The sequence below is a fragment of the Brachycentrus maculatus genome, unplaced genomic scaffold (assembly GCF_059751285.1).
Source record: "Brachycentrus maculatus isolate JH-2025_06_01 unplaced genomic scaffold, ASM5975128v1 h1tg000018l, whole genome shotgun sequence".
Classification (NCBI taxonomy): domain Eukaryota; kingdom Metazoa; phylum Arthropoda; class Insecta; order Trichoptera; family Brachycentridae; genus Brachycentrus; species Brachycentrus maculatus.
This window is the reverse complement of record NW_028280772.1, coordinates 816,850-938,745: the sequence shown is the minus strand read 5'-3', so window position 1 is coordinate 938,745 and position 121,896 is coordinate 816,850. Positions and strand designations below refer to the sequence as shown.

The 121,896-nt window shown below is 33.7% G+C and overlaps 2 protein-coding genes across 3 annotated transcripts in view; one reads left to right on the top strand and one right to left on the bottom strand.

Moving 5' to 3' along the window:
- Positions 1-306: 306 nt before the first annotated feature.
- Positions 307-75,024, bottom strand: Fkbp14 (peptidyl-prolyl cis-trans isomerase Fkb14). The gene is made up of 4 exons (XM_088267348.1): positions 74,737-75,024; positions 2,358-2,446; positions 1,477-1,664; positions 307-1,022 (listed from the first exon to the last, which is right to left on the bottom strand). The coding sequence occupies exons 1-4, from the start codon at positions 74,949-74,951 to the stop codon at positions 837-839; spliced, it is 678 nt and encodes a 225-aa protein (XP_088123474.1). The 5' UTR covers positions 74,952-75,024; the 3' UTR covers positions 307-836.
- A 29,524-nt stretch (positions 75,025-104,548) lies between these two features.
- MESK2 (misexpression suppressor of KSR 2) overlaps positions 104,549-121,896 on the top strand; it is a 177,740-nt gene continuing 160,392 nt past the window's right edge. Inside the window, exons 1-3 of one of the 2 annotated variants that reach the window (XM_088267329.1) lie at positions 104,549-104,664; positions 114,118-114,330; positions 119,338-119,418. In XM_088267329.1, the coding sequence (XP_088123455.1) occupies positions 114,119-114,330; positions 119,338-119,418 (293 nt within the window). In that variant the 5' untranslated portion in view covers positions 104,549-104,664; position 114,118. The remainder of the gene's footprint in view (positions 104,665-114,117; positions 114,331-119,337; positions 119,419-121,896) is intronic. The other variant, XM_088267337.1, reaches the window with a different exon arrangement.

The following is a 121,896-nucleotide window of genomic DNA, read 5'->3' as shown; positions in this document are numbered from 1 at the left end:
TAGCAGTTTAAAGACAGTTTGAGTATGAGTATGCAACCCTAACACTGCTATTCTCCTTCTCTGCTCCTATAAAACCAATTATCCTCCTCCATTTTCATAAACTGGTAATATCCAACACCTTGAGCTTCTTCATTTATCCCAACTCATCTCATCAAACATATTCTGCTCCTATATCTGCAAAACTGAAGTGCCAAACGGATCACCCTGGATTCATATGTGTAATCAGGATCGAGTAAACTACTCGTCGATTTAATGGGTGCTCTATACACCGCTTGCGTAGGATAAAAGAGGAATAGTCAATAATAATTTGAACAATTTACCAAAAATATTTATTCAAAAAAATATTAAAAAAACATACACATACTAATCAAATAAAGAAATAAGACATAAAACTATTGTAATGTGGTAGCAGCAACGTAAAACAAGGTAAATAATTCTCCTTTTCCACTTAGCTGTACAGTCAGACTAATTATTATTATGTAAGAGACTTTTGTCAACAAAGTTAACATTATGTTATTATGGTCTATTTGATAATTTATTAATGGTAATTTGATGAGGTAATCCACATATAATATTAATTCTAAGCTTGCAATGGTATAATATTAATATTCATTGCAACATTCATCTCAAGCATTTGTTTTGTAAATGTTGAAGTGATAATTTTATTTGGAATTAAAAAAAAGGAAAATAAATGAAGTATCTATAAATTAAACATTGATTTAAGTACATACTTTATTTATTCATCGGGTAAGTCAAACTGGGTTACTCCCACCGTGAATTAATATCTGAATATAATATATAGGTGATGGTAGCTATGGACCGGGAGCTCGGGGACTCTACAGCTCGTCGTGCTTGGGCCCGGAGAACTCGGAGTGGCTGATGAAGCCATTCTTGTCCTTGTCTTCGTGCTGGAAGATCTCCTCCACCAGCTTGTCATGGTCCTCCAGCATGCTCTTGATGTCGTCGCTCTGAGGCTCTCCGCCATCGGCTGCAACCATCTGCTTTTTGAGGTATTCGCTCACCTGAAACACATTGACCGATCCATAAGCAATACCTGGAATCTCTCTCCTTCATGCAGTTTACTATCATGAAAACACTGCATCCCACTACTTATGCACTACCCTATGCAAATTAGGTGCGGATATAGTAAGAAGTAGCCACTACCTCACGTAAGAATCACTGCTCAGAAGACGAATGCAAAATAAATAGTCTTGATCAAATATTTCAAATGCTCCGAAGTAGTCAGGTCAAGTCAAAATAACAGTAGGTATGTATGAGGGTGCATGAATGTGAAAGAGTGGTGTGGCGTTCCATTACATTAGGCAGAGGCCTACGCCTGCGGAGAAGCGGCGTGATGTTTACGTAGTTAGTTTAGTAATATAAATACATACATCCCTTGAAACTTTGCTACATGGAATAAATGATGAAGCTAACAAGAGCCCCTGTGAAGAAAAGTCTGTTCTAGTTAATAGTTACCTCTTCCCGGGACAGCATGTTGTCTCGGTCAGCGTCGATCTCCTTGAACACGTTAGTAGTAGGTGGCGAGTCTCCCATGTTGATCAGTTCCACTTCGAAGTGGAGAGTGGCTCCGCCGGGTATGACATTGCCAGCTCCTCGATCGCCGTAGCCCAGAGCTGGCGGGATCACGAGCTTCCTTCTTTCACCTTAAAAGTTCAAATCATATAATCAATATTTAAAGGCCGTGCTTTGTAATTTCTGTCCGTTTTGTATTCCACGCTGGTCGACAATTATAAAAATTTGCTAGCTATCCGTTACAGTCTCAATGTGAGAAAATGTACCACAAATGCTTTACATTATTTGAACATTTACATTTCAGGCGTTTTACCAAATTATTACCTTTCCACAAGTAAAGCAGCGATCAAATTAAAAAATCTAATTGAATAATGACTTCTTCTCAAGAAATCGTTCATTATTCGGTTATGGGATTAATCACTCAACACTTATTACCGTAAACGGTTCATATATTTGGTCACATATTGTCTTGTAAATGTCTAGGCCAGGGATGGGGAACCTGGCTCTTGGCTCTTGAACCCTCTTGGCTACTCTGATAAACCCTATTGGCCGATGACAATTTATATACAGAAAAATATTTTGAATCTTTTTATATATTTAAAGATTCAGCTTCTGTGTGTTCATCTCAGCAAAACTCGAAAAGTAGTCGATAAATTGATTGAAATATTTACAAACGCGGCCTTACGTTGAATCAGATAAATGAAAGCGGCCTATAGAAATGAAAAGTTCACACCCTCCAGATCTAGACTTAGATATTTTCATTTAACAAAATAATCTCTGTCTATATCGAAATATAAATGAACTATAATTTGTAAGCATCTTACCAACACACATGTCCAGCAGGCCAAGATCCCATCCTTTGATGACTTGTCCAACTCCAAGTTGGAATGTGAAGGGTTGATCTCGATCATAGCTGCAAATAAAACATAGTCACAATTAGGCATAATTAATGCGTAACAAATTAATCAACAATCAATGAATAATAAATATAAATCCATTTTTTAATTAAGAATCGAAAGAAAGCGAAGATGAGACCAAAACAAACTTTTACCTGATGATATAAGTGACTTGGTAAGTAAAAAGTTTCATTAATTGATTCGGCAGTCACTTTGTGGTAAAATCTATCCATTTTTAATTAATGTCTTATGTAGTAAATACCACTATTTCTTAAAATCTACTGTGACACGTGTTTCGATGCATACGTTGTTTGAATATGATGCGGAATGCATAGAGACACGTGTCACAATAGATTTTAAGAAATAGTGGTATTTACTAAGTAAAACATTAATTATAAAAGTAAAAAGTTTATTTTAGTGTTAAATGCAGCTCACCATGAAATGTCAATAAAAACATACAACAAAGTACTTTGTCACTCAGTAATTACCAAAATCAGCATTTAATGACTTAGTACTGGTTGTTAAAACATCTTCTTCATCTTGTTGTAGGCCTTGTGGCCTATTTTAAGATGGATTAGCCTCCTGCGATGTCGATTCCCAGCTATCGACCCATTTCTTTGGTGGTCTGCCCGGGAGTCAGTGCGATGTGGGGGATTCTGGATGATTCCATTCTCCTTACATACCATTGTCTCCTTCATTGCCTTCACAGACTAACTAATTTATATGGTTGCCTTCCCCACCTAACAACACCTTCGATCTCGCATATTTCCCTGATCCTGGCGTTTCTTATTCTATCTCGAAGACTCTTGCCTGATATGCTTCTTAGAGTCTTCATTTCTGACCTTAATGATATTGTGAGGGATTAAATCTATGAATAAAAATCAAAGTTTTGAGGTTATAATTTCAAATAAAATGTAAACGAATAGAAACAATCCTAATATGCTATTGGTCCTTCATAAACATACGTCATCCAATAGTATACAGCATAACATAAACAATCGATATCAATTATCAATATATCTAGAAACCTACCTGGGGAGCAAAACGGGGTACGATGTGTCAACTTCATTAAAGATATCGTCGGTAACCACACCGAATAAAAAAATCTCTTAACACAGGTAACATTTTACGTAATTATTTTTTTCTTAAAACACCGTTTTTGTATTAAAAAATAAGTTTTTCTATGAAATAATTATATTGTTTTAAAAAAGAAACAGTTATCGAATGTTAAGGAAGTATTTTTTTTTAAATTCGGAACTGTGAGTAATAACGATACATACCGGAAAATGATTATTCAAGGATAGAATTATGATTATGGTATTCAAAGAAGACTACTAATCTCTTACCCTGCATACACCGGGGCACTTCTAGAAATTTTGGTGTTGGTTTTACAAACTTGTATTTATTAAGATTGACAGTGACAGGGATATCCACCTCCGTAGTTTAATAATGGTCAGCACGCTCGGCTACCGTTCTGGAGGTCCCAGGTTCGATTCCCAGGGGGGTCAAATAAAGATGAGTGATTTTTTCACTCTAATATTTATTCAATATTACCCTGGACTGGTACCTGAAGCGGAGGGCTGATCACTTTTCCTTCATGTGTTTAAGATCAAGATAACACTGCGTTTATATTATGCAGTGCCCTATGCATCATTGGGGTGCGGGTAAGGGCTAGAGAGAGAGAGAGAGAGAGAGAGAGAAATGTAAGGTCACAGTAAAATCGCGATACAATTTTGTTTTAATTTTCTATAAATTTCACAACTTAGTTAATAAAAAAAAAAACAAATTGCTTTGCAAGAGAAGGTCTGTCACAGGAAGCCTAGATGCTTCTGTATCAGATCCGGGAATGCGGTGGGACAGCGTTCAATATTCAAGGATAGATAGAGGTTTCACTGTATATGTAAGATTTTTGGTAAACATAATATCATATGAATGCTAGAAACCATTTCGTGAAATCCCAATACATGTTTATACAGGATGGAAAATTAATAATGTTCATGTTTGGGGTATGTGTGTAAATGAAATTTATGAATGAGCTGAAACCCCGAGCCGGGCAAACTTTGGGAAACCGTTTTGGCTTCGGGTTGTTTATTTTACGACATCCCACACTTTCTCCCGGGAGATTCAATATTTATAGCGGGAATCAAATCCCGCGGGCTTCGGGTATAAAATTGACTTTAAACGATTTCTGGAGCGATATCGGGATACTTTTAGTTCGAGGTCGGCTGGATTCGATGCTTTTATACCATGTTATTTTGTTCTTATGTTATGACATCTACACATATACGTATGGCCGTACTACGTACGTAGGCGTGTTGTCCGCCCCCGTAGTGTAGTGGTCAGCGCGTTTGACTACCGAGCTGGAGATCCCGGGCGAAGTCAAAATAAATCAAATATTTAATTAGGTACTTGGGACTTTCCCATGAAGAAAGTACAGAAAGGGGTTGTAAACCAACGGTTGCATATTAACCCATATATTATTTAAAATTACATACAAAAATCCTTTTTATTATAAATTTATATAAAATATATTTGTGATTTTTATTATAATACCTTACTATTTAAATTCACTCAATTTAAATTCATTTTGTAAGAAAAAAGTGTATAAAATCATGATTTTCAACCCCTGCCTTGTTGTGTATACAACATAGAATTTTATCTATCCTGTCTATCGAAACCCGGGTCAAATAAAATGTGGAAAAAAAATATTTTAAATTAAAGTGTTTTTACCCTGGACTGGTTCCTGAAGCGCAGGACTCAGCACCTTCCTTCGTGTATGTATCGTTCAAGATAACACTGCTTGTATGCGACGCAGTCCCTTATACACAGTTTTGTAAGGATAAGGGTTGAATGAAGAAGAAATATGCATAGACATGGGCGATCGAATTAAATAATGACTTCTTTCAAATAAGTTGTTACTTAGTTCGGTTTTTGGATTCGATCATTTGAAGCTGATCACTTTAATCAGTATTCAGACCCGGCGTGTAAAAAGCGTGGAGCGACTAGTTAAAGGTTAATATGACTTCGGGGCTCACTGGCGATATATCGAGGCTTTCACATAAAAATATCGTAAACGCCAGTCAGTAATTCACGAAACCTGTTAAATTTTTTACCATATAACGAAAATATATCATGCCGTTCTCAATCCGTGAATCATACCCTCATGCAGTTAAAACTTTGATATTTTGACAAAAAAAAACCTAACTGGAACGCAACGCCAAACGTTATGTTTAAATAATAATAAAAAATGAAGACAATAAATAAAACAATTCAAAGTATCTACCTCTAAAATAATCCTTTCAGACATTATTTACGAATCTGTCATAATAAAGGATTTATTACATATATATGTACCTATCGTAAAAATTGTCAGACCCACACTCTCTATGGTTCTGATTGCTGGACGATGTATGACACCTAATCTAGGCAACACGAAGCCTGGTTGTAACAGGCATAGTAAGGTAGAGGCAAGGCAATTGAGATGGCATGGGCACATAGGACGCAGAGAACCTGAACCTATTGTGAACCAGGCAATCGCTATGAACCTTTCTCGAAAGACATCTAGAGGGAGAGCAAAGAATTCATGGATACTACAGAATGATTACATGACTCGAAGGCATGGTCTAGGTGTCGTTGTCCATGAAAGAAGGGCCTTTAACCTGCGGACGAGGAGTGCTGATCCCAGCCGTCTACAAAGACGATAAGTTGGGATGGAGCCAGGAAGAAGATGTATCATAAAACCTCAGTTATTGTTTTATCATCAATTTATCATTTTGTATTTATCCACCTTTTATCTATTCCTAACTAATAATATCTGAAAAAAATAACGTAACTATGATACATTTCAAATTAAGCTGTAAAAACAACTAGCTGTCTTATATTCTTTATTCTTATTCTTCATTTTTTGTTTTTCTGGGAAAGGGTCGATGTGTATGCAGTTAACGAAGTGACATATTGCTACTTGATAATATGGTGAATAAATTGCACAAGCACTAATACGATGTTAGCTGACGATTGAAATACATTGTCCATCATTATTCAGTATGCTCCTATCCACATCGAAGTATCGACAAATGGCCAATTGTTCCCCTTGATAACATTTTGTTCATTGCTTATCCGATAACTATAAATTGAATCTAAAAAAAGGTGGTTTGAATACGTGTTTTTTTTTCAAGTATACAAATAAACTATTATAAATTATTTGTTTTCCTGAATTTTCATTATATATATTTTTATGAAGTGACAAGTGAATAAATACTGAAATTGTAATATTTTCATGGAATTCTAATATAAATAAATAAATTATGGGTCAGGAATACCCAACTAAAGAGTGAAATCATTTTTTATAGTATTTTTTTTAATTAAAGTTCTATCTTAAAAATATTCATATATAACGTTCACAAATAAAATAAATTTATTTTGCAATTGTGCCTATTAAATAAAACGGATTAAATATATTCACCGCTATTAAGGAAAACTAATTGGTGAGTATTTTAAAATAATATTTTTTGATACCTTGGCACTTTAAAAAATACATAAATACGACGGGTGTTCAATTAAAATATAAATTGAAGTCATAAAACAAAATGTAGTTTATAATATAATTTATATTTGATGCACTAACTTTGTGATTTTCCATTTTATAATTAAAATATAACATTGTTTTGAAATCACTATAAATATTTTACTATAACTTAATTATAATATTTACCGGTTTCGAAGCTAACCGCTTCTTTATCAAGATATTATTTATAAAGTATTAATCAGTCTTGGTAAAGAAGCGGTTAGCTTCGAAACCAGTTGACATTATAATTAAGTTATAATAAAATATGTATAGAGATTTTTTAAAAAAGTTATATTTTAATTATAAAATTTAGTTTATTTAAAAGTCACATGTAATACATAAGTATTCACCTCCCCGACGCACACATCTCATCCCAACGGTGTTTCCACTTTTGGAAACAGTCATTTTGTGATGTCCTTCAGCTCCTTTGTCGCATTTGCCTCAATCTCGGGAATCGTCTCAAATCTTCGTCCTTTCAAAGATCTTATGAGTTTGGGGAACGAAAATAAGTCAGAAGGAATGAGATTAGCGGAGTAGGGTCCGAGGGTGGGTGATCGAGTGTTTGACAAAAATTTGAAGCCTCAATATAATATATAACATAATATAATCGATCGTTAAAAATTCAGTTTATAAACCATGAATTTTTATACCCTAGCTGTACCCAGCCACGCGTTGCGATGGCTCTGTTCATTCAATAAAATAGAAATAAAATAGAAATCACACATGTGTAATGCAGTTCATTTCACATACTGAGAACCGCCTGAAAACATTTGATTATGTAGCTTATAATTTGACCTTATAATTTAAACTATTCCTCGTCTATGTTGAGATGTCAAAAGTGTAAATATAACTCCTTAAAGGAGGTCATCTAGATTTGTAAACAAGTATTCTTCAAACCCTTATCCGCACCCCGACGGTGCATAGGACACTGCATCATATAAACGCAGTGATATCTTGATCGTTAACACATGAAGGAAAAGTGATCAGACTTCCGCTTCAGGTACCAGTCCAGGGTAATATTTAATATATATTAAGGTGAAAAAATCACTTTTATTTATTTGACCTCCTCCCCCTTGGGAATCGAACCCGGGACCTCCAGTTTAATGACCATTACAGTACCTACCTAGACGCGAGTGTTTTTGCCTAGAATTTTCACTCATGAACTACATGAAATTATAGTATAAACATGAGTAAATCCACTCACGAGTAGGCATAGGCTATGAAACTTATAAAGTTGAAGCCTGAGTAGAGACATGATAAACGGTGTTGCATAAGCCGTAGCTAGATTTCAGAGTCAATTGGACGTTAGGTAATCAAAAAAACACTGCCTAGGCGGACATTGTTGTCCATAGTCTGTCGGGTTTTGTGTATGAGCGGTCACTCCTGTAGATAATAGTCCAAGGCCGGCCCAGCAGTCGCAGGGCCGCATTGTTCAGGGCCGGCGCACCCGTTGTTTATGGCGGCGATCCTATTCAGGCCCGCATAAAGGGCTCGCATGTGCCGAAATGAATCAATCGCGGTATAATGCTATCGGATATGGCCGATGTCACCGAGAGATACGCGGTTGATTGCATTACACACTTGGGACTGAGCGTGTGCGTTCCAGCACATACGCGTACTCGCATGCTATATAGGACAGTGGCAAAAACTAGCTATTAAAGGCAATCCAATTTAAAACTTGTGAAAGAAGTAAAGTCGATAAAAGAAGTAAAAACAGATGGCTCTAGTGAACTCACTCGCACATCGACATGGTATATCGCTCACTCCTTTCAAGAACGTCGTAAATAAAAAAATCGTAAATTTTCAGTTGTACATGTTTTCGGAATGCCCAGAAAATGTACTATATCCCAGCCAAAGAGGCATATTTTTAACTTAATATTTACCCGCTACAGGGCAAAAAAATGTTGTTTTTGCATTTCGAAGAAAAAGTTTTTTGTTTAATTATTTTTTTAAACATACTAAATATTTTTCAAATGGAGAAAAAACCTTCAGGTTTTAACTAACAAGATCTGTTGCACAGTAAAAGTTCAATAAGTGGCTTGATATTTATTTTTAATACATTGTGTTATATTTTTTAACTTTAAAACGTTCTGATGAAAAATCAAGTTTTTTTATTTATGACGTTCTTGAAAGGAGTGAGCGATATGTAGGGGCTCCAAAATAAAAGTATTGTTGTTGTCAATCATGGGTAGAATAGGGAATGTTACATGCGTGTAAAGTGATCAATCGACCAGCCTATGACAGGTTGTAAGCCCTGTAAATACCCAGAATTAAATATTTTTCTTCATCTATGTTGGGATGTCATAAAAGTTATTTATCCTTTTTGCGCACAGGACGGAGTGCACGGAACTCCATTTTTACGCGTTTTTATACACGACTTCGAAATAACACGGTTAAAATATAAGTCACACAAGAAACTTACAAAAAATGGTCACAACGGTCTATAACTAAATTTATTATTAGCTCCAGTAAACTCGAAATTTTGGAAAGAATTATAACACAGGTTGTGGACATCTTATGTGATAAAAGCAATATCGCACCAAATGTGCGTAAAGGGGTTCGTCTTTTTTCTTTTAGTGATAGTGATTAAGTTTTTATTAGCACATCATTTTAGGTGTGTCCAAATCCTTGTTCACAAATCCGGGTTACTCCACTAAGGAGTTATTTTTACATTTTGTCATCACAACATAGATGAAAGGCAACAGGACATGAATAGATGTGAAGGACGCGAGGAGTATCAGGACAGAAAAGTGTGGTATTCCATCTTCTCTGCCTACCCCTGCGGAGAAAAGGCGAGATGGTAGTAGTAGAAGTAGTAACATAGATGAGGAAGAATATAAAAGTCTGGGTATTTACACAGCTTACATCTAAATAAAGGGGTCTCTGATAAATAAAACCTTTCACAAACTAATCAAGCCGTGAACTCAATCATGAAGCGACATGAGATTTATGATACACGAGTATGTACGACTTCCAAAAATTTGATAAGTGTGGTTGTTAATCGTGTAAACTTTAATTACGTAATTTTATAAAATTTTGCCAATGATTATGAGTGGTGATTTCAATATCAACTTTAACTCAGAAGAAGCTCAGCTTTTGATAACATTTTTGCACAAAAACTTGAAGTTATAATTGATCACTTATAAAGGTCAGTCTACGACTAGATCATGCGCTACCATCGACGCAGTATTCTCTCGTTAATAAGAAGATTAGCTGTCTAAATTATTTGTATCATACTTCAGCTTTCATGAACCAATAATTTCCTTTTCAGAGTATGAATTGATGGGAATTGAAGGATAAACTAATTAATTTATTTCATTAACAGAAATTTTGTTCAATTACATATATAACCGTTTTCTAATGCTGAAATAATAAAACGACCAAAAAATCAAACAAGGCTATGCATAAAATCAACTGTTAGTAGAACCTAAAAAGTTTCATTTCTAACGCGCGAGAGTGTGACACATATATTTTTAAATAGTATTTTTTTTACACGACATCGAGTAAACGTATCTACCTCGTAAATTTGGAGTTCGGTGCATAGGAATCTAGCAACTCCGACTGCGAACCATCCACCTCTTTCGAATGACGGACGAAGTAGCGCGCAAACCGAATTCGCCGAATCATATATTATTCACAATCCATTCGCTTTTGCCATCTAGCGAGTAAATTTGCAACCACGTTTTTGTGAAACTGCGAATTTCACAGTCGGCTTTACGACCGCTGCTAGGCGATTTTAACTGTTGGCGACTCCGCCGTAAGAGACATTTTCCCGCGCATTAAAGTATTCGTAACCGCGAGCCTGCGGCGGCACACGTGATTTTGATTCTTCCTCGATCCGCCAGATGGTACCCGAATGCAAATACCCGATTTAATATTTATTGGGTATGTATTTATTTCCCGCCGTACTTTTTCTGAGTCAAATAATATACAGAGAGGGAACGAGGGAGCACGAGAGGAAGCGAACACGAGCGCGTATGATACGCGGAATTTGGAAGTAGGCAGCTATTTTATGTAGCCGAGAAACTGAAGGACTGCTGCGAGCGGCGGGTGTCCAATAGTGCCCTAGTTGACATTTTTAGATTCGCATCATTGGGCCAAAATTTAGTAACTCCTGTTGTTTGAAATCGCGTATTACATATTTGTCTTTAATTGCACATAAATACTGACTATTTTTTAAACCTATTTTTTTTGGGTCATCTTGCTTGATAGCACATTAAATAAAGGTGATCAGCTCTCCGCTTCAGGTACCAATCCAGAGTAATATTGAATACATAGAGTGAACAAAAATCACTAATATTTATTTGACTCCCCCCCTGGGAATCGAACCCGGGACCTCCACAGTACGGTAGCCGAGCGTGCTGACCATTACACTTCGAAGGCGGAAAAAAATATACAGTTATTTCATTACATAAAATACAATTCCTCCAAGAAATATCAGTACATAAAAAAAAACGAATAGATAAAGCACAGCTTTCATCTTACCCCCACTACACTAGATCAATGATAAGGGGTGCACTCATTCTCTTCAGACCTTTCTGTCTTTGAGGGAGATAACTATTATTACTGAAGTGCCAATTACCAGTGGCGTGATAGGCTTATCACACCACTGAAAATATCGCTCACTCCTTTCAACAACGTCATATATAAAAATCGACAATTTTCAGTTGTGCATGTTTTCGGAATGCCCAGAAAATGTACTATATCCCAGCAAAAGAGGCACATTTTTAACTTAATATTTACCCGCTACAGGTCAGAAAATGTTGTTTTCGCATTTTGAAGAAAAGGTATTGTTTAATTATTTTTTTAAACATACTAAATATTTTTCAAATGGAGAAAAAACCTTCAGGTTTTACCTAAAAAGATCTGTCGCACAGTAAAAAGTTCAATAAGTGGCTTGATATTTATTTTCAATACATTTTATTATATTCTTAAACTTTAAAAACGATCTCCTGAAAAATCAAGTTTTTTTTGTTATATATGACGTTGTTGAAAGGAGTGAGCGATATATTCAGTGGCTGTTTGAGGTATGGGTATCAAAAATAGGAGAAATCAGCAAATTATATATGCACCATTGACGTGCAGATAAGGGTTTGAAGTGAAAGAATTTTTTTTCACAACATTTTGAGTGTGTCCAAATATTTGTCAACAAACCTGGGTTTTCTCCACTTAGTCTGTATATTTTGAATTTAAATTTAAAGCGACCAGAAACGAGTAGTTAATTTTGGGGAAATTCCCTGTTAGGTTGCATGACTGGACGAATTAGCGCAGCCGGGAATGAATCTCCGGTTGCTGATAACTAGAGTCCAGGAATAGTGCTGTGGATGAGGAAGAATCAATCCTGAGATAAATAAAAGGGTGGATTTCAATCCAGCTGTAGAAGTAAACATACCCTATCAAAATAAGTTGCCTTGTGCGAATTTGATGGTGAATTATTAAGTAGCCCAGCTTCCGTGGCCTTTCTAGCTTCCTATTAAATATTGACAACGTGTTGAAAAAGGGCGTATTTATTTATGTTCAATTTATTTCATCGATATTCTTTTTATACAGGGAGATAATTACAAAAAGGGAATTGACTCTACAACGCGATAGAATAACAATAATTATACTCGTACCTTGTCTATTCTCTGGAAAAAATATGCGTGAAAGTGCGTTAGAAGTGAAAACTTTTTAGGTTCAAACAATTGATTTTATGCATTGTTCTCATTGCATTTCTTGACCATTTTATTATTTCAGGATTAGAAATGATTGATTGAAAAAAATCTCTCATAATTTGATGATATATTTATTTTACTCATTAATTTCCATTAATTATTACTTAAGACAGAAATTATGGGTGTATGATAGCTGGAATAATGGGAGAATACTGCTATTATTTTATTCTTTCATATATATTTATATTTTAGGATTAGAAAACGGCTATGTGCTATGTGATAGAAAATCTCTCTTAATTTGTTTTTTTTTTCATAAATTTTCATTTATTCAAACTTTAAGATATAAATTATGGGTTTATGATAGTTGTAAGTATGATATAAATAATCTAGACTTAATTTTTTTTTAATAACGAGAGAATACAGCTATAATATTATTATTTAATGTATTTATATTTCAGGATAAGCTATGTGGAATATAACTGAAGAAAATCTATCTTACTTAAATAAAATAATTGTTTTATTCATCAATTTTCATTAATTCATACTCTAAGATGGGTTTACGGTAACTGAAGTATGTTATGATACAAATAATACCGCAAGTGTTCTAAATAAAGAGAGAATACCTTTGTCAGTTTTCAATTTTAACTTGAAATTTTCATCCAAAAATCTTATCAAAAAAGGGTGAACTTCCTCCGAGTTGAAGTTGATATTCAAATCACCACTCGTAATCATTGACATTTTTCCAGTTCTTTTTCCACGAATGTTACACCTTCAATAGTAAAATTGTTAACTAATGAATATTAAAACGTGTTAAGATAATGTACAGTATAATATGCAAGCGTCTAGTGGTTCGCTACAAATCAACATAGTTGATCCACACGGCGCATACGCGTATAGTGGCCTGTGACGCGACGGAGAGAGTAGAAACGATCTCTCTACTCTTATCTATCAACTAAAGAAAAAGCGTTTCATTTTTAGGTCTGATCTAGGCCGATTTGCCATTTATCTGTCCACATTACTGAGGGTTGAGACCCTTGTCGAAGACTCTTCTCCAGTTATCCCTTGACTGCGCTGCACGTAGCGCTCCAACCACTGAGGTCCCTTCCGCTGTCTTAACTTGATCGGTCCATCGTATGGGGATCTTCCTCTGCCTCTCTGCCTCTCTTCCCCTACAGACTTTCCTCATTGCCACGCACGACGTGTTCAAAGAACTGAAGAATCCGCAGTGTACAGACATTGGCCAGAGTCAAGCCATCCAAGTATAACTCTTGACTAATTGTTGGGGCGTTTAGCTATCCGAGGAGTTCTATGCACTTGCTTCCAACACCACATTTCGAAAGCGTCAAATTGTCTTCTTTCTCTTGAATTTGTGGTCCATATTTCCGCAGCATGGTGAGAAATGAAGTGGACCAAACTCCTGACAAGCTTTATCACGGTGTTGTTACTCACACCACGGTCTTTCCAAATTTTTTCTAGCTTAAACATGGCATTTTTAACAATGGCGATACGACATCTGACGATTTGCCATACCGCGCCTATTAAAGTAACTTTAAAAAGTAAATAAAATGTTAAAACCATCGATAGCAATCAAAATTACACGAGTTTCATAATTCGCAATCTTGGCCAGACACCCCTCGTCTTCCGGAACGTCTTTAAGAATAAAAAGTTTAAATTAACTCCACCAAAGTGAAGTTAAAAATTTAAAGATCGATGTTCCCGCTTCTTGTTAATTTTATTCCGGGAGACGAAAGGCTGCGTGCCGAGGGCAGTTGGAGCGGACGGAGGGAGTCCCACAAATATTTAATAACCACGAGGACGAAAGAAGACATTTTCGAGAAAATTTTCGACATTTTCGTCCAATTCGCATGTAGCGTCCGTGCGTATCGGCGTCGATTCGAAGCACAAGGTACTATGTCAAATTTATTACTATCTTTATACAGTATTACTAATGCGCAAATGTAAATTTATACCGATTCAAAGATCACATTTATACCTACTGTGTTTCATAAGGACAATTATTTGAATATATGTATATCCATACTCGCGCGAAAATATCATACAAAAGGCGATGGTAGATTCAAGCTGTGTTGTTTTTACTGTGATTTGTTATGTTAAAATATATATTACATGGAGAAAAAACCTAAATACCAGCGGTCGGGGAACCGAGGTAAATGACCCCAAATGGGGTAAAAAAGATTTTTTAGGGGTTATTTAAATTTTAAATTAACCCAAGAATTTAACATGGAAAATTTTCTAGTTTGCTATTTCATAAACGTATTAGTATTTTTACAAATTTAAACAATTCAGAAATCGATTGAACGCTGAAATCGACTATTCAAATTGCTATTAAATAAAAAATCACAATTTTTAAAGTAATTGTATCAAACATGAAGCAACATCATTTCTCCAAAAACTGAAAAGGAAACCTCAAAACCTGAATTTTCGTTTGATCCAATTTGAGAATTTTATTTCGTTTGTTATATACTTAATATTTTCATGTAACCGTTTTTTCTTTTTCGTGTTAATCAATTCAATAAATAAGTTTGATTTTAAATTGATTGAAAAGTTATTAAATTTATGTAATTGTTTACTTTCAATATAATATATTTTTAAAATTCTTTATATAACATTTATAACATTATAACATGTAAGTAGTTTAAAACAACTTCATGAACAGATGTGTCGCAATTGATGTGATCTTTTATTCTTATTATGTAAATGATACAATAGTACCGTATATATAAAAAATAAAAAATAAAAAAATAAAAAATAAAAATAAAAAAATGGGGGAGGGGGTAGTATCGACTAAAGCTGAAATATTTTGGGGTAATGAATAAAAAAGTTCCACGACCGCTGCTATATATATCTACGTGATGTAATTTATTCAAAACATTTTGAGTACATTTTGAATGTATCCAAATAAATGATAATATATCTCTTTATCACATCCTTGTCTCATGTCTCTTATATATAAACTTTTCTTATGCATAGGTGTGAAGAACTGTAATTGGTACTCACGATTTTTTTTTGTATTCTGATTTATCATATATTGTAACTGTTGTTTTTCCTTCCAATAAAATAAAAAAAAAATTAAAATATAAAATATTTGTTCACAATTCTAGGTTTGTCCATTTAGGAGTTATTTTTAAATTCTGACACCTCAACATACATATATGTATTAAGAAGAATACGGATTTGGATACCCAGGTTTGTGAACAGGTATTTGAACACAATCAAAATGTTTTGAATATATTTGATAACGTAGGTATAAAGGTCTATTTTCCAAAAGTTATTATAATTATTTGATTATTTTTAAATAATAACAAAACACAGTAAAAACATTGAATCTGTCATCATAATTTAAAATTTCAGCTTAAATATGATATTTACATATCGCCCACTCCTTTCAAGAACGTCATAAATCAGAAAACTTGATTTTTCAGGAGACCGTTTTTAGAGTTTAAAAATGTAATACAATGTTTTAAAAATAAATATCAAGCCACTTATTCAACCTTTTACTGTGCAACAGATCTTTTTGGGTAAAACCTGAAGGTTTTTTCTCCATTTGAAAAATATATAGTTTTTTTTAAAAAATAATTAAACAATACCTTTTCTTCAAAATGCAAAAACAACACTTTCTGCCCTGTAGCGGGTAAATATTAAGTTAAAAATATGCCTCTTTTTCTGGGATACAGTACATTTTCTAGACATTCCGAAAATATGCTCATCTGAAAATTGACGATTTTTGATTTATGACGTTCTTGAAAGGAGTGAGCGATATGAGTAAAATGATATGTTACTATTGAATATTATAATATTAATAAATAGCGCAATTTTGGTTAAACACTATCCATCTACTATCTTACACTCCGTGGTGCATAAGGCACTCCACTGACGCTGTGTTGGCCCTTCTAGGCTTCAACTTTTAGTTTTATAGCCTATTCCTGCTTGGGTTTTGTTTCTTGGTCTATAATTTCATGCAAAGCATTATATAACGTGTGTTGCATGAAATTACAGCAAAGTACAACCATTTTCCAATGGCCTATAAACACGCCGCAGCCTCTTTCGTCCGCGTATTGCGAACGTAAGTGCTGCCATCTAGCCAGCAGCGGTCAAATTTCCACCCTTAAAATGTATGCCGATAACTGTTTTTTTTTGTTTTTCAACGCATCATTTACCATATTCAATGTTAAAATCAAACACAAGATTCTTTTAAATTGTGTTTTCTTGTTAAAAACACATAAAAATATATTTTGCGACAATTTTTTCGCCTTGTTTGGCATTTTCAAACTAATGTAATCATAACAAGGCGAGACAATTGTCACAACTTTTATTTTATGTGTTTTTATGAATAAAATACAATTTGTTAGACTCTAAAAATCAGTGTCTGATTTTAACATTTAATATATAAAATAAAACACAGTTCTATAAATGAAATGCCAAATCTATAAATATATTTATAAACGAACATAATTGATTTTTTTAATGTTTTTCGCAGATACTTTGTGGCACATTTTATAAACTTTAACTATGAGTATTTTAATGTTTAAGAATTTAATAAACCCTGATGATGACAAGGTTCTTGTCGAAACCGGTAGGTTAAAGTGTACTTGTAATAAAAAAAGTGGTTAAAACAAAGTTGTTTAATTTTATAAAGTAAAACTCATTTTATTTCGTCAGATTTTGTGTCTATCACAAACTAACCATCACACCGCTTCCCGCAGGGGTAGACAGAGGGAATAGAAAATTCTTTGCCGCTTCCACATTCATGAATCTCCTCATACATACCCATTCGCAGAGTGAATGCCGGGAATTGAGTAAATGGTGTCCTGAAATCTGTTAGAGCAAAGAAAAACATACCAGCGAAAACTAAACCGACAATACACAACTGAATCCTGGTTCCAACCGTAATGTATGGAAGAAAAGCATGGAGTTGGCAAAAGAAGGACGAAAGTAGACAGAATGTAGTGAAATGCGATCCCTCAAACTAATGTGCGGCAGAACGACGTACAATAGATGTACGAATGGTGAAACAGGGGAACAGTGCAAAGCTGAGATGAGCATTATCGATACAATTATGAAATGTGTGTTGAGATGGTTTGGACATGTGGAACGTATGAGTGAGGAAAGAACGGTAAAACAATTTTATTGTAATTTACGAAGCGAAAAATGATAATAATCTTGAATGATTTATATAGCGCCATTTTCGTAAACTTGACTACCTCAAGTTGAATTTAAAAAAAGAATCCCTCTTACTCACAAAGTATAATCGTGGTGCATAAGGCACTATATCTCTCTAAAAAACGGAGGTGATTTCTCCTGAATATTAACTGGCCATATTTCTTTATTTATTTCACATAGTAACAAAAAATATTACAATATTCTCCTTTTTTCAAACCCTAATCCTGACCCGATGGTGCATAGGGCACTGCATCATATAAACGCAGTGTTATCTTGATCGTTAACTTATGAAGAAAAGGTGATCAGCCCTCCGCTTCAGGTACCAGTCCAGGGTAATATTGAATACATACTAGAGTGAAAAATTACTTATATTGATTTGACCCCCCTGGTAATCGAAGCCGGGACATCCAGAACGGTAGTCGAGCGTGCTGACCATTACACTACGGAGACGGACAAAAATATAAAATATAAAAAAGGGTTGCCATAAAAATACAGCTTTTATAAAATGTCAAAAGCAAAATTTCTTCGATAAATTCCAATTAAGATCGACATTATTATCACTAGGTCGGAACTGCATCGACTCTACTGCTGATGGGAAGTGCATTGACAATGTTTGCAAGGCGGAATCGGATCGCTTCAGTCGGGATAAGGGCCAATTATACTTCGTGCAATACTTGCGACAACTCTAGAGACATCTATTGAATTCTAATCAATTGCATTTGCCAACAGAGAATAAATAATATTTCTTCTAAGAAATAATGTAATTGGTAATTATTTATAACAGTGATTCTTGTTATTATACTCGCTTATTGAACCAGGCAATGCCAGTCTATTTCTAGATTTTAATATATATATATATATATATATATATATATATATATATATATATATATATATATATATATATATACATATATATATATATATATATATATGTATATATATAGTGGTAATATTTTCCTTCGTAAATTGGGTGTAAATAATATGTAAAGTGGGTGTATAATAATAAAATAAACAATGTGTTGCTTTGTAATTAAAGAAACGACATTGAAAGTTTATTCTTAATTAATCTTTACAATAATTTTCTATCTATCTGATTCTGACAGTTAACAATATTATATTTTTTCTATCTGATGTCTTTTGTTTTATTCAGAGCGACGCATGCGACATCTGGTGGTAGAGCTGTTTTATATAGGTACTATTTGTAAGTGCTTAATAAAATGTATAGGTAGGTACCTAGGTATTTTATTACATATATATATGTATATATATATAATAAACATTGCCTGTAAGTTCCTCTCCAAGCACAATAGCTAAGTCTCTTTTTTGGAGATGCACAGCACAACTAGTATAATATTTTTATAAGTAGATTTGTGTTAACAGATGACAAAAAAACATGGATTGGCAGTAGGGCCAACACGGCGTCAGTGGAGTGCCTTATGCACCAAAGAGTGTGAACAGTAGATAGATCGTCTAATAGCAAAATAAGATAAAATTCAAGGCTGATAAAATCGTTATCGTTAAAAATTGAGAAAGGTGTGTTGACATGGTTTTAACGTATGGAACGAATGAGTGAGGAAAGAACGATAAAACAAATATGTGAGGCGGAACGTAGTTGGAAATAGGAAAAGGAAAACCGAAGAAAACCGAGTAAAACTTGTATTTTGAATACTTGGACGTGATCAGGTCAGGAGTCGGAATAATCGGCGGGTATGTAAGGAAGTTTGCAAAGATTGAGTAGTGTGGCGTTCTATTCTCCGCGGCCCTTCGTGAGTCTACTATCTCTAGACAATCCACACTTAGGTTAGACATCAGGACATATGGCTATAAATTATCTAGCCTTACTAGATCCCGTCAAAAATAATTCGTAAATTCGAGCTGTGCCCGAGCTACACGCTTGAGCCGCTATCCGAACTGCTTGTTATCGTGACGTTGTTTTCCAAGTATTTATATCACTCTCCTGACCGTACATACGCTCACTGCGAACGTAAGTGTTGCCATCTAGCCAGCGATGAAATTTCCACGTTTTTCCGCGTTTTTCCCTCGCGTTTGTAAGATTTATAAGAAAAATTATTGCTAATGAATTACCTGCAAGACGGTATTTAATTACTATTACTATGACATTTGGTTTCAGAGATGTGGAGGTCCTCACAAAAAAGCACATTTCCAACATTGCACAAAAATCCTTTGTATTCTATCGAAATCTTAATTGAAGTTGCGACAAAACGTGACCAAATCTGTGTTCAACTAATATGAAATCTTTATAAAATTAGACAACTTTGTTTTAACCACTTATTTAATTTAATTATTAGTAAGCGCGCGGCTTCATACTGTTTTGGGCGATTCCATTCGTAGTTGTTATTTAGAGTAGATTTTGCTACGCAATGCACAATAAAAAATAACATTTGGGAGTTTTTAAATCATATTTTCATATGGTGTACGGAGTGTGTGGGAGTTTTTGGTAAGGGAATGTAATTAACTATGAGTATTTTAATGTTTTTTAGTATTTGAATATTTTAGAATTTAATAAACCCTGATGATGACGAGGTGCTTGTCGAAACCGGTTGGTTCAAGTGTACTAATAATAAATAAAAAAGTGGTTAAAACAAAGTTTGTAAAATGTGCCACAAAGTATCTGCGAAAAACATTCAAGAAACAATATGAAATCATTGAATCGTTCCAAAACGTAACAATTTTACAAACTAGAATTCCTAATTACTTAAATTGTAATGGAAACGTTTTAGTGACCTCCACAAATACCTTTTGCACTCTGAAATTCACTGAAAACTATAGAAGCTGTGATAAAATGATTTGGAAACAAACTGATCTTGATATACATTTTTTTAGTACGTTTTTTTTGGATTTATGGACTAAGTTGATGCTACTTAGTCAAAACATGCAAAAAAAACGTACTACAAAAAAAATGTCCCTTACTGTGTTTTGAGTTTGGACAGCTGATATGTAGGTGAAGAACTGCTCACTGCCTGTGCATCTCGATAAGATAAAATGCGTTTCTTCACCATATTGCGAATGTGGACAAGCTAAAGGGGATGCAAACCATACGTTCTTTCAGTATCCGCTCACTGCAGGGAAGGAGAACATTCTAAATAGCTCAACACAGGCAGGAATCTAACTCCCCACCCAAGTATCCACCCTTATTTCTGAACCAAATTCTAGAATGATTTCTAAACTGATAAAGCTTAACCATTTAAACTATTAAAACTTAATAAATTGTTATTATTATTTTGTTTATAATAAAAATAAGACTCAATACTGGCAGATACTAGATTTGTCCGCCTCCGTAGTGTAATATTCAGCAAGCTCGGCTACTGTTCTAGAGGTCCCGGGTTCGATTCCCAGGGGGGGAGGCGAGGGCACTGAAATTGATCAATAACTTCGTTCTTTTTGGACCTCTAGATGTATGAATGCTACCTAAAGGGGATATTCGCAAAATAATTCATTCCACCGGAGACCACCGGAGAAGTCACATATCTGTTCACGACCGATTTTGTGAAATAACTTTTAATTTTTGTTTTTTTTTTAATACATATAGTAAAAATTGTTTCGTATATATTTTTAATTCTTACCTTTTGAAAGCTGTTTTTTTTTCTTCAATACCATATATTATTTCGAAGAAAAACATGTTTTTCAATGCGAAAACGGTGTTGTAAGAAAAAAATCAATTACGTTTTTACGTTACCTGGATTTAGAGAAAATTAAGTTGCGATTTGACGTAAAAATGGGCTGAGGCCCAGAGTAATAAGCGTCGGTATTAGTATGATAAAGGTGTGGAGAATTTAGTCACCCAGCTACCACTTTCGACTCTTTTTAGATCTTTAAATGCAATTTGTCACGGGGAGTTTCGCTTTTTACACAACAAAGGAGGCTCAATTTTATTTTCTACATAAAATGCACTGAACGTAAATAAAGTCCACCGTCGTAATCTTGTTTCTTTCGGATCCTTCAGTAGAGGATAAATGGGCCTTGTCTCCACGTACGGCCATACCATAACAGGGATACTCAAACTTTTTTTAGATGGAAATAGGATATTATCACTCGGGAGGAATATCTAATTTAACATACTCAACCTATAAAGGACTAGTTTTGTGTTTATAACAGCTGATATAATCACCATTTTCATTCAACATTTTCTTTTGCAAAGTTCTTAAAAACGTTGGTAACGAATGATGTCACGTAAACTAATCCACACTACTACTATTACAGCTCTATAAAGCAGATACATAAAGGGATACGCCCTATAACACACCCGATGAAGTAAAATTTGATGACGTAAAGCGGTGTCCGTTTTTCGTTTTATTAATATATCTATAATTTAAACCTTCATATCTCCCTTATTTGTCAATAGATTCCAATTGTACCGATAGTCTTGCGATTTTTTATTTATTTACTAGCCAACAAAACAACATCATGAGGTATCCCTTTTGTATTTAATATTTACCTTGCTTATTATGTACAAGGTTTATACATTTACAACATTTTGAGTGTGTCCAAATACTTTTAAATATCTCCAATAAGGAGGTATTCTCATATTATTTTTTGACATCTCAACATACATGAAGAAGGATATGGAAGTCGGGGCATTTAGGGGGATTACGAATGTCATAGGCCGGTTTAAGTGATCACTTAACACACTAATGAAATTCTTGGAACTTCTATATAAATATATAAATTGTTTTAGATTCGAAACATTTTGCTTGAATCGACTAGAATTTCACAAGAGACATCTATGGTGAGATGTAAAAATGGTTTATATTATATAAGTATGTGGATTTTTGTTTCTTCCAATAATTTTATTTTAATTTAAATCTGTGCTGGGAACAGGAGGGATAATCTAGAGTGGGCCTATCAGGAACCTCTCAGTATTTGCTCATTGCTGGGTGGAAACCACGTAGCACTCCTCAGGAGAAGTCGGACTATTGATTGTCGTCAACAGACCTTCCGTTCACTAGAAGAGGGTTGGGCATTTTGTGTCCTGGCTTGGTTTATGGTACCAATGTCCTTCATTATTTTTATCATGTACTCCATCTTACGAGACGACTTACTCTTGCTTTTTAATCACTAGTAAAAAAATCCTTTTTTTGTGTAGTGTGGTTGTCAATCATGCGTGGAATGGTGAGTGCTGTTACTTACGAGTGATTACTTACCCAGACTTTATTCTGCTTCATTTATCAAAGCCCTGGGATACTCAGACTTCAATATATGTAAAAATGAAGAACTATATATATCAAGTTGAGACACTTTTAAATTGACATTTCATCCCTAGGGTAGATAATCCAATATCTGATATAATAAACAATTTTAATATTGTTTAAAAAAAGACCCTGTGCATGGTGATAGAACGTAAAACAGTTTCGGAACTTCTGCTATAGCTTATGTATAAAGACAAAATCTGACAAAATCTTATGTATAAAGACAAAATCTGAAGCTAATACGCGGTAAATTCATATTGTGGAAGTACTTTCATGTTGTCTTATACTAGAAACGTTATGCCAGGGGTGGATTGTTACCTCAAACTTGGGATTCGCTTATAGTCAATATTCAGAAAGAAAATTACTTTCCCATATCCTTTCAACCGAAACAGATTGAAAAATTAATAAACAACATCATATTGATGCATATTTTAGTTCATTAAGTATGGTTAAAAAAAACAGAGGAAGACTGAGGAAAACTTGGCATGATCAAGTATTTCAAATAATTAAAAGTGGAGTGAAATATTATATGTATTATTAAATTTTGTGTGCTTAGCCTGAAAAATCCATTTGCGAATTCTCCTTCTTCTTTTTTCAAACCCTTATCCTCACCGGATGGTGCATAGGGCACTGCATCATATAAACATAGTGTCATCTTGGTCGTTAACACACGAAGGAAATGTGATCAGCCCTCCGATTCAGATACTACTAGTCTAGAGAATATTGGATAAATATTAGAGTGAAAAAATCACTTGTATTTATTTTACCCCCCCCCCCCCTGCGAATCGAACCCGTGACCTCCAGAATGGTTACCGAGCATGCTAACCATAACACTACGGAGGCGAACAAAGCTTTTTATAAATAACACTTAAATATTTAGTTTATCTTATTTTATGATTTCATGGATAATTGTTCAAAGGTTGTACAAGTTTATTGCGTAATAATCAAAGTTCTTTTGACGAAAAGAGGTATGTGTTAGATGTGTTAATTGTGATTTGTGTGATTTGCTGTGAGGTGCTTTCTTGCTTTTCTGTGGTCGTCAATGCTGTGGATTGGTCTGCAACAACAAATGACATCTCCTTCGCCATTCCGGTCTAATATTCTTGTATTATGTGAGAGTAATGACACGAAAATAGATGGTGGTCATGCGTTCGATCCTGATGCACCGGAATCCTCGCGTTTTGTGACAAGAGAGTGTCCAAATCTCTCCTTACTCCTTCCATCTCTCTCTCAGTCTCCCCTCTGTTTGCACAAGTCTAGTCTTGAAGGAAGAGGGGTCCTGAGCCAGAGGTGGCCATAAGAGAGTCGGCGCCTTAAAATCCCCGGGATCAGGCGTGTTTCGCCGCGAGTCAAAATAAACATCAATTATGTAGGACAAAAAGGCCTAATACCGACCTCCGGCTCTGACCGAGCAACAAAACGTTTATATTTCAACGATTTCATTATGATTCGAAATTAAACTTTTACATTTGCCAAATTTAATTTCTTGGTCATTCTCTCGTCATATATTCGCTCCACTTGCCCAAACTCTAGCAAATTCTCTTCTACAACCTTTTTTGATTCTGTCGTTCATCGATTTTTAAATAAACTCATAAAAGTGGTATATTCAAGAGTTTAATTTTAAAAAATAATCAACGTGTCATTCCACAAAGTTAATGCCGAATCAATAAATAATATATTCGTCTATTTCATTCTGTTTTCATCCTTCTTTTGTCTCTAAACAGCGCCTCCACGGTCCTGATCCTCGTTCAATCTCTTATATTCCGGAGCCAGGAAAACTGTCTTCTGCCTACACCTCGGCCCTCCATTAGGTGCAATAGCTCGTACTTGTCTCCTCTCAGCACATGCCCCAGATAGGACACCTTCCGGACCTTAATATCAGTCAACAACTGTCTCCCTGCTCTTGCACTTTGGAGCACACTTGCGTTGCTGACCATATCGGTCCATGGTATGGGTAGCATTCTATGATGTAGCTACATTTGGAATGCGTCTATCGGTTCATAGTACTAATCCTCAAGATCACGGTCAAGGGATCTTGTATCCCTTGGGTCTTTTGTGACCTCCCTCTGTATCACAGCTCACTCTCAAGAGTCCAGTAGAGGTCTTCCAAGGATGTGACTTCGTTTGCGAGTGAGTGCGTCACAATTGTATAGAATGTGGATTGGTGTTTCGTTATCCTCCATTCAAAATCTGCATACCGGGGAGTCATGTAGTCCGATTTTCGTCATGTGTTTCCTCAGTCTGCAGTACCCTGTCAAGGTCCTGGTTAGGATCCTTATTTGTTTTTGCTAAGCTTTAGAGCTTCTGTAGTGAATTTCCGCGAGTACCCCATGAACACCTAACCTAACCACCTCTGCCAAAGTTTCTGATTGAGGCTGTCTTTACTTCTTGGTTAACGTTTTCAACAAGGACATATCTCAGGTACTTAAATTATGGATTGATACAGCTTAATACCTAGCGACCCCGCGGGAGTCGAACAAGTAGCCTACTCCATGTACCATTAGTTCATAATAACCCGTAATCCAGTAACTGCCGAACACATATTACGGAAGAAGTCAGACAATGACAATAACATGTAACAATCGTATTGTGAGGTCGACAGGTATGATGATTAGGGTTTGAGTGACATCTATTGAAGATCTTACCCCCCGCTGTTGCAGTTACCCCTTCCCCCCTCGCAGTTATCTTATGTCTCCCATACTAACTCTGTTACTTTTATGTCAATAATCATATAATAAAACGTAATCAACATAATTAACATAATACTGCTACTATCTACGATTAAAACCTAATCTACACATCATATCGTTCTTCCTTGGTATCCTTTACATTCCCCTTCAACTTCTTACTTGATCCTACCTCCTTCGCCTTCCTGGTTTTCATCAATTTTATTGAAATTAATATTTTATTCGCATAGACATAAATTGTAATATTGACAACTCATCATAGATGAAGGAGTATATGGAATTAATTGATTAGGCAGTAACTTTGTGGTAAAAGCTGTCCATTTTTAATTTAAGTTTTACTCGGTGAATACTGCTATTTCTTAAAGTTTATTAGGGTATTTGAAAATGATGCGGAATGCATCAAAACACGCGTCACAACAGATTTTTTAAAAAGTGGTATTTACAAATTGAAAGTTAATTTTAAAATTATGTTTTGGTATTTATAGGGTCTACATTCACCATTGTATCCATAATTGACAACCACACTACTCAAATTTCGAAATATTCTCTATTCTATTGTCTCTGCATACTCCTGCGTGGAAGCGGCGTGATGATTAGGGTAACAATTTAAATAAACTAGTAAAAAACTTACCCTTGTAGCAGAATTTAATATAACTTTAATGTTTTGCATCGGAGCTTACCTGTAAAAAACAAAATAATAAATATTAGTTAAGTGCTCGTATAGGGTTGAGTATAGTGCTGAGTTATACAGTTAATATAAGTGCACACAGTATAAAGCTTCCGGATATAAAATTAAGTCATACGTAATCAGTCAGTCAGTTATTAGATTTTTCACAATTCATTTAATTTATTATTTAAGAGTAAATCCTTTCACAAGTAGGAAACGGTAAAGTATTATAATACTTAAAGTTGAAGCCTTGGTAGGGCCATGATAAGCGGAGTTACATAAGCCGTAGCTTGATTTTAGAGTCACTTGAACGTTAGTGTCGGGTTGCGTTCCCGTGGTTAGTGTCGCGGACTCTTAAGTCAGAGTATCTCGGTTCGAACCCACTTTACCACAATTTGATACCTATTTCTAATAATGAGCCGCTTAGGCTCACAGAAATAGTATGAAATTGGAATATTAGTGTAAATTATAAAAACACAAATATTTCTCTTTTTAAAAAATAATGATAATAAAATTTAAAAAAAATCTCAAGTTAAGACAACTATAATATTGATGAATGCTGAAAAATCCAGTGACAGATAATAAATTGGATTAATTTCCTGAAAGCGAATTAAGTAAAGTTTTCGAATGTAGAGGGTTATAAATGCAACGCGGCTTTTCATAATGTGCGCCCCAGAAACGGAAACAGGAAGTTAACACCATCAAGAACGGGTTACACAGGATCTGTGACATTTAAGCCAATTCAACTAAAGCGAACTACGCTAATTGCGCACTGAGGGCATATTACAACTTATATCCGCTAAATACACAAGATTTCTGTTCGCTTAAGTGATGTAGATCACAAATAGACAACACTACATTGCACCCCAAGCCTTCTATGTCACAATTTACATAATGTTGAGTATTAAACCAAGTTTTATTTGTAACAGTGTAAAAATTATCCATAAACCTTTTTTCGCTCACTCCTTTCAACAACGTCATACATCAAAAATCGTCAATTTTCAGTTGTGAATGTTTTCGGAATGACCAGAAAATGTTCTATATCCCAGCAAAAGCGGCATATTTTAAACTTTATATTTACCCGCTACAGGGCAGAAAGTATTGTTTTTGCATTATGAAGAAAAAGTATTGTTTAATTATTTTTTTGAATATCCTAAATATTTTTCAAATGGAGAAAAAACATTCAGGTTTTACCTAAAAAGATCTTTTGCACAATAAAAAGTTCAATAAGAGGCTTGATATTTATTTTTAATACATTTTATTATATTTTTAAACTTTAAAAACGATCTCCTAAAAATCACGTTTTTTTATATATGACGTTGTTAAAAGGAGTGAGCGTTTTGTGAAAAGCGAAAAATCTTATAATTCGATAATCAGAGAAATTTCAAGGACGCGTCACGTTTTTCAGGCACATTTCGTTTCATGAGAGAGAAGAACCATATATCGTAGAGAAAAGGATAAAGAGAGACGTAAATTAATCACATGTAAGGATGACCAGGCCAGGAGTCGGAATATAAGTATGTATGAGGAGACGTGAATGTGGAATACGCGAACGTTGTTTGCAGACAGATTGGTGTGGCGATATATAGTATTTTCTATGCCTACCCCTGTGTAGAAGCGGCTTGATGGGTTGTTAGTAAATTAGTTACTTTATATTCATTCATATTTAACATTTTACTTTAATATCTATTGTTCTATCATTTTCAAACTCGTCTTACAATAGATTTTAAGCAATAGAGTAGTACATATTTACTTACAATTTATTGTTAGTCAGAAAATTTCTAATAAAAATGGATAAATTTACCACAAAGTGACCACTAAAAAATCAATGAGAGTTAGTTAATTTTTTTAAGTTTTTTACTATTGATCAGCATATGTACAGGGCTCACACTTAGTTATTCACTTGTTCCCCTTCCCAATAGGACTCCAGTTTAGGGTTTTTTTATTTGCTGCAGAACAAACTATGCACTGCACTTCATATAATATTTACAGCCCCCTGGTAGGGTGCGCCACAGTGCTAGTCCTTTAGGGTGGGGATTTTCCAATTCTTTTTGGGCCAAAACCACCCTCGGAGAGATAGGGTTAAGATAAAGTAATACTCTTCCCATTCGTCTTGAAGGTGAATTCGTCATTTGTAAACTGGTCTCCTAATTCGTTATACTAATGAAACATTGTTACAAACGTTACATTGAGGTATATGTAATATGTATATGTAGAATTGAAAAAAAATCAATCAATTCGACTGTTAATATAGACGACAAAAAATATGGAAGTCTGGCTTATGATCTTCCTCGAACAACATATAGAGGAAGACTAAAGAATTCTTGGATGCTGCAGAAAGAAAACATGATTCGAAGGCATGGTCTAGGTGACGTTGTCCATGATAGAAGGACCTATAACCTGAGGACGAGGAGAGCTGACTCCAACAGTTTCCAAATACATTTAGTTGGTATTGAGCCAGGATGAAGAAGATGATGACCTTGTCATAAGCTAACATTAAAATTAAGTAACATTCAGCATTTTACCCATGATTGACAACTATACTACTATGTTTTTTTTCGGAACTTCTACATACATATATCACAAATCTCATGACGTATGTGGATTATGTGTATTATGTGTAGTTCACCGGAGTACTCTATGGTTGTTTTGAAAAAGCTTTATTTAGCTGTGATCCTTTTATTTGGATCATAAATTTCATAATGTTCTCGTAAGTCTAAGCGGGTCGTTGTTAAAAACAAGAATCTAGTTGAGATACAGTGGGCTTAGCCTAGGAACTCCGACTCAAGAGTCCGCGACACTTACCACGGGACCACTAAATTACGGAGGTCCCGAGTTCGATTTTCAGGGGGGGGAGGAGTTCAAGTAAATATCAGATTTTTCGCTATAATATTTATTTAATATTATCCTGAACTAGTACAAGAATCACATGGCTGATCATCTTTCATCATCATCATATATTAACCATCAAAATAACACGGCTTTATATGATGCAGTACCCTATGCACCATTGGGAGAGGACAACGGTTAGAAGAAGTAGAAGAATATTAAATAAATATATATGCAAGCACGTAAATGGATGCACCGCGTATTTGAAACCATTTGATTTTATAATTAATGCAGAGGAGATGAAACTTTTAACGGCGCAAAAACGGAAGTAATTTTTAAAAGAGTTGAGATGAAAAGTTGCGAGTTTGGAACAAGAGCAGTTAAAAGTGTGAAACATAAGCGAGTTAGTCGGTTTAACAATCCACACGTGGTGCGGCCGCGGCAGCCGTACTGAGCGGAGGAGTCACTGCCTTTCCGCAAAGCCATTGGAAGAGAGATTATTATTATTATATCTCGCGAACATCGCTACAACTTTTCACCCCTTTATCTATCTGTGCACACCCCGCGGGAGACACCATTATCTTAACTGTTTTCACTGCTGAATTCGCCAGATCTCCCATGTATATGACGTGTATATTGTGTAAGATGCTGGTAATGCAGTACCTGCATTTAATGCGGGACCCTTTCATATCTTCGTCTATCGACCCGATTAGATGACAATTATTCGCAAATCTTCAGTGGAGCGTAATGTACTTGAGACAGATTTGTCTTCGAGACGTTCAACCGCGCTTGAGACGGCTTTGAATTACATCTGCGAAACGTATTGTTATACCGATAAAGAGATATGAAGATACACCCATACCTCGCTATACGGTCGCTCTTTATACGGCATTTCGCTATAAAGGCCCTCTTCAATTGAGGCACGTTTTCGATTTACGGCCTAAAATGTTTCTAAATCTATAACGGCAAAAAAAAACTAAAAATGTTCTGTTTATTTAATATTTACACAGTCATGGATTGGTACTTCAATTGGTAATACTGATAAGTATACATTTATGATTGGTGATATGACTTAGTTTCTCACAAAAAACAATATTAAATATAACTTACACAACGCGTGGTATCTCAGCTATTCATATGTAGCATCTTAAAAGTATATCTACACTATCTCATTCTATCGCTTTGTATCATTTTATGCAGTAAAATTTCAAGGACGCATCACGTTTTTAGTCACATTTCGTTACATGACAGTGTGGAAACATATAACATAGAAAGAAGGAGAAAGAGAGCTATATATTCCGACGCCACGGAAGTGAAACAAAGAGAGTGACATACTGGCTTAGATTCCACATTGCTACCACATCTTCCGTAGCATAGATGATGTAGTAAACATGAACATATTCCACATAGCTACCATCTTCACTAGTATACATAACGAAGTAGACATGCGTAGATTCTTTATTTCCTGCCATCTTCTCTTGTTTTGATGACGAAGTAAACATGAACATATTCCACATTGCCACCATCTTCCCTAATATTGATGATGAAGTAAACATGCATAGATTCCACATTGCAACCATTTTCCCTAGCATGGCAATTAAATATATGACAATTCCGATACGATTTAAATTCAAGATAAGTATTTAAGATACAGGCCTTTATTATCCCAGTAACATTAGAGTAGCAATAAAAACAAAATGTCGCGAGACTTACAATACATATTTCCCATATGAGAAAATTAATATTTAGGTGCATATAGGAATATAATACTTTAGAAAATATTGCGTACATATTACAAAAAATAACGACGCAGAAAAAAATACTCACATTCAAAAGTTAAAATTTCTAATTGCATATCAAGATAACATATATATATGCAGTTGGCAAAAAAGGATGAAAGTAGACTGAAATGCGATATTTCAGACGAATGTGCGGCAAAACGATTTATCATAGGTGCTCGAATGGTAAAATGAGGAAAAAATGCAAGGATGAGATAAGCATTGTCGATAAAATTGAAAAGGTGTGTTGAGATGGTTTGGGAAATGTGGAACGAATGAATGAGGAAAGAACGGTGAAATAAAATTATGATGCGAATGTAGTTGGTAATAGCGTCAGAAGAAGACAGAAAGACATTTCAAATACTTGGGCGTGGTCAGGTTGGGAGTCGGAATAATCGACGGGTATGACCTAGTCACCTTCAGGGATGGATATGTATGTATCCACATCTAAAGATGACAAGGTGCTTGGAGAAAAGTACCCAAAATAAAAGTGGTAAAAAAACATTTTTTTATGAAATATGAAATGTTTAAGAAAAAATAATGAATTCGGACGATAAAGGTTTAACCAACAGCCGTATCGCAATGGGATAGATAAAAATGATATGTTTAATTCGTCTACCGGTTGTAATTAGTTACGGAAAGTGATTTCTTAAGGCGCCGTGAACTGCATCATGCAATTTACGGCTTTTCATTTCGTCCGCCTGTTTGAGCCCAGAGAGAACTCGTAGACGAAGGCTTCACGTATACTTACATACATACATGCACACACGTTCAAAAATGAAGGTATAAAGATGTGCTGTTTTGTGCCGCCAAGCGCTGATATAGTAATTCCTCTTCAATTAGAAATCACGGGCATGGAGAAAATTGCTCCTGACGTCAACTGCATATTCTTTGTACTCCACATTTCGAATCAAACCTAACCTAACCTAATCTCACCTCACCGAGCCGAACCTAGTCCAACCAAACGTAAACTAACCTAGCCTAGCTTTACCTATAATTTGTATATTAAAACCATTGTTAACTTTGTGGTGTGGTAATATAACACTCTTCTTGTCATTCATCCTTCACTATGTGTACCAAATGCTTTAACCACTGCTCTATGGAGGCTACCTATATTAAAGTATCAAAATTATGTGAGTTTTGCCGCTAAAAGATTAACCTGAGAGAAAACCCGCAGTTGTTTGGCATGTTATAACAGAATAAATAACTACTTATGTAGTTTTTTTCCATATTAATTTTATTTGACCAGCAACCGGGATTCGTCGTAACTGACATCATCAGACCAGTCTTACGGCGAAACCTAGTTGCTGGTCAAATAAAATGAATGCGGAAAAAACTACATAGTTGTTATTTTATTCCATAAAATGCAGTTCCACCAAGAAATGTCAGTACAAAACTTAAATCATTTTATAAAACATATAAAGATAATGCAAATTTCCTTCACTATCACAGTTATCTACATTTTTATCTAGTAATCTGGGTAGGCACTGTTAATGTGCCTATATGGAAAGCACGCCATTGCCGATATGCCTGTTTAGATCTATCAACCTCTATGGACTCATATATACTCTTGAGATGAATAAGAATATGGAAGTCTGGGCATTTACGGGGCTGACGACCGTCATAGGCTGATTTCAGTGATCATTGACAACCACACTACTCAAATTCTTGGAAGTTCTATATATATGAACCAATTTAGAAACCTTGTTTTTGAATCACTAGAATTACACTAGAGACATGTATTGGTGAGATGTAAAGAAGCTTTTTATTAAGCAGAAACACTTATAATTAGTATGTGAGTTCCGAATCCTGGATTATAATCACACACATGAGAATCGCCAGAAAATATCCTTTTCATTTTTATTATTCAAGCTTATAATTTGCCCAGATTTTATTTACAACATTTTGACCAATTTATTTACAACATTTTGAGTGTGTCCAAATACTTGTTCACAAAATATTTTGTGAACAAGTATTTGGACACACTCAAAATATTGTAAACTTAAATCGAATCAATAAGTTACGCTGGAAAGAAAATATAAACCTGTAAAAACTAAAGAATACCGTCCCAGCCTTATAACCGGAACAGTAACACTTACCGACTAGTCACATCACTAATAAGTACTTTATTCCGAGACCGTGCCTAAAGTTGTGAAGAGAAGAGTACGGATAGACTGCCGAGCAGACTGAGGATGTGAAATATGGAATTGTTCGTTATATTCGCTTGCAGGGATAAATTTTAAATTGAATAATCTGTCGGTAAACAAAACTGTTAATTCCCGCGAGACAGAATTTGCACGCACTCAAAAGGGAAGCGTCGGAATCTTCCCGGAACTTTCCCATAAAAACTTTCACACGGCAAACACCTAAATTTTAAGCAAGTATTTACTCTTCAAATGGTCCTAAAGGAAACGTTGGGATGTCATACCGGAACGCGAATGGGGCGGTTTTTCAACTAAACTTAACATTTCTTCACAATTAACCATCAAGATAACACTGCGTCGATATGATGCAGCGGCCTATGCACCATTGGGTGCGTATAAGGGTTAAAAGAAGATTATATTCAAGATATACATATTTTTTTCTTTTTATTTTAAATTCCTTCTCATTCCTGAATACAATATAATTACCTACAAGTATAAAAAAATATCCCACAAAGGCATGGCCTGTGCGTGGGTATACATTATGTTTTAGGTTATAGTATAGGGCACTGGCAAGAATACGATAGATATTATCAGAAATAAATTTATATTTTCGACATTTTAAGAAAGATGATGAATAATATGGAAGTATAAGTATTTACAGGTCTTAAGACCTGCTGTAAGGAAGTTAATGATACTGAATAGAAGATCAATGAATATATTTTTTTTAAATATCAAGTATGGGTAAAGTTATCTTAACATTCTGAGTGTGTCAAATACTTATTCACAAATCTGGATTATATCGAATGGGGAGCTTTTTTTAACATTATTTTCTGACATCTCAACATAGATGAAGAAGAATATGGAAGTCTGGGCACTTACAGGGCTTACAACCGTCATTAGTTTGGGAAAGTGATTACTTTACACACATATGGCTATAGTGAACTCGCGCATACTGAGCTATGAGTTTGATCAATACATCTAGAAATTTAAAAAAAAAATGTGTGGTTGTCAATTATGGGTAGAATTGGTGAATGTTACACGTGTGTAAAGTGATTACTTTACCAAGCCTAAGACGGACGTAAGTCCTGTAAATGTACAGGCTTTCATATTGTTCTTCATCTATGTTGAGATGTTAAAATAATGTATTTTTTTTTATTCAAGATATTTAATTTACATTTTTGATATCTCAACAAAGATGAAGAAGAATACGGATATCGGGGTATTTACAGACTACCGTATTTATAGAAAACTCAGAATATAGAATATTTTTCTTCATCTATGCTGAGTTGGAACGAAAAAATATTTATTTTTATTAATCAAACTATCATCGAAAAACCCGGTTTGGATTTCTCAAAAAGCGGCGCGCGAGTAACGGGTGCCTTCTACTCGTTTTACAGCTTGTAGAATAAACACAATAGAGAGAGACAGTAGACGACACTCGCATTCATTTTATTAAAACGTCTACTGTTAAAGGATACACCTTCGCTGAAAATTCTAGTCTTTCTGAATCTGAACACAAACACGAAAAACCTTACTAACAAGTATGAACGTTAAAGTACTTAATAAAAAGGTACATAGCACATTCAATTATATTTTATTTCTTATCCAGATTTGATTTTATTGAAATTTATTGGGCTGCGATTCGATAGTTGATAATTAGACAAGAATTGACAGAGAAATTTTAAGGATGCGTCACGTTTATTAGGGACATTTCGTTACATGAGAGAGAAGAAATATATATCTTAGAGGGAAGTAGAAAGAGTGCTATGCATCTCGACGCTACGGGAGTAAGGCAAACGAGAGCGACGTACTTATACACAATGATACAAAGTGATAAATAAGATATACGCGTTGTAGATGTACACATCTGACGCTATATATGAACAGTGAAGTATTATGCGTTGTGCAAGAATTATTTATCATTTCAAACAGTGACTGGGTTTTATCGTTACCGATATCTGGTGTCTTATGTCTGATGACCCAGTCTGGTGATGTTAGTAACGACGAAACCCAGTCTCTGATTAAATAAAATAAAAGTGGAAAAAACTATAAAGTTATTGTTTTATTTTATTGTTGTTTTAAAAATGGTATTTTGCAAGTAATTTATTATTATGTTTATTTTGTGTTATCCCAAAGAGTTCATGCTTCATCAATTAATAACGCATTTTAAAATATGTAAAAATATTTTAACACATACTTATTGCACATTTAAGATGTTAAAAAATCTTCTAACGTAATGATATATTCATTTATGGTAGAAATTATGATTAAATAAATTTAATTAATTGATTCGGCAGTCACCTTGTGGTAATATCTACCAATATCAATTTGAGTTTCGCTTGGTAAATATGTGCCACCATTTCTTAAAATTTGTATATTTGTAAATTTCATTGGAATATCACAGAAATTGAAATATACCAATTATGTACAACCACTCTACTCAAATTCTTGATTTGAACCAATTTAGAAACCTTTTTCTTGAATAACTAGAACTTCACTAGAGACATCTATTAGTGAGATGAAAAGAAGCTTTTTATTGAGCAAAAAGCCATATACTTGGACACACTCAAAATGTTGGAAATATCTTCCCATTTTAAGTTAAGTTTAACTTGGTAAATATACCTTTTTTAAAATCTGTGTCTGAAATTGATACAGAATGCATGGCAACACGTGTCACAATAGATTTTAAGAAATAGTTGTATTTGGCAAAGAAGCTTCAATTAAAAACTATGAAATATAAATTCAAAACGACTTATTTAGGAAATAAATAAGAATTAATAAATAAATAACTTGAAATTACATACAACATTCTGAGTGTGTCCAAATACTTGTTCATTTGAATGCTACACGAGTGTAAAGTGATCACTTAAACCAGCCTATGACGGCCGTCAGCCCCGTAAATGCCCAGACTTACATATTCTTCTTCATCTTTGAAATTATATCGTAAATGCAAAGTAGCTAAACATTGTCACCTCTACCTCCACCTCTACCGTCCTACTTCTATACATCTATCCTCAAATTCCTCTTTTTCTACTGCGCTAAATGAAATTACCTGGCTCGCTGTATCACACGCTGATTGCGAAGCCTTTACGCGAGCACCTGTGCACCCAATGCACGCTGCTAAATACCAGAATTAAATCAATTCACCCAATTACTGGCACTGCCAGCATTTCGATTAGACTTTAATTAAATTATACACCGCTAACGTTCCGTGTCCGGATTACTGAAAAGATCCTAACGGTTCCTAAAAAATACAAATCGAGTATTATCATGTGTCTATCATCTCTATCAAAATATTCTTTCTTAGTAGATTGAGGAATAAGTTAAAAAATACTACGGAACTTATTTACAAAACAATAATTATTCCACATGTCGCTCCTTTCAACAACGTCTTATATAAATAATCGACAATTTTCAGTTTTGCCTGTTTTCAGAATGCCCAGAAAATGTACTGTATCCCAGAGAAAGCGGCATATTTTTACCTAATATTTACGCGCTACAGGGTAGAAAGTGTTGTTTTTGCATTTTGAAGAAAATATATTGTTTTGTTATTTTTTTTAAATACCTATACTAAATATTTTTCAAATGGAGAAAAAACATTCAGGTTTTACATGAAAAGATCAGTTGCATAGTAAAACGTTCAATAAGTGGCTTGATATTTATTTTTAATACATTTCGATATATTCTTTAACTTTAAAAACGATCTCCTGAAAAATCAACTTTTTTGATAGATAAAATAACGTTGTTGAAAAGAGTGAGCGATATACGTAACACAATACGTATAATATGTAATAGACAGTCGTCTATGGGTGCTCTTTAAAAAAAATGCAGCGGTGTGTAAAAGCGACGCTGCCTGAGAAGGAGTTAAGGGCAATTGTAGGCTTCTCCAACTGTAAAGCGAATTAAAAAATTATAGAGGGGTTGTAAAAGAAGCCATGGGGGGAAAATAGTCGCTATTTCTTGCGAGAGCCGGGAAGAGCGCCCCCTCCCACATCCGGTTCAAGTATTCTGTTTTTATATTCATGGAACAGTTTGTACTGCGGTGTCCGACCACAGTCAAAGGACGGAATCCACAACATACACACAACCCTTCTGGCATACTATGTAGTCTAGGATCGAACTGAATTTATGTCAATGTTATAGGTGTCTTGAATTGATACGAAACATTTACCGTTCCTCTTTATATGAAAGAAGATGGAAGTCTAGCTAAAAAGACCGCTATAACTATTAGTAACTATGATATTTTTCGGAATTCGCGAATCACATAATGGATACAAATCGCTCATTTAACTCATATAAACTCTTTTTTTTGTTGTTGGCATCTCATCAAAGATGAAGAAGAATATGGAAGGCTGAGCTTTACGGAGCTGACGACCGTCATAGGCTATTAAATGATCACTTTACACAAGTGTAACATTCACCAATTCTACCCACAGTCTAACAAAATTCAAAATACTTGAGATTTACCCATGCTCCTTTGCACAACCGTCATAATATTTCGAATTTGTTTAGTAGATAGTGTTTTAGTATTGATTAGTCTTGATAAAAAAGCGGTTAGACATTATAATTAAGTTATAATAAAATATTTACAGTGATTTTAAAACAAAGTTACACTTTAATTATAAAATAATATCAATATTGCGAATTTATGTCACTAAAAGGGTCTCTCCTAAATAAAAGCATTCTCAATCAAACCATAGATGGCTGCTGTTAACTCAACGATGCAGCGTCATGAGATTGATAAAATATGTGTGAGTTCCAAAAAAAATAGTAGTGTGGTTGTCAATCATGGGTAGAATGTATTTACACCGTCACGAAATATATTATATATTAAATTTTAGTTCCGGATTTTGTTGTTAAGTTTGTTAAAACATAATTATACAACGCGTGGTACCTTAGCTGTTCACATATTATATGTATAGCGTCTTATACATCTACTTATAGCTCTCCTTCTCCTTCTCTCTACATCATATCTTATCTTTCTTTCATGTAACGAAATGTGCCTAATACACCAAATTTATAGCTTTGTATCGTTGTGTATACGTCGCTCTCATTTGCTGCACTCCCTTGGCGTCGGAATGTATAGCTCTCCTTCCACTTCTTCTTCATGGCTACATCCCAACTTATCGTCTTTGTAGATTGCTGGAGTCAGCTCCTCAGATTGTAGGTCCTTCTGTCATGAACAACGTCACCTAGACCATGTCTTCGAACCATGTTCTCGCTTTGCAGCATTCATGAATTTTTTGGTCTCCCTCCAGATATTTTTCGAGGAAGATCCATTGCTATTGCCGGGTTTACAATTTATCGGGTTCTCTGCTTCCTATGTGCCCATACCATCTCAATTGTCTTTCCTCTACCTTACTATTGATGCCTGTTACAGCCAGGCTTCCACGAATACGTGAACTCTTTATTTTGTCACTAAGGGACACTACCGCTGACCATCTATGGTAAGCATTCGCTTTTGAACGAATTCTACATAGTTGCCTAGAGAAGGCGCTATACATCGTTCAACATCCTCTCCACGTTATATGTTTATTCTCTAGTGTAATGAAATGGCCTATTAAACGTGACGCGTCCTTGAAAATTCACTCGATTCTCGTCCAATTATGGATTATAAGGAAAATCAAGAGTTAAACGTGCTATTTACATTATTCAAAGGCGTTGTATCGCTGTGGCTTGCACACGTAGTGATACAAGACACCCAGCGATGCCGAAATCACTTACGATGCACCGCGCTTCTCGGTAACAGAGAGTGAAGATTGCGTACGCATTTGGAAAGTTGAGGACGGCCGTACGGAGAAATGAAAGCTTCTCGGGTGACGTTTCGCTCGTGACTCAACTAACCAAAACTTTAGCGACCCCCGACTTTCTCTCCGCCTCGTCTGTCCGCGTGTAGGACCGGTACTTCTGAGCTGTACTCCACGTCACTACACATCGACGTACACCGACATATCTTTTTAATTTTAATAAATTATTAATTTTTATTTGGGAATTTAACAGAACCGTTACATCAAGTCATTTCTAACGCTAGAATCACGGGTGTCCTGAAATAGACATTTCTAACGCTAGAATCATGGGTTTCCTTTTCGAATATGAAAATGTTGACGATTTTTATATAATTTTTAGAATAAAGAGTTTTTTTGCGTTGTGGCCCTATGGCATTTAACCAGCGATATATCCAATTACAAAAAAAATCTTTTGATAAGTAATAACATTATTTTTTTGACATCTCAACATAGATGAAGAAGAATATGGAAGTCTGTAGGGAGAAAAGGGGGAAAGGGAAATGATCAGTCGAGGACAAATTGTAAGAAACGGGGAACACGCCACGATATCAATATTGAATTCTAAGGTTAGTGTCTCAGCGCTGACATTGGCGACTTGAACATATCGCTCACTCCTTTCAACAACGTCATATATCAAAAATCGTCAATTTTCAGTTGTGCATGTTTTCGGAATGCCCAGCAAAAGCGGCTTTTTTTTTCCTGAATATTTACCCGCTACAGGGCAGAAGGTGTCGTTTTTGCATTTTAAAAAAAAAGGTATTGTTTAATTATTTTTTTTAATATACTATATCCCAGCTAAGCATGTACTATATCCCAGCAAAAGCGGCATTTTTTTTACTTAATATTTACCCGGTACAGGGCAGAAGGTGTCGTTTTTGCATTTTGAAGAAAAGGTTTAATTATTTTTTTTAATATACTAAATATTTTTCAAATGGAGAAAAAACATTCAAGTTTTACCTAAAAAGATCTGTTGAATAGTTCAATAAGTGGCTTGATATTTATTTTTAATACATTTTATTATATTTTTAAACTTTAAAAACGATCACCTGAAAAATCAAGTTTTTTTGATATTTGACGTTGTTGAAAGGAATGAGCGATATAAAAATCCCCATAATTATAGTCAATCAATTATGATGAACGATAAATATAGAAAACTTTGCTTTTAGTTTAAATATACAACACATGTCCGATTTCACATGTCCATTAATGTTTTCCATATTCCAAGCCTTAAGGTGAAGGCCTCCAAGGTTCACATGACATAAAACATACACGCAATGAAAAAACAACAGAAATAAATTTAGTTTCATTAATTGATTCGGCAGTGATTTTGTAGCAAAATCTATCCATTTTTAATTAAAATTTTATTTGGTAAATATTTACCAAGTGAAACTTAACTTAATAATAAATATGGTATATTTAAATTTATTTTGCACGAAATTTAAAAAAATATTATTTTCAAATCCAGCTTTATTCTATGTTATATACACATAAAATAGAATTTGTTTAGCCTGGTGGGAACATGTCTGATGATGTAAGTAACGACGAAACGCGATTACTGGTTAAATAAAATAAAAAGAAAACTGAACCTACTTGTTTGAATTTAACTGGGTTTAACTAACTAACTAACCATCTTAATATTTATTTAATATAACCCTGGACTAGTCCCTGAAACGCAAGGGTGATCACTTAGCCGTCGTGTAAGTAACGATCAAGATAACACTGTGTCATTACGATGCAGTGCCCTATGCACCATTGGGTGTGGATAGGGGTTAGAAGTTCTTTCCTCACTCATTAGCACATCTCCAAACCATCTCAACACACCTATTTTAAAATAAAATAAATGGGGAAAATATATATTTTATATAATTTATATTTAAAGCACTTACTTTAAGATTTTCCATTTTATAATGAAAATGTCACTTGGATTTAAAATCACTATAAATTAATACTTATTTTAAAATAATAAATATTTTTACTTTATCAAAATGTAGTTCCAGCAATAAATGTCAGCGCAAAACGTAACTCTAATAATTTCAATAACACTGAAACGTCAATTTTCATACAAACTAATTTAAAAGCACTTACTCTTATTCATGCATAAATTTCAAACTAGAATTTTCGATGAAAACTATCTTGCGATTCTAGACAATCGACGATTTCAAGAGACAAGTTTCTCTGTGTGTCAATTACCAACGTACTTCTCTCGGATTCCAGCTAATGCAGCTGTAGACGGAGAGTGTCAAGCGGTCCTTGTTGTGTTCACACATCCACACATCACACGTCCATATATGTATTCGCAAAAGTAAAACTAACGGTTGCATCCCCAAAACCGGAACACACGGCAAAAGTTCACATGCTAATTTCAGATCGATGTCTGAGATGCGATGAGAAAGTTTGGTTTGTTTTGTTTGCGTAAAAAAGCTTATTTCAGTATATACCTACGTAGATTTTTTTATTGATATCTCAACACAGATGATGATTTTTTATCGATATCTCAACATGGATGACGATTTTTTTCGATATCATTTTTATACTATTTACACAGATGATCATTTTTTTATTATCAATATCTCAACATAGATGGCGATTTTTTTTTATTGATATCTCAACACAGATGATGATTTTTTATCGATATCTCAACATGGATGACGATTTTTTTCGATATCTTTTTTATACTATTTACAGAGATGATCATTTTTTTATTATCAATATCTCAACATAGATGGCGATTTTTTTTATTGATATCTCAACACAGATGATGATTTTTTATCGATATCTCAACATGGATGACGATTTTTTTCGATATCTTTTTTATACTATTTACACAGATGATCATTTTTTTATTATCAATATCTCAACATAGATGGCGATTTTTTTTTATTGATATCTCAACACAGATGATGATTTTTTATCGATATCTCAACATGGATGACGATTTTTTTCGATATCTTTTTTATACTATTTACACAGATGATCATTTTTTTATTATCAATATCTCAACATAGATGGCGATTTTTTTTATTGATATCTCAACACAGATGATGATTTTTTATATCGATATCTCAACATAGATAACGATTTTTTTTATCATTATGAGAGAGTTGATAATTACATTCACTTTTAATTTACTTGTATGTATTGATTGTTGAATCAAACACAGATTTTTTGAGTCTACTAAGTTGTATTTTATTATTTTTAAAAACAAAAAAAAATATTGTGTCAATTGTTTCGCCTAGTTATGGCATTTTCAAACAAATTACATTCCTTAGAAAATCCCATAACTAGGCAAATGGGAATATTAAATTTTTATTAAAAAAACAATAAAATACAACTTAATAGACTCTAAAAACCTGTGTTTTATTTAACATTTGATACATAAATTGAAATGGAGTTCTACAAATTAAACGCCAAATCAATTAATAATTATATACACTTAGTTAACGATTAAAAATATTACAATAAGTATGAAGCTTATTGTAATATTTTTAATTGTTGAAATGTACGTATTCGGCTCTTTGGCTAAGTTATATGACATTTGTTATATTTTCTCATTTGTTTATTTTAAATATGCTTCATACCTTATGTTTTTCTCATTTATTTATTTTAAATATGCTTTTTATGCCCATTTATTATACCTGTTTATTGTTTATACATTTTGCCACGTATTAGTATTAGTTTTGGTTATTTAAAAAAAATGTTACTTTATTATTTGTGTTCCAGTCTTGTTAACCTTAATCCCATGTCCCAAAATGAAAAATAGAAATTACTCATCGGGAATATTATATGTATATATGACTTATGTGTGTAATATGTTTTGAAAATATGAATAAAATAAAAAAAGTTAGCCGACCACTGGATTGACCTATACAAGATCGTAATAGAAATTAAGTCTACAAGACCTTTCTCTTTCCTTACGTACGATACGTATAATATGTATGTATAATACATTGTTGAAGCAGGGTCGAAGTGAAATTTTCGCTTACCAGTCCAAACATCGAAAATCAAGATCACGATCACGATTCCACCTTAAGGGCATCGCGGATACACCTCGTTTAGTCCGGGGAATTATCAATAAATTTCTTGACTATTTGAAACATTTTTGAAAATCACTCGCAGGCAAATGAATCAAGCATGACTCATTTGCATACATTTGATTTAGCCCTAGATAACTTAACTATATTTGTAGATACATAGTAACTAAACATTCGTCAGACGGACTACGCAATTAAAAGCGTGAAAATTATCAAAAGTTTGGTTTATTAGGAATGAATGTAAGAGACGTTTAACAATAAATCACCATTCCGTAAACTAAGCCTGGCGGGTGCGGGGTGCAGGGAAGTAAGTGCACTTTTGACTTTTTCCCAGAAGGGCGTCGTCGCGTGGACGAATGTTTAGTTATCTAGGGTTAATTTAGTTTTTTTTTTTTTTTAAATAAATTTTCAACCTGTAAAATATTATTTAAACTTTTCTATGCTGGATGGCATTAGTATGACTGATTACTGTGGCCAACATTTTTTTACGAAACTTAAAATTAATACGAACATGTCTACATTTGACCTGATGATGGAATGGTTATTCCCAAATCAGTTATCAATACGTAGTGTTTTGTATGTAGTATAACAAATAGACATAACAATCTTTTTATAATTCATATTTCACTAAATTTCATATTAGTGAAAGATGAATGATAAAAAGAGTGTTATATTACCATACGACAAAGTTAACAATGTTTTTAATATACAAAATATAAAATGGAAAGAATTATCTTTTTTGTTTATATTCAACGGATGTTCTGACTTGCCAAATTTGTAAATGTGTGTCGTTTGTGCTGTCATTCACTCCGAAAAAAATCACGATGAAAACTTTCACGAAATTTCAGGGTTGTCAAAATACACAGGAAATATGGAAACGAACACAAATTATAAACTGCAAACATCTTCTTTTTTTGTACCATTCATAATAATACATGGACTGTAACTAACTAACTAACAACGGAGAAATATGTAAAACGTAATAAGAGAAAATTGACAACCATGTCGACTGCAATACTGTAAGATTTTAGGTTAATCTTTGTAAAATCGATAGTATCAAATAATTGTGATACAATACAATTTAAACAGATGTCTCTATTTGTTCCATAATTAAGATTATTCCTATTCGTACTATTCTATATAAGTATGTATAAATCATTGAGGAACATATATTAACTTGAGCGTGTTTATTCGCTGATTTTGTATGGTCTGCAACATAGAGCGAGTAAACTCGCAGAAGGCATATTACCGGTTAAATATGGTACACACTTTAAATATAATAGTGAAATAAAAAAGCGATTATTAGATGTTGCGTAGTTTCACTCATTATAATCATTCGATCATCTAGTTATAAAGCATTAAATTTTAAACTTAATGTTTTTGACTGATCGATAAAACTATATGTGTAATGATTTTCAAAAAGATCACCAGAAAACACGAAGGTTTGGCTAGTATACCTCAGTATTACGACCACAAGTGGATGATATTCTATATCCATGTGGTTAATTTGTATAATAAGCGCGTTTCCTTATCCACGTGATTTCAAACGAAATTTTATCATCCGATCGAGATGAAGGGCTACGGAGCGAAACACTGCGATATACAAGGTATAAGTTTATACAAATATATGATTGCTAAATATACTTCTATAAATACAAGGTAGATATACTTATTGAAATGCGAATAGTGAAATATATATTTTATGAACGCAAACACACGTGCTTTAGCAACATTTTTTTTATATGCGAATGCCGAAACGCATAGTTAATATTTATCAAATGGCAAAAATTAGTGATTCAGTTTTTATAAAGTTTTTTTTTCAAGCTGCCGCATTCGCAATGATGTTACTATCGACAAAGTTGGCCATACTGAACACTACAACTATCACGTCGTTTTCTTGGAGGATGCCACATTCGTCTGTCCTGTTATACACTTCTAGCTTCCTCTACATCCATACATTAAGTCATTCTTAAGACTGTTGAAATGACCAAATTGTAGATTTTGACCGATAAGTTGGACTAATTCCGTTCGTTCATTCACATCTGCCAAATATATTATAATGTCGTTCTTTCGTCACATTGACGTTGTTAAGATTTGTTATATGATGTCTTTTGAGATCGGAAAACGTTACGCGAAAGAGTCTTACTATGACATGTGTGTTTTAGACAAATATATGTTTGTGCACCTGGTAGCTAATTGATGAAGGGTTAAAAAAAGTTTAACAAGGAGGAGAGAAAGGAGACCTAAGAGAAAAGTTACTAATCAATTCTATGTGTATTTACCTCTTTCATCCTCGTATTGTCATTCCCGGCTCAAACTCTCGCTTCTCTTATGCACTTTCTTGACATATCTATCTTTCCTGGCCGACCTGAGGTTGCTGCGAGCAGCCATCTAAGGAAAACCATTTGGAAAACCACTATCAGTATGTGCGTACACGAGCGCTGGCCAGTCGCTTCATACACAAATCGACATGTAGAGAACGCATTGCATGAATAGGTGGTTTTTCGCTAGTCTATACCAGTTTTGCAACTTAGAATAGAAGGTCGCTCGCTCGCAGCAATCCGCAGATTCAATACTTATTGTTAAACAAATATGAAGAGATTAGTTTATACATACGGTCGCTGCGTCGCTGTCGGGTACAATCGTTTCCGAGGATCTATCCAATTCGAAAGGTAAAACTTTTTGATTTATTACTATGTCCGTAGTGATTACCTACATATATCAAAACTACCCATAGTCTATTGCCTAAAGTCCATAGTCAAGCAAAAGATGTTTTGTGCAGAAAAATATAAGATCGGTTTATTTTTCATTATTAATTATATAACCAACTCTCAAACATACACATGCTGCATACGGATGCATTCCTGCAACGAAAATCTACATATCGACGATCTTCTAAAAAGTTGCATACAAGTGTTTTTTTTCTTCAAATTCGTTTATTTTTTATAAATCTTCGTTTTTTGTGGTAGGATTGCATTTCACTGCTATTATTGATAACTTTAAGTTTTTATGTATAATAATGAGTTATTTTCTTTTCCTTGAAAAATCCGCAATTTTAATAAGCCAATATATTGATATTAATGATCTTTACTTGCCCCAAGCAGTGAGTAACGAAGAGAAATTGATATTTTTCCTAAATATCTGGAATTAATATAATTAAAACTATCGCACATACATAATTAGTCAACTTGTAAGAAGAGCAAACAATTAATATTAGAAATCGTCAGAACAAAGTACATTGTCTCGCTCACTCGGATTCACATAATTAAAATAAAGAAATGTAATTTCCTTCTAACTGATAATCCGGCGCTTGTCGCTGTTTGGCATCGCCGATGGAAGATAAAAACAGGCCTCCATTATTCCTAGACACGCTCTCGTTTTCCACCAGAGTTGACGTGGAATTACGTCTTTCTCTGCACCAACAGAAAGTACAGAGTGTAAAAGTAAGATTTAGATTTCCACGAAACTGTCAACCAGTTTCTCCGTCGCAGCAGCTGTGACGGAGCTGCTCCGTAAGCGGCAAGAGACAACACTGTTTAAACGAAGGATTAATAACTGCAATAAGACTTTAATACAATGTTCGTGCGTAACGGTATGATCCTTTGACTGCAATTAATAAGATAACACTAATTATCTTCGGTTATAAGATTTAAAAATAAAAATATCTTAAAAAAATAAATAATTGAAAGCACATTGTTTAAAATTAAATTCAAATATCGGTTTGTTTTTTAAGGTTTCGGATGAAAGGAAAAAGAAATGAAGGTACACAGATGTAAAGTAAAAATTAACATAAAAAATAGTGATATAAGTAGGTGAAACTTATATAATGAATAAGAGAGATTTAATGTGAGAGACAGAGAGAGAAGCCTCTCAAAAGAAATACAACAAAATAAAGTTTGTTTTATTTATTGTATCGGTATTCACTTTGTGGTAAAACATGATGAAATTGTAAAAGAAAAACACTTGTTTTTTTACCACATGAGTGGTAAAAAACAAGTGTTTTTTGTTTACAATTTTTAACAAAATTGTAAAAAAAATCTGTTTATTTATTGATTTTTCTTAAAATTTGTAGAACTTCTTTATTTATAATTTCAATATTACAATGGAATGCTGATTTTTATATTTAAAATACAATATTCTGTTAATTCAATATTAACATTGTCATTGATTGGTGCCTCCATTGGTATTACTGATATTAATGGTTTGTGATAACTGAAATATGAGATATATAGATATAAGACCACTATTGAGTTTACAAATGTAGACAAGACTAGTTTCGAGAACTACTGATGTTATCAACAGGTGAAAATACAAAACTTGAATGGACAAACAGTTTAATAAAATAAAAAAATATAGACAGCTTCACCGTTATTATATCCAGTGACAAATATTCGGAAATCTGAAACGCAATATTCATTAATACATTGTAAATAAAATAATCGCGAAATAAAACAAAAAAACATTCCAAAACATGGTCACAGCATAACATATATACCGAGAGAGGTGAAATTTTAAGACTAGAAATCTAGATTTAGGCAATTCAAACAGTCAGTTTGTATAAAACATCAATGATTTTTTTATTTTAATTTTACAGTTTCTTGGTTAATACCACTATTTCTTTAAATCTATTGTGACACGTCGCTCACTCCTTTTAAGAACGTCATAAATCAAAAATCAGCAATTTTCAGCTGTGCATGTTTTCGGAATGCCCAGAAAATGTACTATATCCCAGGAATAGAGGCATATTTTTAACTTAATAATTACCCGCTACAGGGCAGGAAGTGTTGTTTTTGCATTTTGAAGAAAAGGTATTGTTTAATATACTAAATATTTTTCAAATGGAGAAAAAACCTTCAAGTTTTAACTAAAAAGATATATTGCACAGTAAAAAGTTCAATAAGTCGCTTGATATCTATTTTTAAAACATTGTATTATATTTTTAAACTTTAAAAACGTTATCCTGAAAAATCAAGTTATTTTATTTATGACGTTCTTGAAAGGAGTGAGCGACGTATTTCGATGCATTCCACATCATTCTCAAACACTATACTGATCAAAGGAATATTTGTCATTTTAAATTCAATTTAAAAACTGGACAACATGACATGATATATATTGGGATTTTTTTAATCTTGTATTTTTTGTTTTTGTTTTTTGTGTTAGTAACCTTTTTTTCTTGGTTTAATTGTGTGGTATTTTCCACACATGTATAATACCATAATGTACGCAGTAATTGGCTCTAGCTAAATGTGCATAAAAAATAGAATAAATAAATAAATTGAGCCTAAAAATGGTCATATTTAAAAAATTAATAAAATTTTGAACAGTATCTTTGTGATTTATTAAAATTAATAACCTACTGGTTTTTAATCACTATACATTATACATAAACTTTATTAAAGGTTTGAATGTCACAATCTAATTCTATCGGTTCGTAACTTTGTTTATACATCGCTCTCTTTCGCTCCACTACCGCGGCGTAGGAATGTATAGCTCTCTTTCTTCTTATCTCTCTACGTTATCTTATTTCTCTCTCGTGTAACGAATTGTGCCGAATAAACGTGACTTATCGTTTATAGAATCGCCATCAAAGAAGTTTCGTATAAAAAATTCCCACCGGAAACAAAAACATAAAAATTTCGTAAATAATAACTATATTTAATACGTAAAATTTTCCATTAATAAAACAAAACAAATAAACGCCAATAATTATTATACTCAGCCATTTTTACCTAAATTTTTCTACTGCCATAGGGAACAGCTAAAACAAATCGGCTGCCCAAATTTAAAACACAGTATGGGACATTTTTTTAGTAGTACTTTTTTTTTGCATTTTTGGACTAAGTAGAAACTGCTTAGTCCAAAAATACAAAAAAAACGTACTACAAAAAATGTCCCTTACTGTGTTTTGAGTTTGAACAGCCGAACTTATTCGGGAATATATATTTTTTAAGTAAAGAACTTTAATAATATAACACTAGTGACGTGACATTCATCGATATCGATTAATCGTTCATAATTCCATCCCTGAGTTTAATAAATGGAGGTAAAATGAGAAATTCCGTAATTTGGCAACTCTAGAAAATCTGTCAAATGCCTCAAATTGTCTATCATATTAAACTTATATGTTTTTTTTTAATAAATTGAGAAAGCTCACGAAACAGAATATGAAACAAAACGCTTCAGATAATACATAAGGTGGATGAATGCTAACAATATTTTTACTCGAGTTTAGTAAAAAATATGTGATATTTGAACGGAATACGCCATTATTCTGCTTTACTAAGCACAAAGGGGGTATCTATAATGATATTATTATCTTTCCGCTTATGTAGATATATGAGAATAAATCTGATTTTATATTTGGAAATAACAGTTTATTGTAAAAATAATTGCCAAGTCATGAAAAAAAAACTTACTTTTCCTTATAAATGAGATATATCGTAGTGATACAGGAGAAAGTGACCAACTAACAAAACGTAAAATGTTCAAGAGGGCCATTTCAGTCACTTTTGCTTGGCAAGAAAATAAACATCAATGCAGAGAGTCATTTTTAACAAGTCAATATATTATAATTTGAGTTTAAAATCCTTTGGATTTTTTTTCAGGGCAATATTAAGCTAGTAAGATATCAAATAGTCAATGATCACGTTTTTGTAAAAAATGGACTTAGTCACTTTTTTCTGTATAAGTACGATATGTTATATTATAAGAAATTGATTTTACAATATTTTGAGTGTGTCCAAATACTTGTTAACAAATCTGAGTTTCTGCACTAAATAAGTCCAATAGTACATAGATGGCTGTTGCAAACTCAATCATGGAACCATGGGTAGAATGGTGAATGTTACACGAGTGTAAAGTGATCACTTAAACAGCCTATGACAGCCCTGTAAATACCCAGACTTCCATATCCTTCTTCATATATGTTGAGATGTCAAAAATGTGAAATAACTCAATAAATAAATATAATAATAATAATAATAATTAAATGTGAAAGTTGAGAAACCCAGATTCGTAAACAAGTATTTGGACACACTTGAAATTTTGTGAATAAAAATAACTGGAGAAAATATAATCTGCAAAATAAAATTGAAAATGACGTATTTAGGCGATTCCTAATATGTAAAATAATCGGATCTTGCATACAAATAAAAGGGTCTCTGATTAATAAAAGCTTTCTTATTCCAATATAGATGGCTGTTTTGAACTCATATGTACTGATCAATGTCATGACATTGATCAGTATATCTAGGAGTTCCGAAAATTTGAGTAGTGTGGTTGTCAATCATGGGTAGAATGGTGAATGTTACATGTGTACAAAGTGATCACTTAATCAGCCTATGCCTAAGCCCCGCAAATACCGAGACTTTCATATTCCTCTTCATCTTTTTTGGGATATCAAAAAATAAAAAAAATAAAAAAATATTGAATATTAAATTCTTCGAAAATGTCAGTTACCTCCTCTGCGCCTAGTACGCTACAAGGAACATCATGTCAACCGGATCTAGACGAAAGTGCAAATGACATTTGCGCGATAAAGAAAGAAGACAAATGTGGTACAATTTTGCCGGTGTAGTTGAATTTTTAATGTGGGCGGAACGCAGCTTCATTTTTCTTTCGTTTTGCTGAGCCGCACACGGTATACATACCGTGTGCGGCTACGGTACGCCGTATAAGGAAATGTTCAGAGGGGGACATAAGTGAACAACTTAATATTATCTCTTATTCTGTATCATACGCGGAGTAATATTGCCTGCTATTTGTCTTCGGAATCATTGTGTATGAAAATAATACAATGCCACGAAAAAAAAACAATCAAAATGTCTCTGCTTCAAATAATCATAATAAAACTCAGAACAAACTCTTGCTATATTTTTGACATCTCAAAATAGACGAAGAAGAATGTGGAACATTTTGAGTGTGTCCAAATATTTGATCACAAATCTGGTTTATCTCCACATAGGAATTATTTTAACTTTTATGAAATCTCAACATGGATGGAGAAAATAAAATTATAAGATACATAAAAAATGATGTTTTCATGTATGTGAAAGGAACCATATTAGAAATGTGTGATTTCTATTTTATTTATATTCCATTAAATTGACTGAGCCATATAAACGTGTGGGTGGGTACAGCTAGGGTAGAAAAATTCATTGTTTATAAACTAAATTACGCTTGTATTCTCGAATAACATTTAATGATTGATTTTTAACACAAGACAATTAATTTAAATGTATTGTGTATGGTACGAGTATATATGTAGTTAGCTAATGACAACAGGCGTAGAGCTGGCTTTGTTTATGTGTTTCGTAGTGTCTACGATTATTGAATATATTAAGTAAAAAAATCCATTAAATATTAGTGAAATTAAAAAAATGCCGTTCCCGAGCCTATTTGGATTCAAATTTTGGTAAACGCAAACATGTTCATAAGTAAAATTAATTTAAAAAAAATACAGATACGATCGTTTGTTATAAGAGCGACAGTATAACTTATGTTAATAATAAAGAAAAAATAATACAGTCATAAAATCGAGAGTTTTAAATGACTCAGCATCATTTTAAAACCAAATTATCGGTGACGCCATATAAGAGAAATCTGCATATAAGGAAATTATTTTATAATAATAAAAAATTGGATAAATTATATGGCGTATTTTTCGTAAAATACCTCAAGGGTGCTTCACTGTTATTGTGGAAATGATTTGACAAACAAATGTGTTTTAGGCGTTTGTTGACATAGTACTCTCTCATCTTTTACAAAATTCACTCTCTAAATTATTATCGATTGATTCGGCATTAACTTTGTGGAATGACATGTTGATTATTATATTTTTTTAATTAAACACTTGAATATAACACTTTAATGAGTTTTATTTATATATACGACTAGTTTCGAAAACTTACAGATGTTTTCATCTTCTGGTAAAAATTAAAATTAAATTTAAGTTTGAATTTTTACCAGACGATGAAAACATCTGTAAGTTTTCGAAACTAGTCGTATATATAAATAAAACTCATTAAAGTGGTATATTCAAGTGTTTAGTTTTAAAAAAAAATTCTAAATTATTTGTATCATAAACCCCTAATTTCTTTCTCAGAGTATGAATAAATGGAAATCGATGAAAAAATCAAGTACTTTGTTTAATTTTTAAAAATATACGAGGTGGGGCAGAAGACAGATATCCTGGCTCCAGAATAAACGAGATCGGACAGAGATCAGGACCGTCGACGGGCTGTTTAGAGCTGCGCAAGACAAGGACAATTACTCTCAAGTGATAGTCGACGTCAGAGGGACCTGACATGACATGCACAAAAGAAGAAGAATTAAAATCATTTTTCTTCAATCAAATTCTGTACAGTCATTTTCTGATGTTGAAATAATAAAATCGCTAAGAACTGCTAAGAGAGCAATGTATAAAATCAACTGTTTCTAGAACCTTTTTTTTACCTCTAACGCGCAAGTCTCACACATATTTTTTAAAATATTGTTATGACAATATCTCCAAATATTTTTTTATTTGTATTTTAATGATTTGTTACACCGAAGTTGTCTTTTAGTTTTAAAATACTACCCCCTTAAGCGAGTAGATAAACATTTTCATTGCTGTAGTCTTTGGGGTGGACAGTTGACAAAAAAATACCGGGGACAGTTGGTGGATGAGGGCCACACAGGGCCGACAGCGTGGAGGGATTTGAAAGGGGATTTGTCCAAAACGGGATGACGACAAGCTTATGAACACCATAAATAACCCTTAAACTTTTAGGCACATACTCGTACAACAAGGTGCTTTGAAAAACTGAAACAAGACAAATCAACACGTATGCCGAAAAAGTCTTGTGAGAAATGCTTCTAATATTATATATTCGAGTATATACCTGAATTGAACACCACAGCACATTTTTACGAATTCAATTATGTTTCTAAAAAAAATAAACAAATTATCTTCTCATTTATATCAAGCAGTTATAAATAAAAAAAGATAGTAAGGCTACACGTTGCTGCGGCTTGGTCTGGTTAATTGAATAGGAAAGAAAATAGAAAGGATACATTTCTAATTTGTTTCATTTCACAATGTTTGTCAAACAATAAAAATTGAAAAAATAATTCAATCGAATTTAAGTGACAGTAATTGTCAAGAAGCACGCTGTCTGCTTCGAGCAATGTTTACAATTGGATGGGTTGCTATTATGTTCAACAGATTGCGGTAAAAAAAAAACAGTTTTATGTGTCCCACGCAAATTAAAAATACCTGGGTCACAGGTAATTTTACCTGGGACAGCTCGTATGTATCAATGATAATGTTATATAAAAACATGCGCACTTTTTAGTGCAACATTGTGTCAAAATTTCAAAGCAATCGGTGAGTAACTTGAGAAGATTTATGATTTTAGCATATACAAACCAACGATTTTCGGATTATATATTTTTAAAATAAAACGGCTTTTCATTGGTCAGGACAAAATGAGAAATAGTTGACACACTTTCCAAGTAAACGAAATTATCTATCTGTTCCAATATTTCCCCATTTACAATTATTTTGCACCCAGATTCATCTCTTTGAAAAACCATGACATTGAATTTTTCTTAATATTCATCAGCAAAAATCACTTTCCTTGTGCTCATTATACACATTTTATACCAGCGCTTGCACGATTTAAGATCGTAAAAACATAATAAAAAACGTAAAACATCGTTATCTTAAATTTATGGTATATTTATTTAATCAAATATGAAAATATACACGTTAAAAGAACCTATTGTTATAACGAAATCAATAAATTATTTAAGCAAGAAATTTCACCGCATAATTCAAACATTTTTTTAAGATTAGTATTCAACAGTGAAAGCAAAGATATAAAAAAATACAAAGAAATATTCTCCAATAATAAAATCGTTAATTGAAATCGTTTTTAAATGACTGTCTTTATTTTTTATTAATATTTTTTTCTCAATATTATTAATATTTAAAGCATTTCTTTGTGGTAGTCATTTTTATTTATTTTTTTTACAAAAATGTTAGTAATATTTAGCATATAACCACTCACCGAGATTTTTGTGTCTACCGGTTTCGAGACGTACCCGTCTCTTCGTCAAGACAATCATTACCACAGAATGCAAACAATACTACCCTTCACTATCATAGCACTATTTACACACTTAAAATTTGATTCAACATTGTAGTAGCATTGTTTGCATGCTGTGGTTGTGATCGTCCTGACGTAGAGACGGGTACGTCTCGAAACCGCTAGACATAAAAATCTCGGTGAGTGGTTATATACTAATATTACTAATATTTTTTGTCTAAAAACATAACCGTTTTTTGTGAAAGCTTTCTTGTTTTACAAGTACTCGCCGAATGAGGTTTCCGATTGAAAACGTGTGGGCCAAATCACTTCTAAATACTTGTATTGTACGTTATACATATTAATTGGCTTCTGCTAAAGTGGAGACGTTCAAAAGTGCAATGAGCAGTACATAAACTTTCACCAGACCATCTCGAGTCTCGTGTGGATCCATTTTACATATGTACTCGTAAAAAGAACCGGTTCAAAACCAGGTCGCTTCAATTACAATCTTGCAGAACTGGTACTAGAGAATTCAAGTCGAAAATTGCAACAAAAAAACATTTATGGTTATTAAAATCATTAGTAGGATATAAATATTAAATCATTCATACAAAAACTGTTAAATTACTTATCGTTTCATCATGAATTTTTTGAAATAACATGATGAGTTTATTACAAAAATAAAACCCGCGTATAAGACCAATATTCTACTTAATTATTGTGAATACAACTAGTTTCGAGAACAACCGATGTTCTCATTAACAGGTAAAAATACAAACTAAAAAAGAAAAAGTAAACTAACTAATTTAAGTTTTGTACTGACATTTCTTGGTGGAACTCTATTTTATAGAATAAAATAACAACTTTGTAATTTTTACCACATGAATTTTATTTGACCAGCAACCGGGTTTAGTTGTAATTGACATCATCACACTGGGCGACCAGTCTGATGATGTCGGTTATGACTAAACCCAGTTGCTGGTCAAATAAAATTCATGTGGAAAAAATTACAAAGTTGTTATTTTATTCAATAAACTAACCAATATAATAAAATAACGACCATATAGTTTTTCCTCATAAATTTTATTTGACCAGTGACCGGGTTTCGTCGTAACCAACATCATCATTCTGGTGATATTGGTTAAGACGAATCCTGGTCACTGGTCAAATAAATTTTGTGTGGAAAAAACTATAAAGTTGCTATTTTATTATACTCGTTTAAAATGCGTTCCAACAAGAAATGTCTAAACGAAACTTAAATTTAATAAACTAACTAAACAACCATCACTCCGCTTGCCCGCAGGGGTAGGGAGAGAGATTAGAACGCCACATCTGTCGTTGCAAACAATCTTCGCATCTTCCACGTCATGCATCTCCTCATACACACCCGCCGATTATTTCGACTCCTAACCTGACCACCCTCAAGTATTTGGCATACTTGGTCGTGCCAAGTTTTTCTCAGTCTTCCTCTGCTTCTTTTTCCAATTATATTCGCCTCATAAATTTGTTTTACCGTTCTTTCCTTACCCATTCGTTCTACATGTCCAATCCATCTCAACACACCTTTCTTAATTTAAACGATAATGCTTGTCTCAGCTTTGCTTTCCTTCCTTATTTCACTATTCGAACATCTATCATACATCGTTTTGTCGCACATTCTGAGAGATCGCATTTCGACTGCATTCAGTCTACTTTCATCCTTCTTTTGCCAACTCCATGTTTCACTTCCATACATTAGGGTCGGAACCAGGACTCCGTTGTGTACTGCCAGTTTAGCTTGATAGGTTTTTATTTGCTATTACTGATACCTACCATATACCTGTATATATTTAATGGTCTTGATTTTTGGTACAAGTGCTTCTTAGGTACATGGAAGTATCCTGTCAAAAGCTCCCCCCAGTTGTCCATTCCCCCCTGAATGTGTCCCCGTCCTAGGTTTTATGTACATATAAAACTAAAGCAGGTCCTGCGTTTCATGTCAATAACTTAGGTCTCTTTAAAAAAAAGATTAAAAATTCAGCCAAGTTCCAGAATTGCTCCCAAATCGTTTTCTGAAAAATTTTTATTTTTAATTTCTCTAGAAAGGTTTAAGTGACTCTGAAATCTAGCTACGGCTTATGCAACACCGCTTATCGTGACCTTACTTAGGCTCCAACTGGATAGGTTTTATAGCCTTTTCCTACGTGTGAGTGTGTTTACTCTTTATTATCTGTGTTACTATACTTTCATGTAATTCTTCACTGAAAAATTCTAGGCAAAAACTCTTACTATCTCGTATAAGGCATGAGTTTAAACAATTTTATGATTCTATAACATTGTATAAAGTCATGCCTTTTTTCTTGCGAAAGAAAATGTAAGTCTGATCATCCTAGGGCTTGGTATTTAGCTGGCTAAAGTGATCACAAATGTAAAAAGTAATCACTTAAAATAGCCAAATGGTATGTCGCAAGCATCTATCGTTTTAAAAAGAAGATGGCTCATCATCCCAGGGCTGCACTTATCTGGCTTTAGTGGTCAAAAGTGTATAAAGTGATCACTTAAGACAGCCAATTGACAAATCGCAAACATCTATCGTTTTTTTTGCAAAAGAATATGGAATTCTTTTCATCCCAAGGTTGGTATTTAGCTTGGTATAAAGTAATCACTTAAAACTGCCAAATGGTGGGTCGCAAGCATTTAACATTTTCATACGAATGCAGATGTAAGTCTGACAATTACAAGGTTGGCATTTAGCTGACATAAGCGTATAAAGTGATTACTTAAGACAGCCAATTAGAAAATCGCAAGCCCTAGTCCTTTTTCGTATAAAAACGACAGATACTTTATTCCAATATGCGAGTGTTTTTGCCTAGAATTTTCACTCATGAATTCCATGAAATTATAGTAACTTTAAACATAAAGAGTAAATCCACTCACGAGTAGGCATAGGCTATGAAACTAATAAAGTTGAAGCCTGAGTAGGGACATGATAAACGGTGTTGCATAAGCCGTAGCTAGATTTCAGAGTCACTTGGACGTTAGGTAATTTTAAAAAAATCATCCCGAAATGAGACATCTATAATATTTTCAAAATAAATAATGTTAGAACTATTAAACACCCATGATAATGAATTATTTTACGATGTCAGATAACGCTATCGGTAGTTAGTGTTATACGTAAGTGTATAATGTGTATAAATACATATTTTACATGATAACCCCTATACTCAATAATAATATATTACATTGCATAACAGAGATAAGCCCACGAACGAAAATTACACGAACTGCCATAATGTAATAATTGCATAATAAATTACAAATAAAATAATTATGTCACGGTTGTCGTTTGCAATTATAATTTTTTATTACTTAGATATTGAATTTAAGTGAAGCATGGAGCTTGTAATACAAGGATGAAAACAGACCGAATGCATTCGAAGGCGAACTCTGTGTGTAAAAACTATGTATGATAGATGTTCGAATGCGATATAACGTAAGAATGCAAAGGTTGATAATAGCTTTATGGATACAATAAAAAAAAATATTTCATGATGGTTTGGGCATGTGAATCGGATGAGTGAAGAAAGAAGAGTAAAACAAAGTTATAAAGTACATGTAGTCGGAAAAAGAAGCAGAGAAAGACGGAGAAAATCTTGGAACGATCAAATATTTCAGATACTTGAAAGTGGCCAGGTCAGAAGTCGAAATAAAGTCGAGGAGATGACTAAAAAAGTATAATTTATATTAATTAATAAAAATAAAAAAAATCGCAGACTGACGTATTTTTAACGAATGAAAGTACAGAGAAAGTGCAAAAAACATAGAAATATTTAAAATTTCTATTTATTGTCGTTGAAAATTTCGTTTCTATTAAATTCGCATAGTTTTCAAACACCGTATACGGTATTTGAAAATGATGACGGATTGGATCGAAACACGTGGCACATTAGATTTAAAGAAATTTAGTAAGTAAAACTTAATATTAAAAACAGAAATTACCACAATTTGACTGTCGAATCAATTAATGGATATATGAAGATCGGTCAAAACCATATTTTGAATTACTTTCTTTATAAGATGAAATATAAACGGGATTTTGAATACACTTGTATGTTAGTATTTTTTTAAAATTATTTTTTATAATGTCCAATAATTGTACAAAAAATTAGAAAGTATTCAATAAGACATCATTAAAATATTACATTAACAATATTACATCTTTACAATACATTCACATCAAAATCATCATTCATCTATACATGAAACGATATTTTGATAAACCTGTTTTCAAAATCCAGTATTCCAGATAACTAGTTCGTATTAAATCTTATTTTCGTTTTAAAACTAATGAAACCTGTTTAAGTTTTTCGTTTATTTAGTATTTATCAGACCATACAAACTAAACGACTTTCATATATGTAGGCATGTAAATATATTAATTATTATTTAATAAACATTATTAAAACACAAAATATACCATCCTATAAATTAGTTCAGTAAACTAAAAAAACTAAACAGGGTTTCCTCAGGGGAAGGCAGAGAGAATAGAACACCACACTACTCTGATTTGCAAATATTCCTCGCTTAATTCAAGCATCTTCTCATATTTTTCCGACTCCTGACCTGACCGCTTTTAAATATTTGACATTCTTGATCATGCCAAGTTTTTCTCGGGCTTTCTATGCTCCTGTTAGTTTTTATTTAGCAGAGACTTTGAAAAATCTAAAAGTATTCTGTAAGATTGTAAGATAAACCAGCGAACGACAGGTATGCCTTCTAAATAATCAAATTTGCATACTCCTTCCTGAAGTGGATTTCTTCATCTATGTCGAGATATTAGCAAAAATCTTGATAGATATATACAAATGTTATAAAAACCGAAGTACTGGGTTCTCTTTTTGTTTTAATTTATTAATATTTTCAAATAGAGTTGAAATATTTTTTGGATACACTTTTAAATCCTGTTTATTTTAACAATTAAAATTAAAGATGTACCGTTTAAAGACAAATCAACAGTCGTCTTTCAGGCAAATGTCTGAAAATACAAACGCAATAATAACCTCAAACCCTTGACTAAAATATCAAAGCATATGTGGAATGTGTGGTAAAAATTACGTATTTATAACAGGTGCAAATATTGATACATAATTGCTTGGTTCTGAATGTTATTTTATAATTGCTTGGTTCTGAATGTTATTTTATAATTGCTTGGTTCTGAATGTTATTTTATACTATTTGCACACAAACACCGCTAGAGCGTTTGTCAAATAACAAATTCAGCCTAAATAAGGAAGAAATGACAGAATTAGTAATTGTTTGCGTACGAATTTAGGTGATCGATGGAGGTCATATCAACAGGGCAAATTAGCCTAACCGTACACATACTTTCAAAGGAAATCGTCGCTTCGAATTCTGTTTGAACAAGGACACATACCTATGAGCGATGGACACCGACCCCAAAATACATACACTACAGTCGCTTGTGCACTGCACGGAACTTTACCGTCCGGCAGTCCGGTGGTTTACCGTGATCGAATTTACGCGCAACGTGTTCACGCACCGATTAAGAATACCGATCCAAAGAAAGATGGACAAAAGCACAAGCCAATCATCATCTGTTTTATACGCTAACGCTGACGTGCCGGACGGGAAAATTCCGTGTAAAATGCCTTGTAGTGCACAAACGCACTTGGGCGATTGTCCATTACCCGGAATTTGACCGTCCGGCAGTCCGGTTTTGAAAAACGAAAGCGACTACGACAGTTTAGCGTGATCGAATTTACGCGCAAGAACACTAATCCGAAAAAAGATGTACAAAAGAACAAGCCAATCCAAGTTAATCGTCGTTTTAAAACGCTAACTGACATGCCGGACGGTAAAATTCCGCGTAATTCCTTGTAGTGCACAAACGCCCTACGGTTTTGCCTGATTCGCTCCGGTTTAATCCCGGATTTGTGTTTGCGAGAACCTGAAGAACCAGAGCTTCGTTTGCGAGAAACTAACGAACCGAAACGGCGATCCGGTTTACATCGACTCGGACCTCTGATTCTGATGCTCGATACAATAACAAGTGTCTACATGTGGCGTCTGTATGTACTTGAAAGCGATATTTGTGATAACTTGATCGTTAGTTCCGGATACGTAAGTGTCTTAGCATTTACGTCGTTTCAACACTTATGTACTTAGTCAGAAGGATAAGTGAATCTCCTACTTATGGTAGGTGCTTCAGTCACCGGATAATCAGACGAGAAAGTTAATATCGTTGACCGCCATATTCATTTTTTTTTAAATTATTATTTATTTCTTAAATATGTAAGTACGTACATATACATTTCTTTTTTTTTTCATTCAAATCCTTATCCGCACCCTAATGGTGGATAGGGCACTGCATCATATTATCGCAGTGTTATCTTGATCGTTAACCCATGAAGGTGATCAGCCCTGCGCTTCAGGTACCAGTCTAGGGTAAATTTTAATAAATAATTGAGTGTAAAAATCCCTCATATTTATTTGAACCCCGACCTCCAGAACGGTAGCCGAGCGTGCTGACCATTACACTACGGAGGTAGACATAAACATACAAACATATATAAATACATACATTTAATTATAAATTCATTAACGTAATTAAAACATTATTTTATGCAGATATGGTTTTTGCAGGTGGAGTTCTTGTTAATTTTGTTTTATTAATTATTTTTATTTATTTTAACTAATTTTTATTATTTTTATTTACTTAGATCATTTACCCCTTCCTTTATTTTGCCTTTAGAAGACATTTCATTTTTATTCAGACGCATGAGCGGCAAAACGATGTATGTTACATGTTTGTGCACTGCAAAATTATGACACTGTATCTGATTTACTTGAAATTTACAATATTTTGAGTGTGAACAAATCTTTTTTTACAAATCTAGAGCCATCTATGGTTAACTTACTCAACACAATCGAAATTTAACAATTTTTTTATTAAATTTAAATAAACTTAATTGTGGGTACGATAATAATCACCTCTCGGTATTGCCAAGAATATCCGCAATGGATCTTTGTCAGACGGGAGGAATATCTAATTTAACATAGTCAACCTATAAAGGGTTGTACATGACTCGTGAAGTGTTTATAACAGCCGATATAATAATATTTTCATTCATCAAAAATTTATTTTCGTAAGTTGGAAACGAATGACGTCACTGAAACGATGGAGTTATTTTAATGTTGGTGTCATTGCTAAATTATTGGCGGCTCTATTTGTTGATGTCTATGGTCCACCCTCCCTTCATATTTGTATAACACAAATGATAGTGTAGCGGTAAACAAAAAATCCACACTTTTACTATTACAGCTCTATAAACCATATGACGTCATAAAACGTTCAAACGTTCGATGACGGAAATTACTCGAAACGCACGTTTTTCGTTTTATAAAAATATCAAAAGTTTAAACCTTCATATATCCCTTATTTCTCTACATATTTCAATAAGAATGCTACCGATAGTCTTGTGATTTTTCATATTAATTCATTAGCCAATAATCTCACATCGTGATATTTATCCATTCGAACGAAAAATAGCTGAAATAATATTTTTACCGTTTTTAACGAATGATTGGACGGAAATAATAATTGAGAGTCGCTTGAATATTTGAGAGTTTCCAATAGAATTGAAACAAGAAATCCAAGCGATATTTGAATATTGAAAAGTTTGAGCCAGTCAATATCCTGGCTGTCGAGTTTAAAAAAAACGCCGAGGAAAACTTCAACAAATTATAGTTATCGAGTGAGGCAGTTCAGCGTTGAAAATACAAATACACATAATAACAAGTTCACAAATCTGGATTATCTCCAATTATCTGTGAACAAGTATTTGGACACACTCAAAATGTTGTAAATAAATTAACTGGTCAAATTATATGCTAAAATAATAAAAATCAAAATGATATTTTCTGGCGTTTCTCATGTATGTGATTATAATCCAGGATTCAGATCTCACATACTAATAAATTTTCTGTTTAATAAAAAGCTTCTTTTCATCTCACCAATAGATGTCTCTGGTGATGTTCTAGAGATTCAAGAACAATGTTTCGAAATTGGTCCATATAAATAGATCTTCCAAGAATTTGAGTACTGTGGTTGTCAATAATGGGTAGAATTGGCGAATGTTACACGTGTGTAAAGTGATCACTTAAACCAGTCTATGACGGTCGTCAGCCCCGTAAATGCCCAGACTTCCATATTCTTCTTCATCTTTGATGAGATGTCAAAAAATTATATGAAAAATAACTCCTATAGTTGGAGATAATTCAGATTTGTGAACAAGTATTTGGAAACACTTAAAATGTTGTAAATGAAATTCACATCAATAACAATGAATTTCATCCAATTATCGTATAATTTTACATGAGCTTGTAAAATATACAAAAAAATAATAATGAGAATGATGGTAGAAAATAACCGGATAATAATCCATACATTTGTAATATTTAATGAGGTGAGCTTGTTTTCATATTATAATTATTCGTGTTTTAACCATTAAAACCGAAATTCAAAACAAGTGAAACCAGGAAAGAATGCAAAGCTTAGATAAGCATTATCGATCAAATCAAGATGTGCTGAGATTTTTTTGGACATGCGAAACGAATAAGTGATTGAGGAACAAAACAAATTTATGAAGCGAATGTGGTTGGTAATAGAAGCAGAGGAATACCATGGGAAACTTGGCATTATCAAGTATCTCAAATACTTGAAAGTAGCCAGGTCAGTCGGAATAATCAGCGGGTATGTATCAGAAGACGAGTGAATGTGGAAGAGGCAAATGCTCGTATTATGTGCAAAGACATATCGGTGGAGCGTTCTTTTCTCTCTGCCTAACCTTGGAGAGTAGCGGCGTGATGGTTTAATAAATAATCTTAAGGGGATACTGAATAAATGTTGAATTGTTTGTAATACTAAGTAGCTACTCTCCCCTTATTACATGTGAAATTTCAAGTCGCAAGGCGATGTAAATGAGATGTAAAGAAATAATAATAAGAATATAAGCTGGCAACATTTTTTAACGAAGCGTCACGACGTAATTTGCCTCGGCGTCACTTGGCTGTCATATTTTTCGATCCCCGGTGACTGCGGATTGAACTCGATTACAGGGCAATCTCCCCCGCGCGGGGCTGCAGTGCTCGCGGTATTATTTTATTATTTTAGCCGTGTTTTTAAATCCGACATGTCCCCCGACGCGATCTGGTAAAGAGAGCTAATTAAATATATGGCTGTCGCCTTTGCGTCCCATTAGAATTGCGTTACAACATTTCCACGGGATGCGACGCCCACTTCGTGCCTGTAATTTAACCCTTTGTCTGCCAAAATCCGATATATCGGCATTTGGTACATACTCGATCCGTCGGATCTGACGTCATAATTAAAAAAAGAGAAATATACATATTTTTACTATTTACACGGCTCGCGGCTCATTATTTGAAATGGGTATAAAATTGTGGCAAAGTGGGTTCGAACCGAGAAACTCTGACTTAAGAGTCCGAGACAGTAACCACGGGACAACAACCCGACAATTATCAGATATATTTTGCACAGCATGTTAGGCATTCCTTTTCTGTTTTTTTTTTCATTCAATGTAATTTTTTACATCGATATTTATAATTAAATAATCATTTATTTCTTACAATTAGTTATAATATTACAAAAATACAAGAGAAACGAGAAGGACAACAAACCAATTATGTTTCATCAAAAAGTAAGTTGTGTAAAGCTGGGATATTCTTCTAAGATACATTTTTACGTGAATATAATAGTTAATATGATACTTATTTTACTTATATTGCATAACTAAAAAAAAACGTAATATCTCACACCCCTACCCTATTTTTTTTAATAGCGGATGTCGTCAATGCAGTCGACACACGTGGACGACCGAAAAAGACTTGGCACGATCAGATCAATCAGAACCTAAAATCTGGCGATGTCAAAAGTCCGCGTAATCGGAGGGCATGTGTGACTAGATGTATGAATGTGAAGGAGGCGAGGAGTGTATGTCAGGACAGAAGAGTGTGGCGTTCCATCCTTTTTGCCTACCTCTGCGGGGAAACGGTGTGATGGTAGTAGAAGTAGTAGTAGTCAATGAAGTCGACACATCGTTTGATTGCAATATTATGCGCACGGCGTAAAAAGGAGGTGGACATTGAGTGATCAGCATTTACTTGTTAGTCGCTTTTTTATAAAGTTGCATAAATTTAGTACAATATCTCCGTATAATAACTCTGGCGGTGAAATTTTTGTCTCGCGAGATGAAGATTCTATAAATTGATTTATTTCAACAATGGTACTACAGAGTGTTTATAAATTATCGGAGTCATTTTACTTTTGAATTACTAATGTTGAAATCGCGGAATTTCTGGTAGTAAGCCCATGAATCCTGGTAGCCAAAAGGTTAAGGGAAATAATGAAGTGACTTCATTGTTTATTAACGAACTACTAGCAAGTGTATCGAAGAAAACTTTTATATTCCAACTGGCGTTTATATTAAATACAATACGTTACAGGTACATTACAGCACGTATGTATCTTCATTTTACTTTAATAGACTATAGTTACAAAGCCAAACTTTCACAGGTAATATCAAAGTAAGGTATCAAAATTCTCTAATTTCGACAATTTCACTTCTAAGCGCTATTAAGGACATTTTGAAATAAGATATATAGATATTAGTTATAATCCAACAAATTTATTATTTTCAATATTAAAAGTCCCAACTATTTAAGGGTGTAGTCCGCCTCCGTAGTGTAATGGTCAGCACGCTCGGCTACCGTTCTGGAGGTTCCGGGTTCGATTCCCAAGGGGGGTAAAATAAATGTAAGTGATTTTTTCACTGTAATATTTATTCAAAATTACCCTGGACTGGTACCTGAAGCGGAGGGCTGATCACCTTTCCTTCATCTATAAACGATCAAGATAACACTGCGTTTATATGACGCAGTGCCCTATGCACCATTTGGGTGCGGATAAGGGTTTTATATTTATATATTTAAGGGTGAAAATGACTTAAATCCAAATAAAAGTTCGTCATCGAGATATAGATATGACTTAACAATACCAAAATACAAAACCCGAAATTCCCACAGAACTTTAAATAATTGGAAACGAAGTACTTCAACAACCTTCCTACAGACAAAAAAACACAAACACATTAAAATGCAAAAAAATAAATTTAATGAAATTTAAACATGTTAATCTTAGAATGAAAAAACACAAAAAAATTATTGTAAAAAACAAATTGTATTACCAACAAACTTAAATAATAAGTGTAAGTCCTTCTCCAAGCTCAAGAATCGCGCAATCTCGTTAAATGAATTTATAATCAGGTAACCCAAAGTGGCTTTTGTTTAAAAATAGAAAATCAGGTTGTGCCGAACTGAGAACCTCTGACTCATAGTCCGCGACACTAACCACGGGTCTGCAGACTGACTCATGTCACCAAAAATTTATGGATCGTGTCCCCGTTCTATCACAGTTATAACTTATCGTACGATTTGATTATTACCAGGGCTTTTTTTTAATAAAAAAGGTCCCGGAAGTTCATGACAAGCTTTTTACTAAAAAAAATGTATTCAAATATCTTTTGTGTATGAAAAGCATTGTTAACTTTGTGGTTTTGGTAATATAACACTCTCCTTATCATTCATCGTTCTCTTTGTGTAATACCACTTTGATATTAAAGTGGTAATACACAAAGTAAAGGATGAATGATAAGGAGAGTGTTATTCAAATATCATTTAAATATTCATTACAATACTATATTTTATGATTTTGATGAATTATATACATATAGATTGGAATAATGTAAGCGTAAATTGTTTCGTCTAATTGATTAAAAAATAAAAAAAATATATATCCGTTAACAAATATGCCGAAACGTCGTTCCACAGCGACATAGAAAAAACGCTCATTGTTACAAAATATTTTTTGACATCACATTAAAGATGAAGAAGAATATGGAAGTCTGGACATTTACGGGACTGACGACCGTCGTAGGCTGGTTTAAGTGATCACTTTAGACACGTGTAACATTCACCATTTCTACCCATTATTGACAACCACACTACTCAAATTCTTGGAAGTTCTATATATATGAACAAATTTTGAAAAATTGTTCTTGAATCACTAGAACTTCAGTTGAGACATCTATCAGTGAGATGAAAAGAAGCTTTTTATTGAGCAGAAACGCTTTTGTTAGTATGTGAGGTCCGAATCCTCAATTATAATCACACACATGAGAAACTCCAGCAAATATCATTTTGATTTTTAAATAATGGGAAAAAAAACCTCTATAATTGGACATAATCCAGATTTGTGAAGAGTATTTGGACACACTCAAAACTTTGTAGATTATTGCTAATATTTTTTGGTAAGATAATGGTTCGATACATAAAGTTAATTGAATTTATTCGAAGTTACCGAGTGTTTGTACGTTTTCAGCTGCAGTTTTGTTAGTTAATAAAGTTCTCCAAATCAAAGTTTCGCTTAATAATTGGTCGGAATCACAAGGCATTGTTAGGAAGTGCTAAGCCAAAGGGAATCTCTGGTAATGAGCGAAACTCCAATGTTAGATATACAAATATTATTAGAACATATTCCTATAAACGTGACTGCCTTCCGAGGGCTTCACGTCTATGCATATCTAATTCGGAGTTTATTATTATATCCGTGCGAGATGGAAGACTCTACCCTCTTTATCACGCCTAACTTTTTCAAAAGTCATTTAAGTTGGCGCTGTTCCGTGATAATGTACGTTCGGAAGTAGCAAATTTCTCGCCGTACGAAGAAATAAATAAAATAAAGATAGATTAGAGATAAAATAAAGATAATTAAAGAGTTCACGTATTTGTGGAAGCATGGATGTAACTCATATCAATAGTAAGGTAGAGGAAAGGCAATTGAGATGGTACGGGCACATAGGACGTAGAGAACCTGAACATATTGTAAACCAGGCGATCGCCATGGATCTTCCTCGAAAGGCGTCTAGAAGAAGACCAAAAAATTCATGGATGCTCAGAAAGAAACATGATTAGAAGGCATGGCCTAGGTGACGTTGTATATATATTTTTTTACCATATATATATATATTATATATATATATATATATATATATATATATATATATATATATATATATATATATATATATATATATATATATATATATAATTACAAATTACAGATTACTTTACGTTTTTTTAAAATCCTTATCCATGCCCCAATGGTACGTAGGGCACTGCATCATATAAACGCAGTGTTATCTTGGACGATAATACATGAAGGAAAGGTGATCAGCCATCCACTTCAGGTACTCTTAATAAGGTAATATTGAATAAATATTAGAGTGAAAAAATCCCTTATATTTATTTGATCATATGACTGTATGATAGAAGGATACAAGTTGGGATGGGGCAAGGAAGAAGACTCGCCGTACAAAGAGATGATAAATAAAATAATTTAAAAAATATTCAGTGCCGAACTGGCGATGTCTGCACTGGTATTTGTGGTGATAACGGTATCTATACCCAGTAGATACGACGTCAACATCCTCCATGTTCCAGCATGTGGCACTTAGACGAACTTGGTGAGCCGAGTTGTTACCCGCGAGGCGAAGCGAGCAAACACTCGGGGCCTGCCGATGTGTGTTCTGTAATAACGCGAGCACCGTTATACGGGGTGAATTGATTTGCATAGTAGTAAAACCCACTTATTGAAGTAATGACTACATCATACTTTCGACTCGCGGTCGAGTTTACTTTCCCAATTACTGGTGATAAAGTCTGCCGATCAATTCACGGGCCTACCGTTATAATGATTTACGATGGATGGTTTGTGTATCCACAGAACGCAACGTGGCCGCGGCTGACAAGTCGAAAATATGTAATATTTTTAGATTATGCGCCGACGTCACATTTTGAGATTAGAAATTGGACTTTGCGCCGGTTTCCGTATCAGTATCGAGATAATCAGTGCCTATCTATACGAGCCATGCGCCGATCTGCTCTTATCGTCAAATTTGATGAGGTTAATTCATCTTTTGAAAGACGTTTCAATTATAACTTAAACCTTTTCATGTAAACTTTTCATTGTGTTTACCAACCACAAGTGTACTGAACATGGGCGTTTCAGGACTAAGAAATGATCTATCAGTTGAATGGATTTTGAAATAATATTAAAAATAAATGCGTGAGACTTTCGCACGTTCGAAGTGAAACTTTTTATTCATAACATGTTGTGAACGAAAAGTGCATAATAAAAAAAATTAAATCATATTTAAGGCGCTTCCCAGTATGTAAAAGTAATCCGGGATTCAAATAAAGGGTATCTGCTCAAAAAAAATCTTTCTCAATCTAACACAGATGGCTATTGTGTACTGTGTCATGAGATTGATCATAATTTGATTGATCATATTTCACACGACTAGTTTCGAAAACTACATAGTTTTCATCGACAAGTGATGATAAATGTTTTTGTGATCACCTGTCGATTAAAACATCTGTATTCCTAAAAAAAATGTCGTTTAAAATTAAACTTAATTATTGGTCTAATACAAGTATTTCATTTTTAATAACCATTATGTCTTTTCATAAAAAAATAACGTCGTATCCATAAATATTATAAATTGATTGAAAAGGAGTTTTTAAAATTTTAGTAGTGCGATTGTCAATCATGGGTAGAATGGCGAATGTTGCTCTGTATAAAGTGATCACTTAACCAGCCTATGGCAGATAATAACCACTGTAAATACTCAGATTTCCATATTCTTCTTCATCTACGTTGAGATGTCAAAAAACGTGAAACTTTTTAGGTTCTAGAAAGAGTTAATTTTATGCATATCTTTATTTTATTTTTATTTTATTATTTCAGGAATATAAAATGGTTATGTTATTTAATTTAACTGAAGGAAATCTCTCTCAATTAAATGAAATATTCGTTTTATTTATCAGTTTCCATTAATTAATATTCTAAGAAAGAAATTATATGTTAGTTGAAGTGTGATACAAATAATTTCATCTGGAAATATTCTCAATGACGCGAGAATACTGCGCCGATGGAAGTACCTGATCTTGTTGTAGACAGTGTTAAATTTTAACTAGAATAAAATTATTCATCCAAAATATATTCTAAGAGATTGTTGAAGTATGAAACTAATTATTAAGTCTGGAAATTTTCAAAATAACTGAGTGATGGATACTCGGCTGTCCAAACTCAGAACACAGTAAGGGTCATTTTTTTGCAGTTCTTTTTTTTGCATTTTAGGACTAAGTAGATTCTAATTAGTCCAAAAATGCAAACAAAAACGTAATATAAAAAAATGTCCCTTACTGTGTTTGGACAGCCGTACTGAGTCGATGGAAGAACATGATCTGGCTGTAGATAGTGTTAAATTTTAACTTTAAATATTCATAAAAAATTTACTTTTTCAATTTTTTCGTCTGATCCAGGTAAATTTTCCCTACCACGCTTAAAAAATCAATTAAAAAAACGATTGTCGATACGTCTTATTACTGAACCTTATCAGCACCTAATGGTGCATAGGGTACTGCATCAAATTGATGCAATGCTAATTTTATCATTATTATATGAACGCCTGATCGCTTTCAAGTATTCGACATAACTGATCATGCTAAGTTTTTATAGGTCATCCTCTTCTTCCTTTTCCAACAACATTCGCCTCATGAATTTCTTTTACGTTCTTTCGTTCTTTCCTCACTCATTCGTTTCACATGTCCAAACCGTCTCAACACACCTTTCTTAATTTTATCGATAATACTTATTGTATATGCATACATGTGGTTGTTGTGGTATATGCGAGTATATGTTACATTATTTTTTTGACATCTCAACATAGATGAAGAAGAATAAAGAAGTCTGGGCATTTATAGGGCTGACGACCGTATTAGGCTTAGTTTTCATAAGCCCTGTAATTTCCCAGACTTCCATATTCTTCTATATGTTGAGATCTCAAAAGAATAATGTGAAAAAATTATTCCTAATTGGAGATAATCCAGATTTGTGAACAAGTATTTGGACACATTTATAACTTTGTAAGTGTACACATCACTCACTCCTTTCAACAACGTCATATATCAAAAATCGTCAATTTTCAGTTGTGCCCAAAAATGTACTAAATGCCAGCAAAAGCGGCATATTTTTAACTTAATATAATATAATATTTACCCGCTACAGGGCAGAAAGTGTTGTTTCTGCATTTTGAAGAAAATGTATGTATATGTATATTTTTTTTTAAATATACTTAATATTTTTCGAATGGAGAAAAAACATCAAGGTTTTACTTCAGAAGATCTGTAGCACAGTAAAAAGTTCAAAAAGTGGCTTGATATTTATTTTTAATACATTTTATTATATTTTTAAACATTAAAAACAATCTGAAAAATCTAGTTTTTCGATTTATGCCGTTGTTGAAAGGAGAGAGCGATATGTGCTAGTGGGGAGAGAGATGATGGTTTATTAGTTTTTAACACTTTAAAAAATATATTCATAAAATCACATTGAAAATGATACCCAAAATATCTGTATTAATAAAGTACAAGGGCCGTAAAGTTCCGACAAAATGTGCTTAATTACTGGGAGCTGCTATAATATTATATTTGTATGAAATTACACTTCGGCGTAGTTCTAAAGTTCACTCTACCGTTTATTACAATATTCCGAGTATTGGTCTCAGGTTTCACTTTAGGATTTGATGAATACCAAAAATATATTAACATTTTCGAACTGTGCTTTATTATTTAGTACTTTAATTAATGGTGTACCTTAGAACGGGGAATTATGTTACATGCTCCCAGACGATCGTATAAAAAAATTAGGTTAACCCTTACTGGTCCAATGTCGAATCTCATTCGACATCGATTTTTCCTCTTAGGTCCCATGTCGGATGTTATTCGACATTTTTTTCATCACTAGTATTATTTATTTAAATTCCAAGCTTACATTTTTGTCACTCGTATCTATTACAACAGTATGTGGAGCAGAGGACAAAATATTATTTTTCCAATTAGAATATAACTGTCTACCTAGATTATTATTTTATTTTTGGGGGCCCGGAAAGGGTTAAACCTGTTTCAATGTATTCTATAGGTGAAAACGGGGTTTTTAAGGTTTTATTTTATTAGATAGGTATTATTTTTTCACCATATTTTTATAATCCGCCTCCGTAGAGTAATGGTCATCGCGCTTAGCTACCATGCAGGGAGTCAAATGAATATAATTTTCACCCCAATATTTATTCAATATTACCCTGGACCTGAACAGGGGGGCTGATTACCTTTCCTTCGCGTGTTAACAATCAGGATAAAACTGCATTTATATGTTGCAGTGCCCTATGCACCATCGGGTGCGGATGAGGGTTTGAAGATTTTATGGAATAGTAGAGGAATTGTTCTCTTCAAAAAATTGACTCCAAAATCGGGTGCTACCAATAGTCGAAATTGATATAAAAATGTGATTTGAAATTCCTGCCAGTGTTAAAAATGCCCATATATCAATCAAGAATTCAAGAATACTCAGCCTCAAGAATTTTTAAAATATAATAAAAACAAAATTTCTATAAATTTATAGTATCAGCATTAGAATTAAGAAATGTGAATAACATTTGAAACGTTTATCTCAGATTTACAAAAAAAAAACTTAAAATTAGTCAAACGGAGACAACCTGCTTCCGTTATCCACAAAGTCATTAAATAACGAAACGAGGTATGAAAAAGCTATTCATAATGGGATATTGGAGGGAGATAGATCTGAAATAGATCGCATCATTTAGCCATATCGTATTTTTCTGTATTTTGTATGTCTACCGTATTTTGTTTATCATTAAAAAAAAAAATTTCATTCTAAAAAAAAAGCATTGTAAAATGTGCCCTCGGCACGGGAAACTCAGTGAGGGCACATTATTGTTATTTATAATTGTGTGTATGCTAAATATTGAGAATTATTTAGAATGTCGGTCAATTAATGCAAAGACAGAATAATTCGCTCACTCCTTTCAAGAACGTCATAAATCAAAAAACTTGATTTTTCAGGAGAACGTTTTTAAAGTTTAAAAATATAATACAATGTATTAAAAATAAATATCAAGCCACTTATTGAACTTTTTACTGTGCAACAGATCTTTTTAGGTGAAACCTGAAGGTTCTTTCTCCATTTAAAAATTTTTAGTATATTTCAAAAAATAATTAAACAATACCTTTTCTTCAAAATGCAAAAACAACACTTTATGCCCTGTAGCGGGTAAATATTAAGTTAAAAATATGCCGCTTTTGCTGGGATATAGTACATTTTCTGGACATTCCGAAAACATGCACAACTAAAAATTGTTGATTTTTGATTTATGACGTTCTTGAAAGGAGTGAGCTAATTGTATGAATAAAGTATTTTACAGGCTACAATATTGAGTTGTACGTATAATATTCAAATATGACGCTTTGGTGAATTACGGAGTATTTTTTTTAATAAGGAGTAAGCTATGGTGAATTTGAAAAACAAATTCTTCAGAACTATGTCCAATTTAGACGTCTCAACATAGATGAAGAAGAACACGAGAGTCTGGGTATTCAAACGGCTTATTACCTGCCATAGGCGGGCTAATAGAAAACTTTATACACGCGTGACATTCACCATTCTTGACACCCTGATTGACAACCACAGCACTCAATTATTTTAGTTACTTACTCGTGTATCATTAATATCATGTCGCTTCATGTTGGAGTTCACGACAGTTTTTCCGATTACTTTCACCTAGCAGTTTGTTTTACTGTTTTTTCTTCACTCATTCGATTCACACGCCCGAATCATCTCAACACGCGTCTTTCTTAATTTTATCGATAATGCTTATCTTAACCTTGCCTTCTCTCCTTATATCAACATTAGAAATTGTTAGCTAGATCGTCAATTATACGAAGGCAAGATGATACTTGCACTTTAGGTACGAAAGGTCATTCAAAACATAACAAAGTATTCTCAATATTATTAATATTTAAAGCATTTACTTTGTGGTTAGACATTTTTTCGAGACGTCTCTTCGTCAGAACAAGCGGTAGTGATTGTCCTGACAATCACTACCGGTAGACATAAAAATCTCGGTGAGTGGTTATATACAAATATCATTAACATTTTTGTAAAACAATAAATAAGTACTTAACAAAGTAGGTATAATTAAAGAAAAAAGACGCCGGTTCGATTTAAGGCCATCTTAAAATTATTCCCAAATCATGCAGTATGGAAATTCATGCAGTATTTTTTCTCATGCCTTAAATTATGTCCAAAAATCATATAAATGAAATATTCAATTAAATTAGAGCGACACATTTACATCGTAAATCATAAATCAAAACCTCGTGAAATTTCTTATGAAAAGGTAAATTTACATCAATTGAAAAATAATGTATCCCGAATTCCATTACAGTATCAGAGTTCCAAGTATTTTAAATAATTATTTTATACAAAACGTATAATAAAGACAGAAAACACTACCCTCAAAAAATAATTTTAGATAATGCATTGGGAATAAAATAACAAAAAATAAGGAGGCAATGATCGTATAAGAATTAATTCAACATTTTTATAATAAAATAATATTATTTTATTATAAAAAATAAAATGGGAATAGTAAGGTATATTTTAGCATAAGCCGGCTTAGTTTTTATTTCAGGACATTTAAATATATTTTTATGAAATAGAGTTATTGAAATATTTAAAATAAAAAAAAATCATATTGACATACTTATGTTCACCACGATAGCTAAGTGGTAAGTTCGTTATTTATCATGCTAGAGATCCCGGGTTCCAGCGGGCCAAAATGAAAAGTTTAAAAGTGATTTTTTACTAGAATTTTAATTTTAATACGACTACGAACTGATGAACTGATACCCAAAGAACTGATCACCTTACCGTAATGTAATTAACGTTCAATGTAATAAATGTATTATTTATATATATATATATATATATATATATATATATATATATATATATATATATATATATATATATATATATATATATATATATATATATATATATATATATATATATATATATATATATATATATTTATATGTATAATTTTTATTAAATCCATTCTATAATATAGCCATTTCCTGTAATTTTCTGGGTTTTAAAAAAATCACAGTTGAAAGTACAGAAATATAAAAATATTTTGAGAAAACGTGTTCATTTCGCTGTTATTGAGATTAAGTATTTTTTTAAAAAAGCACGTTTTCCCGTAGACATAAAATTCGAGATCCTCGATGAATATACGAACGACTTTTTTTTGCGTATGGTACAATTAATATATCAATTGCTAAAAAAATATAAATAATCTTTTCAAAATGTGATTTTTAATTTATTTATACTCGAGCACAATCTAGATGAAAATATTCAGTTTCCCAACTAGTATTAAACGCTCCAAAGAAATTAAAATAATTCAATTTTAAATATTTATTAAAAATACATATTTTTTTAATTTTCATTAAAATATGTTTCATTTTATAACAGGCAGTGTTGATGATATGTTAAGTTATTAGTACAATTAATAATTTAGCGCTTTTACCCACTAATAGCCTCGTCAGACTGGCGTCAGCTGCTGACACCGGACGCAGAATCGAGCATGTCACATGCGAGTAGTAAATAAGTTTTAATTGTCAAGTGAGTGGTCCATACCTGGAGTCGAACTTGGTGCCGTCGGGGAGGGTTCCGGTGTAGTGCATGGTCAGGGTGTCGTTCTGCTTGGACTTGTTCACGCATCCCTCCGGCACGCTGACGACTTCCACCTTCAGCCCGTCTCTGGTGGTCTTCACCTCCCCGCTCGCGGCACTGAACAGGCCCAGGGCGGCGATCACCCACAAGACGGACATCTTGTACGCCTGAAGCTCCATGCTGACTTCGAAAAGTTTATCTGACGCCTGCTAAAGGACCAGGTACTCACCCGTCAACGCAAGATCAGAAACTGACTGCTGCTAGCAACTTTTCCACTAATGTAGTCCAACTTTAAACGCAACACCCCTCCAGCGGACATGCCCAGCATTTTTATCTCTGTCTTACTGCGCTTCGAACGCGGTAGCGCGACAAAGACAGATATAGCAAACGTCTGTCTACAAATAACGGTAACAAAACCACGTAGTTGAATGTGCCACGGTCCTCGTCGGTTCCACGAGAATGAGACGGGACGATAATATCCCACGAGTAAAAGAGACACTATATTTTCTTCTTTATAATTCCAAAAAAAACACTTTTTTTCTTATTTTTTGTTGTTTTTCTATAATTATTCGTTAAGTTGTATGTGGAAATACGTGAAAAGGCTTTGACGCGTTCTATTCCTTATTAAATATTCATACGTATAGAAAATAAGTGTTCCTTCACGCGACACAAGTCGTTCTCTGATTGGTCCAACACATTTAGCCGCAAGAAAATATTTAAAATGCAAAAATCGTGCTTGAATCGCACAATAATCTTACAAGATAGTATGCAAAATAACTTTTAAGTGATTTCATAAAAAAATATGCCCTTGAGGTGATTCTTCACTAAAACGTCGCTATATTAGTGGGCAATCATTATTATTAATATATATTTTTTAAATAACTAACTAACCATCACGCCGCTTCGGAGAGAATAGAACGCCACACCAATCTGTCTGCGAGTAGTATTCGTCTCGCCACATTTACGCATCTCCTCATACATACACGCTAATTATTCGACTCCTAACCTGATCAAATACTGGAAAGTATATTTTAAATAAATAATCGATCGTAAGGTTAGGCTAGGTGAGGTTATCACAATCGCACACACTTAATATCCACATATCGAAATAAGTGTCTCTCGAGCTTTCTTTGGGCTTCGTAACTAACAAAAATTTAATAGATGTAATTATTATTTCAATTATTATTTCAATTATTATTTCAATTTTTCCTTTGTTTTCAAACTCCGTTCCTTGACTAACCCCTTCCCCTTACTTTCCCCTCTCCTTTTTTATAGAAAAATTTTATATTTTATATTTTAGTTATTATACAGACCTGAATGATGGAAGTTTAACTTCTGAAACATGCAGTCTATAATAAAACTAAGTGGTAAAAAACGAAGTGTTTTCTTTAATTATTATTATTCAATGTGAAATATATCGACAAATTAAAAAAATCATTTAGTAATCTCTCTTTAATTGTAATTTTACTTCGTAATTTTACCAGTATTTCTTAAAATTATGTTTACGTATATGTATGTGTATGTATGTATATTTATAAGTATTTTCTTATTTTTAATTTTCTTTCGCAGAAAAAAATCATTTAACCGCTCTCTTTATTTCCTCTCCTTTCCTTTTCCTTCCTGCAAATTCTATTTTTTTATACCATATCCTTACCCTTTTACTCCCTTCCTGACACACACACTCCCAATTTTTTTATATATATTTTTTTATCTCTTAATGTTTTTAATAGTTATTAGAACATAAATGTGGAATTGTTTAACTATTTTTGTTAATGTAATGTAATGTTTATTATTGTTAATGTAAATATTTTTTATTATATACTTTTTTAAATGTAAAGAAAGCTGTACAATTCCCGAACACATAAAATAAGATAAAAATACAAAATAAAATGTATTCGGCTGTCCAAACTCAAAACACAGTAAGGGACATTTTTTGTAGTACGTTTTTTTTTGCATTTTCGGACTAAGTAAATGCTACTTAGTCCAAAAATGCAAAAAAAACGTACTACAAAAAAAAATGTCCCTTACTGTGTTTTGAGTTTGGACAGCCGTACTGTGACACGTGTTTCAATACAATCTGCACCCTTGACGGTGCATTTTCAAACACCGTGAACCGTATACATTGCAGTTTATGACTTAACTAACTAACTAACTAACCATCACGCCGCATCACAGGGGTAGGCAGAGAGAAAAGAACGCCACACCACTCTGTCTTTGCAAACATTCTTCGCCTCTTCCACGTTCATGCATCTCCTCATACATACCCGCCGATTGTTACGACTCCAGTTTATGACTTCATTTTTAGAAATAGTGGTATTTGCCAAGTAAAACTTTAAAAAAATTAGAATTAAGCATTACCATAAATTGACTGCCAAATCAATTGATGAAAGAGTTCTATCGCTGAGAGTTTTTTATTTTGTTAGGTCAAAAAAATCACTGTTAAACGGATTTTATGAATAAGCCATTGACATAATATTAATCAATAAAACCAACTCTAATGTATGGAAGTGAAACATGGAGTTGGCAAAAGAAGGATGAAAGTAGACTGAATGCAGTCGAAATGCGATCTCTAAGAAGAATGTGTGACAAAATGATGTATGATAGATGTGCGAATAGTGAGATAAGCATTATCGATAAAATTAAGAAAGGTGTGTTGAGATGGTTTGGACATGTAGAACGAATGAGTGAGGAAAGAACGGTAAAACAAATTTATGAGGCGAATGTTAGCGGGAAAAGAAGCAGAGGAAGATCGAGAAAAACATGACATGATCAGGTATGCCAAATACTTGAAAGTGGTCAGGTTAGGAGTCGTAACAATCGGCGGGTATGTATGAGGAGATGCATGAACGTGGAAAAGGCGAAGAATGTTTGCAAGGACAGAGTGGTGTGGCGCTCTATTCTCTCTGCCTACCCCTGCGGGGAAGCGGCGCGATGGTTAGTTAGTTAGTTAGTTTTTAATCAATAAATTATTACATACATATGCGGGAAAGTTAGATAATTAAACAATATTTCAACGGTTTTTTTTAATTTTTTTCATTTCAAACGGCATTTTATTGATAGGAATGTGAGTAAATTAACGCATTTCCATTTATACGGGTTATTCTGCCTTCGTACAAAGTGCATCAATAAATTATTTCTGCAATTTTTTAAGGGGGTACTAGCAAACATACTATTCAGTAAGCGACAATTCTTTTTCAGTGCACAATTTTTTCAAGAATATATATTTAAAAACTATTTTTTAACTACTTCAAATCAAACAAACTAACTAAACATCACCCGAGAGAATAGAACGCCACAACACTGTATTTGCAAATTTCTTAGCCCACATTCATGCATCTCCTCATACATACCCGCAAATCATTTCTAGTTTTTTTACTTCTTGCCTTTCAATAACTCTCTTCTTTTCAAAGCTATATATTTATTTCGAAAAAAACTAATTTTTCAGTAAGTTTTTAGCAAAAAATTAAAATCGAGGCTATCGAAAATCCAGCCTTAACGACATATTTTTTTTACATATTTAAAAAAAGTAAAAAAATTCAATATTGTTATGTCACTTATTTTTTCAATCCATCATCATTTCTTTAACTGTCGGAATTTTAAAGAAACAACTGAATTCAGCGTACCATTCATTCTCCTTTCTATACTTTTATCAATTTTCCATCCCTAGAAAACATACTTCCCAAATGTACGAAAATAGTGAATAATATTATAATAAAAAATTTAAATAATACAAATAACTATATTTAAATATATATCCCTGTCTTGTCAAATTTCGTCTAAATTTCTACCGTTTGATACTTAGTTTGTATAACGTCTTGGTCTGAGGAAGTTTCATGGTAATTAATCGGCTTTTCCACAGCAAAACATTTCAAAAGCACCATACGCAAGTCATTGCAGTTATAATAGAACAATCTTTTGTGCTCCGAACACTTAAATTGTTCGCTCGCAGTACTTAACTGTAAAGATACATACATAATACATTCAGGTAGCTGTGATTTGTCGGAGTATAATATCATAAATACAGCCGTTTTATATTTGTACAGTATTCGTTCAATTTATTTTTTTATTATTGAGTATAGTTTTTTTTACAATTTTTTATTATTTATTGATAAATTTATTCATTTATTTCAACAAGCACATAATTAAAAATTACAATACCGTGCCCTCAGCTAGTTTACACGTGCCGAAGGCACATTTGAAAGAAATTTTTACATGACATTTAATAAAATACGACATAGGTGAATGATATGATTTTTTTAGATCTACCTACTTCAAGTATCAATTTTTATATATACTTTTAAATTTAGACAAGATCAACATTCACCATTCTTTGTCAAACATAGGTAGAATGGTGACAACCACACATGTGAGTTCAATAGAGTCATCTTAGATTGGATGGGGAAAGCTTTTATTTAGCAGATAACCTTTTATTCGGATATATGCACGATCCTTCCAAGATTATTTATTTTGAGGAGGCTTCAGTCATTGCCATATTGTTAATTATGGGTGTATTATTATTATTTATATGTTTATTAATTTTTAACTAATTTTTGAGATTGGATTTTGAGAAAAAGTGGTATTTACCAAGCAAAATGTATGGATATTACCACAAATCGACTGACTAATCAATAAATGAAAATTAAATGGCATAAGATATATTTTCAATATTATAGAACGTTATTGAGTTATAAAGATTTTTATATTCTTTTTTTTTATTCATTTGAATACTTATGATTGAAAAGAAGGTACCATCTTTAAAAAAAGGTTGAGCATCGTTGTCTTGGGTTTATATTGCTGCGAAGACACCCTTAGAGGTGTCACGGGTTGTTGGGTATGTCATAACAATGGGGATGATATTCTGAATGTCCAAATGGAATGCTTTTAACCCTTGGACAAAGAAATGGACAATGTGAGTGATCTAAACTCATTTTACAACTATGTGCTTTAAAAGACTTTTGATATCTTTTACTGGAATGATAAAATACAAATCAAATTCAGGATTCGCACATAAATCGCTGAAAAAACTATAAATCGTAAAACGATAATTTATCATTATATTTTCATATTATTTACAGATTTTCACTTAAAATTGGACCTTTTACAAACCAAATTATAACCATTCGAATAAATGAAATTGGACGTTTAACAAATCAAATAGGACTTTATATTATAAAAAAGATGGAATTTTCGAAAATATATTCATATTAGTACTTCAGCCTATGACATGTCGTAAGCCCTGTAAATACCCATTGATATCTCCGTATTCTTCTCCGCGTATGTTGAGATGTCAGAAGTATGTCAATATTACAGGCGGAGAATTTAAAAAAATCACTACTTTGTAGTAATATATATCCGTTTTTAATGTAAATATCACATTAAAAATACCACTTTTGCTTAATATATATTGTGGCACGTGTTTTGGTGCATTCAGCCCGATATTCAAACACGGTGTGCATCGAAACACGTGTCGCAGAAGATTTTGAGAAATGATTATTTAAATTAAAAATTAAAACGTCTCTACAAGATGCAGAGGCGGAACAGTAATTTCCCTAATTCGGGTAATGTTGATTTATTTCCCATTCGTACACGTACCCGGAGCCGCGGAGACGATCTCCACCTACTACCCTCGGATAACATTAGTGAGAAATAAGTTAGTAATCTCGTTATATTGCTGCGCTGTCGACAAAGTATTCTCCCAGTTCATCGTAATCAAATGAGAAGCAAACAAGAGATGGAGTTTACAGTTATTTCAATCAGAAAAGTTTTAGTGAATCCCGAGAACAAAGATGCCGGGAACTTCCCCACGAAGTACTCAACAATGCCTAGAAATATCATTGCAGCAGACAACAGAATCTGCATAAATATGATTATAACGTAAGCTACGACGTGTCTTGCCAGGCTCGCAGAGACCGTATGGGTACGCATTGAAAGCGACTAAGAAAAACAAGGTTTTTGTATTTATGTTCTTTACTGACATTTCTTAGTGGATGATAAAATAACAACTTTATAGTTTTTTTACATATTTATTTTATTTTATTAGTGACTGGGGTCTCGTCATAACCGACATCATTAGACTAGTAGGAAGCTAGATACACAACAAGGCAGTTTATAAAAGCCCTTATTATAACTCATAAGTAATTATTACTTTATCACACTACTTAAATTCATATTATTTTTTGACATCTCCATATGTATGAAGAAGCATATGGAAGTCTGGGCATTTACGGGGCTAACGACCGTCATAGGCTGGGTTTAGTGATCACTTTACACATACACTTATAACTTTACAACAGTTTACACTTATAACACTCACCTATTCTACTCATTATTGACAACCACACTACTCAATTTTTTTTGAAATAATAAAAATAATAAATTTGTATAACTTATATACCGCCATTTTCGTAAAATACTACCTCAAAGGCGCTTAACTGTGAATGAATCGGGGAAAATATTATGGTGGAAATGATTTAGCAAACATATGTGTTTTTAGTTTTTTTTTCTAAAGATCATCTCACTCTAACTATTTCTAATCATTGATTGAAGAGCATTCCACGCCATCGGCCCCGCAACAGCAAAGGCACGCTCGCCAAATTTATATAGATTAATCTTTTTTTGAGATGTCGAAAAATAATATGAAAAATAACTCCTAAGTGGAGATATTCGAGATTTGTGAATAAGTATTTGGACACACTCAAAATGTAGCAAATAAAATAACTGGTCAGATTATAAGCTACATAAAAAAAGAAAATATTTTTTTAAGCCAAATATGTGAATATAATATGTAATAGCCGATAAATGATTAAATTGTGTTGCATCATCAATAGATGGCGTTGGTAGTCCAAATCCCGACATAATCTGGAAATATTCGAGAAATAACTACACTAAAAACGTAGGTAGGGCCGCTTGTGCACTGCACGGAATTTTACTGTCCGGCAGTCCGGTTAGCATGATAAAACGCATGATTGGTTTGGATTGGCTTGTGCTTTTGGCCGTCTTTCTTCGGATCGGTGCGTGATCACGATGCGCATAAATTCATCGATAATTTCATTCATTCCATATTTCACCATTCGAACATTTTTAATGAATCGTTCACATTGTCCCAAGAGATCGTAGATCTGCTTTTTCCTACTCCATGGTTAACTTAGCTTATTTAATTTTAAATTATAAAAAACATGTTTTTTTAAAGGTTTTGATTTTAAACGTAATTTTCATATAAATACATAGGCAACATTCACATAATAAAAAAACATTCATTGATTCGACAGTCACTTTATAGTTATGTCTATCATTTAAAGTTCAAGTTTCACTTGGTAAATACCACTTTTATTTAAAATCTACTGTGACATGTCGCTCACTCCTTTCAAGAACGTCATAAATCAAAAATCGACAATTTTCAGTTGTGTATGTTTTTAGAATGCCCAGAAAATGTACTATATCCCAGCAAAAGAGGCATATTTTTATCTTAATATTTACCCGCTACAGGGCAGAAAGTGTTGTTTTTGCATTTTGAAGAAAAGGCATTGTTAACTTATTTTTTTAAATATACTAAATATTTTTCAAATGGAGAAAAAACCTTTAGGTTTTACCTAAAAAGATCTGCTGCGCAGTAAAAAGTTCAATAAGTGGCTTGATATTTATTTTTAATACATTGTATTATATTCTTAAACTTTAAAAACGTTCTCCTGAAAAATCAAGTATTTTGATTTATGACGTTCTTGAAAGGAGTGAGCGATGTGTTTCGATGCATTCCACACCATTTTTAAACAGGAAAATGATGCGGAATGCATTGAAATACGTATCAAATTACATTATTTTTTCGAAATTAAACACTTGAATACACCACATAATGAGTTTTATTTATACATATATACGACTAGTTTCGAAAACATACAGATGATTTCATCTTCTGGTTGTTTTAAAACGCATGATTGGTTTGGATTGGCTTGTGCTTTTGGCCGTTTTTCTTCGGATCGGTGCGTAATCACGGTGCGCGTAAATTAGATCACGCTAAATTGTCGTAGTCGCTTTTATTTTAACCCTACATAACTAAACTACATTTGTAGATACATAGTAACTAAACATTCGTCAGGCGGACTACGCAATTAAAAACGTGAAAATTATCAAAAGAATTTATTAAAAATAGTAACCGGTTACATGACACCTAAGTTTGGTTTATTAGGAATGAATGTAAGAGACATTTAATAATAAATCACTTTTCCGTAAACAAAGCCTGGCGGGTGCGGGGTGCAGGAGAGTAAGGACTTGACTTTTTCGGAGAAGGGTGTCGTTGCGTGGACGAATGTTTAGTTATCTAGGGTTAAGAAACCGGACTGCCGGACGGTAAAATTCCGTGTAGTGCACAAGCGCTCTAGGGCTACACGTTAACTGATCCGGTATTTTATGGCTCTACAGTTTTTTTTACCCTCCACATTGAGAGGTTAATAAAAGAGGAATAAACTACATAGTTGCTGTTTTATTGCATTATCTACACTACATAGTTTACTTTAGTATGTAATCGACTCAATGGGCATCGATTACATACAGACGTTAAGGGGATATTCGCAAACGCAGAATTCATTCGCCGGGCGACCACCGTAAAGGTCACGTGTCCGTTCACGCCCGATTTTTTTTTGAAGAATGTAGGTTGGATATATATTATAGATGTAATATATATTACAACTATGTAGGTTGTAGGTTAAATATATATTATAGATGTAATATATATTACAACTATGTAGGTTGTAGGTTGGATATATATTATAGATGTAATATATATTACAACTATGTAGGTTGTAGGTTAAATATATATTATAGATGTAATATATATTACAACTATGTAGGTTGTAGGTTGGATATATATTATAGATGTAATATATATTACAACTATGTAATTTTTTCCCACATGAATTCTATTTGACCTGCAACCGGGTTTCGCCGTAGCCGACATCATCAGAACAGTGGGAGGAAAGACTTAATTCTTTGTTATATACACAACAAGACAGGGTTAAAAATCATAATTTTAATTATTTTTTTCTGACAAAGTACATTTAAATTTAATGAATTTATGAAGTGTACATTAATAATAATAATTACATATCGCTCACTCCTTTCAAGAACGTCATAAATCAAAAAACTTGATTTTTCAGGAGAACGTTTTTAAAGTATAAAAATATAATACGATGTATTAAAAATAAATATCAAGGCACTTATTGAACTTTTAACTGTGCAACAGATCTTTTTATGTTTAACCTGAAGGTTTTTTCTCCATTTGAAAATAAAATGTAGTTTTAAAAAAAAAAATTAAACAATACCTTTTCATCAAAATGCAAAAACAACACTTTCTGTTGTAGCGGATAAATATTAAGTTAAAAATATGCCTCTTTTGCTGGGATATAGTACATTTTCTGGGCATTCCGAAAACATGCCCAACTGAAAATTGACGATTTTCGATTTATGACGTTCTTGAAAGGAGTGGGCGATATAAGTAATGGTATGGGTTTATGTGTGCTTTTTTAGACAATTTATTAACGAAATAGATTTTTGTAGGTATATTTAAATAATAAATGGGTGAATCTGGAACCGCTGGTTGTCAACTCCTTTTACTACATATTTGAATGGGGAAGATCTCTGCTCTCTGAAATATAAAATTTCCGGTAGTTATTTCTTATCGACATGACATTTAATATCGTTTGTTTTCTAAGGGGCATAGTAAAGGTGAATGTACGCTCGTTTGTATGACTTGGTCCTATCTACACTAAGTAGTTAAATCTGTATGGAATCTCTACCCAGAGTATCGATTCTATGAGACAGTTTACGTTAAAGCTGTGCACAGCAAATAAGTTTATTAAAAATAAGTAATTCTGTAAAACCTAGGCTTAGAGCTTTAAGCTTAGAGGTGAGAACCAGCATAACATTATTTTGTCTTAAGGCCCAGTGTTCGATATGTCGCAGCTTAATTTTCTCCAAATCCAGGTAACATTTTACGTAATTGCATATTTTTCTAAAATAATGGTTTTGTTTTGAAAAAATAAGTTTTTTCGAAATAATTATAAAGTTTTTGAAAAAAAGAGTTATTGAAAAATAAGGAGATGAAAAAATACATAAAAATATTTTTTCAAAATATATGTATTCAAAAAAAAAAAATCTCCCAAGATGTGGAGTTGAAAAAATATATAAAAATATTTTTTCTAAATATATTCTAAAAAACAAAAAAAAGTATCTCCCAAGATGTGGACTGAAAAAATATATTAAAATAAAAATACATCTCTTCTTCTTCATTCATCAAATCCTTATCCAATGGTGCAGAAGGCACTGCATCATATAAATGCAATTCTAGTACTAGTATGTAAGGTACTAACTAATCCATGGTAAAATTGAATAAATTGGTGTGGGAATCAAACCCAGGACCTCCAGAACGCTAGCCGAGCGTGCTGACCATTACACTACGGAGGCGACTGCAAATCACTGCAAATCTCAGCCATGCATTATTCCCTTATTTCACTTTACATTCTTGTATAGTGAAATTAGGGAATAATGCATGGCTGAGAAGTGAAATTAGGGAACATTCTTGTATAGTGAAATTAGGGAATAATGCACGGCTGAGAAGTGAAATTAGGGAACATTCTTGTATAGTGAAATTTGGGAATAATGCATGGCTGAGAAGTGAAATTAGGGAACATTCTTGTATGGTGAAATTAGGGAAAAATGCATGGCTGAGACGTGAAATTAGGGTATAAGCACCTTTATACATTTTTTGTTCCAAGGTCAAATTTTAACAAGATTAGTGAATACGGATGTATAAACACGTGCATATCCCACTGCAAATATTCATTCCGGTTGTTCCAATCTGAGTAAGTAAACACTCCAGGATAAGTTGAGAAAAGCACTCACTCGAGAAAGTAAGTGTGGGGCTGCGGGGAGGATGAGGTATCCTCGAATAAACATCAAAGGGAGATGAACAGGGTATTGGTTATTGAACGGAGAACCAAGTAATGATTTTATATTTAGCGGCACTACCCAATTCAGATTTAAGGGCTAGATTTCATTTCATTTATCCGATCGAACTGACATACAGCCAACATTTCAAGTGTGTCCGAATCCTTGTTCACAAATTTGGGTCTCTCCACTTTGGGAGTTATTTTCACATTTTTACATCTCAACATTAGATGAAGAACAATATTCTTATCATTCATCGTTCACTTTGTGTAATACCACTTTAATAGAGCGTTATATTACCATACCACAAAGTCAGCAATGCTTTTAATATATAAAATAAACTTTATAGTTATGTCTATCATTCAAAGTTCAAGTTTCACTTGGTAAATACCATTTTTACTTAAAATCTTTTGTGACATGCGTTTCGATGCATTCCACACCATTTTTAAACAGGAAAATGATGCGGAATGCATTGAAATACGTATCAAATTACATTATTTTTTAACAATTAAACACTTGAATATACCATATAATGAGTTTTATGTATATATACGACTAGTTTCGAAAACTTACAGATGTTTTCATCTTCTGGTTGATTTAATTTTGAAGATGAAAACATCTGTAAGTAGTTGAAACTAGTCGTATATATAAATAAAACTCATTAAGTGGTATATTCAAGTGTTTAATTGTTAAAAAATAATCAACATGTCATTCCACAAAGTAAATGCCGAATCAATAAATAAAATAAAAATATAATTTAAGAAATAGTGGTATATACCAAGCAAAACTAATATAAAAATTATTTTGTTTGAAAATATTGTTTTCTTCAGAAGCCTACCAATAAACCGAGCTGGTTGAAGCCCAAAATAAACATATAAATTTACCGTGAGTTATTCACTCCGACCTTGCATCATTCATACAAAATGGTACAAGTTTTGGGAAAGAAGAAGAACGCTGCGTTTGAGGAGATTAAAATATGGTTAAGAAAATTGTTAAAGTTTGTAAAGTCTCGTTTGGCGGTTAGTTGCGAAGGGAAGGTGTGCTCGACAAGGGCGAACCCTACACAACAATCGATTACCACATGATTACTACATATTATGATAAATACTCCTACTGACCTTTATCCGAATGGTGCATAGGGCAAAGCATTTTTTTAAAGCCTAAACTTGTTTACCTGTGATATTAGCTCTAAAATCGAATTTCTTGAATGTTTTCCGCAGATACTTTGTGGCACATTGTATAAACTTTATAAAAAGAAATAAATTTGTTTTAACCACTGTTTTAAAAATATAATTTAACCTACCGGTTTCAACACGAACCTTGTCATCATCAAGGTTTATATTATTTCAAAAACATAAAAACATTAAAATACTCTCACCAAAAAACTTCCACACACTCCGTAAAAATCCTAAATGTAGGATTTAAGAATACAGTTAATACAATTTTTTTTATTTTATTATTAGATTATATACATTACATACAATAGATTCAATAACAGAATAAAAGTTTTACAATGAAATAATTATACCTGGACTTTAATTAATTCACTTTCTACCTTGCCCATATTAAAAGTCACAGGTCGCCACTGCGCTGTACATTTATGGAGGAGTCAGCTACAGGCGCCCTCGCTTGTTTTGAAGGATTTTATTTCACTGAGGGTTTATTTCAAACCCTGGTTTTATATTTAATACTCATACCCCTCGCATGTATCTTCGGATTGGAGACGTGAGGGAAATACCCTAAATTCCTTGCGGTTCCTCCGTATCGAAACCATTTTATGATCGCGGCTTAAGTACTATTACAAGTGAAACTTCTTCAAAAGTAAAGAGTAATACTGATTTAGTGCAAGGGACAGGAGAGAATGAAAGAAAGCGTCTTCAAAGAAATAAAATAAACTAACTAACTAAAAATAACCATCACATGGGGTAGGCTGAGGGAATCGAACACCACACCACTCTGTCTTTGCAAACATTCATCGCATCTTTTACATTCATGCGTCTCCTCATACATACCCGACTTAAGTATAACTTAAGTTTTGCAACATTTAGAGTGTGTCTAAATACTAGTTCACAGATCTGGGTTTTATCTACTTGGGAATTATTTTTACATTTTGTGTGAACTCATATCGCTCACTCCTTTCAACAACGTCATATAAAAAAACTTGATTTTTCAGGAGAACGTTTTTAAAGTTTAAAAATATAACACAATGTATTAAAAATAATATCAAGCCACTTATTGAACTTTTTACACTTCAAAAGATCTTTTTAGGTAAAACCTGAAGGTTTTTTCTCCATTTGAAAAATATTTAAGATATCAAAAAAAAATAGTAATTCCTTTTCTTCTAAATGCAAAAACAACACTTTCTGCCCTGTAGCGGGTAAATTTAAGTAAAAAATATGCCGCTTTTGCTGGATATAGTACAATATCTGAGCATTCCAAAAACATGCACAACTGAAAATTGACGATTATTGATATATGACGTTGTTAAAAGGAGTGAGCGATACGTACTGTGTCACTAGACTGATCAATATACAATATTTGTTGAAATAACCACTCAAAATCATTGCATTTTTTCAGTTCTTTTCCCTATAATGCTGCACCTTCAATAGTAGAAATTGTTAAATAATTCATATCCGACTCAGTAGTGCAATGGTCAGCACGCCCGACTAGCGTCCTGGAAGTCCCGAGTGCTATTCCCAGAGGAGGGTCAAATAAATAAAAGTGATATTTTCATTCCAATATTTATTCAATATTAACCTGGATTGGTACCTGAGGCGGAGGGCTGATCACCATTCCTTCACGTGTTAACGATCAAGATAGCATTGCGTTTATATGGAACAGTGCCCTATGCACCACTGGGGTGCGGATAAGGGATTCATAAACATCATAATTAATATAAATCTCTCTCTCGCTGCTCGCTGATAGTGAGTGAAGGAGACTACTAGTGCTTACTATTTGTTATTTTATTATAATTTTATGTTTAAGCCTTTTTGTTTCTCTATTAGTGTATTTTTATATTAGATATTGTACATATGTATTATGTTAAAGGCATTAGCCGTTCATTAAATAAATAAATAAAAGGGGTTTGGCTTACAGTATCTACTGGTTTCCTATGCTACTATGAAGTAGAAACCATTCTCCCATTCTATCATCTCAACTGCCGGATAATTTGGAGACAGGTAACCGATTCCCTTATACGTCTGATCGAAACCAATTTGTCAATTTAAAAAAAATAATAATATGTAATACATTCTCAGATTTTTCGTCTAGCTTTTACCATCAGCTCATTGGCTGTAATCTCTTTTAATTTAATTTATTACACGCAGGTTTAAATTGCGTGTCGAAGCAAATAATATTGTTAGATATTTGAAGTCGCGTAAGTGCGTGTCTCTGAAGCCGATTATGCTAATCTTATAAAAGACCTATATGAGCGACGGTCAAGCCAATGTCAAACGGAATCGTCTGCGGACAGACTATGGATGAGACTGTTACGCAAACTCCCCGCAAATGCTAAAGGTTAATGCCGAAACGTAATAAAATTACGGTAAAGCTATTTTAACTTAAATCAAACCTAATGGACCTTCGTCAGACGGGGGGAATATCTGATTTAACATACTCAACCTATAAAGCATTGTATAAGACACGTTTTGCGTTTATAACAGCCGATATAATTAATATTTTCATTCATCATTTTCTTTCGCAAATTTGCCTTCGTTAAAACGTTATATTCGTAAATTGGCAATGAATGACGTCACAGAAACGGTGGAGTTATTTTAATGTTGGTGTCATTGCTAAATTACTGGCGGCTCTATTTGTTGATGTCTATGGTCCACCCTCCCACCCACCCCCCTCATATTTCTATAACACAAATGGTAGTGTAGTGGTAAACAAAAAAATCCACACTACTACTATTACAGCTCTATAAACTATAGACAATAGACCATTAGACGTCATAAAACGCACGTTTTTCGTTTTATTCAAACATCTAAAGTTTAAACCTCCATATCTCCCTTAGTTCTCTACAGATTTCGATAAGAATGTCATAGTCTTGTGATATTTCATATTAATATATTAGTCAATAATCACACATCGTGATATTTATCCATTAAACTACTCAAATCGAAATTAGCTTCTCACTTTCAATGCAATATGCTAAACTTGTTATTGCAATTCTCCATTTTACAATACATCAGGACATCGTCAACTACAATTTGTCAAACAAAACATATACATATCCGTTGATTAATCCGACTGCTGACATAAATATTTTCAGATCAAGTATTTGAAACACTTGATCGCGACAAGTTTTCCTCGGACTTCCTCTGCCTACCCCTGTAGTAAGTGGCGCAGTGGTTAGTAGTTAGTACGGGAGTTAAATTAAACTTATCGATATCAATAAGACGCTCATAATTCAAACCCTTGTACGTGGAAAACGCAGTAAAACGTTCGTACTTTAGGGTAGAATTGACGGGAGTACGGTAATAATTCATGATTTTCCCGTATAAAGTGTGTATTTTTACTTTAAAAAATGTATCCTGCGAAGAAATCCCTCTTCCTGTTTACCTGCCGCATTATCCGTTCTACGTATTGTCTTTACATTGTACGTTTTTTATTCTTCGCGTAAGGATATAAGGCGGGCGCTCCGGGCTGCTTATTTATTTATCATGTCATACAGCCTCCCTGCATTGTGTCATGCTTAATCTCCTTCCCGCCCTTCCTCCTTCCTCCTCTCCGCTCTCCTTCCGCTCCACGCACCCACACTTGTCTAGTTAGCCTCCTCTAACCCCGGTGACACATTTTCTTCATTCACAATCCGACTAAACACTTGTACCTGAAGAAGATCGTGAACCGTTTTTGCGCATTTCTTTATTTTCCGCTAAGGAATATATAAATCACACTAGCTGGGTATTTTTTAAATGAAATAAATTTTATATATGCGGAATACGTTTTTATCATCAAAAGGTAAATTGGCAGTGTACAACGGTGTCCTGGTACCAAGCATAGAGCTGGCAAAAGTAGGATGCGATCTAGAGAGATCTCTATCCATTTCTGTTTTTAACACTCTCCTTATCATTTATCTTTCACATTATGTAAAACCACTTTAAAAAAAAACAATACTTCATGAGTAACGGTTTCTAAATAATCAATCCATCATCAGGTCAAATGTAGTCATGAAGTATTAGATGTATTATACAAAGTAAACGATGAATGATAAGGAAAGTGTTATATTACCGCAAAGTTAACAATACTTTTAATACACAAAATAAATTTTCGTTTTTTCTTTTTCCTACGTATTACTATTATCCTTCATTTCCTTTTCTATATGGCATCCATCTCCTTCAACCTGACCTTATCTGGTACAGATAGTGTTAGATATCGTTAATTTTTTTAAAAAATGAATCTTGGGCGGATATTTGATAATTCGACTAGAATCGAGAGCGCATTGCGTTACATGAAAGAGAAGAAACATATAACGTAGAGAGAAGGAGAAAAAGAGATGCAATTCATTATCTCAGAAATATTGATTCACGGTAATAAATCTCATATTTTAGCTATCAGAGACCATAGATATCAGTACATATTATCGATTGAAGTACCAATTAATGGCAGTGTAAATATTGAACAAACAAAATATTTTTATGCAAATTTTGTATTGTTGTATTACTTATGAGATGCTCTTTTTCTCTTTCTGTCTCTCACATTAAATCTGTCTTAGTCTTAATTCACCAAGAAGTTTAATTTATCTCACTCGTATTTTTTCTGTTAATTTTAACCTTATATATTTGTACCTATTTGTTTTTCCTTTTAACCGAGACGCAAAAACAAACCGATGTTTCTACTTTGTGTCAAACAATGTGTTTTAACGGTATTAGAATTAGTATCAGACTCCAATGGCTAATAGCCAGCAGTGCGTACACGGCTGGTTCCTTTGGCGAGGTAACTACAAAGGAGTCGCCTGAAGATGACAACAAACAAAACACAATAGACGACAAGAAAACACAACGTTACAAGAAAATGCGGGACCGGAAAATTGCAAAGGAAGTAAGTGCCATTCCGATGGAAATCGGAAGACGAATTAAATTTATGTCTCGAACACGACATAATATTTTTTCTTCTTCTGGAACTGACTTATATTGACATGGGTATGCATATTTAATGAATTAAATTTAATAGATACTAGACATTAAGCAATCTAATAAAATGGTCAATTCTCTTTTTAGATTTTAGCTTTGAGGGTACTGACATTTCTTGGTGGAACTGCATTTTATTAAATATATTAAAATAAAAACTCTATGGTTTTTTTCTACATTTATTTTATTTGTGTTACAGTGACCGGATTTCGTCGTTATTGACACCATCAGACTGGTGGGAGGCTAAACAAAATTCTATGCTATATACACAACAATGCAGGGATTAAAACCGTATTTTATAAAATATTCCGACAAATGGAATTTAAATAGTGTATTTATAATGATAATATAAATAATATAAAAAAATATTATTTTTTCAGACAACATGAATTTTAAAAGTGTACTAATAATAATGATACACCACTTAAATTCTTTTTTTTCTGACAAAATGGATTATTTAAAACATTTTGAGTGTGTCCAAATACTTGTTCGCAAAGTCTGGATTATCTGCAACCACAGGAGTTATTTTCATATTATTTTTTTGACATCTCATCAAAGATGAAGAAGAACATCTTATCAAAGAAGTTACACGTGGATAAAGTGATAACTTAAATCAGCCTATGACGGTCGTCAGCCCCGTAAATGCTCAGACTTCCATATTCTTCTTCATCTTTGATGAGATGTCAAAAAAATTATATGAAAATGAATTATACTTATAACAACTCTATATATTTTTTTGTAACTTGTATTTTTAGTTGTAAAAGCCCTCTTGGCCTCTGTGTGAATAAATAAATAAATACCCAAATTTAAATAGTGTATTAATAACAATAATACACCACTTAAATTCATCAAATTTTGTTAAAAAAAAAATATTTTGTTAGAAACAAAATCATGGTTTTAACCCTGCCTTGTTAAGTATACGAGTATAACATAGTATTTTGCTTAGCCTTTTGCCAGGTCACTGGGTAAATAAAATATATGTATATGGAAAAAAAACTAAGCAGTTGTTATTTTAGTAAATCACGCCATCAGTGCACAAATTTAATTGCGTATTGCAGCTCCTAATAAATTAGATATCAACAAATTAGGCTGGAAAATATGTATAAACCGAGAAAAACTAGCTTAAGTTAAAACAAAATTATACACCTCCCCCCTCCCCCCAACCCTTCCGCAAACACCCGCGAGCCCCTTGTTTAAAAATTGGCAGCCCACCCCTGAGTTAAACGGTTAAGTGTGAAATCAAGTTTAATTGAGTGTACTCGTAATTCAATAAAGGTCTAAATATATCATTAAGGCGTACTTGAATTTCAAATCAGTTTAATTGAGTGTCCGCCTCCGTAGTGTAATGGTCAGCACGCTCGGCTACCGTTCTGGAGGTCCCGGGTTCGATTCCCAGGGGGGGGGTCAAATAAATATCAGTGATTTTTTCACTCGAATATTTATTCAATATTACTCTGGACTGGTACCTGAAGCGGAGGGCTGATCACCTTTCCATTATGTGTTTATGATCAAGATAACTTTGTGTTTATATTATGCAGTGCCCTATGCACCATTGGGGTGTGGATAAGGGTTTAAAAATTGAAGAATTTCAAATAGATATGGCTCTCAAGAATTATTTTAACCGTTGTAATGTGCATATTTGGCTCTTTGGCTAGTAAGTTTGCAACCACTGGGTAGCCGAAAAAAGCAGCAGCTAAGCATTAGTCTCTTCTCTGCCCTAAAGCCGATTATAGTAATTTTTAAGAGACCTGTATTAGTGATGGTCAAATTAATGTCAAATGGAATTGTCTGCGGACAGACCATGTTACATAAACTCCCAGCAAATGTCAAAGGTTAATAACATAATAAAATTACGATATGTATGTTGTTTTCGCTGTCAGTGGTACACATAAAATAGTATGACGGTACTCCAACACGCTTACCAGTAGGTACTCTACGGAGGCGGACAAATCCAATATACCATATGCATATCACTCACTCCTTTCAACATAGCACAAATAAATAAAAACTTGATTTTCAGGAGAACGTTTTTAAAGTTTAAAAATGTAATAAAATGTATTAAAAATAAATACCAAGCCACTTATTGAACTTTTTACCGTGCAACAGATCTTTTAAGGTAGAACCTGAAGGTTTTTTCTCCATTTGAAAAATATTAAGTACATTTAAAAAAATAATTAAAGAATACCTCTTCTTCAAAATGCAAAACAACACTTTCTGCCCTGTAGCGGGTAAATATTATGTTAAAAATATGCCTCGTTTGCTGTGATACAGTACATTTTCTGGGCATTTCGAAAACATGCACAACCGAAAATTGACGATTTTTGATTTATGACGTTCTTGAAAGGAGTGAGCGATATGTCACATTCTTACAACAATTTTATTTACAGGAGATTTCCAGTCTGAGGGCGAGAAGGAAATACGAAATTATTGTGAAAAAGATGGAAATTGGAACCGCTGAGGATTCGACTCGAGAAATATTCCAAGACGCTTCAATTCCCAGCATAGAATACAACTCTACCACTTCGTCCGGCGTTCCCGTATTGTACCTAGACGGGAATGACCGAAATTGTCACCCGGAGAAAAATCTCCAAACTTTCTCGTCGGACCGAGGCTTGTCGAACTCGGTCGTGGAGTGGAACGCTTCGATTCTAAATATGGACCATAGTGTCGCGATATTGCCTGTGGAAAAGTGTTCGCCGGTTTCCCATTCCGAGAAAAGTGGACCGATTTGTCAAAATAGCCCCAAAAGTGCGACACTCGACGAAGAAGCAGTTTGGTAAGTAGGATTTTATTTATACTCATTGTATTTTTTCCACTGGATATTAGATTTACAATATTTTTTATTTTATTATTTCTTGACATCTCATCAAAGATGAAGAAGAATATGGAAGTCTGGGCATCACTTTACACACGTGTAACATTTTCATCTCACCAATAGATGTCTCTAGTGAAGTTTTAGTGACTCAAGAACCATGTTTCGAAATTGGTTCATATACTTATATAGAACTTCTAAGAATTTGAGTACTGTGGTTTTTAAAAATGGGTAGAATTGGTGAATGTTACACGTGTGTAAAGTGATCACTTCACGTCAGCCCCGTAAATGCCCAGACTTCCATATTCTTCTTCATCTTTGATGAGCTGTCAAATAATAATATGAAAGTTACTCCTGTAATTGGAGATAATCCAGATTTTGTGAAAAAGTATTTGGACACACTCAAAATGTTGTGAATATATTTTTTTATATATTTATTTCGCAGTCACCCTGTGAGAGGATGTTTCTGCCAGTGTAAAGTTTTATTTTTATTTACAAATAAAATAATAATATCAATTAATAAAAATTTCATAGTTTAAATGCGTTTAAATTATCATTTTAGAAATTATGACCGCAATTCCATAATTGAGTTCAGAAAAAGGGTGGATACTCGAAAGGGGAGTTGTATTCCTGTAGATTTATATTTATGCTTCTTTATTATTTATAAATGTGCCATATATTTCCTTTGCATTTTTGAAGGAAAACCACTTTGTTGGCGATTCGATAATCGATAATTGGACAAGAATAAATAATCTTGCACAACGCGCTTCAAATATTCATATTTAGCATTTGACGTGCACATCCATATCTTATTCTATCGGTTTGCATCGTTGTATACGTCACTTTTTTTGTATAGCTCTCTTCATCCTTCTCTCTACGTCATATCTTTCTTCTCTCTCGTGTAACAAAAAGTACCTTATAAACGTAACGCGTCCTTGAAATTTCACTCTTATGTTTCATGCAATTAGCGATTAACAAAACGCCGTCCAAGAATCATCAAAAATTATTTTGGTAAGGTAATTGAATATCTACCATATTTTGAGTATGTCCAAATACTTGTTCACAAATCTGTTTTAACTCCAATTATAGGAGTTATTTTCATATTATTTTTTAACATCTCATCAAAGATGAGATGTTAAAAAATGATATGTCAGCCCCGTAAAGCCATGACTTCCATATTCTCCTACATCTTTGATGAGATGTCAAAAAATAAAAAAAAATAAAAAAAATTGACTTCGAGACTTCGCATCGTATGCATAATGACGCGACGATTCCAGAAAATTGAATCGTTTCAATAGATTATGGGTATATTCAGGGAAGCTGTTATAAGTTCTCTCTGTCGAAGAAAAAGAGAATAACCCGATCATCAAACGTTTGTATCCTACCCTTATTCTTTAAAAAAAAAGTTTTCTGGTTAATTTAGCACTGATTGGAGAGATAAGCACTAAATGTTTGTATCCAATAACCGAATGAATAAACGACTTCTTGTAATAAAGACGTTATTTGATTCGGTTATACTATATGCCCATCTCTAATATAAAGAATCAATTCAAAATAAGGTTTTATTTCTAAATACTCAGAAACAAAAATAGGATGAAACGTTACGAATTAAATCAATTAAGCCTTAGTCATTTAGTCAGTCATCGTTGTGAAATTAAGTGTCGTTTATCATATAATATGTATGAAACTTTATTTGACTTTTTTTAATATAATAAAATAACAACGGTACAGTTTTTTCCATTTTTATTTTGTAAAAGTTGAAAAAAATATAAAGTAGTTGTTTTAATATATAAAATGCAGTTCCACTACGAAATGTCAGTACAAACCTTACCTTTGTTCTTTACGAATTTATGGAGAAAGGGGTTGTCTTTTTTCGTGACATCCGAAATTTATTTTCCCCCTCTGTACTACGTGCGACTGGCAACAAGAGAAGACATTTCTTCATCAAAATTATATATTAATATTTTAATTATTAGTCTCAACCCTGTTGTATTTTTAAATAAAAAAATGCACACTGACAAGTCACTTTTGACCAATTGTAGCGATACGAGGTATCGGCTTTAAAGAGTGATATGTCGTTTATTATATTACCAGACTCATTCTACTAACAAAATGTGTCCATAGGGTATATTGCCTTAAGCCGACTAACGTTCTTAGAATTACTATAAGGGATCACGCAACGTTTTTATTAATTTTTATTACTTTCTACCATCATACAGGACATAATATATAGTTACTCTTACCTAGTACGCCGGTCTCTGAGGGACATTATGGCAATACGAACTATAATCTAACTCACAGGTTCCTTCATACAGCACTTAAATCAAATTATTTTGGATGTTATATAAGGGAAAATCACAAAATTAGTGCTACAGATATCGAGTTTAATTTATGAAATGGAGTTTCTCGGACGGCGATTCGATAATCGATAATTAAACGAGAATTGGGATTGAAAATTCAAGGACGCGTCATAAGCCACTTTATTTGGCACGTTTAGTTACATAAGAGAGAAGAAAGACAAAACATTGAGAGAAGGACAGAGAGAGATGAATAAAGAGAAGATATTGGACGAAAATTGAGAGTGAAACTTCAAGGACGCGTCACGTTTATTAGGAAAATTTCGTTACATGACAGAGAAAAAAGATATGATGTAGAGAGAAAGAGAAAGAGAGCTATACATTCCGACGCCACGGGAGTAGAACGAAAGAGAGTCACGTATACACAATGATGCTAATCAATAGAATAAGTTAAAATGTATAATTGTTTTTTTGTGACTATTTAACTCTTAACTACGTAAACTCGTCTTTGTAATCTCTAGCATTATAAGTCGACATTGTTTCGTACAATTTGTCTTTGAATGATGTTTCCCGTTTCCCCTTTTCCTCCCTCCCGTCCATCTTCCAGGTACACGTATTATTACAAATTTCGTAGTCGTACAGGAGAAAGTGACCAACTACCAAAACGTAAAATGTTCAGGAGGGCCATTTAAGTCACTTTTGCTTGGCAACAAAATAAACATCAATGCAGTTAGTCATTTTTACCAAGTCAATATATTATACTTCCAAGTTAAAAATCCTTTGGGATTTTTTCAGGGCAATATTAAGCTAGTAATATATCAAGTAGTCAATGATCACGTTTTTGTTATAACGCACTTGGTCACTTTCTCCTGTGTGACTACGATTTACAAATGCGGATTTTTTAAATTGTAACAATACAAGTGCTTATTTTGTAATAACCATTTAAGTATGTGTATGACTTGATCTAACTGTTTTTTTTTCACGTTTCCCTCTTGTGATTGTGTGATTATATCCGTGAAGTTTTATTATATAATTATTGTTAAACGATAGTGTAGGTATCAATAATGACGTTTCTTAGCTTATATTTATCAATCTCTCCTTCTATTTCCCATAGTAAAACTCTAGTATTGTTTATTTTTTTAATATAAAAAAACCTTTGAGCCAAAATAATAAATACCTAGCCTTCAATTTTTCAAACCCAGGTAATATTTGATGTACCTAATTAATTTTTTTGCCTAAAATACCGTTTTTTTATTGAAAAATAAGATCTTATTCGAAATAAATATATGGTTTTGAAAAGAAAAGCGTTCTTGAAAGGTAAGGAAAAATTAAAACAAATTTATTCACCAAATTCCACTATATGTATTCTAAAAACAATACTGACAACGCGTGTGGCTTCTTGCATATTTGAACGTACACCCGTAAAAGTTTGTTACATTATTTTTGTTTTTATTTGTTAAGGAATTGTACAGCTTTACATTTAAAAATATATAATAAACAATAGTTACATCAAAAATAACACACATTACATTATATTAACAAAAATAGTTACATTAATAAAAATAAAGCCAATTAAACAATGCCATATTTATGTTATGATAACTCTTAAAATAATAAGAGATAAAAAAGGGTATGGTATAAAAAAATTGATTTTGCAGGAAGGAGAAGGAAAGGAGAGGAATTTCCATATTTAATGAAATGAAAAGGTTAAATGAAGAACATAAGAAAGCTAAAAATATAAGTATGTTTCTTCCATGTACAATTGATGTACAGCTGTGATTTCTGGATGTTTTTTAAACACCCTCGCTTGTACATAGGTATACCATATCGCTCACTCCTTTCAAGAACGTCATAAATCAAAAAACTTGATTTTTCAGGAAAACGTTTTTATAGTTTAAAAATATAATACAATGTATTAAAAATAAATATCAAGCCACTTATTGAACTTTTATTGTGCAACAGATCTACCTGAAGGTTTATTCTCCATTTGAAAAATATTTACTGTATTTAAAGAAATAATGAAACAATACCTTTTCTTCAAAATGCAAAAACACTTTCTGCCCTGTAGCGGGTAAATATTAAGTTAAAAATATGCCGCTTTTGCTGGGATATAGTACATTTTCTGGGCATTCCGAAAACACGCACAACTGAAAATTGACGTTTTTTGATTTATGACGTTCTTGAAAGGAGTGCGCGATATGTAAGTTATTAGACGGCAGACATTTTAGTGCAACTCGCGTTCTGCTGGTGAGGAGCATGTGAGCATTTCATATCGAACGGGAATCGGCAATTTGTATGCGCGGCTCGACTACACTTACCAACGATTGGAAATGGTCGATCGTCTTGATGAATACTTCAGTCGTCTCTCTGTGGGATGGGGTCCCGAGGAGGGCCGCTGCCGACTGCTGCATACGAAGAATGCAAGTATATCTTGTAGTCATTTAATATACCAGGTCTGTAACTTCGGAATTACCATATTGCAGCTTTTTTTATATATAAAAAAAACGCAAAAAAACTTCATGAAAATAAAAAAAAATGGTCTGTACGAACCATTGGCCCTCGCTAGCTACAAATTTTCCTAATCTTATTATGCATAACGCAGGTATTCTGGCAAAAAACGTTGACTCTAAAACGTTAACCCTGTTCTTTATAGTTTTTAGCCTGCATACCAGCCATCAAACTCAAAGTTGAATTTACTTTTTTATTTATTTATTTATTTAAACTTCAAGTACAGAAAATAAATAAGAACATTAGCAGGCTTATTGCTAAAAAACAATATCTTCCAACCAACCAAAAACAGACTAGTGATATTGATCAAAACGTTTGAGACCATATATTGCTGTTTGCAATCAGAGGGTAGATAGTACCTACTTGAACATTAAAAAAAAACATAAATTACTTTATTTTTTGACATCTCATCAAAGATGAAGAAGAATATGGAAGTCTGTTCATTTACGGGGCTGACGACCGTCATAGGCTGGTTTAAGTGATCACTTTACACACGTGTAACATTCACCAATTCTACCCATTATTGACAACCACACTACTCAAATCCTTGGAAGTTCTATATATATGAACCAATTTAGAAACCTTGTTCTTGAATAACTAGAACTTCACTAGAGACATCTATTGGTGAGATGTTAAGAAGCTTTTTATTAAGCAGAAAAAATTATATAATTAAACAAACATAATTATATGTATTTATATACTAGATGTATCCGGCCACGTATTGCCAAGAAACCCATTGTCCGCCTTGAGTCATGTTTGGTATTGCGTATGTTGCTATTACGTTCAACAGATGGCGCTGTCATTATGGTGAGAGAAGGAAAAACTGATAAAAAAATAAAGCATCATTTTCCCATCATCTGCCCCAAGTGAAAACACCTGCATAGATCAAATTTGACTAAATTGGTTGTTAATCATGGGTAAAATGTTGAATATTATATACTTACTGCACAAGGCGATCGCTTAAACCAGCCAATGATAGGTACTAAGCCCAGTAAATACTCAGACTTCCTAATCACCAACATTATGTTTCTTCCCCGACTACATTTAGATATCGTTAAAAAAACTTTTATTTTATTGTTTATTCAGTTTTATTTTATTTTTAACATGTTTACAGTAAATCTCCCCATAACGTTGAGATAGGTACTGCGTTATCGGGGGGAATATTATAGGAGAGTTAATGTTTTTAATTGTGTATTTATTTACATTTTAACTAACGGAGATGACTTGACTCGTGCGACGATTTCAGATGACGTAATCTTCCCAAAACTTGCGTGCAGGGAAGTTCAACTTGACAGTTGATTAGTTAATTTTAAAATATTGGATAGCATATAATGAATACGTGTGAAAAAACCTACTGCACAAGGAACTACTGCGTTATGTGGGGGATAGGAAAAAAACTGCCGTAAACTTTATAGAAGGGTTTACTATATTGATCTGTTATGAAAAAAAGCGATAATTTAAATTCTTTACATAACTTTATAGAAAAGAGCATATAAAATTTTAGTTACTCTGAACCTGAAAATATTTACGATACTAGCACCATCTGTATTGTACGTTAAAAATAATTCAAGTGGCATCTGTTGACGATACGCCAAAGCTTTTGCGTATGTTTTCTATAAATGTACTATTTTAAGAAAAATATAAATATCTTTGTCGTTTTTCCGCAATCCTTTTTCCTATAGGAAAGGAACAGGTGGTGTAAGCGAAGAAGCTCAGGGTAAACAACGTAACTGATGTATGGGAAAGAAAATGGAGGAGTGATAGTAGGTAGGAAAAAGAGAATAGCAGCAGTGTTATTTGGGATTGCATTTCCGTAGGTAGGTACTGGTACAGCTATGTATAATTTGATTGGACGAGTCAAATGGTGCATAGGGTATCGTACATTACATGAAGCATTAGTGGTCTCTCTTATGAATCAGGTACCTATACACTCAATATTTATAATGAAATCACCAAGAGGAACTCAATATTCATAATGAGTGACGAACTAGGAAACATATTTTCAACGTACCTACATAAGTATATGTATAACGATTTAGCACATGGTATTAGTATAAAATTACACTGATTTTTAAAAATATTTCAAATTACTCTTATATTGTAAGGATTGCAAGTGTCAGTCCTCTAGCGAGATAATGAGTGTTTTTGTCTTTAATTTTCACTCATGAATTACATGAAATTACAGAAACTTCATGTAATTCATGAGTGAAAATTATAGACAAAAAGAGTAAATCCACTCACGAGTAGGCATAGGCTTAAAAAAAGTTGAAGCCTGAGTACGGTCATGATAAGCGGTGTTGCATAAGCCGTAGCTAGATTTCAGAGTCACTTGGACGTTCGGTAATTCAAAAAAGTACAAAAAACACATATCGCTCACTCCTTTCAACAACGCCGTATATAAAAAAAAAACTTGATTTTTCAGGAGATCGTTTTTAAAGTTTAAAAATATAATAAAATGTATTATAAATAAATATCAAGCCACTTTTTGAACTTTTTACTGTGCAACATATCTTTTTAGGTAAAACCTAAATGTTTTTTCTCCATTCGAAAAATATTAAGTATATTTAAAAAAAAAATCAAAATGCAAACACAACACTTTCTGCCCTGTAGCGGGTAAATATTAAGTTAAAATATGCCGCTTTTGCTGGGATATAGTATATATTCTGGGCATTCTAAAAAAATGCACAACTGAAAATTGACTATTTTTTATTTATGACGTTGTTGAAAGGAGTGAGCGACATGTGTGTATCAAGGATCATGATTCGTTTGCGAGTACGCTCATTTTACCGGGTACAAAGGAATGGAAGAACGGATCGTTATATTGATAAAAGAGTTATGTACAGTGATGCCTCGCGTAACGAACGCGACTCACTAACAAATCTCACTTAACACAACGCACTGTATCGTATTTTACTTTGCCGCTCGAACGCCCCAAGGTCACACGCAGCCAATGCGCTTGTACCATGAAACTGATCATTTTGAAATAAATTTATTATGCCTATATAAATATCTTGTTGTGAAATATAAAATAAAGAAACATTTTTTGTATCTAGACTTAAGCCCGTGTTTGTTAAGGTGCTAGAGGCCACGGGTTTCAATTCCAAAGGAGTCAAAATAAATAAAAATGTTTTTTCAATCTAACTTTTTTTTATAAATATTTTATTACCCTGGACTGATTCATATAGCGCTGGCTTATCACTTTTTCTTTGTGTATTTAATCAAGATAACTTTGATTATATACGATACAGTGCCCTCTGCACTATTGAATACTAACAAGAGTTCACTAATAATAACCCACGGAAAAAAACATAATTCAACTAAAAAATAAAATTAAAAACAAAAATATGTATTATACGTTACAGTACCATATTCATTGCTACAGAAAGATTTTTTTAACGTGTATTGTTGTGAGAAAATGCGTTTCACATAACGAACTAGCTCAGGGAACGAATTAAGTACGTTATTCGAGGCATCACTGTACTCCATATTGCTTTTTTTACGGATATGGCAAACGGATTTCAGTTCAAGAGAAACTGAGCCTTGTGAATCGACTTCTTTCAAAGGTTGAAGGTTAAAAACACAATTCAAGGAAAAAATACTATTGTAGGGAAAGTAGCAAATGAAAAACATATTTTCGCCGAAATTGCTAGAACGTATATGTCTTAGGGTGGTGACTGACCCCAGCTTTTCGTCGTAACATCGCTCGGGGCGGGCATCAGCGAGCAACCGAAACTATGGATGGAGCGCTCGGCTCGCTGTACCGACTATACGAATGCTCGCATCGTAACGTGTTACTTTACGACCAAATGGTTCGCGTCAGTCTCTACCCATAGAGTTCCCGACCACCAGGCAACTCACACCTTAGCGCCTCCCACGAGTAGAACAAACTCTAAACAAAGTTCCTATATTTATCGTTCATCAAAATTGGTCAACGAGTGTGTTCTACTCGACATTGTCAGCACTGAGATCGCTTACATTGTAAGTCGACATTAATATCGTGGTGTATCTCATATATGTATGTCATATTATTTGTCATTGACTTGAGCTTTGACATTTCCATTTTCCCCCCTCCCGTCCCTCTACCAGGTATTTTCACTAACTTACAAATGTGAAATTTGTAACTGGAATGGTACAAATACCTGTTTTGTGTTACCCGTTAATGGCATTTTCAATGTTTATTTCATATTATAAATATGTAATATGAAATAAACATTGAAAATGCCAAGTGGCGGCAGCTGTCAAGAAACACGCTGTCCGTCTTGAGCAATGTTTAATATCGCGTGTGTTGCTGTTACTGCGTTGTCATTGCGGTCAGGGGGCTGAATTTATACTAGAAATATTTTTTTACCTGTCACAGGTAAAAACGCCAGTAGCAGGTGTCACAGCTCTCAAAAAAAAATATTGTAAAAACACGCGCGTATTGGAACGCAACGTTGTGTCGAAATGTCAAATCAATCTGTGAATAACTTGAGGAGATTAAGAATTGTAAGCAGATTAGCATTAACATTTTATTTTATGTGAATTAACGCGGGCGTATTTGAATTTATTTTGTTATGTCAAAATATCAAAGTAATTGGTGAATAAGATATTCAAAATTTTGATCAAACTAACATATCATTCTTATTTATATAAATATCATTCCGAGAGTTTAAAGAGATTCTTTCAATATAACTTTAACAAACATTTTTATACTTTTGGAATGATGTAATAAATGTTAAAAATTATTTGTAAACTATTTTCAGGTCATGTTTTAACCACTGGCTGTAGTATTTGCTTCTAGCCCCCTGTATTCTTAACTGTCACTGGCTGTCAAAATGCTCAAGAATGTATAACCTCAGCGAAAAGAAATGCAGAAGTATATATCCATCTTTGTCAGTCCCGCCCTTACGAAGGAAGAACGAAAGCAAAAGAGCTAACTCATCCGCTTGTTTAGAAGTACGAGTGAGCAAAGTCAAAGAGAGATAGCGTGTGTTTTGTAGCGCGCCATCTTTATCTTTCGCTAGTTCGGAAGTTTTAAAGTCGGTAATTGTACGTCTGTAGCTTGCGATCCGCAGTTTATTCTACAGCGAAGTTCGCTCTTGTTCAATCGCAGTCGCGTTTCCTACTCTATCGAACGAGGTGCTTCGTGAGATTCCCGAGAACTTCAAGAACATTGTGTCACCGGTAATTGTTAATTATTTAATAAAGAAACCAGGAAATCTGAAGGTAAGTGTAAATTACATTATGAATTTGATAAATCTCTTTTAATTACCGATGCATAACGCTCTTTCGATGTATGCTATTTATAATATTAGTCACATCTATCACACACGATACACCCGCACATTAATTTTTTGACATAAAGAAATAATACGCACGTTTGTTAGTACTAATGACTTACAGAATGTTAATATATGTTTATTCTACCAATACACATGTGTATTTTTCTTTCTTCCGTACACCTTCGATACATAAACGAATTGAACACAATGTTAAAAAATAGTTCTATTTTAATTATTCTATTTGCGTTGTCTTGTTAACTTTTAATGAATTTATTTATTTCAATTCGATTTGTTCTTTGTTAGTGAAATTGTGAATTGTATTTGTATTTATTATCTTACATTGCGACCGAGTTTGCGGTTAAACGCACTATACAAAGCATGTATAATAAATATGTATAAATAAAGTTTTTACAGGACATCCACAAATGTTTGTGCAATCCAAAAGAAATTAGTCAGAAGGTAGGACTACTTTTATGTAATAGGAAGGTACTAATAGATTAGTAAAATATCGACAGTCTATAACTTACCTTTTATCAGATGTAATATATATTTCTTTAAAGTTGTAGGAATAATAATATTTTTTTAAACCTAAAGGCCATACAAAAATTTACGGAAATTTTCATGTCTCAATTACTCCTGAAAAATAGATTCTTCAAGGATTTTTTACGAGTGAAGGTATGCATCCACGAGCTATTGTATTTCTAAATAGAGTTTTCTCAGGACATCTACACGTATATGTGCAATCCAAAACATTACAAATTAGTCGAAAGGTAGGTTTACTTTTGTTTAACTTAACTTATGTAATAGGTTGGTAATAATCGATTAGAGAAATTCGCCATTCTATAACTTACCTGTTCTCAGATGTAATTTTATATATTTTTGTGGGAATTTTAATAAATGATTTTTTTAAATACCTTATTAAAAAAAAACGTAACGATTTTTCGACGACTCAATTACTCCTGAATAATGAGTTCTAAAGGCATTTTTACGAGTGCACGTATGCATACGCGAGCTCTCTAACCTCATGCTGCTGTGATTTTAATTTTCTCCTTCCAATTAATCACAATTCCTCTTCCATTTTATCTCTAATATAGCGGTAATTACTTTCACGTCGAGCTCCTTTACTTACGTCATCACATATATTTAATTTTTATATATATCCAAGGAACTGGAGCGCAGGACTGATCGCACTTTATTCATAATGTAGTAAAACATTCGAGAAAATGGACTACGGTTGCTGGGTAGCTTTGAAAAGGAAAATGATAATATCAGCAGTGGCTAGAGCACTCGGGGTTGCATACCCGTACTCGTAGTCATACTCACGTCCCTTTAGGACAAAAGATGTAGAAAGTCCTTTGAGGATTATGTAAGACCATCGACATTATGTAAGACAATTTGTATTTATGAAGCAATTTTATATAGGTCGGTGGTTGTCCCGTGGTTATTGTCGCAATCTCCTACTCTACCACAACTTGATTCCTATTTTTAATTACGGGCCGCTTAGGCCCACAAAAACTGTATGAAATTGAAATATTCTTTAATATTATAAAAACACAAAATATTAAAATAAAATGGGTTCAAAGGTTGTCCGTTCGAGTGTTATTTTTCGCATTTTAACGTAATTAACAGTATTTATTTTTTAAATTCTGTTATTCATAAAAACTCTTCATGGGAAAAAACGACAGGTCTTTTAAAAGAACCATGTGCTTATGCAAATAGGAATTGATTAAAAAAAAAACAGGCCGGTATAATGCTAAGCACCTATTCAAATTTATTTGCTTCATAACCCCCAAAGTAGCCTTACTTGTATAGCCAGTGAAGGGGAAACGAAAAAGACTATTCGTTTTTATTTTATTTTATTGTAAATTCTTTACTTACGAATGGTGTATTGAAATAAAACTGAGTAAAAAATCTACAAAAAAAAATATTATCTTGAATAAAACTGTTTTAACGTACTACTGCGGAAAACAACATCATTTTTACTTTTCATTTTTAAAGTTCTTTAAGTATATCGAGAGAAGAGTGAATGCAGGAAATATAATAATGGTGCTTTAGCCTTCCCTTCTCGGTGTTGTGTACCTACAATGATTTTCAATTTCAAACTTTTTTTATAAAATACAATATAACGTTTAATTTTTTTGCTAAACGTCCAATTTTAAGGGAAAACCTGTAAGTAAATGTTAAGTACATTAGTGGAATTCGATTTTCGTAAATATGTTTTTCTATCTTATTTTGTTAATACACTATTCATATGTAAAGTCTTAACGTTATTAGAAATATACTCCTATAGCAGCTCGCTAATCCGCACGGTCCGTTATCCGAAACGCGCTGTAATCCGAATGATTTCGCGGCCATTCATTCAGTACCCAAATAAAAGTGCAAAATAAAGAGGATTTTCACAAACCGAAATTTCCTTTTTGAACACCAGTTATGTTAGTAGGTCCAAAAGTAAAAATTTGAGTTTTTCAAGCTAAAATAAAAATGTAAAATATTCAAACGAATCATTCAGGTACCCAAATAAGAGGGTAAAATAAACAGCATTCTCACAAACCAACGTTTTTTGAACACCAGTTATGTCAGTAAGTTCAAAGAAAATAACAGATTATTTCAAGCTAAAATAAAATTGTTAAATACTTAAACTATTCATTCAATACACAAATTAAAGTGCAAAATAAACATCATTTTCACTTATCAAAATTTCCTTTTTTTCTGTCATTTTTCTCAAAATGCTCAGTAATCCGAACGATACACCGCACGTTTTCCATTCAGATTAGCGAGCTGGCAACGTGTGAAACACTACGTTGCGACACTTCTGTGTAAATTTTATATTCCTATATACAGTAAAACTTCGATATAACAGACTAATTGGGGTGAGGGAGTGTCCGTTAAAGGCGAATTTCCGTTATATAAAAATATATTAATTTTTGTTTTTAATGTTTAAAATATGAACTCTGTTTATAACAAACAACGTCAACAACGCAAAACACAAACAAAATTATATTTGTTGATATATTATTAGATTAAAACCAATATTTTTAGCTTTTCCACTTTATTTTTATTTGACCAGCGACCGGGTTTCGTCGTTACCGACATCATCAGACTGGTGATGATGATGTCGGTAACGACGAAACCCGGTCGCTGGTCAAATAAAAATAAAGTGGAAAAGCTAAAAATATTTGTTTTAATCTAATAATATATTAAAATGCAATTCCATCACGAAGTGTCAGTGGATAATATAAATCTATTATATTTGTTGTCTTGGAACAACACTCGTCGTGTAGTGACTTTGCTGTTTGATATCGAACGCGCTTACTTTCGGTAATTTTGCTTAGAAAAATCAATCAAATTTTGGTAGCACTTTTCGTGGTAAGATCATATCTCGATGATCTAATAACATTATTGACTATTCGTCAAATAACGAAGTTCAACTATATTTTACGCATTTTCCTAATTTTAGAGAGTTGATTATAAAAAAAAAACTGCAAACTTCAAAAGTGAAAACAAAAATTGATTCCGTTTTCAAAGCAGGATTACCGAAAGAAAGCGCATCGATATCAAACAGCAACGTCACTTCACGACGAGTGTCCGAAGAAAATAAATAGAATTTTGTTAATTTTTGTATTGTTTATTTATATCTACATACAGTGCTCATATTTCCCTTTTTTTTTAAATATATTTATTTACATATATGTAATTAACATTACCCTGGACTAGTCCATGAAGTGCATAAGTGATCACTTTATCTTCATGATAACACTGCGTCAATACGATGCAGTGCCCTATGGACCATTGGGTGCGGATTTATTTTAAACCTATATTATATAACGGACATTCGCCTTTAACGGACTACATCTCCCCTTAATTAGTCCGTTATATCGATGTTTTACTGTAATTGACTCTCCAAAAAATATGTAGGAACAATAAACAAAAATAATAATAAACAAAAATAGCCCGTCTGCCAGGCAGAAATTTCTAATATTGCACCGTAGTTTCTGAATCGATTTTTTGGCGGTTACTCCCATCTGCCTCTGCGCTGGGGCAATATTGATTTTACAATTTTCTTTCCGCGTGCGACTCACACTATCCCACCTTAGCGAGTTTTACAATAAACCCTTCACGAATGCGGAAAAATTATTTATTTCAAATTTTATTCGGTCATTCAACTCCAAATGGGATAATTTGTGTACACGGAATAATAATATATTTATTAATAATAAAAATAAAACCCTTATCCGCACCCCAATGGTGCATAGGGCACTGTGTCTTATAAACGCAGTGTTATCATGATCGTTTTACACATGAAGGAAAGGTGATCAGCCCTCCGCTTCAGGTACCAGTCCATGGTAATATTGAATAAATATTAAAGTGAAAAAATCACTTATATTTATTTTTACCCCCCTTGGGAATCGAACCCGGGACCTTTAGAACGGTAGCCGAGCGTGCTGACCATTACACTACGGAGGCGGACAAAATATATTTATTATTATATATTTATATATTATTATTATATATTTATGATATATTTATTATTGCTTATAATATCAGATGTTAGAAATAGATTTACGGAATGTCTTAAAGGAGACGAAGAAGATTTTTTAAACGAAGGGAATATGCAGTTTCAAGACTTAGAGCATAAAGTAAAAGTTCCATTTTGTTTTCATGTGCTCTTTACGTACAATGATACAGACTGAGCCATATTACTGTGGTTGGAAAAGATACTACCAGAGATCCAAAAACAAAGGTCAAATGGTTTTGGAATATTTCAGCAGGATTTAACCCCTGCCACAAATTTAAAAAAAAAGATGATTTTTTACACAAAAGCAATGAACTGTGTTGGACTGGTCAAGAATTTTGCCAGACATATAACTAATTGAAAATCTATCGGCAATCTGTAAAAATCAGCTCTCTAAAATTGATTGCATTACAGTGGAAAAGCTCATTTTGCCTCATAATTCAGGTATGGTTTCGAGACGAAAAAATGGCATCCACGTGCCCAAACGTTATATAATAGATGCCAAGAAGAGTAACATCTTTGATTGAGCCCAAATGAGATCATATTAAATATTATTTTGTGATATAACTAATAAACAAAAGATTTTCATTTTACGAATAACAGCAAAAAAGTTTTGTTTCCATTAATCTGTGATACTGTAATTACGTACATTGTTTTCTTTTCTTCATAAAAATATGTATTAGGCCATGTAAGAATCCGAATGATGCTAAGATTGTTTGGAAAAATCATTGGTGTAGCGTTCTTCTATCTCCGTGAGAGTTAGACAGTTAGTTAGCTTACATATCGCTCACTCCTTTCAAGAACGTCATAAATCAAAAAACTTAATTTTTCAGGAAAGCGTTTTTAAAGTTGAAAAATATAACACTATGTATTGAAAATAAAAATCAAGTCACTTATTGAACTTTTTACTGTGCAACAGATCTTTTTAGGTAAAACCTGAAGGTTTTTTCTTCATTTGAAAAATGTTAAGGATATTAAAAAAAAATTTAAATAATACCTTTTCTTCAAAATGCAAAAACAACACTTTCTGCCCTGTAGCGGGTAAATATTAAGTTAAAAATATGCCTCTTTTGCTGGGATATAGTACATTTTCTGGGCATTCCGAAAACATGCACAACTGAAAATCGACGATTTTTGATATATGACGTTCTTGAAAGGAGTGAGCGATATAATAGTTATCACAATACTCGACATAATTAGGCAGGCACTGTAGCTTAGTTGGGTAGACGCTGAACTGCGAAACTTTCGTCGCGGGTTCGATTCCCGCCAATTGCAAAATGAATGCAAGAAAGATTTATTTTCAATTGTTCTAGGTGTTTGTGATGTATTTTTCACATTTATTTTCCCTATCCTTACTTTCCTACCTGCAGACAAGACTCTAAAATAGACGCTTTGCGGGTTACTACTTATTAAAAAAACGAAAACAAAAAAAATCTATAAGTATATATCGTAGTCGTACAGGAAAAAATGACCCACTAACAAAACGTAAAAAGTTCAGGAGGGCCATTTAAGTGACAATACACAATGGTCACAATAAGTGACCATTTTTCAGGGCAATATTAAGCTAGTAAGATATCAAGTAGTCAATGATCACGTTTTTGTAAAAAAAAGCACTTGCTCACTTTCTCCTGTATGACTACGATATATATATTTACCCCGATTTAACGTAACATGTAATTTATATGTGTATTTATTTATTGAATAATTTATATCTCGCTGTTTTCGTGAGATAAACCATATAAGTATACATACACACATGTATGTATAGTAAAAAACTCAAAAATTCTTTAAAATGTTGCTATTTATTGTACATTGTGCCTTTTTTCGTTACCATGTCTCATACTAAAATAGCAAATACCGAATAGGGTAACTTTTTCCGTGGCAGCGATCACACCGCGCTCCGCTTCTCGCAGATCGCCGAAGTTTGGCAGTATCGGGTGCGGTCAGACTTGGATGGGCGTACTTAAAGCCCACATTTGCTCCGTAATCCCCCGTAACTAGGTGACTTATCCGTTCTGCCCCTGCGATTTTCACCACGTGATGTAGCCAGTAATTTACTACACGATTATTGCAAAAACACGTTTTTAAAATCGACCATTTCTTCGCGTTTCCCTCCGGTTTCCAAATGCAATCTGGGGTTTTAAAGTACAGTGGAACCTCTCATAACGAGCGCCTTTCATAACGAGTAATTCGCATAGCGTGCAAAAAATATGTGATGAAGATTACCCATAACGAGTTACAGAGAAAAGTCAAGTCCCCTTTTCACGACATTAACTTGTGAGCCGGGACTTCCGCCCCAGTCAAAACAAAAAATGTTTCTATAATATATTATTTTCTGACATCACAACAAAGAATATGGAAGTCTGGGCATTTAAGGGGCTGACGACCGTCATAGGCTGGTTTGAGTGATCACTTTACACACGTGTAACATTCACCAATTCTACCCATTATTGGCAACTTCATCATCTGTGATGAGATGTCAAAAAATTATATCAAAATAACTCGTAATTGTAGATAATCCAGATTCGTGAACAAGTATTTGGACACACTCAAAATGTTGTAAAAAAAGTTTTCGCTTAACGAGTAAGATTCTGGAACGAATTATGCTCATTATAAGAGGTTCCATTGTATCATACATCGGAAGATCGCAGTCGACGAAGACTATTTTAAACTATAAGTATATATAATTGGATTTCTTTTTCTTTTTTTAGCTAAGGCAAATTAAAAGCACTCGTATGAATCTTCTCGTATTTTTTTTCCGCTAACCTCTACTTTTAGAGACTTGTCTGCAGGTAGGAAAGTAAGGATAGGGAAGGTAAACACCCAGACCGATTTAAATTAAATCTTTCTTGAATTTACTTTTCAATTAATATATAAAATCATGGTTTTCAACCCCTACCTAGTTGTGTATATAACATAGAATTTTGTCTACCCTCGCATCTGTCTGATGATGTCGGTTACGACGAAACCCGGTTGTCAAATAAAATTAACGTGGAAAAAACTACATATTTGTTATTTTATTTAAATATTTAAAAAAAATAATGTATAAACGCAACACAGATAATTAGCTCCAGACTTTTTATTCATAGGATTTTCTTATGCACTGGATTGTACAATACATTGGATGAAAGTAGGAATTTCTTTGGTGTACATTGAGAATTAGTGAATTTACGAGATGAGTGGCTTACCAACCATTTAACTGGTTTGCAGGGTCAGTGATATTTGTTCGATGAGTAGTACGGTGTACGAATGAAAACATATAAATCAAACAACAAAAAAACGTGTTTTGACTTTTTTACTGTTTCTTATTTAACTTTTTTTTATTGTTTTTTAATATATTTTTCTGGTTGTAACATGATGAAAAATATCTTCATACCACAGTGAATATTGTGTTATATTGTATACTCATATACAGGGTATGACTATGTAGTAATATTTTTTTATGTTTTTAATTCATATAAATATATGCACGTACTGTAAAATGTTGAGAAAGTTTTATAAATAAATTATACATTATACGACCTGCGTATTTAAAAAAAAAATAAAGTTACAAGTACGTTGTTAAACTATGAGTCATCTACACAAACACATACACACATACAATCATAAAAATGTATGCATGAGCATGATACGATGATTATTTTGAATACTGGGCAACTAAGCTCTTCGCTTATGTAGATCACCAGTAATCTTACTTTACACTAGTCAGTATGTCAGCTTCTTCTGTACGCAGCGAACGGGGAACTCCAGCTTACCAGGCTGCCAACTAGAGCAAACGCGCTGCAGAATGCGAGTGTCCTATTTGCAATAAAACTATATGGTAACATGACGTATTGTTCTATGTACGTGGCCTGTTGTACTTCACTTAGAAGTAACATGTCTGGGTCCTCTTCAAAGTATCCACCTTTCCGATGCACACACTTATCCCGACGGTGTTTTCAATTTTAGAAACAGTCCTGGAAAGCTTCTTTTGTGATGCCCTTCAGTTCTTTAGTCGCATTTGTCTTAACCTCAGGAATTGTCTCAAATCTTCTTCTTTTCAAAGGTCTTTTGAGTTTGGGGAACAAGAATAAATCAGAAGGAACGAGATAATGTGAATACGGTGGATGGGGAAGAACAGATATCGAGTGTTTGATAAAAAAGCAAGTTTTTGGCCAAACACTCGATCACTGTTCTACTTATCCCACCATACTCACTTGATCTCGCTCATTCTGACTTCTTCTTTGAGAGGAAAAATATTCGAGATGATTTCCGAGATCAAGGCAAATGTGACGAAAGAGCTGAAGGATATCACAAAAGGAGTGTTCAGAACTGTTTCCAAAAGTGGAAACGCCGTTGGGATAAGTGCATGCGTCGGGGGGTGAATACTTTGAAGGGGTCTCAGACATGTAACTTCTAAATGAAGTACATACATTTTATTTTATGACGTTAAGCTACGTATTAATTGGGCAGGTCAAGGTATTGTATACTTTTTTCGCAAATTCTGACGCCGCGCAACGCCAACTTTTCCACATCCGAAATCTCGAATGATGTTGTGTGTGGCAAATGTGAACGGGAGAATACAACGAAGTCGGCCAAAAAGGCTTAGCAGGACCAGATCAATCAGAACCTGAAACCTGTTCGTGTCAAAGGTCTACGTAACCGGTGAGCATGTATGACTAGATGCGTGAATGTAAAGGAAGCTGGGAGTGTATGTCAGGACAGACGAGTGTTGCTTTCATCATCTCTGCCTATCCCTGCAGCCTTTCGAGATTTCGGTTTTAGGAAGGTGGCTTCCTGGGTATTATGCGTCGCCTAGCGCAGAGTATCTCTGCCGTCTGAGAAGCTCGAGGATTCTCCGTTCGATGACCATCAGCATATTTATTTTGTGTTTCTGTTGCGTTGGCATGCCTGGCGGCTCACTGGGTGGTTCTTACACATCCCTGGAGCATGTGTACCGCGGGACCACTCTTCCCCACCCCAAGATGGGTGGAGGGGGTGTGTTGGAGTCCATAAAGAGGGCTTTCGCCTCCGTCCAGCAGGCGAACGGAGGAGGATCCGACCCGCTCATCGAACCCTCGGACTCCGCCCTCGTCGATCGGGCCGTTGTTGTGCAAAGGTATGGTTATCCCGGACCCCCGGCTGGATGGACAATTGGACGTCGGCAGAACACGCAAAGCGAAAACCACAACGAAAATCTTTCAAATTCAATTCCTTCGAAACCCTTATCTTGGCAAGTTTATATAAATATGCAATATATATTTTTTAACAGACGATTTTCACATTCGTTCGCCTTCTAAAGGCACTTTTTGAAACTATATACGTATTGATTAATAAATGCCCTACAAAGGTAAAATATTTTTCATTAAAAAAAATATTATAGTTACTAACAAACAAGCATTAAATTCATCTAATCAATCTGTTTTAGTATTATATGTACCATTTATATCGTGACATAGTTGGGTAAACGCCCGACCACGAATCAGACGTCACGGGATCGATTCCGGCCAATTGCAAAATAAATTAGAGAAATATTTGTTTTCAATTGGTCTGTGTGTTTGTGGTGCATTTTTCATATGTACTTTTTCAATCTCTACAATCCTATTTGCACACAAGCCTTTAGAAATGCTTTGCGTGTTAATTTATATATATATATATAGTTATAATAAAATAATTGATAGTGACACCCCGATTTAACGTAACACGTAATACACATTTTTGGTTCTATTGCGTAACTCCAGTACGTTATTCGAATTGTTAGTTTTAATTTTTACTTCGTAATTAACAACATATATGATTGGAATAATACATGTATAAAACAAAAACTTTTCGGAGGTTTTTTTGGTAATTTCAACTTGTCAAGATTATTAGAGTAAATTATAATACATGTAACGTCTGGTATTTATTTAAACAACATCACACATAAAATCTCAACTAGACGTTGCAAGGAATATTGTCTTAGTAAACACGAGTATACACCGTTCCTGACAAATGTTGTTTTGAAATAACCTTTCGATTAAGTCAATACGAAAGCAATATCGTTTGCGCTGACGTAGGAGTAAAGTTCTACGTCTGCGAGTCGCACTCAGAGTTTTCATTAATTTTACGATTTACATAACTTACGTCACAGTTTGTGTAACTCGGGGTGTTGTAGATAGAACCAGTTGGTAGTCGTATATTTTGTGTGAAACTACTAGTTAAATAGATATATAAAAATAGTTTAAAATATTATATTGTCAATAATAAATGCGATAAGATAAGGGTTGAAAACAAATTATTTCTAGATTAAATAAAAGTTTTGAAAGTAAACATAAGAATCTCACGAGAAATACATTTATTTATTTATTATATTTTTTGCTTTTCAACGGAACGCTTTTCTATAGCACTCCGTGAAAGGAAGCCCTGATTATATTTATTTTCATTCATATTTGACTTTAATGATTTCTTTTGAGATTCTCTTTTCCTTTCAATAACTTTAATCAAAATTTAAAATCGGTTTATTTTCTGGTTTCTTTGGCTTGGTGTTCTGCAGCCGGTCGTCCAATTTCGGTCGCAATTCCTCAGTCCTAATAAGAATGGTGGCGGAACCCTGTGGTGGAAGTCTTCGGTGTCTTCAAATTGTGTATCCCAGGTTTTTCCATAACATCGTTACTTTGTGCTCACGTTGACTATGCTTGGCTTGTGTTGTAACTTAGTGCCTAAATATTCAGCTCGTTGACTTGCGTGCCTGTGTTCACCAGGCTATGTTGGCGGTAGTGTAACTACCAGAAGGGTCTCCCATGCCAAAAAGGTTGGCGATGAGAGGCCAAACGAAGCGGAAAATAAGGTTGAGACAGACCCTTTGTCCTCGGAAGCGCAGGGCCAATCACTCTGACTCTTTAAATAGTCATATTACGATAAGTCCTCGAAAAACCTCGGACACTGGCTTCTATGGCACCCCCAGACCCGGCTGTGTTAGTAGGACTTGCGATAGTAAAATGGTTCGTATCCAACAACTCATATTTCCACATTGGTAAAGATATTCACGCGACTCGTATGATACAAGTTAAACATCCTAGGACTGAGCGAGTCGCGATGGAAATGATCTGGAAAGAGGTTGTTGGATACTAGTATATGTCTGCGCTCAGGCGAAGTATGATATCACCGTCAAGGGGTGGCAATTCTCCTTTCATAAAGAGCAGCAAAGGGCATGGTCATTGGGAATCAATTTCCGAAAGGCTCATATACGTCACCTCTCAAACGGCTGATAGTTCTGTCACTATTCTACAGTGCTACGCGCCTACCAAAATTACAGGTGCTCAAACAAAGGATGCCGCCCTCTACGACTCTCTCCATGCGGTCATAGCATCTCTCACAAGAAAAGACATAGTAGTACTAGGACATTTTAACGCGAGAGTTGGAACGGACCCACCACTTGTCCCAATGGTGATGGGAAAGCACGGCTATGGGCAAGCCAATGACAATGGAAAAAGACTCGTAGAGTTCGCCAGTATCAACGACCTTGTCATTGGCGGTACACTATTTCTCCATAAGTCCATCCACAAGTACACCTGAATCTTCCCAGTTCTCGTCAGAACTTCGGGACGCGGATCTGACTTGGGAAGATGCAAGGGAGCTGACAGCCTACAGAAAAGTCTGGAGATAGTTTGTGGACTCCATATGCTCCACCTAGGGAGCGGATATGGTTTAATAATAAACGTACTAACCGGCGAGAGGTCCTTGATGTCAGGTCCTACAGAGGGGCCGAAATTCGTAGCGATCACGAGTCACTCGTCAGAAAGATCTGTCTGTAGCTCAAACGTATGCCGAGATGTCCTCGGCGGAAGAGAATCAACTTAGACACGTTGAAGAGAGCCGAAATAAGATTGAGATTTAAGAAAACGGTCGGACGTGTCCAGAAAGAAGCCGATCATCAGTCCATCCATGTTGACCCGATTGAGGCATACTGGGCCAGTCTTAAATCGGCTCTCAACTCTTCCGCCAGTGAGGTTTTCATCCCCAGGATAGGGGGAAGATCCTGTTGGATGTCTGACGATACTTGGAGAAAGATAGCTGAGCGCGCACACCTTATAGCTCTGAGGGACAGTGAAAGTGACTCCTACCAATTGGAGACTCTCAGAGATGACTGCAGGCGCCAAGTATAGTTAAACGATCATGTAGACTCGATAAGCGCTGTTATCTCAAATGTCTTATCGCAACAGGCTACCCAAATAAATTTAACTAGCCAAGCCAGGAATATAGCAGTTCTCTGGCGATGTGTTTTGTAGAGAAGGCGTTTAATATGATACTTAGGCGTAAGAAGCTTATGGCGTACCCACGAAACTAGTGGAGCTAATTAAGTCCCTAGGCCTTAATACCGAGTGCCGTATGAGAGTTGACGATGTTGTCACGGATTGGTTCGGGGTCTCTGGCAGCTGACAGAAAAGCCTGAAGACAGTTTGTGAACTCCATATGCTCCATATAGGCAGCGAATATGGTTTAACTAAATAACTAACACAGAAAATTAAATCAGTGCAAGTCAATGCGCTTGTTTTTTATCATTCTCATTTTTATCATTAGCAACTGCGTAAATACTTATCAGTTATAGCTTTATCTGAAATGTACAATATCCCAGCAGTATGTTCAATGGCTTTGGTTGTAATGTACACGTTTTCCGGCGCGTAAATATTAGAGAACTCATCAAAACGTCAATGTATCTGTAAAATTTGTCAGTTGTTCTTTAGTGTAGTGATTTACCCAGTATACGAAGACTCGAACGTTAATTCGTGTTACACTGAAGAGGGTTTGAGTGAGGCAAACAACGTCGATATGGAAAGGTATACAAAGAGAATACATATCAAATTACTAGTTTTAAACTATTTCAAACCTAACATGACATCTCCATGTAGTTTATTTAGTTTATTTAGTAAGAGTTTTCATCTATTTTTTACTGTGTGAAATAATTTATTTGAAACATTTTTACAAAACATAAATCATATCTTGAATGTGACTCGACATCGTAATTATCATACCAAATCGTGTTTGGCTCAACATTACATGGTAAAAATTCTAGCATAATATAAAACAAATCAATAATATAAACTGCACTATTTTAATACAATAAAAATTCTAGCATAATATAAAACAAATCAATAATACAAACTGCACTATTTTAATACAAAATAAAGCCAATTTTTGTGTTTTTTGTAAATTATTGAAAGTATTTGGTGGTGGGTGAAATTCTTAAAATATATATAGTGCTTACTGTTAAACACCACAATTTTGACTTGGTATAGCCTAAAACTAGTTAATGCGTGATGTTTTGCTTAGTGTTGCACTATGCTGTTGCTTTTTGACACTGTAATTTAGATTTTATTACACATTTAACTAACTGATTTAGATTAAAATGATTTTATAATACAATAAGTCTACCAAACAATTGTCAGACCCGCACTCCGCTATGGCACCAAATGCTGGACGATGTATAACACTTACTATAGGCAACTAGAAACAGCTGAAATGCGAATGCTTAGCTGGTCAGCTGGAGTGTCTCGTAGAGACAAAATAAAGAGTTCACGCATTTGTTGGAAGCCTGGCTGTAACTGACATCAATTGTAAGGTAAAAGAAAGGCAATTAGGATTGTATTAGATACATGGAACGATTGCAAACCAGGCGATCGCCATGGATCTTCCTCGAAAGACATCCAAAAATAACAAAAAATTCATGGATACTACAGAATGATAACATGATTCAAAGTCATGTATTAGGCGATGTCGTATATGATCGAAGGATCTATAACCTAAGTACGAGGAGAGCTGATCACAACAGTCTACAAAGACTATAAGTTGAGATGGAACCATGAAGAAAAATAATACAATATATGCAAAATGTTAAAGATTATGTATTATTAAATCGCTTTAATCTTAAAATTAATTGATTACATATACAGTTTTTAGTGACGTTTTATAATGATTTTTAATCTCAAGATATAATTATTTTCAATGCGATTTAAACACATACTCATCTTAACTGACATTTTATTAAACACAATGAGGTAAACATGATAACCCTTGAACTGTTTCCTTACCAAGCATCGTATGAAGCTAGTTCCGCTTGCTAAATCTGGTAGTATTGCGTGTGTTGCAGAAGTACTTCGTTGCAAATCCAGAACTCGATTCGATCTCCAAATATGCCCACCATTCTCGCCGAAGAAGCTGCCCTTTTGGGGTAAGTTATAATAATGAATTGTAACAATTATAATGAACTGTATTTTGATTATTGTGTACTTTTATATGTGTTTTGTTCGGACATTTTGACAGCGAGAAACTTGCGTATTACGCACACCAGATTGTATTGTGAACTCCGTTTTCTTTTATATTCTAAATCTCTAAGATTCATATGGTATAGGTATGGGTATGCCACCGAATGCTTAATTGATCAATTTGTATCAAATTATATCAAATTGTGTAAAACGTTGCATTATCATATACTTGAAAGGGGTCACGTCGGGAGTCGGAATAATCGGCGGGAATGAGCAGGTGCGTGAATGTGGAAAAGTCGAAGAATGTTTGGTGTGACGTTCCATTTTCTCTGCCTACCTCTGCGGAAAAGTGACGTGATGATTAGTTAGTTTTTTATGTACTATATTTTAGGCGTGCGGTGGTTTGATTTTGTGAGGAATGAAGAGATAAGGCGTAGGACGCAGCAAATCTTGGTCACAACTGTCGTCAAGAAAAGGCGACTCAGTTGGCTTGGCCATGTACTCCGCATGCCTTAATCAGAAAAGGCATCAGGTTCGCGTCGTCCAGGACGATCACTGCCGACAATTCGTCGGTAGCTCTCGCCTGAACTTCGGGTCGCGGACCTGGCTGGAGGGTGCGAGGTAGCTAGCAGCCGACAGAGAGTTTGTGGACTCCATTTGATCCACATAGGCGGATATGGTTTAAATAAGTAATGTACGAAGTTCGCAGCTTAATTCGGTGTAAACTTTATTAGCTAAGCCAACATAGAGGGTGCCTTAAATCGCTTCTTTCAATACCTACGTAATTTGATTACATAATACATTTACATGAGACAGTTTGTGGACTCCATTTGATCCACATAGGCGGATATGGTTTAAATAAGTAATGTACGAGTTCGCAGCTTAATTCGGTGTAAACTTTATTAGCTAAGCCAACATAGAGGGTGCCTTAAATCGCTTCTTTCAATACCTACGTAATTTGATTACATAATACATTTACATGAGACAGTTTGTGGACTCCATTTGATCCACATAGGCGGATATGGTTTAAATAAGTAATGTACGAGTTCGCAGCTTAATTCGGTGTAAACTTTATTAGCTAAGCCAACATAGAGGGTGCCTTAAATCGCTTCTTTCAATACCTACGTAATTTGATTACATAATACATTTACATGAGACAGTTTGTGGACTCCATTTGATCCACATAGGCGGATATGGTTTAAATAAGTAATGTACGAGTTCGCAGCTTAATTCGGTGTAAACTTTATTAGCTAAGCCAACATAGAGGGTGCCTTAAATCGCTTCTTTCAATACCTACGTAATTTGATTACATAATACATTTACATGAGACAGTTTGTGGACTCCATTTGATCCACATAGGCGGATATGGTTTAAATAAGTAATGTACGAGTTCGCAGCTTAATTCGGTGTAAACTTTATTAGCTAAGCCAACATAGAGGGTGCCTTAAATCGCTTCTTTCAATACCTACGTAATTTGATTACATAATACATTTACATGAGACAGTTTGTGGACTCCATTTGATCCACATAGGCGGATATGGTTTAAATAAGTAATGTACGAGTTCGCAGCTTAATTCGGTGTAAACTTTATTAGCTAAGCCAACATAGAGGGTGCCTTAAATCGCTTCTTTCAATACCTACGTAATTTGATTACATAATACATTTACATGAGACAGTTTGTGGACTCCATTTGATCCACATAGGCGGATATGGTTTAAATAAGTAATGTACGAGTTCGCAGCTTAATTCGGTGTAAACTTTATTAGCTAAGCCAACATAGAGGGTGCCTTAAATCGCTTCTTTCAATACCTACGTAATTTGATTACATAATACATTTACATGAGACAGTTTGTGGACTCCATTTGATCCACATAGGCGGATATGGTTTAAATAAGTAATGTACGAGTTCGCAGCTTAATTCGGTGTAAACTTTATTAGCTAAGCCAACATAGAGGGTGCCTTAAATCGCTTCTTTCAATACCTACGTAATTTGATTACATAATACATTTACATGAGACAGTTTGTGGACTCCATTTGATCCACATAGGCGGATATGGTTTAAATAAGTAATGTACGAGTTCGCAGCTTAATTCGGTGTAAACTTTATTAGCTAAGCCAACATAGAGGGTGCCTTAAATCGCTTCTTTCAATACCTACGTAATTTGATTACATAATACATTTACATGAGACAGTTTGTGGACTCCATTTGATCCACATAGGCGGATATGGTTTAAATAAGTAATGTACGAGTTCGCAGCTTAATTCGGTGTAAACTTTATTAGCTAAGCCAACATAGAGGGTGCCTTAAATCGCTTCTTTCAATACCTACGTAATTTGATTACATAATACATTTACATGAGACAGTTTGTGGACTCCATTTGATCCACATAGGCGGATATGGTTTAAATAAGTAATGTACGAAGTTCGCAGCTTAATTCGGTGTA

Coding starts and splice junctions, on each gene's coding strand:
- Fkbp14 (XM_088267348.1), bottom strand. CDS start 74,951: ATGGAGCTTCAGGCGTACAAGATGTCCGTCTTGTGGGTGATCGCCGCC. Junction 1,665..2,357: donor CCTGCTGGACATGTGTGTTG/GTAAGATGCTTA, acceptor TGAACTTTTAAG/GTGAAAGAAGGAAGCTCGTG. Junction 1,023..1,476: donor ACATGCTGTCCCGGGAAGAG/GTAACTATTAAC, acceptor AATGTGTTTCAG/GTGAGCGAATACCTCAAAAA.